Source organism: Asterias amurensis, chromosome 3 (assembly GCF_032118995.1).
Source record: "Asterias amurensis chromosome 3, ASM3211899v1".
NCBI classification, from domain to species: domain Eukaryota; kingdom Metazoa; phylum Echinodermata; class Asteroidea; order Forcipulatida; family Asteriidae; genus Asterias; species Asterias amurensis.
Window position 1 is genome coordinate 12,438,759 of NC_092650.1, and position 144,179 is coordinate 12,582,937.

Genomic DNA, 144,179 nt, shown 5'->3' on the forward strand with positions numbered 1-144,179 from the left:
TTGAATCAATTCTACCCGTATGGGCCTGCTGTTCAATATCAATGTGAACTTGAGTCCCTCTTAATGACCCTAACCCAAAAGTAAAGATGTCGTTGGCTTTATGCGTGTGTCGTTGACATGTTCATCGTAACGTGTTCATCAAGTCGTGTTTGTTGTTCCTTGTTAGACCTCCAGTAAAAACAGCCAGATTTTTGTTCGCGTCACTAGTTTGTTGTGATAAGTCATTGCTATACTACTCGAGTAAATACTACCAAATGAGATATATAAAAACAGTTTTTGGTTTTGTTATACTAATTTCTCTGTGACAATGTGTGCTTGATATATGAAATATCTTCTAAACGCGAACAAATCGGCAGACAACTTTAATTTAATCTTTTCCAGAGCTTTGTTCCTCTATTCATTGCACGACAGGAAAGCGGAAAGGAAAGTGGTGAAACTAGTGCCGTTTCTGTTGGTCTTTATTAGCGAACGCGGTATGTGAAGCAAAATGGCGCTTGGAGTCCGGGCCCGCTTAAAGGACCGGAAGTGCTTAATGTTCTGTCCATGCAATCAGAGCCAATATTTGACACGAAAGAGTGGGTTCATAAAAAGAGTGGGCCTCACGCAACCGCGGCTTCTGTGATTACATGGACGTTGAGTACATACGGGAGCTCATGATCATATCACGTACTTTAAAAACGGATTTCCGAGGGAGCCGTTTCTCAGAATGTTCTATACTGTCAACCTCCCCATTACTCGTTACCAAGTAAGGTTTATGCTAATAATTATTTGCGTGGCTACCAATAGTGTCCACTGCCTTTACAGGAATCAACATGGAACAATTGTTTTGAAGACGACAAACGTCTCTGGTAGCCAGTTCAATCATGCATGCATAGTCTCACGGAGAACACGTACACAAGGCCGACCAAGCCCACCAGGAATCGATTTCGTCAAACTCTTTAACTAACAGACACTTGACACCTTTGGTAATTGTCAAAGACCAGTCTTCTCATTTGGTGTATCTCAACATTTGCACAAAATAATGAACCTGTGAAAATTTGAACTCAATTGGTCTTGCGAGAGAATAGGTTTCGAATACTTAAGTGAAACGTTTCTTCTTTCTAAAAAAAACTACGTTACTTCGAAGTCGTTTCTCAATATCATCAGATCTCCGTTGCTCGTTACAAAGTATATATTGTTTTCGCCAACAATTCGTTTGAGTAATAACCAATTTTACCAATATTGTCCAGTGCCTTAAAGATTAATCTTAGGACATGGGACGAGTTAGGTTCCGTATCCAAAGACCTAAGACGCATTGAACCCATCCTAAGTTAGGATAGGTTACTCGTCCCATCACGAGATAGGATTAAATCGGCTGCTGACCGCTTTGGTTTTCTGCACTACGACATTGTGATTTTCAATGGAGAAGTTTGGTTTTCTCAATCGATTAAACAAAAAAGAATCCTGAAAACAAAAATTATAAAGTGCGGGGGAAAAATTTCGACCCAGCCCATGTGAACAAAAAACGGGCGTATGGCAGTGCACATAATGCTTGCCAACAAGGCACAGCTTGGTGCCGAATTATGAGCGCAGACAGGCTGGATGGGCAAAATGCTTACGGAATTGTTTAAACATAATATGCCACACTTTATGACCTTTCCAATTTGTCCGTTCATGTGAGAGTGAATTTATAAAATATAGGTTCGTAAAAGCAGTGGTGCTAATTATTCCAGCACCAGATTCAAAAAGCTGGGGTGGTACATTTGAGTACACGAGTACCAGTACAACGACACTGACTGGGATCCGTTCTGGGTAGCTGTCAAAACGACACACATGGGCTAACAGGAAGAGGGGTTACATGTTATCGGTACACGGATTTGTTTTTATTCCCGTGCGTAGACAAGTTTGTCTATAAATAGGTGGATTTCGGTCCAAGGTGTCACAAACTGTACATTGGGGTCAACATGAAAACCTTGATCGTGTATACTAAGTGAGGCAACGTAAACCAGACATTGAACACTTAGCCTATAACGTAAACTATAGGTTGAACCATCCTTATACATGCCCAGGTTGAACTACATTGGCCCTTCCGTTACCATAGTCACACTGTGATTCAATGCCAAAAACACAACTTATTTGACAAATATTCAGTCTGTCTTTAGCTCACTGTTGTGTGTTCCGCTTAGATTGCCATATTTTATGAAGTGAATTTATCGAGTAAAGCTGTGCGTGCTATGGAGTGGAAGGGTCTAAAAGTAAAATAGTTCAATATTGTCCACCGGATTTTCCGTCTCAACCTAGCCTGCCACCATCCTCAACATACCCTTACAAAAACAATCTTTTCCGCTATAATAGTGTTTTTCAAGACAATGAACAAATCGTGTCAAAGGTCATGTGTGATCTCTTTGCAATGAAAGCGCATGTGTTCCCAATATGACAAAAGTTTTGACATTTTGTTAGAAAAGGTTTTTATGTCCACTGGCTCGTCACGTATCCCTGTCATGGTCACACAGCAAGTGCACCGCAATCGACCATTAGAACCATTTTTTTAGGATTGGGTTACCATGGAATACGAGGGAACAACCGTGGCCCCGGGCCTATTAACATTGTGACATCTTGGTTACAATACTGACAAATAATGGTTACTAGCTGTTACTAAACTTATAGCCTTTGGTTACAATACTGGGGCAATAATGGTTACTAAACTTAAAGCCTTTGGTTACAATACTGGGGAAATAATGGTTACTATAGCTGTTACTAAACTTATAGCCTTTGGTTACAATACTGGGGCAATAATGGTTACTAGCTGTTACTAAACTTATAGCCTTTGGTTACAATACTAAGCCAATAATGGTTACTAGCTGTTGCTAAAATTATAGCCTTTTGTAACAATACTAAGCCAAAAATGGTTATAACAAATAGCTGTTACTAAACTTATCAAATAGCTAGCTCTGGGTTACAATACTGAGTCAAAAATGGTTGTATATCGCTACCTGTTACCAAACGTGCAGCTATGTGTTAAAATACTGAGTAAATAATGGTTATAATATATTTTTGTGCTGTTACTAAACTTATAGCTCTGGGTTACAATACTAAGCCAATAATGGTTATATATCGCTAGCTGTTACTAAACATAGCTCTGGGTTCAATACATATAGCCAATACTGGTTATTAATATTACTAGCTGTTACAAAACTTATAGCTAGCTCTGGGTTACAGTATTGAGTCAATAATGGTTATATATATGTACATATTACTAGCTGTAAACGTATAGCTCTGGGTTACAATACTGAGTCAATAATGGTTATGTATAAATTATTACTAGCTGCTGCTAAACTGTCTTTGCTTACCTGGTTATAACCACGACTCCTTGATCTGGAGCGATCTCGATTGCCTTCCAGTGTGTGCCCCAATCCAAAATCCTTTCTCTTATCTTCTGTCATGCCAGCATCGGGCTCTTTAGCAGTAGCTTTCTTGTCATCCTCCAATGTGTATTGGTCCGGCTGCTCCAGCTCTTTCGCCACATCTTGCCCAATTCCTGCATCATCTTTCAGCACTTCTTCCTTGATTTCAGTACCGGGATCTATTCTGGTGAATTTGGTCTCATCGTCACAAAGTATCGGCAAAAGAAAACTGCTCATAATAACTCCCAGGCACAAAAAGAGTTGATAGGATGCCATGTTGATCTTGAGAGAAATTATCCCGAGTTGAAAGGTCTGGACTGCATGCATACACTATGACAATTAGATTGCTATAGATGAGTTAAGACCAGCGGGTGTCAAACTGTTTTGGACCGGCAGCGTGCTAAGCTGAGGCCAAAGAACTGCAAGTTACTCAAGTTAGTTAGGACTGGTTGCACCGTCGTCTGTAGTTTGGTTTCTCTTGCTCTGAACGTGCTCTGACGGCTGCACATCTTGACGTTTCCCTTAATATAGCCAGATTGGATGGCTTGTGGAGTAGTCCATTTTCTCACAGGGAGTATAGTTTGTAACGAAGAACCAAGATTTATTACGGTGAATGAGATGACTGGTAGCCTTGTCTCGTGTGTTTTGCGGCAATAGCGCATATCGTATTCCTAAATGCTTCGGTGCTACTTCCTGAACAAGACGCATCTGCTAAACGTGGCCGGATTTGAATGTTTTTCCGAAGAGATAGCAATGTGTGAAGTCGAAAACATCCACGAAGAAACTTCATAGCTGAATCGGGAAAACTCACAACACTTTGTTAGGTCAGTCGCCAGGGGGGGGGGGGGGGGGGGGTGTCATGATAACAAATCGTTTTCTGAAGAATTACAAAGTTTCGTTCGGTTCAAGAAGAGTGGCGTGATAAGTCATTGCGGTGCGTGAGATGGCGTTTGTTCTCTTTGGTTTGAAGAAGAAGAAAAAAAACAGTCCTATATACAAGTAACAAGAAAAAGAAATATAGGCTCTAAAATACATGTTTTGCCGATTCTATGTAAAATACAACCAGCATATCTCAGTTTCGCAAGTGACAACATGTTAGAGTATGCATTGATTTATTCTATTATTATCGATCGCCACATTTTGATTTTGACAAAACTTGCAGGGATGCGAGAATCAAGACATATTTTACGGTTTCTGTAGAGCTTTTCTAAGTTTTTCTTGCATATGAACGTTTAACTTATGACGTTTTTATATAATGTAGGCTTCTACGTATTGGAAACAACAAATTAATTGTTGTCGTTGTAGTTGCTCGATCCCTTGAGGCTTATATTGAGTGTTGTAATATGTTTCTATGCGATAAACGTCATACGCCAACCGATGCATTCTGAGCCACCTGCAGTACAAGTGTCGTTTCCCTCCAAGTACAATATGGCCTAATATGGCCTATCGTTAATTTTTCCACAATGAATTCAAAGCTTTGTCAGTCAATTACGGTTAAAGTTTATGCTTTATATTTTGTGTTCCTTTTTTCAGAGTAAAACAGTAGGCCTACACTACAAAGATTAATCTTCGCCTATCACTAAATTGCGTGAGACTAACAAGGCTTACCATTACGAAAAACGTCCATTCTGAAAAATGTTTGATGTTCACGTAATTATGTTACATGAAGATAGATTGCATTACATCACATTTCTAAACCATTATCTGACATCTGGTTAGTCGATTTACAAAATAAATGTGCGCAATGGATCGTGTTTCCCATGTTGGCCCAAATCTACAATTTTGAAAGTAATTGCCAGATAAAAGTCTTTTTATTTTATTTCACAGTCAAGCATAAATAACGCCCCCAACAAAAAGGGTGATCTGCAAAAGGTAGATACACTCTTTTAAAGAAAAAGAGTGAAATAATCCCAAACGCAAAGACCCTCCATTATTACGAAGCGCCTGTAGGTAGGTTTTACCTCCACGGCAGCCATTATGAATATCTATTGCATAAAACACAACTCACTGTAAGTATACAGCAGAATGCGGTGCGGGTTTTGAATGTTTTCTGCTGTAGTAAGCACCAAACATTTGCTTACCGGTAAACAGCTTTAGTAATTTGGACCAACAGGCTGGTTTTAGCACGTGCGCTATCTGTGCTTATTTGATTTAATTTAAAATATGGCATATGCACTCACAAGTTCTAAATTACCATTATTTGATTTAACGATAACATTTCACATAGGTTGGTAACGCTAAGCTAAGAAAAACATAGATAAACAAAATATGTACATCTAGGCCTATCATTTCTTGAAGTAGTCATAGAGATTGATTTCATGACGCTGAAGGGTCCAGAATGTGTAGTTAACTTGCATCTAATTCCCATTGACCAGTGTGAGAGAGAGGGACAGAGGAGGGGCGTAGAATTCAGTGAGTAATAAATAGGGTGTCAACTCGTGAAGACAAACAAATAAGAAGAAAAACAAAAGGGGCAAACGAGGGGAAAACGAAGCAAAATCGAAAGCTTCAAAATGAACTTGCAACAAACGGATACTGGAAATAATATGGGCTATAGGTTCGTCATCCAACACAACATGGAAAATACAAAAACACCACGCAGTATGGCTGATCAATATTAGAGTCATCCTAAAAGAACGCAGAAAATAACTTTGGTAGGCCTAAAATACAAGTTGTACCCGTGACGAAACCAGCCCCTTGGGCCATGCAGGGTGGACACTATGGTCCTAAATGTTGTGACATTTCTCCAGGGTGTTATCCCTGACATACAGGAACTGTTTAATATTAATCACATCCAAGTATTATTAACAAAGATATATATTCTTAAAATACCGACGCAAGTTTCCTGTAAAAAATGTTAGATCATTCATTGACTTTATTTAGGGTTTGACCCGTGTGTAACCAAAATGGTGTTTCATTTGCATAAAACCAATCATGCGGATAAAAATAAATTGTTATTAACAAACAGAGCATAACAGGCAATGCACGTCATTATGTTATTGGGAAAAGTTTAGTCTGATGTGTGCTTACTTTAATGCAGTTGTGCGTTCCAGAGAGAAGGAAGGTGAAGTAGTTACCATAAATTAGTTGATTAATTTTGATAATAATAACTTCCATTGATGTATCTTTCCCTTTAACGCAGGAAAGCCAGTGTCTGAGATAGGTGTCTTTCATTGCAGTCACTATGAGTCACTAGCGTCATGAGCTACTGTACGTATTTCCTATGGAGAAGGTCTATCCTAACCCAATTTTACCAAACTATTTGTGCTTCCATTGATCTTTTGATCCTCGGGTTCAACTGTCGCCATGTGTGGAGTGAACATGCATGACCGACATTGTGTCTTCGTTGTCACCAGAGCATCACTCCACCGGAAGTTAGATAAAACATGCCGGAAGGGTTGACAACAACATAACAAAATAATAACAATTTCAGCAAAGGGAACATTTTAGAAATTTTATAATATGATTGGGGAAGTGGTTTCAAATCGACTGTTAAGCTAGTCGTAGCCAGGTTAAAGGCCCGATCCCACTGCAGCGATAACGAAAACGATAACGATAATGACACAAAGAGAACGCATTCTATTGGTTGAATTGCTCCACGCAAAATACGCCCACGCCCATTCAACCAATCGAGGGCGTGCATTTTTATAGTTCTCGTTTTCGTTCTCGTTATATCGGGGCCCGTGTGAACGGGCCTTAACCCGGTCATTTGCGAGTAATCCGGACTCATTTAACATACGCTTTAAAATCGTCCGGTTCAGACCCGTTCGGATCCAAGGGGGGTAAGAATTGCAGTTTCGAGTAATTTTGAAACAGTTTCGAGTCATTTTACACAATTTTTGGTCATTTTGACACACTTTTGTTGTCACTTAGACACTGTTCCCGTTCGTGTACTAACCCAGAATTTGCCTACTGGAACCCTACCCGGTCTATATAGTCAATGTGGCCTCGGGTTAACGGCAACTTCCTAATCTAGTTATACATAAAGACAAGTAACTAAAATGTAATCGAAAATCAAGGTCACTAATGTTTACTTTTTTTCTCAGAGTTCGACGATTCTAACAATTTTAGCTTAAATTACTTACAAGTAAAAGCTTTGGGGAAATAATGTGAAGTGAACTGTAGCAATTGGACATGATTGATAGGGTGCGGCCTAGAGATTGAAACAAAAGACGTGTGGTTGTAATTAAGACAAACACAAAGTGCCTCAATTCCCATGAAAACCACACGGACGTTAGTCATAATATCAAGCAATTGTTCTTTGAAGGGCACTATAAACTAATCATGTCTGATGGTTGTTTGGATTAAAGGCATTTGTGTCAATGTGTTGGGAATATGAACTTGTTTACAATGCATTTGTTTACATCAGTAATTAACAGTCTGTGTTCGTTGTTATAGGTTGACTTCCCGCATGTGCTCGTTAGATTGACTTTCGTGTTTTTACTTGCCCTACTTCATCGTCATGTTTTCGGTGTTGATTCATAGAGCCATGCCTCTCTTAAAAGGGTGCAAAGCCTACAACATCTTGTTTTCCCCGATGTTGCACTTTGACAAAAATTGCCAATTCCTGGTGCCATCAAAATGTAATTGATCAATGTCTTGTAGAAGCAGCTGAGTTCCGTTTGATATTTACTAGTTTAGTTTGAGCATACAGTGGCAGTTCTTGCTAGCCTGGGTCTGGAAGTGGGTTATAGCAATGGTCGTAATCAGAGTGTCACACTAAGAATTATACGACCGATCGCCGGTTGAAGTACATGAAGGATGGCTCTTTGTGTATATTCTTAATATTGACGTGAATTAATTGACTGAAAGTTTCATGGTCCGATTTTTGCCGACTTAATTTGTTAAAGAATCTTTTCTCTTGAAGGCAGTGGACACTATTGGCAATATTACTCAAAATAATTATTAGCATAAAACCTTACTTGGTAACGAGTAATGGAGAGCTGTTGATGATATAAAGCATTGTGAGAAACGCGGCTCCCTCTGAAGTAACGTATTTTTTTCGAGAAACAAGTAATTTTCCACGAATTTGATTTCGAGACCTCAGATTTAGAATTTGAGGTCTTGAAATCAAGCATCTGAAAGCACACAACTTCGTGTGACAAGGGTGTTTTTTCTTTCATTATTATCTCGCAACTTCGACGACCAATTGAGCTCAAATTTTCACAGGTTTGTTATTTTATGCATAATGGTGAGATTCACCAAGTGAGAAGACTGGTCTTTGACAATTACCAATAGTGTCCACTGTCTTTAAAGGAACACGTTGCCTTGGATCGGACGAGTTGGTCTATGAAAGCGTTTGAAACCGTTTGTTATGAAAAGCATATGGTTAGAAAGATGTTTTAAAAGTAGAATATAATGATCCACACAAGTATCACTCAAAATTGCACGGTTTTCATTTTACGTCGCGAACTAACACGGTTTTGACTCCCATAAATGGCCGACCGACGTGTTTGTCGACGAGGTGAAAAGAGAACCACGCAATTTCGAGGCATATTTGTGTAGATCATTGTATTCTACTTTTACAACATCTTTCTAACCATATCGATTTTATAACAAACGGTTACAGAACGCTTTTCAAAGACCAACTCGTCCGATCCAAGGCAACGTGTTCCTTTAACGAATTTTTGACAGATAATGCAAAACGAAAAACATCTTTCGCATACACTCAATATATAGTTACTCCTGACTACATACACTGATTGTGAGATAGCTTCGGGATACCAAAGACAGTTCATCCTAGTACGGACGCGGGTAGTGCCAACGCTTTCATGAACAGTTACTTGTATTCAACAAGCATGGGGATTTGTGGGTTTGGTAGATCACGGTTACTTTGTGCATTGTCTTTTGTTAAATTCTTGTCAGTGTCGTATTTCACAACTCCAGACTGGGAGTGAGGTTATGTGTAGGGTCACCCAAATTGTGTTGTTATTATTAGTCCGCTCTATCTATGTCTTGTCAAAGGCTTATACTAATACATTGGTCCTGGGTTTGAATCCCATTCGATTTGATACCGGGTGAGATTCGAACCCACTGATTCCCATCCCTCGCAGGAGGAGTCGATAAATCACAAGTCGGTTTTGCATCCCCCATGACTACTTATGAATTGTAGGTCCAATCTAAGCCTACTCCAACTCCACACTACGGTTGGAATTGAGAACGTTTTGTAACAATGCCTTATACCCCGGGGATGGGCAGAGGGACGTACTGTCCGTGGTGAGTGCGCATCAATCTGGCCGCCTTATGTCATTGCTAACCCGTGAAATGCGCTTACGGGTGCTGAAAGGTAAGGTGTGGTGGTACTCACTCGGTGCATCACAACATAAGCAGAATACAACAAACTTGGTGTGAAATTTTGCTTAATTAGTAATCAAAGTTGCAACAATATGATGAAAGGAAAAAATCCGCCAGTTTTACGTGTAACTATACCGGTCTTACTGGGCCTATACCGGTCATGTGCTATAACTGGGCCCACCAGTCAATCTGCGCCTGCCATTGTGTTAATGTGCCTACCACTACCAGTCTTCCTGTGCCTACCGGTCTACCAGTCTTCCTGGGTCTACCAGTCTTGAAGCGCTTTATAGCTACCTGTCTTTCTACCTTCATGCTTAGAGCCAACACCAATTTTTATAATATGCCTACACATTTTTGTGTACGTCATGCCTACCAATGCAGGTAGTGATAGCACTTAAAGACTAACTTGAGTTATATTATACAAAAATGCAACTCTGTTGCCTGTCTCACATACAGTCGCACTGTGCCTACCACTTGACTACCATCAGTCACACCGAGTACAGTGTGGAAACAACTCTTACAAATTCATCAAAACTTGAAGAATCGACTTTGCTCTCAGTGTTTGTCCTAGTGAGAATTACGGTTCGTAGAAATGTGTGTGTTCAACTGACCTGAAATGACGTCATAGGTTGCTTCGATTCTCCTATATCAATGACCTCAATATGAAACTGATCTGTCACGTGACAGACAATTATCTGTCCTGGTTGATTAGCAATGTCGCCATGATTTATCGATGTCATAAGATCTTCGCTTCGAGTTAAAGGAAGAGACGTGTCAAGAAAAATATATTTTAATATATTTTTAACCTTTATATAAAATGTGAGAATTTAGCATGAAAACACTTCTTGAAATAGTAAGCTGAGTCTTTCAGATGTTACAGTAGGCCTGCCTGATTGTTATGGATTTAGCACTTTTTGGCTCATGGTTGGTACTTTAAAGCCATTGGACCCTTTCGGTAAACAGTATTGTTCAAGGCCCACACTTCGTGTATCACAACTTCTATATCAAATATCAAACCTATGAAAATTTGGGCTTAATCGGTCATCGGAGTCGGGAGAAAATAACGGGAAAACCCACCCTTGTATCCGCGCGTTTCGCCGTGTCATGACATGTGTTTAAAATAAATCAGTAATTCTCGTTAACGAGAATTTATATTGTTTTACTGTTTTCTCAAAAAGTAAAGCATTTCATGGAATAATATTTCAAGAGAAGTATTTCACCACAACCTTCTGTAAACCCTGTAAGTTATTTGTAAATCTGTGATTTTTTTGTTTTTCTGTACCGAAAGGGTCCATGGATCTGTATCAGTTTGATTACGCACACAGACTTCACCAAATAATTGGTGCATTACATGTACCGGTACAGTACTTTTAATTGTGTAGAGGTTTAAATAAAAAGCATTTTTCAGGTATCGAATTTGAAATCATGTTGATTCCCTTTAAGACTCCGGTGTGAGTGTCATTTGAATTAAAGTGGTTGCATTTGAATAGGAAAGTATTGGTTCGACTGATTAGTGAGATGCGATCGTGGTTTCACATATCCGGTCTCTATCTAACATGGTGATGAAGGGTATAGTTGCAGGGCAAATAGACGCCTCGTGGTTCCACATCGGCAGCGACTATTCCGTCTTTCTCATTACAACAACACCAACAAACGATAAAACAATGGTGAACAATAGTTAAAGCACCTGCTTTGTTTGTGTTTGAAGTCACATCAAAGTGAGCAAAGCATATTAACAGTGCAATTATACGTCAGAGTCATCATCTAATTACAGACTCTTTATCTTCCCTGCGGCAAACTGTAACAATCTCTTCATTCAAGTTTTGAATGACCGTGAACTGGTCTTTCAAGAAACAAAGGTCCACTTAAAGGGAAGGTACACGTTTGGTAATTACTCAAAACAAGTATTAACTTAAAAACTGACTTGGTAACAAGCATTGGAGAGCTGTTGATAATATAAAACATTGTGTGAAACGACTCCCTCTGAAGAAGTAAAGTAGTTTTTGAGAAAGAGGTAATTTCTCACTAAAATAATAACTTCTAGCTAGAAGTCTTTTATTATCTGTCCAACAAGGGTGTTTTTTCTTTCGTAATTTTCTTGCAACTTCGATGACCAATTGAGCCCTAATTTTCACAGGCTTGTTATTTTATGGTTAGGATGGGATACACCAAGTGAGAAGACTGGTTTTTTGATAATTACCAAACGCGTACCTTCCCTTTAAACTAGCTACCATTCAGCTTGAGAAGGCACTGGAAACCTTTGGTAATTGTCGAACCAGTCTTCTTACTTGGGTGTATCTCAACATTATGCATAACATAACAAACATGTGAAAATGTGAACTCTATTGGGTTGACGAAGTTGCGAGAGAATGAAGAAAAAACACCCTTGTTGCACAAGTTGTGCTTTTAGTCGATTGAATTCGAGACCTCAGCTGAGGTCTCGATGTCAATTCAAATATTTGAGTGAGCAATTACTTCTTTCTCAAAAACTGTTACTTCAGAGGGAGCCTTTTCTTACGATGTTTATTACAACCAACAACTCCCCTTTGCTCGCCCCGTTGCAAGTATGTTTTTTTTATGCAAACAGTTATTTTGAGTGATTACCAATAGTGTCCAGTGCCTTTACATGTTACTTCTTGTCGTTAGTTTGTCGTTAACACCTTGCATAATCAGTGAAATGACATCAAAGAACCTTGCATAATACGATGAAATGACATCAAAGAGCCAGATACATGTAGAAGTTCACGTAATTGTAGACAACAGATTGTTATACATGAGTAGAGTAGAATCTCACTCTATTTGTTTGAATAGAAGGCCCATATATAGATTGTTCCAACGCCTTCAAGTTACAATAAGTTCAAACTCTACTCAACTAATAAACTTCTTCCCATTCTCCAGAAGTATATTCTGATATATTTTATTCAAAAATCATTTTGCTCAGTAAGATAAAAACCATTCTATTCACAAAAAAACGAAGGTAAGTGTAAAGAATAACTGGACGGCACATAATATTTAACTTATTTAATTTACAACAGTATGTTGAGCAAAGATAACACTATGTACATCATGGCGTTAAGGTCAGACAAGCCTTCTTTTTACAATGACTTCGCTAAATTCACTAAAATGAATTGTTATTTATATCCAACGATGGTGAACCTAACCGCAATCATGCAATCAACGACTCTGAATGTCACACTAGTTGAACATCTACCTGTATACATACACCAAACAATGGCTAGGACTGATTTCACGTTCATCACCAAGGCGTGCAGAACTTACTCTTAAATAAAGATGTCTTAGTAAATGCCTCAATCTTAAAATTATATTAATTGCCAAAGTTAGTGATAGCATCAACCAACCACTGAAGAATTGTTGATGTTGAAGCGTGCATCACATCACTTGTGGAATAATTGAAGGCAGTTTCCAAATGAAATTGTGGTTTTAGCCTGTCACAATACAGTGGACAAGTTGAACAAAGTGCCGAGATTCACATTACAGATGAGTGGGTTCAAAATTCATCTGAAATGTTGAGTGTGAATTCAACAACTCGATAACATCCTTAGGATATTCACCATTAGACAAATGTAAGATTGTTGTCAAACCAGGCCAACAAGACGCCAGCTACATCTACTGAGAAACACAATTATTTAACTGATTTAATTATTGCATCAGCGACAAAAATAATGTTACATTTTGGCCAACACTCATGTGGCACAAAAACTACAACATTGAGCTTTAATTCACTGAAATCTTGTATAACATTTTTTTTAAATTAGCATTTACTCTACATGTATATACATGTATATACATGTATATTTTATCCTCGCTCATGTGTACGTTTGGTACAATTTCAGATGTTGAAATCATTAACCGCACTGGCGCCAACAATATATCTTTTGAAGAATTATGACCATTTGATATCTGACATCAAACACCTAATTAGGAAGCAGTCTACATCCACTTTCTAATATGGAGATAGACTACATCATGCTGCCAATACTAAATGACAGCTTTGTGCGAAACATAATACATGCAATAGCAAACAGCCAATTAGTGTGAATATAAATGGAAAAAACAGTCAGAATCTATAAACAAAATATCATTGTCTTGGCTTGCAGGAGTAAAACAAGAGGTCACTATTACTGGAACATAGTTTCAGCTATGCGGAAGTTGACAGCGTGGCTAAAAAAGGGATATCTTTACACTTTATAGATTTAAACACAAAAGCTAACCAAACTGCTTTGGGAGGAGATCAATTCAATGATGACAACAGGGGAAAAACAAATTAGCGAAATAATTCAGCTCTTTTTCTATAAAAATGGTCTCTGTTTACCCATGATTAGAGCCTTAAACACACAACTCATGTAAGTCACATTTCGGCAGGTTTTGTTAGTTTATTTGTTTTGGGTGTGTTTGCAAGTTTCCTTCTTTTGACATAATAATAAAATTAAACTTAACAAAAAGTTTTCTTGGCTGGACATTAAACGTTTTCCTCATTCCATAACCAGGCAGGCGCAATGAGATTCCACTAGAATTGATATTAAAGAGGTTATTAATGTCTCATAGCCTGCATGATCAAACTCCAGTTTAGTCCAGTTTTTGCCAGACTGCAAGAAGATTCTACCAAACAATTGCAAAAGTGTGTTGCGATTCCAGTTTCAACCAGATCCAACTAGAACCAACCAGTGTGATTAAGTTTACTTTATGTGTGTGCACACTGGAAATGATCTACCTCTCCATACAATAGGTCCCAACAAAAAGATTGTTCAGTATTGCCAAGTGAATCAATAATATACATGTAAATGATCTAACTTTCCAGTTCATTCTAGTTCCAGCCAGTTTCAACAAGATAAAACCAGAATGATAAAGAGAAGGTGGTTATATTGCTGAGTGATATTGTAGTATGTGCACATAATCTGACTGCCATGTCTATTCCACTAGAGTCAGATCTGATATGATCCAACCCGAGTCTGTGTGATTTAGTGTATGGATGTACAATGTATAATCTATGTAGGTGCAGCTACTAATCCAGCAGCCCCTTGACCAAGCTGTTGTCCTCCAACTGTACTCTCCAGAGGTTTAAAACCAAGCTCTTCAGTAGGTACACCAAACGTTGTCAACTTAGCCTCGTATGTTCGAAGCAGATCATTATGGGCCTGAAAATAAAACAAATACACTTTTTATAATTTGTTCCCCTTCCCGACAAGTAGATGTAATGATTTCATCATACCGTATACAATTGTTGCACGTTGTGACGTGATCCATGGTGTTTTGTACACCCGAGGGGGAGAATGGCAACCGAGGGAGTACAAAACCCAGTGACCCTGTCACAGCATGCAACAATTGTTTTGTTATAACATGGAAGGAATTCATCTTCTAAGAAGGCGTTCTGTTGTCGTCGTCGTCTGAAGTAGGCATAATTTAAGTTGATCAAACAAAAAAACATTATTCACTGTTCCCTCGAACCCGGGGCAATTTCTAATTGTACAAAGGACTGGCAATCGACCAATAGTGGGGACAATCAAGGTAATGTATACCGGTTAACAAAAATCATATAACCCTCTGGGCTGTGCGAGTGCACATCCTTTACCATGTTAAGTGTGTCTTTGTATCAAATCACGAGACCGGTTCTCAACCAATAAACTTCACAATTTGTTACTCTGGTAAAAATGTTTGCATGATACAAAAAATACACCCAAAATGTAATGTTTGAGGCGTGTTTTTGTCTAAAGGAGAAGCTTTGCTTGACATCTTCAGATGAATGGACAGTTTGATTTTATGAAACTATGATCTTATGTATGTATGAACTAAACTATTAGTTTTATTACATTAAGATAAACAAAAAAACAAATGAGGTAACTGACCTTGCAGACACGAGCCAGCTCATATTGAAGATCTTTTATCGCACTATTCTTAGAATCCAATACATCCTGCAAACAAACCACCCAAACAGTTAGTATACTTGATGGAATTGATGAGAACACTGCAAATACTGTGGCAAGACCTGCTTGTCGCAATTCGGTGTAATATCACATCAAAGTTTTTAAAAGTTTTTACACAGAAGAGACTTAGAATACAGAAAACTAGCAAACCGGCCAGTGGGCTAATATTAACATTAATTGTGATATCATGAGCCACATCAATAAGTTTAAACTATTTGTAAAGTTCCCCGTGTATAATCTACTATTGAGGATAGTGATTCTCATCGAATGAAATGGCTTCAATAACAAGTGAGATGGCTTCACTGGGATTATAAAGACGTTTAACACCCGTTTCAGACAGGCGCTCCAGAGTTGCAAGTAACCAAATTCTAAATTAAGTGCATTAAAGTTTGACATCTCAAACAGTTAGGAGTAACTGGACGCGCTATAAGTGGAAAGACTGACTGTTTAAAATTACTCTGGAGCGCCTCTGTTTCAGACATCGCGTAAGCCAAGCCAATGTAAATGATAAGTGAAGTTCGCCTGTCTGAAACCAAAATTGATTTGGGTGGACCTAGAGTCACTCCATAATCTATTTGGTATGGCGTGACTCTGGCGCGACTAAATGCTCTCAAGTGGAAACTGTAGTAGTGGGAACCTTGAGTTAAATGAGCTTATTTGAGTTTTACAACGCCATTGGTTTGCTAAACAGATAAACATTGTAGACTAGAACGTTTCTGTAGAGTACATGTATAACACTGCTTATCTTCAAGTACGAGCTAATCCTCCAATCACATTGGCAGAATGGAGTGGTGATATAAACCTACATGTATATTACACGGCTAATATCACTACCATGCGTATTGTGTGTTCTATGTCACGCGCCAAGTTTGCTTGAAGATAAATACGTTATCACACACGCACTCGGGGAAATACAGAAAATATAGCGCGTCTGCGTTCCATATCCAACTTGGCCTTCGGCCTCGTTGGATATGGGCCGCAGACGCGCAATATTTTTCCGTATTCCACTCGCGCTTGTGTGATAACTTATAATATCAATCAGAATAGATCCTTCAAATTTATAATTTAAATCAGTTTACTTTGCAAAGCATTTTGTCTTATGCCTGGTAGAAGAGCAAAGAAGGGCATAATTAATAAAAGTGTGCACAGCAAAGGTTGTATGAATTTATGTGCAAGATAATTTTTTTAAGAAAACCAAGTGTGAAAGTTAGTCATTCCGTAGTCATTGTAGCATTAATAACTTCTGAATTGAAATGGATAATTGTGTCTCCAGAAAATTTTGAGAAACCATTATGTACATGTTCCGGTTAAAGCCATTATACACTTTTGGTATAGAGAGAAAAAAAAAAGTTCACAGATTTACAAATAATTTACAGGGTTTACAGAAGGTAATGGTGAAAGACTTCTCTTTAAATATTGTTCCATGAAATGCTTTCCTTTTTGAGAAAACATTAAAACAATATAAATTCTCGATAGCGAGAATTACGGATTTATTTTACACACATGTCATGACACAGCGAAACGCGCAGGAACAAGAGTGGGTTTTCCCGTTATTTTCTCCCGACTCCGATGACCGACTGAGCCTAAATTTTCACAGGTTTGTTATTTTATGTATACATAAGTTGTGATACACAAAGTGTGGGACTTGGACAATACTGTTTACCGAAAGTGTATAATGGCTTTAAGGACCAGTTTTTTTATGTAGCCATTTTACTGCAGAGACTAAAATAATATTGTACTCAGAAGATCGAAGAGCCTTCCGCCCTTGTGCCAGGCACATGACAAATTGTGCAACCTATCAATATACATTGAGTGATAATTACTCACCTCCAACTTCCTTGTAACTACTGTTAGCGCTGTTGGGTCTAAGTTAGATGCAGATAGTACTTCATTTAATTGAGCTTCTTTCTTCTCTAGGGTATCTGTCAATGCTGTCAGCTTCTTCTCTAGAAGAAGGTTCTTAAAGTTACTCTTCTGTTGGACTTCATGGATGGCCTTCACAAACTTACGATATAGATCGTCTCGCTCTGTTTGCATCTAAAGAAGGAAACAGGAATAGGAGAGAGTGCATTAAAATAAAGAAACTGGAATAAATATTATAAGGTTTCAAGTCCATAACTAACATTGACTAAGGGAATCAATGTGTGGTGAAGAGGTTTTCAACTAGTGGTTTAAACCTGCGCCGAGGCCTGGACTTGATAATTTACTGAGACGAATTCGAGGTAAATTATCAAGAACTAGGCCTCGGCGGGTTTAAACCACTAGTTGAAAACCGATTCAACACACTTGGATTCACATTCATAAATATCTTTTCGGTCCAAAAATATCATCACTTGTTGGTCAAAAGGTAAAATAAATGCAAAAATTTTAACTGTTCAATGATTTCTTTCAACACAATTACACCTCTCCAGCTATGAAATGGTTAGGCCCTCGGGTAAACAACTCCTTATAAGGAGATGCTGTGCGCGTCACGCTTATCGCGAGATGTTGCACAACTGTTTCAACCGTTGCTCTCGACCAATAGGAATGAAGAAACTGTCTTATACACACAGGTGCAAGCGTGCGTGTCGCGCCCATGTTATAACCCTTTTTACTGGTGTTATATCATCCATTCAAACAACACCTCGTGATGCCCTCTCGACCAATCAGAATGGATAGACTGTCTAAAGTATTTATGAATACCATGAGCAGAAAGGTTCTGTTCAGTCAGTCCACTTTGAAAACAATAACACACAGCTTTTATCTCCATCGGTGTGCGAGACATAATTAAAAATGATTTTTGACAGGATAATGCAGTCATTTACAAAGTTGAAGTGGCGGTGGTGATCGACCGGTAGGGGGCGCCAGCACAGATCCCTGGAGCACTGCTGGCGGCCCCTGCAGGCCGATCGGGAAACCCACTCGCAAGAGAAGGTGTCCTATGGCTTAGGCCTTTTCGCTCATGTAATTTCAGTACTTGTCGAGTGTAAATAAAGCTCTGGAACAAGGGACAAAAAAGCCAGATATTTGTATCTTCTTGTGTCATTAAAGCTGTGTACATCACAACTCACGGTCAACGCTACAGTTTGATGAAGGAGTCTTGTAAATTTCTCACCTTTTCAAATCTTTGCTCTAATACCTCATGCTCCCATTCCAAGTCCTTGAAGTCTTGGGTCATGACTTTCAGTCTTGCCTTAGCACTCTGTGCAAGAAAAGATAAACACAATTTTAATACAATTTTCAATGCAGCAATTTTGTTAAATCATGCAATTAATCCGCACTAAGAGCACGGATTCAGTTTTGAAAAACAAAACCAAATAAACAAACACTTCCCCAGTGGCATTTCTAATCAAATCCACCAACGCCCCCCCCCCCAAACGAGATAACTATATAATGAAATATTTTAAGTCTGGCGTGAAACACTTCAGGACACTTGCAAGCCTGTGCATCCCGTGTTCAGCATGTCTACAAAAGGCAAAGCACATGAGACTAACCACTGAAATACAAATATGCAATGCATAATAGCTGACATCATACCAGCAGACAGGTAAGAGGATTGTAATGAAAATAAAACAAAAGCATTAACCAGTTGATGTCAAAATTAGTTGTGATAATAGTTGCACTAGCTTACGAAATGTGCAAAACTCTTTAAGACTGCTTCTATAAAGGCAGTGGACACAAAATCAAGCATCTGAAAGCACACAACTTCGTGTGAAAATGGTGTCTTTGTTTTCTTCATTATTATCTCACAACTTTAACGACAAATTGAGCTCAAATTTTCACAGGTTGGTTATTTATGCATGTTGTGATACACCAAGTGAGAATACTGGTCTATGAAAATTACCAATAGTGTCCAGTGTCTTTAAGATAAGTGTATAGATTGTAAAAACTGGAGGTCCGATACTTACTGCTAACGATGCTTTATCCTTCTCATAGTTTGCAAGTTGTCTGGTAAGCTCAGCAACCTCATCTTTAGCTTTCTCAAGAGGTTCTTTCAGACGTTTGTTCTCTAACTGAATCTCATTCATCTGTTTCTCCATTCGCTCTTCTTTCTTCTTCATCTCCTCAACTTGTTCCTGAGAATAGAATAAGAAACCAAATAAGTTGGCTACAATCCTAAAAGTACTATATAAACAAAGTTTCAATGAAATATTTTTTTCAAGCAGCATTTAGCCAGTTATTTTGAAATTTCCAATGGAACAGGCATTTTTGTGGGAAATAAATAGCAAATTTAGATATGCTAGAGTTATTTTATTAATTGCCCAGCCAGGGCCCAATTTTAAAGAGCTGCTAAGCACACAGATTTGCTTAGCATGAAATTTCTTCCTTGATAAAAACAGGATTACCAACCGAATTTCTATTTGTTGCATATCTGAAAATCACGTGGAAATTTGGTTGATAACGCAAATTTTTGTGCTTACCAGCTCTGGGTCTGTCCACACTAATGGGACCATTTGATGTGACTTTTTTTTATAAATGGGTGACAAAAATAAACAAGAAGAGTTTTGTCAAGCTTGTTTCCCATGCACATTCCAAATCACTTCAAGGTTTTTGTTTGCAAAGAGCAAGACACATTTATCTGTATTTTAGCAATAACTGGGGATCATCTTCAAGATGATTATGTTTGTAACAGGGGAATGTTGGACAGACATTTCGTACATAAATGGTGAGAAAGGCATAATAATATAAACAGATTGCCAAAAATGTTGTCCCCTACAATGCTGCCCCTGCAAAGAATGTTTCCAGGCAAAACCAAGACATCTGCGTGGGTACTCAAGAAACTACAGGGAATTATCTTGAAGATATTAGGTTTGTAACATGGACAGATATTTGTCACAATATGTCTGTCCATGTTAAAAACAAACATTCATACCAGCTGAAAAACCTCAAGGTACTCTTGGTTTATACAGATAACCATAAAAATAGGGGCAATGGGTCTAACTTAACTAACCTTTGAGTAAATCAATTAATTAATTATTTGTATCATCCATTTCTAGTCAATTCCAATACAAAATGTCTGTCCTCGTTACAAACAATGTGTCTTAAAGAAAACTGCGTAACTTCTTAAATAATAAGACATTTGTTATACTGTTCGGTAAGCACACTCACTATCAGCAGAGAATTGTACAAAACAAAATACAGGGGAAAATGTTGTATTTTGTGTACCCTCCCAGTCACAGTCCAAAAAGTTATCTTTTGGAACCAAAAAGACCCATTAGTGTGGACAGACCCCTCTATGAAATTGGGCCCAGGACAGATCCCCTAAACCATAAGTACCTTTGCTAAGTTTAAACCACATAAGCTTTCAAGCATGTTTGATGTTAATAACCAAAACTTCTTAGGCAGTTGAATGTAAAAATTGTCATCTTAGTATTATTTAAACAAAGATGGCATACAACCAGCAAGAATCTGAAATGATTACAAGTGGACTTTCACAAAAAGGTGGTGAGTCATGGCTGAGCAGTCTACTACATAGGGTTCAAGATCTGTTGGTTTGAGTCAATGGAGTGTGGGCTCGAATCCTGTCATTAAATTGTGTCCTGGTGCAAGGCACTTAGCCATAATTGCTTCCCTTAACCAAGGTGTGTAAATGGGAACCAGAGAGGCCTGAGAGAGTATTGTGTCGGATTTACCCTATTACACCAAATTGAACCAGCTTGGGGTTTTGTGCTCCCCAGGATGTTAAGAAAGTTTGAGGAATGGTCTAACAGAATGCTTGATAAACAGGGATAATAATAATGTAACGCACCTTGATCTATTTTTCTAGGATCTGTGTGCTATGTAAGAATCAATTATTATTTGTATGAAAAAGCTTCACCTAACTTGCAGATTCAATTATTATTTGTATGAAAAAGCTTCACCTAACTTGCAGATTCAATTATTATTTGTATGAAAAAGCTTCACCTAACTTGCAGATTCAATTATTATTTGTATGAAAAAGCTTCACCTAACTTGCAGATTCAATTATTATTTGTATGAAAAAGCTTCACCTAACTTGCAGATTCAATTATTATTTGTATGAAAAAGCTTCACCTAACTTGCAGATTCAATTATTATTTGTATGAAAAAGCTTCACCTAACTTGCAGATTCAATTATTATTTGTATGAAAAAGCTTCACCTAACTTGCAGATTCAATTATTATTTGTATGAAAAAGCTTCACCTAACTTGCAGATTCAATTATTATTTGTATGAAAAAGCTTCACCTAACTTGCAGGTTACCATAGTTACAAACACACATTTGACATTTTATCTTTAATCAACAGAAAATTAGATGTAGAACATTTCCAATTGAAACAATAAATTATGCACAAACCTTGAGCGAATTTACTTTTTCTACTTTTAACAAAGAAACAAGCTAAAATTTTTAAAGGTTTCGTTCTCATTGGCCAAAACACTAGAATACTAAGGAATTTGTGATGGTTGTTTAATGCCATGTTATACAGTGCAGTAAGTATGCGTAAAGCGCTCGCCTCTCACCAAGGTGACCCCGGTTCGATTCCCGGACGGGGCCATAATGTGAGTTGAGTTGTGCTTTGGTTCTCTGCTGTGCCACGAGGGTTTTCCAGAACATCCGGTTTTCCTCCCTCGGGAAAAATCAAACACTTTCGATCATGGCTGTGCTCCGTGGTCATAATGGGTTGATGTGGCTGACAGCCAAAGGCGCCCTTGCATGCCTGCTTCTCGAACATGTTGTAGCCACGTCCTTCGCAATTCAGCTCTTAGCAGCGAGTAAGGATGATTAGCCCCCCAAATTATTTAAATTATTAGTATGAGACCATGTACCTTGAGTGAGTTAATAAGTGCCAGGTTGTTGAGTGTGATATCATTGTAGTAGTTCTTAATATCACTGAACGCTCTCTCATGATTACGCATCAGTGTGTTGATCTGGCTATTCTTACGCTCCTCAATCTCATGGATTTCAGTTTTTCTTCTCAGCTCCAGTTCCTCTCTCAGTTGACGCATTTTCTGCTCATACTTGTTTTCAATTTCTTTAGAAAAAGAAAAACAAATCATAAAGGTTATCAGCAAAAGCTAAGAAGCTATTCTCTAACAACAGGAAAAACATACACAGGAAACCCTTGTGGCATTTGGTTTAATTAAGTCCATAATTTTTATTGCACGGATATAAAGGTTATAATGAATGCAATATGAAAATGCTGAACAAGTTATATATAATTCACAAGGGAAACTGACTGGGTGATTATAAAACAATTTGGGTCGAACAAAGAAAAAAGAAAAATGTAAAAAAAAAAAAACGGATTTGAACCTGTGTCATACCCGTTTCTGTACTGGTGCTCTACTAACTGATCTATTAATAACCCTATTCAAACCTTTTTTGTAAATGCAAGTCCGCCCCAGTCAATGTTTTCTTTGTTCACCCAAAAATCGAAGAGGAATAAAGTCACACCTTAAAATGTTCTTCAACAAAATAAAGTTTGGTCATTCTTACCTCTGGCTTCCCTTTCAAACTCTGCCCTCAAGTTAGTAACTTTCTCATCACTTTTCTAAAGAGGAATAAACAGAAGCAACAAGAAGGGAAGTTAAGATAAGCAAGCAGATGGTTGAAAGTTGGGACAGGTAAAATACTACATTTACTCTCCACCCGCCTCCTCAATTATCAATCCAACACAGCAAAATAACTATTTTGCATTGTTCATTTGTCAGAAGTTTGGAAGAAATTGTTTATTATTACGTCAGGCCCTAACCTCAAGGCCCAAACCTCAAGGTTTTGAAAAAACTAAAAACACTTCTGCAGTTAACGGCTTGTGTCAAAATGACAATGCTCTGATGTCATGCTTGGGAGTTTGCTTTGTTATACCCCTGTGCTACAACAAAACAGCTATACAAATTGGAGCTCCAAACTATGACATAAAAACATGATTTTTAATGATGGCATAACATACATGTAGCTTTTTGCAAATCTTTCAGAATTTTCTTTTTTTTACACAATTTAAATATGACTCAAATTCTTTATTGATTGAAAACATTTCAAATGAAAGATCACATCTTGCGCTTTTGCTCAAGTGCTTGTTTAACAGCTTACATAACTGAGCAGCCAATAATATCAGAGGTAATTATGGCTCACATAAACCTTTAGAGTTACAGAGAAGTAAAGCCATGCAGCAGATTTCACGAAACGCTAGGATTAATCCTAACTCGAGTAAGAACGAGTAACCCGTCCTAACTTAGGATGGGTTCAATGCGTCCTACTTATTTGGATACGGAACTGAACCGTCCTAAGTCCTAAGATTTATCATAAGTTAGGAAAGGTTTGGTGAAATTGACGGCAGGGGAGATAAACTTACCATCTTGAGATTCTTAATGATGTCTTCATGAGACAGTTCCTGCTCCTTCAGAGTAACCTTCAAACCACGCTTGTCTTTCCTCAAGTCAGTCTCATGACTTCGATGTTCATCTTGATTCAATTTAAGGGCTACAGCACTCTCTGCCTTCAGCTCAGATATGTTGTTTTGATGCTCATAGAGCAAATGCTTGACTTTCTGCTTGTATACCTATAAATAAAAACGCAACCAAACATTTAACATTACAGTATGCATCACTTCAAATTTGTACTGCAATGTTTTGGGGTTTGTTCTAAACCAAGAATGATAAGTTTGTTATAGTGCAAGGCATCTTGAGGTTCGGTCAGTGTGAGACATGAATTACTATTATGATTTATTGTCTCCTGCCCTTTGACCTTGGTAGATACAACTGTAGATGCTATGCTCATGCCCATGGGCGTCAATCAGGGGGGGGGGGGGGGACCAGGGGGACATATCACCCCCCCACCTTTTGGAGGGTGGGGGACACAATATCAAAAGTCCCCCCCCCCCACCTTTTTGACCACCTTTATCATGAAGCCCAAGTTTTGCACTGTGTAAGACGAAACCCTGTGTCCCTATATTGGCATTAATCCTGTGGGCAAAGGATGACACAATATCCCCCCTCAAAATTGGCCCAAGATTGCATCACAGAGCATCTAAAATGCAAAATTTTCCCGGGCCCTTAATCGGGCCCGGACCCTGAGCCGTAAAGGCTTCTCACACGCATGCTCCATCATTTGCACCTCCCCCTTGAAAGAGTGGAAGGGACGTGTTCCCTACCCCACCCCACCCCAATTTCGAAGGGTGGGGGACACAATATCAAATGTTCCCCGTGTTGTTTGACCACCTTTATTATAAAAATCGTGTTTTGCCTTGATGAACTGTGGAGCACTGGAACACAATATTCACACAGCTCATTGTTCTGTTTCGTTTGCCATTTGGCCGCTAAATGGCCTAAAGATTGCACCACAGAGCATCTAAAAATACAAAAATTTTCCCGGGCCCTTAAGCGGGCCCAGACCCATGCTGTAAGGGTTTCGCACTCATGAGCTGACTCTACGCCAGATTTTCCCCTAAAAATTGGTTCATAGATCTGCACTTGAAGATGCTGTCAACCCAAAAGGTTCTACTGCTGCTCACATTTTACAGATGTTCTGTTCCGTTCTGTATGCCTCTTATTGGCCTAAGATTGCACAACAGAGCATCTAGAATGCAAAATTTTCGCAGACCATAAAGCGGGCCCGGACTCATGCAGTAAAGGTTTCTCACTCGTGAGCTTACTCTTCGACAGACTTTCCCCCTAAAACTTGTAGTAGTGGTGTAACTATTTAGTGCAAACACTGAAATCATGACTTTATTCCTACTTAATCTAGATTGATTCAATAAACGATTCTGAATTACCTTAATTTCCACTTGATGTCTTTCTTCAGAGTCTTCCATTTCTCTGTCTTTATTCCGAAGCTCTGCTCTGGATTCCTCTAGTTGTCTTTTAGTAATCTCCCAGAAGGTGTTGACTTTATCTCTTTCCAGCTGGAAGTAATTTCTTTCCTCTCTCTCTCTGTCCAATTCTTCCCTCAGTCTACCGATGTGTTCCTCCAGCTATTAACATAATAATAATAATATCGAAGTCTTACATAGCGCACGTATCTAGAAAACAAGGTATTCAAGGCGCCGAGTATATTATACATACTTTCAGAAAGATATGTTATTGCAGAGATGGATTCTAAGACCCAATTATTTAGCACCTTATAAGGGTTTACATGGTGCTACAGCGCATACAGCAGGCACAGCCAGGAACACCAGGGCCAACCCCTTCTCTTTTCGATAAGTGCACATGTCCTCAAGTACAGTCATTAACACATTGGACACATTACTTTACAAAGTTACAGTTTCCTTAAGGTCGAGTTTAACATCAAATTCATCAATGTCATGGCCGAGCGGTTAAGAGCTCCGAATTCAAGCTCTGCTGATCCTGTTCAGCAGAGTGTGAGTTCGAATCCCGGTCGTGACACTTGTGTCCCTGAGCAAGACACTTAACTATTATTGCTTCTCTTCACCCGGGGTAAATGGGTACCTGTGTGGGCAGAGATGGTTCTTGTGATTGATTTAGCCGAGTAACACATTTATTGCACGAGGCTGTATACTTCCCAGGGAGCTGAGATGGTTTAAGGAGTGAATTAAGGCCCAGTGACCGGGTAATATCTTGAAGCGCTTTGAGACACCCGTAGGGAGTGAAAAAGCGCTATATAAAAAAAAAACTCAACTCAACTCAACATGATGAGTGTGTGAAAGAACTTAAATTTATTAAGCACCTCATTTACGACCAGGGGGCATGGAGGCAGTCGCCTCTATGGCCTCCATGAAGTATCAAGCCTCCTGAACTTTTGGCGTTTATTTGAATGAACAAGAATTTGTACACGATTTGATTATTCAAGTCGTAATACAAGTTCTTCTTCATTCAAAGAAAAGGCAAAAGTTCAGTGGGCATAATACTTAATGGAGGCCACAGAGGCGATTGCCTCCATGCCCCCTGGTCATTGCCTTTGTGCCCTTTAAATGCCACGGTAGAAATGACAAAAATTCTCTTTTTCTCCTTGGTGCCGTTGTCCTTTCAACAAAGTATACTTGCCTGAAGTGTAGACCCGAGATCAGTGTTTTGTTGTTTGACTCTGAAGCTTGTTAAATGCAAACTTGTTTAGGACCACAAGTGTTTTTTCTTATAAAGGCTTACCTGTTCCTTGGACATTTCTTCTGTAGAGATGCCATCAATGACGGTTGGAGTCTTTGCCTTTGCTGACTTCTTCTTCTTTCCCTTCTTACCGCTCTTCTTTTTAGGAGGCTATTTTAAATTAAACGTTTAAAACAAATTAAGTAAAAAACAGCACAGAAGTTTTAACACACTAATAATATTACTTAAAATGTAACCAACCTTGCACTAGTGTTGAACCAATGTATCAATCAATAAAGGGAAGGTACACGTTTGGTAATTACTCAAAACAATATTAACTTAAAAACTGACTTGGTAACAAGCATTGGAGAGCTGTTGATAGTATAAAACGACTGTGAAAACTGACTGTGTGAAACGACTCCCTCTGAAGTAACATAGTTTTCGAGAAAGAGGTACTTTCTCACTAAAATAATAAATCTGAAAGCACACAAATTCGTCCTACAAGGGTGTTTTTTCTTTCATCATTTTCTCGCAACTTTGATGACCAATTGAGCCCAAATTTTCACAGGCTTGTTAATTTGTGCTTAGGATGGGATACACCAAGTGAGAAGACTGGTCTTTGATAATTACCAAACGTGTCCAGTGCCTTTAATGAGTATGTGTAGAAGAGAGAAAATTACAATTTATTTTTTACTTTGTTTTGTCAATTTCGTTTCCACTTCGTACAAATTTCTTGCGAATTTACCCTTCCTATTCTTGGTTTTTCTCATTTGTTCAAGCGAGTATCCCAACAGTAAGTGTCTTAAGTCGGTTTTATTCATTATGTTTCTAAGTGTCCTTTTTGCCGGGTTACATGCGCAGAGAGAAAATGAGCCAAAGGATTGTATTATTATTGCGCTTTAAGTTTTTAAAACCGACTTATAAAAGTGGACAGACAATTTGAAGCTGAAAAGAGTTAGTAAACGCTACAGTCACAGCTTATCGGTATTCCCTGCAACTCTCCTCCATCAAATAACTTTCAACTGAAGTTCAATTTAATCTTAAAACTCTACAGACACTTGAACCTCAATGCACTTCAAACAAGACCGAGTTGGACTAAACCTTTCTGTAGAAGGGGTGTTATGCAAGACGGGCGCAGTGTCCGCTTACGATGCCCGCCGTTCACACATAGCGCACACGCACTGCCGTGTAACACCCCTTGTACAAAATGGTTTAGTCCAACTCGTTTGTGGCTCGACAGTTCGGCGAGTAGGCTGGTGTACAGCGCTTGGTGACCAAGTGACCAAAAGATAAAGCATTGAGCATATTGAGAAGTCAAAAAACGTGCGACGCGGCAGAAAAACAACAGTGAGTACCGAGCAGAAAATGTAATTTTTTTAAGATGTTTTTTAATTTAACTCAACAAAAAAGCCTTACAAGCATCATGAATATATACATGTATAATATTGTATGTATATACATGTATAATATTGAGTGTGTGGTGAAAGTTTCTGGTCTGTAGTACTAGTAGTAGGCCTACAAATGAAATTTTAGTTATTGATGGTGAACGGTTGTAAAACTTTCACCTATCAACCCCGATTTTAAAAACGTATAGCGTTGAGTGAGGAGGTCCACAATAATTAGTTAGAGTTAGACCCCTTTTACTATATTTATATCATAGAGTATAAGGCTCACGGGGGAGCCTTAGTTATACCATAGAGAAAGGACAACAGGTTATAGTTTCTGGAAGTACGAAGTGATTTGGTTGGGTGAGTACGAATTGACTGACATTCCCTAATCGTCCCGGTGGAGTTGTATCATTGCATGGACGTCGTACGCAACGGGAGGAGACAAATATTTTAAAACAAAACAGCGTGGTTCACGTTGTGTACGTTGTGTTGTGTCAAATTATTAATTAAATAAAATAATGTCAAAATAACGCAACTCTTGATTTTTCGCAGTCAATCTTGTCATATCGTCTTTGGATAAAGGTTTCTAAGTCATCCCTGAATATAAATACGATATTCTTACCATTTTGATTGTTCAAACTTTTCGATATTCTCTGATGCTGCGAACTTTATTTCACCAAACTTTACCACCAGTCTTCTTTCGGCAAGCGAGATGTTTGTTGATCATGGAAACGAAAACACCCGGATGTGATGTCATAGCGCCCTCCTTTACGGCGATATCCCATACATATGACGTCACACTTCGAGGAATCAATATAAGTATTGAACGCCAAAGAGGTTTTCACTCAGTCACGACATCGCAGTCAAACAGTGTTCCGTATTGGTCAATCCATTAATTTATCGATCGATAGGTCTCTTGCGTTACCTCTACCCATCGACCCAGGGGCGGATCTAGGATTTTCCAATTTTTTTGAGAATGAAAGAAGGTGCAAGGCATGTATGTGCAGGGCCAAATTTCATGGCGCTTCCGGAAGCAGTGTGATTTCCGCGCTTACGGCAATACGGAATACTCAAACAGTATAGCACCAAATCTTCAAAAACTTTTCCAGAAATCTTTGGATGATGGAACACTCCTTACCGACTGGAGAGGATCAAGGGGCCCAATTTCATAGCGCTGCTTAACGGTAAGCAAATTTGTGTGCCAACTGTACAGAACAATTTGCTTAAGCCTTAGCGTCGTCAGCGTTTTCACAAAGTAGCACTCTACGCTACGTGCTTAAGGATTTTTTTACACATTTTTATTTTTTTACATTTCTGTTGATAATGCACGAAGACCTACCATTCCATAATGTTTCGAAGCTCAGACAGCTTTACTTTTTTAATTAAGCTAATTAGTGTTTTCAATTTTGGCACAAACGTGGCATTTTTTGTTTTCACGAAGTAGCACCCGAACCTCTGTTTACCGTTGTAGGCATGGCACGCACTCGAGTCAAAGTGTGGTAAAAACGTTTTCACGAAGTAGCACGCAAGTTGTGTGAGCGCGCGCGCGCTGACCTAGTTTCATAAAGTGAGTGCTACTTCGTGAAAACGCAGTAAGACATAGTTCGCACTTTTTGGGTTTCACGAAGTAGCACGGATCTTCTGTTGTGTCTAGTTTCATAATTTATTATGCAAATGAGTCAAAATTAGATTAATTGTTAAGTTCGAGTCATCAAGTATCTACATTGAGAAATTTAAATGGAAATACTTTGAAGTTTTGAAGGGAGGCGGGTTTCTAAAAAGTGTTCAACTTCAGAGGCCGTTTTCTTTGATTGTTGTTTTTTGCTGGTATAGCAGTGAGTGCTACTTCGTGAAACCGCTGACGGCGTGTTTCACAGGTTAGCAGAAAAGTTGGGCGGCCTATTACGTGTTTACCGTGGATTTGCATTGTGACGTCATTTATTTTCGTGCGGTAAGCATCGGAAGGTTAGTATGCCTTTTCATGTGCTTACGGTTAGCAGCGCTATGAACTAGAAATTGCTAAGTAAGCACATCGGCCGCTACAGCGCTATATTGGGCCATGTATGGGCGAAACTATGCATAGGATGGGTTTGCCAGACGTGATCTGGGGGTAATTACATGTATAAACGTACCCAGACCCTATTAAATTTACAATTTAGTACCCAGAGTTCGAAAGCTGCAATTGAATTACTAAACAGCGGCAGTTGCACCGACTAATGTTCAGTTTTGTATTTGAATTGATGAGTTCAGTGGATCCAGGTTAGTGGTCCGGACTTTTGTTCCTGAAATTGCCTTTGCTTATTATAGCCTGGTGGTTCCAAAAGTCCTAACGGTGCATTTACAAGCAACTTTTACCATTGTAAATCAACCCTTCATTTCGGCTGCCAACGGACATGGTTGATGCGTAAATGAAGTCTTGCATTACACAGCTAGCTAAATCTACCAAACATTTTGTTCTAATTGGGAGAGAGGACGTGCACTGACACTTATTTGACTCCCCCAAAAGTCGTTCTTGAGCTGATGAGGTGATGCGATGTGGCACACTCGATCATTATCAGAACTACCTGGATGGAAGATTGACGAGAGTGCTAGTGGTGGTCGATAATGTGTTTTTTTTCTTCAAAATGGCTACCAGTCACCTCTGGTGTCACTCATCACGGTTAAAGGAACACGTTGCATTGGATCGGACGAGTTGGTCAACACAAAAGCGTTTGTAACCGTTTTTTATATAATGCATATGGTTGGAAAGATGTTTTAAAAGTAGAGTACAATGATCCACACAAGTTTGCCTCGAAATTGCGTGGTTTTCCTTCTACTGTGCGAACTAACACCGTCGGCCATTTATGGAAGTCAAACATTTTTTTACCCCCATAAATGGCCGACGTGTTAGTCGACGAGGTAAAAGGAAAACCACGCAGTTTCGAGGCATGTTGTGTGGATCATTGTATTCTACTTTTACAACATCTTTCTACCCATATGCATTTTATAAAAAACGGTTACAGACGCTTTTCAAAGACCAACTCGACCGATTCAAGGCAATGTGTTCCGTTAAATCCTGGGACCACTGGTCTTTTTAAGTTTGTAAATAGACATGCTATATAAATTTGCATCTCGCTGGCCGCACTAATTGCACTCTGCTGATGATGCAAAAAGTTATCGCACAATATCTACAAAATGATGATCGATTGGCTAGCTGCATGATCTTGTTGGTGCCCTTTTTGATATTGGAGTTAAAGGAACACGTTGCCTTGGATCGGACGAGTTGGTCTATAAAAAGCGTTTGTAACCGTTTTTTAAAATAAAATGCACATAGATGGAAAGATGTTTTAAAAGTAGAATCGTTAATCCACACAAATTTGCCTCGAAATTGCGTGGTTTCCCTTTTACTTGCTTACTAAGACGGTCGGCTATTTATGGGGAGTCAAAAATTTGTCTCCCATAATTAATGGCTGACCACGTTAGTCGACGAGGTAAAAGGAAAACCATGCAATTTCGAGTAATACTTTCGAGTAATAAAATATCTTTCTAACCATATGCATTTTATATCAAACGGTAAAAACGCTTTTCAAAGACCAACTCGACCGACCCGAGGTTCCTTTAAATTTGGGATAATAATTACACCAAGTTACTGTAATGTTCTATCTGTACGGGTCACTTCGGCACCTTGCAAACTCGGCACCAACAAACTCGTCACAGTCGTAAACTCGGCACCCACAACCTCGGCGCCTTGCAAACTCGGCACCCACAAACTCGACACATGCACTAGTACAAACTCGGTACCCAGCCGAGTGGGTGCCGAGTTTGCGAGGTTCCGAATTTGCTGGTGCCGAGTTTGCAAGGTGCCGAAGTGTCCGGTATTCATATCTGTCGATACACGGAAACAACAAATCAGGTTGCCCCTCTTGATTCAACAACATACGTAGTCTGCTAGCTAGGCGCATTGTAGGTGGCAGGAGATCCCCCCCACCGGAGATTCTGCACCCCACCCCCAATACGTGGAACTGTGTAGAAACTTCTTCGGATAGCGCCCTCCTTTGAAATATCCCTCTATGTTGATCTCCCAATTGGAGGAAAATCTCCGGTGGACAGATTTCCCGACTGGGAAACCTTTTACGAGGAGCGTTTGGAAGAACTAGACCTCCTATAGCACAGGCGGAAGATTGGAACTATACATTTACTTCAATATTTTGTTTACCTTTTGTTTTGCATCTTTGCATTTTGTTGTTGTCTTTATTTGTTTTATTCTAATGAGTGATCAAGTGTCCCCATTTAGTGGGCGCCGTGGCATCACGTTGTATTTTGATGTTTGTGTAATAAAGGTTATGAACTAGTATAAGACACCTTCTTGTTTTGTTTTATCACACAATTCTCCCCGACTGTCATCTAAGAATTGCTCCAACACAAACCATCCCACATGGTAGTTGCGATAACGTAACCCTCTGACGGCGAAGCCGGAGGGTTACGAGTCACTTCAATCGAAAAACGGCGAAATGGTCAAACACGTACAATTTCAACAGCTAGTCAACAGATTTGCTCAATTTTTTCCCCTTTCGAAAATCATGACTTAAATTCTTAGAACACGACCTTAATCCACAATATCTAATGAATAACATTCAACACACTATTGATTGAGAAAGTATTTTGAACTAAAGTACAAAAACTTACCACATCCCGGAGCGAAACAGTCCCAGGTTCTATTTTGAACCTATCGCTTCGCCATTTTGTGACTTCCGGATGTTCATTGCTGTTAGACTAAACCATTCTGTAAAAGGGGTGTTATAAGGCAGCGCGGCAGTGCGTGGGCGCTGTCCGTTTACTATGCCCGCTGTTCACTCACTTAAAGCACTGCCGCACTGCAGCACCCCTTGTAACACCCCTTTTACAGAATGGTTTAGTCAAACTCGGCTGCGGCTCGGTCGGCTGGTACCTGCGGTTGGGTTCAGCGCTTGGGGCTGCGCATGGTAACCAGCGACAGGTTCAAAAATAGAACCTGGGAAATTTGTGACTGTTTCGCTCCCGGAATCTGGTAAGTTTTTGTCCTTTTTTTTCAAAATATTTTCTCAATGTGTTTTTGAATCTTATTCATTAGACATTGAGGATTACGTTCGTGTTCATAGAATTTGTGTCATTATTTTTTTAAAGTGGTAAAAAATAAGCAAATCTGTTGACTAAAATATTTCGCCGCTTTTCGATTGAAGCGACTCGTAACCCTCCGGCTACGCCGTCGGCAGTAGGGTTACGTTATCGCAACTACCCACATGGCAGATCAATGTCTTGGTCATAATAAGTACCCCTTTGGCGTTCCATATGAGATTCAAACAACGACTTGCACCAAGACTACACACCCTACTACACAACGGAACAACAAGCGTAGGGAGGTTAGGTCGCCATTTCTCAATCCAGTTACGGTGGCATGTGTGTACGTGCTGTTGATGGAATGTCGTGGTAGTAGTTTAGTAGTTGTTACATCAGTGACATAGGTTGAAACTCTGGGCGTGGTTGGTTGTGTCGTCGTTACATAAAATACAGAATCAGCTCACTACCAAGTAAAGTATAAACAAGTTATCTTTTTGGATGAAGTGAGAACATGGGCCGTATAAGTAAAAAAGAGCTTGATACATGGAAAGCTGCAGGTCGTCTGTGCTTTGTGAGAGAAAACAGAGTTTACGATGTCAGTGAATTTGCAAGTCGACATCCTGGTGGCGAGAAACCATTGAAGAACAATGCAGGTCGTGATGTAACCACCCTGATGGACAGAGAAAATCCACATAAACACAGCAGCAATGCCTACAAACTCATGGAACAGTATTACATTGGAGAATTTGAGGTAATCCAAAGGCTATTTCAGTCACTGTCACTGTGTGTAGCAAGTGTAGTGAGTGTGACTGTGCAGTTGTGGATAAATTTGTTTAAAAAAACGCAACATTTTAAAAACACGACATTTTGAATTTTGATTGAGTTTACTATTAATTTCATAAATAATAATAATATATCATGTTCATATGTATAATATTGAAAGTAGACCAACTCTGGCTGTGGCACTGGGGCGCTGTACGGCTGTACTCCCTTTAAAAAAAATTTGTATCAAGATCATGGACAAAACATAACAGAAACTGCGGTTCTAACTTCTAGAACTTAGAAGCAGCAATAGCACCATGAACAATGTCCTAAAAATGTAACATTTCCATGACCATACATCCATACCCATTCTTGGGAGTCTTACTCCCCATCCTAGTTAGTAGAACTACGAGGTTTCATTTCATTGCTTGGTCTCCGGAGGCGATAGCGGAGCGAACCTTATATCCAAACACAGGAGCAAACACATACAAAACGGTGTCAGGACACTTCGTACCCTGGACACTTCGTACTTTTTCAAGTGACTTTGGACACTTCGTACCTTGGTCCATGGACACTTCGTACCTTGGTCCATGGACACTTCGTACCTTGGTCCATGGACACTTCGTACCTTCTACCGAGTCACTTCGTACTTTCTCACGAGACACTTCCTACCTTTGTACTACTTCGTGATTTCTGCATCGGCTATGATTGTTTTGTGCTTTGTGATCGGATGATTATGAAATAAAAGCAAATCAAACCAACTGTTACTATTTTGTTGGGACCAAGGAGCCATTATTATGACGATTGCGTGAAAAATATTAATTTCACATTAAGAAAAATTACATTCACATCATCAAACAAAAATTATAATTCATTAGGCCTATGTCTAATAATTTTTATCTCAACGAACAATAAATTATTGAGGAATATTTTTAATGAATGTACGAAGTGACTCGGATGAGGGTACGAAGTGATTCAGCTGATAGTCACTTCGTACCTCGCCCAAGGTACGAAGTGACCAATTTAGTTACGGTACGAAGTGTCCTGAAGGTACGAAGTGTCCAGGGTACGAAGTGGCAAAGGTACGAAGTGTCCGACATCCACAATGAACATGGGAATGATGGGTAAAGCTCATCAGCAAATCATTATGCCTATATTTGAATATTTCCATTTATCAATGCAATCAAATATTGGACGCGCTGTGGTATTTGAAATATTATTGACAAGTTTATTAAAGGGACAGTGCATGGTGCTTGGAAACTCTGTAGTAAAATAATAGTAGTATACCCCTAAATAATGAGAACAAGAATGGCAGGTGCAGTCATTTAGCAGAGTCAGTGATACATGTATTGGACAGAGATATTGCTAATTGCAGAGTCTGATCATGTGCCAACGAAACCTCAAAAAAAATATTGTAACTTACAAAATGAAATCCAATATGTACATGTATGCCGGTTTCAGTCAACATGTAAACTTAAAGTCTGATGCTTAGTTTTCTAAAATTGTTGCTGTAGAATGACAATATTCTCCTATGACATTCTTCAATTTCCATTGTTAGTATTGATTAGTGTACAGATTAAATTAGCATCTATTGAATCTAAAGTAAAAAACTTGTTCTTTATAACAAGTTGGGTTAATTGTCTTTTATTTCAGAGTGAACCAGAATCCAATGGGAAGCATCACGTCAATGGCCAAAATGGTCATTCAAATGGAGGAACAACACACAAGACCAATGGTGTAGGGAAGTCAGTCGAGGTAACCGCCAATCCTAAACTACTTCTTTATATCATAAAGATTGCTTGCAAGTACATAGCTGAAGAATTTGCATAATTGAATAGTTGATGAGATGTTCACCTTATTAAAAACAATTCCCTAAATACCGTGTGTTTTTTTGTGTCCTGATAAACCTAAAATGTTTGTTTATTGCATGTTTATTAAAGTAATTTTATGTAAAATGTCTAAACGAAGGCAGATTGAGAATTGAGATTTACGTATAGCAAAGCTGGTTTAGTTTTGAGAAGAACAGCTCCCTCTGAAGTGACGTAGTTTTCGAGAAAGAAATTATTTTTCACGATTTTGATTTTGAGACCTCAAGTTAGAATTTGAGGTCTCGAAATCAAGCTTTCGCACACAACTTCGTGTGACAAGGGTGTGTTTCTTTCATTATTATCTCGCAAACTCGACGACCGATTGAGCTCAAATTTTCACAGGTTTGTTATTTTATGCATATATGTTGAGATAAACCAAGTGAGAAGACTGGTCTTTGACAATTACCAAGAGTGTCCACTGTCTCTAAGATCTCTAAGCAAGGTAAAATATCTCTTGTAAGGTCAACTACCATACTAAAAAAGCTAACAGAGTATAAAAACACAATTAACTTCATTTTGTCCCCATATCTCCTACAGGTATTGAGTTGTGAATTGTAGTAAAACTGAACCTTTGAACAGACTCGTTATTTTTTATTAATAACAAGTACAGCGTGCAAAAACATTCCACATTGATTGATTGATTTCATTCAGATGTACATGTCAAAAATTGGACCCAACAACAGTAGAAACAATGAATTAAAAACTAAAATAGAACACAGGAGGTAGCTTTGAGTTAGTATGGTGTGACAATAAAATAATCTATTGATGACATTATCTAGTGAGTCACCTGACATATTGAAGGTCGTGTAATGAACAGCATCCATAATAACAGTGCATTGTATACACTCAATGTACATACCATGTCACTTCCCGACCTAGTATTTAACATGATAACATTCATCAAATTTGTGGTACTGTTGCACTCTGCTTAATTCTTGGAATTACATGCAGCAAATGTATTTTAAATATCATAAAGATTAAGAGTAATTTTGTTGTTGAAAACACTTCAGGAAATTAAGTTCCTGCTTCCAGCTTCAGTCACTTTGTATTGATTGGAAGGTGTCCAATGTCAATCGCCATTGAACACTTCCCGTACGTACGTGTACAGTAACAAGCTAGAAGCAGGAAACTTCTATCCTGAAGTGTTTTTCAATACAAACCTTGGCATGATGTCATGAACTATATGAAGTTAGACAATGACAATTTTCCCCCAGAAGCTGAAACTAATTTCTAAATAAAATGGGAAGAGTTATATCTTGAACTACGGGAGTAAAATCTACGGTCTTTCCATAAAACTCAAGTAATTTAATAATTTTAAATTCGATTTTGTCTTCTACAGGACATGGTAGATTATGACAAGCCAGTTTTATGGCAGGTAATAAACCTTGGAGAGAAGTATTATGAGTGGACCCACATACCTGTAAGCCGTGACACCATGCGTCTTTTTCGCTATGACATCATTGAATACTTTTCAACATCCAACTGGTATGCAGTGCCACTCACGTGGATCCCGTTCATTATGATGATATGCTGGCTGGCAATTCAACAATGGCAGGATGTCTGGATGTTTGATAGTGTCTTTGGTGGAGGTAAATGATTGAGTCTTTAAAGGAACACGTTGCCTTGGATCGGTCGAGTTGGTCTTTGAAAGTCGTTCTGGTAACCGTTTGTTGTAAAATGTATATGGTTAAGAAAGATATTGTAAAAGTAGAATACAATGGTCTATACAAATATGACCTCGAAATTGCGGGGTTTTCTTTTTATCGTGATAGTTTGCGACATAAAAGGAAAACCGTGCAGTTCCGAGTGATACTTGTGTGAATCATTATATTCTACTTTTAAAACAACTTTCTAACCCTATTTATTTCATAACAAACGGTATCAAACGCTTTTAATAGACCAACTTGTCCGATCCAAGGCAACGTTTTCCTTTAATGTGATATAATTGGATTATGATTGGACTGTGAACATGCAAGTACGTGCACACAGCTATTGTGAATGACCCATTGGTTGCAGGTTTGCAACCTTTAAAGGAACACGTTGCCTTGGATCGGTCGAGTTGGTCTTTGAAAAGCGTGCTGTAACCGTTTGTTATCAAATCGATATCGTTAGAAAGATGTAAAAGTTTTTGACTCCCATAAATGGCCGACAACGCTAGTTTGCGACGTAAAATGAAAACCGTGCAATTTTGATTGATACTTGTGTGGATCATTATATTCTACTTTTTAAAACATCTTTCTAACCATTTGCATTTCATAATAAACAGTTTCAAACACTTTTTATAGACCAACTCGTCCGATCCAAGGCAACGTGTTCTTTTACAATACATGTCCTTGCATGAGATTTCCAAGGCTTACAAGTAGTTATGTTTTAGCTTTATTAATGCAATCTATCATCCGTTACTTATGTTTTTGTCAACAGAACTTAGTATTTTTGCTTTGATCATTCTAAGTCTTCTGAATTTTGCACAAATCTTTATACCAAATTATTAGAAAAAAGTAAAGAAAAATGTATCCACTTCTCTGTGTAATTGTAGTCCCCATTAATATTGTTATAACTAAGCTTTATATCGCAGATCATCAATTAATATTTGTCTGTAATGCTACCAAGTATATCTACTTAGGTCAAAGTTAAAAAAGCTCTTAATGTGAAAGGTTTCACAAATGAGAAAATGTGAAAGGTTTCACAAATGTTTACACCTCAGTGTTATAATTTGTTGTAAGTTTTAGCTAACCAATGGTTCTCCTGTGGTCATAATATTGCATCCATTTCCATTGACATACATTTGTACATTTTAATCTTGGTAAATCTTTCCTTCAATGTGTGGTATTACTGTTATTTTTGTACACCATTTCCTTCCCACCTTGATTGTAGCCCTGAAGATTTCGGTCTCTTATGAGGCATTCCCTCTGGTGTTCTTAGCTGGTATCCTGCTTTGGACATTTCTGGAGTACACCCTACATCGATTCCTGTTCCACATGGAACCACCTAAAGATTCCAAGATCCTTATTGGTCTTCATTTTGTCCTTCATGGGCAACATCACAAGGTATTGCATAACTTCAACATTACCTGTTGTACTATTGGGTGCGTTTGTTTAGCTTCCCTGGGTCGACTCAGGTCTGCCCCCGGTGCGTTCGGATAGCTTTGACGTCATTCCAGGGGCTCACCCGGGTCAGCCCCCAGTGCCCTGCTTGTGGAGTGGGTCACTTGGGGGCTGGCCGAAGGTGCATGATGTCAATACAAGAGCGGTGAGTGATCGTTCGTGTAGCTCTTGTCAGGGGCTCACCCGAGTGAGCACCGCGGGGTAGACCCAGGGAAGCTAATCGAATGCACCCATTATCAGTGTCCATCGTCCAGTGTCCTTTAACTTTGAACCTGTAGGTAGCATCAACATGCATCCGTTGAGCCCCTGATGTCGTGCGCTGGCATGTCGTTTCATTCAGTGTCCAGTTTAAGTTTTAGTTGTAGGGTGCCGTGGCCGAACTCAAGCTCTGGTGCTTCTGTTCAACAGACACTTATCTATAATTGCTAATCTATAATTGCTAGTTAGGAAAAAATAAATTGCTTACAATCAATGTGTGTAATGATTTATAGCTACTATACATGTAGGTTTATGTTTTTTTTCTTCTTGTGGGTAGTCAAGCATTTAATACAATTGTGCTGGTACTGTATATCCTTCATACCAAGCTTTGATTGGATACATGTAATCTCATCTAAACAGCTGAGATGTGTGTAGGTTAATAATATACTAATTTTGGTTTTTACCCATATACATCTATGTGTGTTAGCACACTATAAACTCAGTACTCACTCGAGTTTTGTGAAAAAAAATCACAAGCATATTACTCCGGTGGCTTCAAACCCACGACCTTTGCATTGACCCTTCCCAATGGCAAAATGAGGGAACATAGCGCTGTTTTGTACACGGCTAATGGGTGTGTGACGCAGACGCGATTGCACGTCGGCTTAGTGCACAACTCTATGTTGTTTGCCAACCAACAGGGTCTGTACACATGCGTGAATGTAATTACCATATTTCATGGGAAGGGTCCATTCAAGAGCAGTGTAGTCATACCAACTAGACGAACGTGATTGCCCAGTGGCTAGAGGCAGTTAGGTTAATATACATGTATGGACATGCCCTTGCATAGAAATAGTCTTTTCCACATTATAAAACAAGTTAAGTTTCATGAAGTACTTTGGCTTCTTTTAGCAGTAACTTTTTTTTCAAGGTGACTTGGATTGATAACTTGAATTATGATACAATTTTCCATATTTTTCATTGAATAATGATGACAGCAACATTGAAAATTGTAGTGCAACATTAACTATTAAAAGTATTCTTTATATTGAACCGAAGTCTGCTGCATAAGTTTTGAATTTGACTTTGCAATCAATTTTGATCTTTTCTTTTTTCTCCAGCTGTGTGCATACATGTATTATACATTAAATGGGGATTTCGAAGCCCACAATCAAAATTTCTGTAAGATTACATTTTTCTATGACAACTTACAAATCTGCAGGATGTTTTCCATGGTGCTGGTATAATTTACATGTGAAGGCACTTTTACTAACGATACACATTTTCATTTTGACAGGTGCCTTTTGATCCAGGTCGTCTTGTATTTCCTCCAATAGCATCAGCAGTCTTTGTGGTCATGTACTACTTTGTCCTGACTGCTATCTTACCTGTACCCGTGGCATACACCCTTATGGGTGGTACACTCCTCGGTTATATATGCTATGATCTGACACATTACTACCTTCACCATGGCTCTCCAGGACCAGGTACCTACTTTCAAGAACTGAAAACATACCACGTCAGACATCACTATGAGATCCAAGACAAAGGTGGGTATTAAGTAGCGTCAAGGTTTTTAAGACTTAAGTCCTGGTTATAACTTGTTGCCCAAGCTGTTGACTCTCAATGCGTGGTCTGCATTTCAGCTGGGGTTCATGTAGTTACTAATGATTATTATTAAACTCATTGTTATGATATATTCGGCCAGGCTTTTAACCTTTAACTAACTTGCAACAATACTAGAAACTAATAGTTGTTATATTCTGCTTGCAGAAAGGTAAGAATAACGCTTGAAATCAGATGACAAGATATTGGTAAAAGTGAACCAAACCACTGTGGCTGGAAAGCCTATTATAATCCAGGCATGAAGTAAGGAAAATAATCATCAACAAATAAATCATTTAGTATTACAGCTCTATACATGTACTTCATGTATGACTATAGCATTGTTGATACAAGGAAAAAGATTTAAAGAAAAGAAATTAGAAACCAAAATCCTTCCCATAAAGTTCAACAAACGCCTCATTTTGTAATTATTATAAGTTTTGTTACCATTTTATGATTGTCTCAACTAAGATAACAAAAATGAACCATATCTGTATTGTAATAATATTGGCTTCTTGTAGTAGCGTGCATATTCGTCACTAAGTGACACTCAATGCACTTTTAACATAGTATTATGCATCACTGCCGAGTCCCTATGCTCTAACAGGAGTAGAGAAAACAAGTTTCAAAACAGCATATTATGTGTACCAATGGAAGAACAATAACTGATAAACGGTTTTATTCATTATTATTATTTTTTTACTTTCAGGATTTGGGATCTCCAGCAAGCTTTGGGACATCGCGTTCGGTACCCTAATACCCAGCATCAAGACAAACTGATGACCTGATCTGACCTGTAATCAATGTCGACTGACCTTCTCACCATTTTACAATGATTTCATGAGTACATTTTGCACACATTATTTGTTTCTTCTTTCAAGTTTGTGTGATGAAGGAAGTTTCTCAAACAATCTGTTTGTGCAATTCGGGATAAGTGAGAACGGACATGAAGTCATGAAAGGTAAAACAAAACTTACTCGAGATTGAAGTTATAGTTCTAATCGTATCCACAAAGTTCTTTTGATTTAAAGGCAGTGGACACTATTGGTAATTACTCAAAATAATTATTAGCATAAAACCTCACTAGGTACTGAGTAATTGGGAGAGGTTGATAGTTTAAAACATTGTGAGAAACGGCTCCCTCTAAAGTGACATAGTTTTTGAGAAAGAAGTAATTTTTTACGAATTTGATTTTGAGACCTCAGATTTCGAACTTGAGGTCTCGAAATCAACCATCTAATCGCACACAACTTCGTGTGACAAGGGTGTTTTTTTCTTTCATTATTATCTCGCAACTTCGATGACCGATTGAGCTCAAATTTTCACATGTTTGTTATTTTATGCATATGTTGAGATACACCAAGTGAGAAGACTGGTCTTTTACAATTACCATTAGTGTCCAGTGTCTTTAAGGGTAAAACTACCTACATGTACGTGCACTTTACATTTCAGATGTCTATGTCTAGACTCTGTGGTGAGTAAGTCAGTGTTAAGATAATGAAACATTTTGGTTTCAAACACTATTGCAATGTAAACCCCTGTTCTGGTGTAATCATTTTGTACTAAGTTTTCACTTTATTCTCATTATTCACACGTAAGAATACAACGAAATTTTTTTAAAAGGTTTCATGCTGGTTAGGGTTTGCTAATACATGTATTTTATTGTGTAGCGTTTCAAATAGTAGGCGTTATTTTGTTAGTTTGTTATTTGTGTATTCTTTGTAGCAATTACATGTATGTTTAACTTTGGTTATTATTCAAAATGTGTGTTAGCATTAAAATGACCTTGTAACGAGCAATGGAGAGCTGTTGATAATACAAACATTGTGAGAAACTGCCTCTGAAAGAGGTCATTTCTCACTAAAATATTTGAATCGGAGAAAGACTTCAGGCCTGAAGCCTTTTTCAGGAATCTGAAAGCACACAAATTTGTGCAACAAGAGCGTTTTTTTTTCTTTCATTTCTTGCCGCAACTTTGATGACCAATTGAGCCCAAATTTTCACAATTGTTTTTGTATGCTTTGGTTGGAATACACTAAGTGATAATACTGGTCTTTGGCATTTAATCAATTGTGTCCAAATGAGATTTGGAATGCGTGTAGTCAAAGTAACAATAAAATAGCTACAATAGATATTTCTTTTGCAAAGTCACAGCCAGGAGTTTTTACCACAAAACTTTGCACACAACTACATCAATTTATAAATTAGATATAATTATGTTACCAAATTACCCACGTCACTGTTAAATCAGTTGTGCAGGCTAGAACGAAAAGTAAACATTCTTCATAAAAAAAAAATATATAATGTTCTTAAAGGCAGTGGACACTTCGTGTGACAAGGGTGTTTTTTTCTTTCATTATTATCTCGCAAGTTCAATGAACGATTGAGCTCAAATTTTCACAGGTTTCTTATATTATACATAATGTTGAGATACACCAACTGTGAAGGCTAGTCTTTGACAATTACCAATAGTGTCCACTACCTTAAAGGATTTGGGTACTTTTTCAAAATGTCCATAGATTTACATTAAACTTTGGGTTTGAAGATAATGATAGTTGAAAGCTTCCCTTCAAATATTAATTACTAAGGTGCTGTAGTTTTTGAGAAATGAGTAAAACAATGTCATGAAAATACATTTGTAAATGCTTATAATTTTCGTCTCATGAGATGATAATTATTTTCATGACATTGTTTTCTCATTTCCCCATAACTACAGTACCTCACCACGTAATATTTTCAGGGAAGCCTTCTACTATCATTATCTTCGAACTGTGTAAGTTTAGTGTAAATCTGTGGACATTGTGTTTTTTTGTCCTACAAAAAGTACATACACCCTTTAAGAGGAGATCTGTCCTGTCCAATTACATAAATTTATGATTTGAGGCATTGCATGGTGAGGTATCTGGTTATTTGGTTTGCGGTAACACCTTGTGTATCTACTTGCTAGGTAGAGTTTATTACATTACAAGACCGGATGATTTGTTGGATATGCCTGAGTGATGAAAACCTTGATTTAATGACTGTCTGTTCCTTTTATCATGAGAAGAAAAGAAACAAACCAGCAGTGGATGGATGTGCCATGTACACATGTGCTCTTAGGAACACATTGTTAAAGGCAGTGGACACTATTGGTAATTACTCAAAATAATTATCGGCATAAAACCTTACTTGGTAACGAGTAATGGGGAGAGGTTGATAGTATAAAACATTGTTAGAAACGGCTCCCTCTGAAGTGACGTAGTTTTCCGAAAAAGAAGTTATTTTCCACGAACTTGATTTCGAGACCTCAAGTTTAGAATTTGAGGTCTCGAAGTCGAGCATCTGAAAAAGCACACAACTTCATGTGACAAGGGTGTTTTTTTTTTCATAGTTATCTCGCAACTGCGGTGACCAATCAAGCTCAAATTTTCACACGTTTGTTATTTAATGCATATGTTGAGATACACCAAGTGAGGAGACTGGATTTTGACAATTACCAGTAGTGTCCACTGTCTTTAAAGAAAAAGTAAAGCTTTTGCGTTATTGATACAGTGAATTTAGTGTTTTTTGAGCTTAATTTGTATCTAAGGGATCTGCCCTACTCTTTGGAGAATGTGCCAGATACTTTGATTTAGATTATAAATTCACTCTAAAGTGGTATAGATATTGTTGGCACTGTGACGACTCGTAACACTAAAACACTAACAAAAATTCCATTTGTGACAGTAAGTTCACGTCAAGATTTGATAGGCTGTACCATACATAGTTTTAAAGTTAGTTTTTATTGTTTAGTATTGGTGAGGCACTTAGTGAACATTAACTTCTGTGACTGTATAAACTCGAACTATGAAAATACGAAGTTCATGTGAACATTTCCCCCTCCTCTGTAAATATAAATAATTGTATAGAAAATTAAATGTTTAAGAGCAAATTTTCAATTTTTTTTTGTTAATTTACCTCTCATACATATAAACTTTAAAACTTGACTGAGTCCGCAGTTATGACTCCTTAATTCTAACTCTTATAACTGTAGTATGCCGGTAATATATTGGGTTGCAAGGTTTATTACTTGATTTTTTAAACATTCTAAACTGTACATGAGGGAAGAAATATTCTGTACGTAATGTATGAGTTATCATTAGTAGAGATTGATGTGCAGGTTAAGCTATTGCAGACCTGTATGTATGATATCTTTATATGTAGCTATTATAATGCCTTAAGAGTGTTTTTGATATAACAATCAGATCAGAGAGTACATGTACAAATATTAGAATGTGCGGTACTAATGATGGCCTGGTTAATGAAACAAGAATATTAAAAAGCATAGGAATAATATTTGGAAGAATTTTTGCTGATCACATTGATGTGTATAACATGTAGTGAGGTACATGGCTTTATGGAGTAAAACATGTAAAGAAAAAGGAATTACCTGATTCAAGATGTTGGGTTAAAGATGTCCACCAAACTGCAAATCTTTCATCCCTAAGTATGAATTAAGGCATGTGTAATATTATACAAATATTGACTGCTTTGAGTGCTATGGTTAAAACTATGACTCCCAAGGTGATCCCCGGAGCGTTCTATTTTCCCTCGGCGGAGCGTTCTATTTTCCCGCAGCGAAGCCGAGGGAAAATAGAACGCTCCGGGGATCACCTAGGGAGTCATAGTTTAAACCATTGCACGAGTAAAAGCAGCCAATATTTGTTTTATAACACCCCAAACATTTCTAAATAATGTACAGACTTTACAGACCTGGACGACCAATCCACGGACGACGCGAATACAGATTGCGAAAACTTTTACTGTGCTCTGCATGTAATCCGAAATGGTTGCAGACTATTAATGTATCATCCTCGTACACGCAACGGACGTCTGGGTACTGCACGCCGTGTGCTAGTCTTTCGGACTAGCGCACGGCAAACCGATGCACTATCACACGGCCGTCGTGTAGCAAAACTAAGACATGTCAGGTGACGCGTTCTAACCCAATGAAATGGCAGAATATTGGTAAGGGGTGTTATAAGAGTTAATATTAACCTATACAGGGTTCTGGGCTATCGACTAACAAAACAAACATAAATTTAAATCTTCATACTTGTAATTCAGATCAAGTTTAAAATAGAAAACTAAAAAGCGGCTTAAATGTTTGAGTTAAAGGAACACGTTGCTTTGGATCGGACGAGTTGGTCTATAAAAAGCGTCTGTAACCTTTTTTTTAATAAAATGCATATGGTTGGAAAGATGTTGTAAAAGTAGAATACAATGATCCACACAATTCTGCCTCGAAATTGCGTGGTTTTCCTTTTACTGTGCGAACTAACACGGTCGGCCATTTATGGGAGTCAAAATTTTGACTCCCATAAATGGCCGACGTGTTAGTCGACGAGGTAAAAGGAAAACCGTGCAATTTCGAGGCATGTTTGTGTGGATCATTGTATTATACTTTTACAACATCTGTCTACCCATGTGCATTTTATAAAAAACTATTACAAACGCCTTTCAAATACCAACTCGACTGATCCAAGGCAACGTGTTCCTTTAAAAACATGTCCCATAAACTCTTACATTCCCACAGGGTGTACTTCACATCCTGAAGTGTTTCCTGCTGCAGGTTCAATGGTCTTGATTCAGGACTTCATTGTGCTATTTAAACATTAGTATTTAGGCATTTGATAATAGCCTACATTATAACACCCCTTAAAAAATATTCTGCCTTTTTATTTGTAAAGAGCGCGTCACATGATATGTCTTGGTTTTACTAGACGGTGGACGTGTGAAAGTGCATCGTTTGCATATCACATGGCGTGCAGTACCCAGACTTCTTTTTACCAACCTCGAACCCAATCAGTTGTGCATCTGTGTATCTGAAACGCGCGAACGAACGTTGACGATAAATAGTATGTTGGGGTGTTATAAAACAAATGTTGACTGCTTTAACTCGTGCTATGGTTAAAACTCCAACTCCCTCGGTGATCCCCGGACCGTTATCCGGGGCCCTCGGTGATCCCCGGACTGTTATTCGGGGATCACCTTGGGGTTCATACATGTAGTTTTAACCATAGCACTTGAAGCAGTCAATATTTGTATATTATTGTTTGTTTATGAAACCTATCTGCACAAGGTATGGATTTGGTATTGGAAATGATGTGTTTTGTTTTGTAACAGATTGTTATTTTGCTTTAAAATACCATTCTACATTTCAAGACACAGATTCTCTTTGGTTAATATCCATTATGGATTACTTCATTATTTGCCCTATTATATACTGCATGATCAATGTTTTTATAGGATGTCGGTTTGTCTTACAATGAATTTGCTGAACTAGTTCTGTATACATTTAATGTAAAACATACAGTCCAGCAATATGATTTTATGGTCATTGCAAAGTGCTTCCATTATTCTCATTTACATTTAAGGATTTGATAAGATTTTATGTTTTTCACTGATTTGGGTTTTCTTGTATGGTTTGATATTATGTAGGTATTAAAGGGAAATGCTTTAAGTAGTACAACCATTTATGCAGCCTTTTCATTTATGATAGTATTATGAGTGACTTAGTGTAGCCATTGTTGTATTATCCTTTATCTTCAACAACAAAAGTACATGAACTTGAAATAACTGTTGAAAAGTTCAGTCTGTTCATGTATAGGCAATTCTGATAAGTACAAAGGTTGATTCTTAAAATAACAATAGATAAACTTTGAACATTAAACACATGCAACTTTATCTAAATAACTATATTATTCTTTACAGCAGTGAAAGAAAGGATATTCTTTGCTTAAAAAAATCCCAAAACCATTCATGTTTTAATAACTCTTTGAGTATCTGACAGATTTACATCAGGTGAAAAGAACCCATTGTCGAAATTGTATATTGGAGTTTTCCCATGCATAATTTTGTTTCATTTATGGTGGTGTAACATGAATAAAAGTAATAACTTTGGTAACCTTAAAGGTTTGCAAGCAATAATTATTGATGATTCTGACTCTTCCGTAGTGGAAAATACTGTTTTAACCTTCATATAATATCCATACCTATATTATTGAATTCCTACTAAAGTAATCCAGCGCTACTGTTTATCAAACACAAAATACTGTGCCAAGTATTGTTTTCTATCAGAATAATGAGAGTAACAGAATTAGGGGGGGGGGGGACACGGACGACGCAAGATTTTGAAAATTATTGTTTTCTTAATATCTGAATGAAAGTAATTCGATCCTGCTGTAATATTTTCTAAAAAACTTGATGGACGATGGTACATGAATTTGTTCTAAAATTTTGTCGAGTGCCTTTTTATGAAGGATATTAAAATCTCCTGAAGTGGCAACCCTTTCTCTTGCAGTTATGCAGTTTTTTAAAGTGACTTTAAAGGAACACGTTGCCTTGGATCGGTCGAGTTGGTCTTTGAAAAGCGTTTGTAAGCGTTTGTTATAAAATGCATGTGGGTAGAAAGGTGTTGTAAAAGTAGAATACAATGATCCACACAAACATGCCTCGAAAATGCACGGTTTTCCTTTTACCTCGTCGACTAACACGGTCGGCTATTTATGGAAGTAAAATTTTTGACTCCCATAAATGGCCGACCGTGTTAGTTCGCAGAGTAAAAGGAAAACCACGCAATTTCGAGGCAAATTTGTGTGGATCATTGTTTTCTACTTTTGAAAGATCTTTCTATCCATATGCATTTTAGAACAAACGGTCACAAAACGCTTTTCAAAGACCAACTCGACCGATCCAAGGCAGCGTGTTCCTTTAAACTACATGTGAACATCAAAGCGTGGCAGCTTCTAGATGCATTTTAACTACGTAGAAGACTGACGGGTTTGATTTGCAATGCCATCAGACCCGATTTCAGCCAAGTCATGCGCAAGTATGGCAAGGTTGTATGTACTAAACCATCATATTACTAAAAATGAGTTCCTCATTTATATTGCATGCAGATATGGAATGCACACACATTTTAAATTGTTTTAAAATGTGAAGGAACCAAAGTCAATGAATTTATGAAGTGGCGCTGTGTATACCCAGTCAATTTCTGTAGATCGTTGTCTTTCCAGATACATTTTGCCATTCACATGCATGGTCAATGTACTGCATGGCGGTAGCATTCCAGTCATGTCCTATCAGCGAGTAATCATCACATAATAGCAACAATTTAAATCTCCTTTTGCTGCTCCAAAATGATCATAAAATTTATCAATAAACAAAGCGAATAAACTATGAATTTGTTGATTTGGGTGTGCGTCGATCGTATACGCGCCACGCGTCGGTCGACGGCGATGGTTGGTTTGCGGAACAAACTTTGATATGAATTATACATTCATGAATATGCAAACTCTATTTGATTGGCTGAATAGCTAGCGCCTCTAATCTGTCAGAACGTTGGTTGGTGGTCACCGCCCCGGGCCCCGCCTCTACTTTTATATACATGTACGGTACGTTGGCCCTCTCTCTCTACTCTGCATGCTGTGTGGGGTGTCAGTGTGTGTGTACGTGTGCAATAACCATGTGCAAAACTACGGCCAGTTAGTTGACCACCACTTCGCTCGCTCGCAACGTTGTTGTATTAGCCATCTTCTTACAAAAAACACACGTGAAAACGATTGCCGTATAAAGTCTAGTGAGGTAAGTAAAACTTTCTGGATTTCTTACTCTATTATTCTATCCATACAACACGTTTAAATCTCATTTCAAATAAAACACCACTGACATACTTTCCCACATTTCATGGAACTCGTGACGAGGGAAGCATTAATTTAGCCGAAAATAGCAGAGGTAACAAACTGTAAGTGTGTGTGTGTGTATTAAGCATGGAGGTAGAAGCTAGACTAGTGTTCCTGTCATCATGGAGGCCACGGTACGTTCGTGCTAGTGTAATGTGGTGAACTAGCCCCACAAGCGGAGTCAATAAGGCATGGAGCAATATTTAGTCCAGGCATGGAGGTACTAATAATAGATGGGGAAAAATTTTACGATATATTTGTGTCCAAAACTAGAATTGATTTTAGCAACTCAAGATATAATGAACAAACAATTATTTCAAATTTATTTTCTGCTATAGTAAGTTAAGCCCCTTCACGAGATCAATTTAGCAAGGGTCCCTTGCTAAATTGTAGCATGGTTGTAAGATTTTACAAAATGCACCTCGTGTGAAAGGACAATCATTTTTTGAGTGTCCAGGGTCCCTTGTCAAATCTTGTCCAACATTGCTACATTTTGTCAGCCTGCCCTTGTATTATCACTTGAAAAATTTGTCCCTGGCTAAATTGTAGTATGGTTGTAAGATTTAACAAAATGCACCTTGGAGTGTCCAGGGTCCCTTGTCAAATCTTATCCAACATTGCTACATTTTGCCGGAGGCACGGACCTACAACAAAAATGAAAGGAATCCTTGTTTATTGAACGACGTCCTAGGTGAAAATGCCCATACAGGGCGTGCTATTGTTGGTGCTATCTTGTCCAATCAAGTTGATCAGGATTACCAAATGGTCATATCACTCTCATGTCGCACAAGGGTTGTTCGTTTTTTAACTTTGCAGTGGGAAAGCTCACAAAATCAGTCACACATGGTGATAACAAATAAACAATCCAGGCTCGTAAATTTTGTAGCAAGGGACCCTGGCTACACTTTGGCAGTGTGAAAAGGGCTAAAGTCTGGTTTTGACCAAGGAACTGGGCTACATCATCATGTTGAAGGAACCCTTGTTTGTTGAATGATGTCATAGGTGATATTGCCCATTGGGTGCTCTCTTGTCCAACTGAGGTGATCAGGATTACCAATTCGTCATACCACTCTCATATTACACTGTGGGTTTTTTGCAGTGTGAAAGCTCACAAAATCAGTCACGCTTGGTGATAACAGATAACCAATCCAGGCCCCTAAATTTTGTAGCAAGGGACCCTGGCTACATTTTGGCCGTTGTTTCATTTTGTTTGGCAGGGAGAGATTGTGTCATATATGTGCAAAATTTAATATTATTTAATGGCAATCATTGTGAGCAGGTTGTGTTTACTGCCGCTGTAGAGTAGATTTACAATGGGCAGCAGTCAAAACCTACATGTAGTCATTACCAGGCAGTGTATCTTACACTGTATTGTAGACCTGCTCCTCACACTGTTAACTTGAGGATTGCTTTTAAAACAAACATAATTTAGGAAGGGATATATAGCCAGCCATCCAGAGAAAGGTTTTCTTTAAAAAACTGTAAATTGTGTGGCAGAACTTGCAAAAAAAAAATGCAGGCTTAGAATAATGAAGTCATGGCTTCTACTATTGCCTTTGGTATTGGACTTGTGCCCTTTATAAATAAATTCCCATACTCATAGCCCTTTGCAAAGTGAAAATAGCATTGCCCTATAGCATGGGAGGTAGAGTCTATTTCTACATTATACATGCCTGTAGCATAAACAAATACACTAGAGCAAGTGGTTTTCTCTTTAGTGGGTTGTTTATTGTTAATCAAGCATGCCTTCGTTTATTTTGGGGAGATAAGTAGGTGGTAATCCGGCATCCCAGTAACACTGGCTAATCGGTAGTTTCCTTCCTCAGTGCATGCTCAGTGGTAGTTGACAGTTGTTTGGCTTCTGTGCTTGAATACTACACTCATACTAGTTTCAAGCACTGTTCAGCAGAGGCAATTCCTGGGAAATAAACTCCCCGGGAAATCCTGATAGTAATTAACCCCAATGCCACACCAGCAATCGTTCTCACTATCCCAATTTTGTAATTCCCTGGAGTACTTTTTTCCCACCAGGAATATGCAAGGTCAGTTAACTCGTGGGAATTTTGGGTTGTGTCATTTTGCTAGACAAGTCTCCAGTAAGTCTCAAGCGCATTTTAGGCGATGCTGGGTTTACCAGAATGTTTATGTGCAGTTTGACTCACTCATAGGTACTCAAAAAGAAAGAAAGGAAAAAAGCCTGTGAATGTTTGTAGGTTTAATGTTGAGAAAGTATTTTATTTCATACAGCACAAGAATAGTATACTTTGACAACTTTTGCCCTTTTCTATTTTTTGGGGAGGTTATGTCGGGGGCCATTCAGTGTAATGGAAAACTACAAAGTTGCATGCTGTCTCAGAAGTAGGAAATTGTTGCTTGATTTGTTTAAATGTTTATTTTTTTTTTTATTTTTTGTGTGTAGAAAAACTGAGGAGTGCAAAAGTGTTGACAACGTCTGCAAAGATATTCAATCCATTACAGTACGTGGGTGATAACCTATTGCGACAGGTACGTTATCTCGTTCAAGGTCTGGAGTTTTTTTTGTCATTTTTAGGGGAAGGCCACTTTGAAGGGCACCAAGGCCAAAGGAAAGGGCACCAAGGCCAAACAGAATTTTTTTTCAAGGGCACGGAGCGATATTTACAAACATGAAAATGGAAGCAAAGCACAAGCATTTAGGCTCTTATGTGTCCGGGTGTCAAAACCAATCCTAAACTATGAAAAACAATTTGAAAAAAAGCTTGCAAAATTGCACAAAATATTTGTACACGATCAGCATGTTGTGCATACCATTCCTGCACTATCGGCAAATTTTTCTGTTTGTATTATTCATCATTTGAATGCGAGACATGAATGTAATGCTTTTCAGGTCCTAATAGGAACCATGTCTTGTCTGTTTTGTCTTCAGGTATCACCGTTTACCAGATATGGCAGGTTATGACACCTCACCTGTTTGCAATAATGGATTCTCAGCTCGTTTAATGACAGGCAAAGGACCCAACATCATCCCAGGGTCTCTAGGTCCTAAAAGCCCAAGGAAGCTACATGGCATTGGTAAATCTCTAGAACAGGTAGGTTTACTGTACAGGAACATCTAGGATTGACAGACATCTAGGCTGCATTGCCCCTGGTCTTGGCTGGCCTTGGTGCCCTTCAATAGTTGTCCATAGACTTTGTCAATGAAAGTGCCCTTTGCAAAATGTAAATGGATCTTTCTACGTGTTTAAAGATGAAATTCCAGGCTGACAAGAATGTCACATCTTACTTAAATGCATGTGCCACCAAATCGTTTCAGCAAAGCATTCTACACTATAGGAATAATGTACCTTGGATAAAATTGCATCAGGGGTTCTTTAACTTCAACATTTTGATGTTATGTTTTTTGACTATAGTAAACAACTGCATATGATGGTGCAAGAAAATAATAAAAAAAACCATGCTACATCCATAAGGATCACATGAAGTTCCCATTCTGTAAATAGAGCCTAACAATATGAATAATATATTGTGTTAAAGGCAGTTGACACTATTGGTAATTACTCAAAATAATTATTAGCATAAAACCTTACTTGGTGACAATAATGGGGAGAGGTTGATAGTATTGACAATGTGAGAAACAGCTCCCTCTGATGAAGTGACATAGTTTTTTAGAAAGAATTAATTTTCTACGAATTTGATTTCGAGACCTCAGATTTAGAATTTGAGGTCTCGAAATCAAGCATCTGAAAGCACACAACTTCGTGTGACATGGGTGTTTTTTCTTTTGTTATTATCTCGCAACTTTGACGACCAATTGAGCTCAATTTTCACAGGTTTGTTATTTTATGCATATGTTGAGATACACCAAAATACTGGTCTTTGACAATTACCAGTAGTGTCTTGTGTCATTAAAGAGTTTTTGTCCATGAAAATGTTTTATTTGTTGTTTTTCTTCTGAAGCACATGGAGGATGAAGAGACGATGAATGCCAACCTAAAGCAATCCAAGCCAACCACTTCACCACCTTCTAAGACATTTCATTTTAAAGATACAGGTAGCTTGTGGAAGTCTGTACAAGACTGCCATGCATCATTAAATGTTGCTAATCCTCGACATTTTGAGTTTGCTGTGGCCAATCTATGCTTTCTTCTCAAGGCTTCTGGCAAAGAACTGGACAAACATGTCAAAAGTAAGTATAGACCTTTATCATGGTGCAGCCATCTCAAATTTCTCCCATTGATATCAATGTTACCAAACCGAGGCTGGGAAAACAAAATAGTCTGGTTCCTATTCGCAAAAAGGTTATTAAGTAGGATTTGAAACTTTGCATGGTGGAAACAGAAAGGTTTGCGGTAACACAATGTAATGACTATCTCTAGAGAGTTGGGGTGGTTCTGAAAAGAACCGTTGGTTTCATCTCGATGTTTCGAACAGTATGCTCTGATCGTCTTCTGGAGAAAGTGGTTATTATTATTCATTAATCGATACGAGGAACACCAAGATGGAGGCAGCATGATAAACGTCAGTAGTCTGACCAGTCATGCTGTGTAATTAGACAAGTAGTAATTGTTGATTCTCATTTACCTTGACCAATCCAAACTCCTAATCATTCAATTTCAATTACTTATATTTGAACTATGCTTGCCACCATCATATGGTGATTAAAATAACAGTGTGAAGTGTTGATACACTGTCTGATCAGTGTAATTCAAACAATTTTGTGTTCATTATTGACTCACAATCTTGTCCTAAATGTGAATGTCTTAGATATTGAGCAGCACAGGCTGTATACTCCCCAGGGAGGTGAGATGGTTTAAGGAATGATTTAATTTTTATTATTATTATATTTTATTATTATTATGGTTTATTAAAAAACTGCTCATGGCAGCCTACTGGCTGAATTACAAAAAAGTGTATATCAAAATTTAAAGGAATACAACAGGTATATTTAAAATAAAGTAAACTGTATATAAATAAAAACAGAGAGGCCCAGTGACAAGGGTAATAATGTTGAAGCGGCATGAGCGTGACAGACCTGAGCGCTATGTAAGAAGCCACTACTACTATTATCATTATTATTAAATGCACACACAACTATTTACCATTGCTAATACATAGCTTTTTTTTATTGATAATATTTATAAGCTAATATGCATTTTATTACAGCTGAAATAGACAGAATCTTCCAGACCATTCGAATCCTAGCCTTAGACCCAAAGAAGCGACCCACAACCAGGATGCAACTATTGAAAGTTATTGAGTTAAGAGCAAGACATTGGGATGTGGAACAAAGAACTGATAAACAAAAGGTCAGTATTTTATGAGCGTGAGGCCTGGTTTTTGATAATTTACCGAGACGAAGTCAAGGTTAAACTATAAAGAACCAGGCCTCGGTGGTTTTAAACCACTTGTTGAAAACCGATTCAACACACTTTGATTCCCGTTCATAAATACCTTTTCGGTCAAAAACATCATCACTTGTTGGTAACAAAGTAAAATAAATGCAAAAATTATAATTGTTAAATGATTTCTTTCAATACAACACCCCTCCAGCTATGAAATGGTATAGCCCTCCGCTGCCCTCGCCTAAATAACTCCTTATAAGGGAATGCTGTGGGCGTCGCGCAGATCGCGTGATGTGGCACAACTGTTTCAGCCGTTGCTCTCGACCAATAGGAATGAAGAAACTGTCTTATAAGAACAGGCGCAAGGTTGTGTATCACGTACATGAATTAACACTTTACTGGTCATTAACAAAAGGTTTATGCACACCCTTGTGACGCGTTCTCCACCAATCGGGGTGGAGAAACTGTCTGGGGTATTTATGAATGAGGTATATTTACATTCAGCCTCATTAAAATGCATGAGGACAATGGAAAATCCCATCAAAAGCCATCACTGCCAGAATTTTCCTTTGAATTGTTGAATGTTGATGACCTGTATCTAAACAACTCAAACCAAACCACAATGAACAGATAGATTTCACAAGTGCAACAGTCGGGAGAGTAAAAGTATTTGCTTTGATGCAATAACACCATTTAAAAATACCACCTTTGTGTAAATTTTTCTTTTTTCTTACGTGGTTATTGCATTGACCTCGGCCTCGGACACTGTGGCCTCCACCTTTGCATCAAATGATTGGGGTTCGGCCGTGGAGACCCAGAACTGGGGCTCTACCTTGGCCCTGAAGGTTTGGACTCGACTACATGTACAACATTGCCCTCTATAAGCTAAAGTTAAATGAAACATGATGGTGACTTCATTGTCTGACATCTAATCATATTCTATGAGGATTGGAACTTTTTCAAAGTGGGAAAATGTCATAGAAACTAAAATTTGTGGTAACATTGATATTTTACTTAGAGCATAAAACCTTTCTTTTCATTTAGACGGCATCTATCCATACATCGGATACTGGAACCTCAAAGACAGTAGTCAGCTCTACAGAGATAAAAGCAACTGTGGAAAAGAGCCATACAGAGTGTGCACAAAGCAAGTTAGCTTGTAATGTGGACATCAGAACTGAACTTCATTCCACAGATAGGAAGACAGATACTAAACCACTGCTTCAACCTGTTGCTAAGACACAAAGTCACCCAATGCTCCAACCTGATGTAAAGCCACTGCATCATCTTGGTGCTAAGCCGCGAAGTCAGCCACTGCTTCAACCTGGTGCTAAGCCACTAAATCAGCCAGGTAGGTCATTTCAAAGATAACACATAATGAAAGTAATTTTTGAGAAAATTTTATTTAAAAATGGTTAAGTAAATATATACTTTGTTATGAAAGGTGTAGACCCAGAGTGTTAAGTTTGTTTTGGTATGAAGTGTCATGACCGAGTGGTCTAGTGCACCAGACTGAAGATCTGGTGTTGTCAGTGTAAACCTTACAAGATAAATACTGTAGCGCTTAGTAGCATACTATTGAAGGGAAAGGAGGCCTTTGGTTTTTTGAACCGTTTGATTTTTTGTAATCCTATATAAATGTATACAACTTAAAGCCATTGGACACTTTCGGTAAACAGTAATGTCCAAGATCCACACTTCGTGTATTACAACTTCTATATAAAATAACAAACCTGTGAAAATTAAGGCTCAATCGGTCATCGGAGTCGGGAGAAAATAACGGGAAAACCCTCCCTTGTTTCCGCTCGTTTCGCCGTGTCATGACATGTGTTTAAAATAAATCTGTAATTCTCGATATCGAGAATTGATGTTGTTTTTATGTTTTCTCAAAAAGTAAAGCATTTCATGGAATAATATTTCAAGAAAAGTCTTGCACCATTACCTTCTGTAAACCCTGTAAGTTATTTGTAAATCGGTGAGCTTGTTTTTTTTCTGTTCCGAAAGTGTCCAATGGCTTTAACTCACCTGTGAAAATTTATCCCATTTTTGAGATATTGCTGAAAAATCAGGATGGACTATGACCACGCAGGAAGAATAATCTGTAATCTGGTAATATTGGAAGAAAACAAATCTGTGTTACTGTCAGTAACACTTCTCAAATTAAATTTTTGGGGAAAAGCAACTGCTGTATTTTTCATAACCACATTACTTTAACAAGAAATGATTCTCAAAGTGCTTCGTACTGTCGAATGCTGTTTTTAAGAGTGATTACCTTCCATTTCAAGGCTATGCATAATTATTATTATTTTACTCGAGTAAGAGAAGTGAAATGAATTGACCTGACCTACATGTGTACTGTTTTTAATAGCTCCCAGTCATAAAACAACTCAAAGTCCACCCAAGACATGTGATGGCTTCAAACTAGACAGTCCCAGCTCCACTGGTTTCTGGGATGCTGTTACCTACTCACCAGATGTCACAAGACCACTCCCTGTCATCCATGAAGAGTCTCCTGATGCAACCTCCCATTGCAGAGTAGAAGCTGGAGGTGATTGTACTTATCTTACTCTGTCTCCAACTGAGAGGGAGAAACAAGACTGCCTAGCATTGCCTTCTGGTGATGAAGATGGCAATCAATTTGAAGATGCTTCATCTCCAGTTAAAGCCAGTATCAAGAGTACCCTATTCAGAACCATCAGCCCAGTGGATACAGTCTCTGCGCGAACTCGTCATCTATCAGGTGGATCTTCAAGTAAGACCATCAATCAAATTCCATCAAATCAAATTAAGTGTGACTATAGGAATAGTGCCTCGTCCTATACGGCCATTTAAAACTAACTAGGGTTGTGGCTGTGTGATAAGGATCAAGACGTGGTCCTTTGTCGTTCGGCCACGACCCTGCAAGGTTATAAACAACTGTTGAAGACCGAGTCACTATTATGTTTATTCCAATTCATGATGGACTCTTTTAGTTAAAAACATCTCTACAACTTTTCTGTTTTGTTAATTTTAAACATGGCTTTGTGATCTCCTTTTTTGACCGATAAGAATGGATAAACTTTGGTATTTACGATTGTTGGTTTTTCTACAGTGTTTTCAAGTTTTCCCCGTAAACAGTCTGAATATTAATCATTGCACTGATCAGGTTATATTTAAAGATGCGTTGTCAGATTTCTGGCCCCAAATATTAAAAAATATATTTTTTTGAGTGAATGGTATTTCAAAGATTATCACCCGCTCTAACCAAAAAAAGTTTAACTTTTACTTTTAATGGTCAGAAACCATGACAAAATTTTAAAACGTTTCTTATAAAACACATCAAAATTGATCCTGACAAAAACTAATTTTGAGCACTTTATAGTACTGCTACTAATATTGGCAGACTTTTTCGAGCAATGGTTCAAATGAAAGCTTGTAACTTTCTCGACCCCCATCAAAATACCTTAATGTTGGGGTCAAATCGGCCAAAAAATCTGACATAGCATCTTATAACAAATCGAGCAAACTTCCATAGCTATGATGTCTTTATATTGACTGCTGCTACTATTGATTATATTTGTTTGCAGGTAGCAGAAGTCCAGTTGTCCATCAGTACACTCGTGACTTTCTTCTCAAGTGTTGGAGCTCACCGCTGTGTAGAGTAATGCCAGCTGCTTTACAGCATACCATTCCACATAGTGATATTCACTACATTGTCAGAGTAAGTGTCATTATATCTTATAGACAATGGACACTATTGAGAATTGTCAAAGACTAGCCTCAACAGTTGGTGTATCTCAACATATGCATAAAATAACAAACCTGTGAAAATTTGAGCTCATAGGTCGTCGAAGTTGCGAGATAATAATGAAAGAAAAAACACCCTTGTCGCACCATGGTCACATGAAGTTGTGTGCTTATCAGATGGTTGATTTTGAGACGTTAAATTCTAAATCTGAGGACTTAAAATCAAATTCGTGGAAAATTACTTCTTTCTCTAACACTACGGCACTTCAGAGGGAGCTGTTTCTCACAATGTTTTATACCATCAACCACTCCCCATTACTCCTAATCAAGAAAGGTTTTATGGTAGTAATTATTTTAAGTAATTACCAATAGTGTCCACTGACTCTAATTCATCATTGTAGCAAGTCAGGAATATGGAAGTTAAACATACTAAAGACTTGGACTGTAGGTGCATTCGAATTGCTGATATGTGTACGGCAGTGTACGGTAAAGACAACCAACTTGCTAAGAGATGAGATTAACCAACTTGCTAAGAGTAAAGCTTAACCATACTAATGGCAACAGTACTCCTGGTTTCTGAGGAGCAGTTTATACCAATAACAAACCAAAGAAACAAGTTTGATGACCAGCTAGGCTTCAGCCAAATAATTTTCCTATTGATCGCGTGTACTGAAGCCGCATATTGGGCCCCTTTTCGTCTGGTTCCCCTGGCATCCACTTATACCAAGCAAGAAATCAAAACACTACGGAGCCCAACTGTGCAGAAAAATAGAGTAGAAGGTATGCTGCTATACAAGAAAAACTTGTGTCCCTGTGATTTCATTCGTAGCGGCAGATTTCTGACCATGAAACGCTAAATGGATGACTTCACATGAGGCTTATTGTCATTTCAATATTGCCATGTGATTTAAACACCAAACCTGGCCAAGCTTTTATTTATTGACTAAAATTAATAATTTACAAGCTGTTAAAGGAACACTACAGAATTGGTTTTGCTAGCAAAAAAGTTGCTGGTAGTGTAAGCACTTTATGTAATCCACCATACATAAACTGACAAACCTATAAGTTTGAGATCGATCGGCCATCTTGGTCACGAGAGAATATTGAAAAACCGATTACAAAGGGTGCGTTCTTTTAGCTTCCGTGGGTCAACCAGGGTAATTATCCGCACACGTTCGTCCTGGAAAAAAATACGCCACACACCGGGGTCAACCCAGGGAAGCTAATCGAACGCACCCACTTTTTGCATTTCATGGAACAATATTTCAAGAGAAGTCTTTCACCATTACCTTCTGCAAACCCTGTAAAGTTATTTGTAAATCTGTGAACTTTTATTTTGTTTTCTGTTCCAAAAGTGTCCAATGGCTTTAAAGGCACTTGACATTATTGGTAATTGCTCAAAATAATTTTTAGCATGAAAAACCTACTTGGTTAACCTGCAATGGAGAGCTGTTGATAGAATAAAACTTTGTGAGAAAAGGCTCCCTCTGAAGAAGCGTAGTCTTTGAGAAGTAATTTTCCACTGAAATGTTTGAATTTGATTTCGAGACCTCAGAGTTAGATTTTGAGGTCCTGAAATCAAGCATCTGAAAGCACACAACTTCATGTGATCTTGCAACTTCGACGACTTATTGAGTTCAAGTTTTCGCAGGTTTGTTACCTTGGTGCATAATGTTGAGATACACCAAGTGAGAAGACTGGTTTGACAATAACCAAAAATGTCCAGTGTCTCTAAGCATGTCAAGTATATAAAGTTGATTGTTATGAGGACATAGTTTGTATAGTACAGCGCGGTGGAAAATTTAAAGAGTGTTCTGTAATGTTTTTGTTCATCCAAATCACAAATCAACCACCTTTTCAAAATTGAGATGTTAGCAATTAATGGTATTAATAAGTCAATTACTGTTATTATTATTGTGAAGTTGTTATGATTTGATCAAGTCAATGTTTTGTTGATTGTAGATACCAACCTTTGAAGATCCAACATTCCTTCTAATGGATAAAACACCTCCGCCTAATCTCAAATCAGCCAGCATTAGCTCCTACTTTAATAGAAGACGTCATCCTACATGGCCCAGTAACACCAACTAACCCACCAACATATCAGGTTAGTAATGTGAGAAATGATGGGCACATATATCATAGATAGAAATAATGAATTAAGTGCTAATATGTCACCAGTCTGAACACACATCGTGCCTAATATACAAATATTGAGTGGCTCAGAGTGGAATGAGAGGAATATTATCGCAAGGTAAAATTTTGACTGTTCCATTTCACTCGGCAGTCCAAATTTTACCCAGCGTTAATATTCCTTCTGTTCCACGAATTAAAGCCACTCAATATTTGTTTTATATAACTGACATATATCCTTGTCATTTGATGTATTTTTAAACTGTTGAATGGGAAATGGCATTCCCCATGGGCGAATAGGTCTTTTTGATCGCCGACGGGATGGGAGTAATAGTGAATGTCACGTGAAGTATGTTCCACCAATCAAATGACAAGGATCTGTATGTCAGTTACATGTATATAATTGATACTATGGGTTGTTGCAGCCACTGCAATGTGTACCTATACCTAAGTATAAAATGTAATGGCATTGATTTGTTTCCTTGATAACAATCTCCAATTAATCTTTAATTCCAAAAGATTTTAAATTCTTCACAAACAGTTTGCAAAAACTAACAACTGTTACAATTGCAGCTTAAAAAGAGAAGAGATATCTCTGTAATTCAAGAACACTCACAGTTGCAAGATTTGACACAGATAAATAGATGGAAATTTGCATCGGGATAGAGAATATTACTTTGTTTTTTAATAATAATAATATTGAAGTTTTATATAGTGCACGTACATGTACATGTATCTACCAAACAAGGTACTCAAGGCGCTGAGTATAATATATATAAACTTTCAGAAAGATAGGTTATTACAGTGATGAATTCTAAGACCCAATTATTTAGCACCTTATACGTTTACCCTTACACTGGTGTGTGTCAGCACTGTATACTCGGTACTTTTCCCCGAGTCTTTTGAACAAATATCACAGGCATATTACTCAGGTGGGATTCGAACCCACGACATTTGCAATTCTATAGAGCAGTGTCTTACCATTTAGACCACCGAGATTGTCCAATAGCTAGAGTCAGTTTGAATCCTATATTTTAGCAGCAGGTACCGCAACAATTTACATGTAATGTATGAAAAATTGCAAAGTGTATGAAGAATGTATTTTTCCCCCCTTTTTTCTTACACCTACATGTCTGTGTGTCAGCACTGTAGAGTCAGTACTTTCTGGAGCTCTGTGAAAACAAATCATAGGCATATCAAACCCACGACCTAGAGCAATTGCAATTCTACCTTTGTCATTCTATGCTTTAAAGGGTTTGAATCCCACCCAGAGTATGCCTGTATTTTTTACAAAAGACCATTTGTGACCCGCTACGTGAAAATGAGTCAGATGTTGACAATTTCAAGGATTGAGTTATATGCATGGCTGGAAAGAACACACCAGCAGCAGTAATTTGGTATATGTCTTAGCTTTGGGGTGTATCGCATTGCTGAGTTACTTCCGTTTGAAATTAACCAATTCATCATTTAAAGTAAAGTGATGCTTTAAACTACCATTTCGCGCAAAAGGATACAAATTAGACATAGTATGATCACAAAATTGTTGTATTCATAGCTTTATTGCCTAAAAGTAAGTGTTCTAAAGGTTAACCATGCAAGTATAGATCTCAAAAAAGAAAAAAGAAAAAAAAAAAAGTCCATTACTTAATAATGCATTGGGCGACATCTGACTCATTTTCACGTAGCGGGTCACACTTTAAAGCTGTTTCCCTCTCTTTATAGCAAGGCTAGAATGAGAATTTGCTGAAACTCCTTGCTTTGATTTCATCAAGTTTCATACGTACATGTATAATAATTGATTCCATGTATATTTATCTTGTGTTTCTTACAGGACCTCTATACCAGTATTCATCAGGTATTCATCAGCAGCTGAAAATCAAGTCTCTGTCTGTCTGTCTTTCTGTCTGTCTGTTTGTTTGTCTGTCTGTCTGTCTGTCTGTCTGTCAGTCTGTTTGTCTGTCTGTCTCATACGCGTACATGTAGGCAGCTTAAGAAAAAAAGAAGTTTTTGAAGCCATCATTTTGCCTTATATTGATGTATATGACTCTATGTACATTTACTTATTGTATTTAAAGTTGAGCATATACCAAATAAAACTCTTCCTATCTAACTATCTAAAGCAAAGCACTAGATATGCCAAAAAAAAAGGTGTTTGTTTTTGAGTTAACTTTCACATTGTATATTTTTAGAGATTGTTTCATGTTTTATATTCTATACTCTATACTGTTCTTAAATATTAAATCTTATACTTTATATTTTTTGATACTAACTTTTATACTTGAAACAGTTGTAGAACCTTACTAAGTGCTACTTAAATGGGTCTCATAATTCAAAAAGCCGTCTTGGAACTTATTAAGCACTTTGAGACGCCCTTTGACGTTAAAACAAATAGTTTGATCTACGTTATAGTACCAGTACATAACAACACATTCTATTAACGGTGCAGGATAGGGTCTCGCTCTAGCCCTATATAGGACTCTTTCTCTGTACACAGGAACAGAGTCCTAACTATTAAGGCCCGTTTCAGGGCCTCAATATTTTCCGCCCCAACATTTTCCGCCCCAGAAATGTACCCTGATGTCCAGGACGTCACTGTAGTACAAAGTGTAAGGCCGCCAGGGCTAGGTCTTGCTCATGTATGCCCAATTATATAATACCCAAGCCGATCCTTGCCATTTGCTTGGAGGATTGTCCGTCACGTGATGGCAAATAAAAGTACCATTGCACGCTGAGTCACTCACCGTGTTTTTTTGTTCCATCCGAAAAGTACCTGTGCACGCTGCCAGCGTGCTATGGTACTTTTCAGATGGAACGAAAAAGCTGAGTAAAAACATCACTACATGCGCGTGTCTTTGGTAACTCAGCAGTGTTACTGCAAGGCATATTAGTAAAATTACTAGCATTTGGCTTGTACAATTAAAAATTGTAGGCCTACGCTTTGTTTTGAAAGTTGTATCTTTCGATCAAAATGACAAAGATCTACTTGGATGTTATATAAAACAAATAATGAATGTTTTTCATTCGTGCAATGGTGCAAATATGTTCATTCGTTGAAAGCTGTAATGTTCCATTCAACTCGGCTCCGCCTCGTTGAATAGAACATTCCATCTTTCAACTCATGAACATATTCGCACCATTGCACTCATAAACATTCATTATGTGTATAATATCACACACCTTGGGTTCATTATGATTGTTACAATGTTTTAGATTAGAGACTAGAGAGTTAGTAGTTATTTTCCATAGTTGTTTTATATGTTTCTGTGATCAGTAACAAATTTGAAGACGGTACGTGCATGTAGACAAATTATGATAACTTGTGTACATGCATGTACCTTCTTCAGAGGGAGCCGTTTCTCACAATGTTTTATACCATCAACCTCTCCCCATTACTCGTCACCAAGAAAGGTTTGATGCTAATAATTATTTGGAGTAATTACCAAAAGTGTCCACTGCCTTTAAATGAAGGAGAATCTGTAAATTGTTTGTTTTGTAAATGCTCCTGTGTTTATGAGTGATATCTTATTGACCAGGCATGTGAACCTTCCTCTGTTAAGCTGAATTCCTCTATTGGGGTATAAATTTTCCTCTTTTTTTTTCTCTCACTTTCTATGTGTATAAAAGTATAGGATTTTTTTTTTTTTTTTTCTTTGCCCGGTTTTCTCTCCTCTTTTTTCATGGATAGTCACTCACATGCTTGATTGACACATTCTTGAATCATTTATTGTTCTGTCCGTTTGTGTTTACATGTAAAGAAGAGGAAGTACATGTAATGGTTGTTATTATTTTATTTTTGTACACTAAGTCAATAAAATTATGCACAAAAGAGAAACACAGAAGAGTAAGTAGATATCATAAAGACGATGTGACCTCTGACGTCACTCGAAAACCATAACATGATTCGTGCGCATACCGCCAGGCAAAACCTTTGTGTTTTGGCAGCCAGCTAGAAAGTGTATGGAATCTTACCATGACTACGCGTCTTTTTTGCCTGGCGAGACATGGCGTATATAGTGTTATGACAACAGAGGGCGGTTTGAATGTAAACATAGGTCACATCGTCTATAGAGAAGGCTCTATATGAGAAGGAAAATAAAAATGTTTCTAAATGGTGTGAAGAAAAAAACATCTTTAGGGTCATACGCAAGTTTAAATAAGGTTCTTTTTTATTATTTGTGGGTTAAGAGTTCAGTGTTGTACCAAACTCTGGATTTAGGAAACTGTAGACATGTGTGTTCTATTAATAAGATTCGTTCAGATAAAATTGGCACCAAATATCTTTTCAAGGGTGCTGCTACACTATGCTTTATTTTTTGTGCCAGATGTAGTCAGTTTAGTTATTTAGTGAGTTTAGTTATGTGGTTATGTGTAACAGTGGGTGTGTCCGATTAGCTTCCCTGGGTCGACGTGGTGCTCACTCAGGTGAGCCCCTGTCAATAGCAAATCGAACTATCTTACACCCTCTCGTAGTGACATCCTGTACCTGGGGCCAGCCCCAAGTGACCCACTCCACAAGCAGGGCACTTGGGGCTGACTTGATTGAGCCCCTGGAATGACGTCAGAGCTTATTGAACGTACCGGGGGCAGATCAGGGTCGACCCAGGGAAGCTAATCGAACGCACCTAGTGTTGAGGTCAGTGCTGGTGATGATTAAAAGTAAAGCACAGAGCTCGACATTTACAGCATCCCGTAAAGAGTGCGAAAGTAAGCCATTTTGAGATGGTGGTGACACTATTACATGTAGTACGTTTGGGTAAATCTGTCTGTATAAACCCAAAGCAAACAGTGCACTCATATAGAATAGATAACAGTACACCACATCCCAGATAGGCTAATCAGAAACAGAGCCATAATATCAGGCACTGCTGTCAATGAAGTAGGTAGAAACAGACCAAAGTTAGTTAAAAACAAAGGTTTAATTTCCTTATTAATGTCTTTCATTACTATTAGGCAATATCTGAACATTTTATAGTAAAACTTTGGTTCACATACCTTTATCCAGGCTTATATCTGCCATGAAAAATGTGTAATTAAATTACCATTGTTCCCTAATGACTTTCACTTTTGCCTTAACTTTGACACCGAGTCTATGAAATGGTCAAGTACTCAATCCTAGTTTGTGGCAATAATGTAATGGCCAGTGGTTGTAGCTATGCTATAGGCAAGCTGGGTGATAACTTCAGTATCAAAGGAAAGCAAAAGCCTTACAGAAAGCCAATAACTACAGTACTTGAGACAATTGACAGCTTCGTCAGCAGATTCCCAATAAGCTTAAATCTCCCTACAGTGGTATAAAGCTCTATCATTGGTTATTTGGATGTGTGCTGTGCTTGTTCATATAGCACTCTACACAATAGAATAGAAGCTCAGTTCCTGAATCTCAGTCAACATTATTAGATTGATCAATAGTTTTCATGCTACACCCATCACTGTTCAACTAAAACCATTTAATTGTTATGTTTGTCATTGTTTGTTCATAAAGTATAAAATAAACAGGCAAGTTGGCCACTTTTGATTGTTGCGTCATCTGATTTATTGTTATTTAATTCAAGCTTTGACCTAAGAATTAAATGCACATTTTTGTTAACAATGACCATGTTATATGGTACTGCTCACTCTTAACAAATTCAATGTGATTCTATATGACCATGTTATAAGGTACTGCTCGCTCTTAACAAATTCAATGGGATTCTATGCCAAGTTAAAAATTCTGAAGTTACATCATTTGCATTTAAAATGTTTGACGATGCTATGTCAGATTTGTGGCCAATTTGACCCAAAAGTTTTGATTTAAAATTCAATAGGTGTTTTGATGGGGGTCAAGAAAGTTACAAGCTTTCATTTGAGCCATTGCTCGAAAAAGTCCGCCAATTATTAGTAGCAGTGAAATAAAGTGCTCAAAATTAGTTTTTGTCGGGATCCCGACAATCACGTGACCAAATCTTATGTGTTTTATAAGAAACGTTTTAAATTTTTGTCATGGTTCCTGACCATTAAAAGTAAAAAAGTTAAACTTTTTATTTGTTAGAGCGAGTGATACTCTTTGAAATACCATTCACTAAAAAAAAATATATATTTTTTAATGTTTGGGGCCAAAAATCTGACATACATTTGTAGCATCTTTAATACAGTAAATACAGTATAACATTGTAACCAATACATGTACATACACGTACACATGATCTGAAAATTAACCCTTATCAAAACGATTGATTGATCCCTTCTATAAACAAAAGCAAAAACAGATTTTTTTAAAACCGAAAACACCAGTGCATTTAACAATTGCAATACATGTGTATGTGTGCAACAACCTTATCTTAATATCTGACATAAAGGCAAATCTGTTAAGTCCTACTGTTTTAGCAGAATTTAATGCTTTACTGAAGTCGATCATATAAACTGCTTTAACAACAACACAAAAGCCTCATAAGTTCCTCATGAAGAAAAGACAAAAGAACAAAAAAAAGGATTTTGGTTGTGGCTTGAAAATATGTTTTTGTTCATCATAAAACCTATTACTCTTTTTCTGCGTTTGTATACTGGACATAAACTTTATATATAAATTTAGAACTTCAATACAGAATATTAGGTGTAGTGATCATTTTTGAATCCAAAAGGTGGCACATCTATTGCTTTAAGTTACAGATTTACGAATTGAGTTTGAATTACTGATTGAATTTCTAAATTGCATACCACAACTTTTTTTTTTTTTTACCAGTGTGAAAATTGAATTCCCTTGTATGGACTCTGTCAGTCTATTTTGTTTAAAAATAAAAGACATCAAAGCAAAGTATGTTGAAACCCAAGATTCCTTAAAGGTTTAAAGGCGCTGGACACTATTGGTAATTGTCAAAGACCAGTCTTCTCACTTGGTGTGTTTCAATGTATACATAAAATAACCAACCTGTGAAAATTTGAGCTCAATCGGTCGTCGAAGTTGCGAGTTAATAATGAACGAAAAAACGCCCTTGTCACACGAAGTTGTGTGCTTTCATACATGTATGCTTGATTTCAAGACCTCAAATTCAAAACTTGAGGTCTCGAAATCAAGTTCGTGGAAATGTACTTCTTTCTCGAAAACTACGTCACTTCAGAGGGAGCTGTTTCTCACAATGTTTTATACCATCAACCTCGCCCCATAACTCGTTACCAAGTCAGGTGTTTTGCTAATAATTATTTTGAGTAATTACCAATAGTGTCCACTGCCTTTAAATATGCGCAATACATACAAGGATACAGCCATATTGATTCTAACTGCATGTTATAATTTACTGGGTACGATGGATGAGTCAGTTTGTGGTAGATTGGAGGGGAATCCATCATCAAATGCAGCATCAAGAACTTCCTCTAGCCGCCTCACTGGAATAAACTTCAGCTCATTCTAAATAAAGCAAAATGAAAGAGAGAAAAAAACCAATGACCAAACGGTAATAGTCACATTAGCTTATGTTGGACATGTTCTTATACAATACAAAAACACACTTGGAAGGCGAGTGGAGTGAAAGTTATACTTCACGAATTTGGACGACCTAAAATTCCTAAAAACTTGCTTGTAGGTGTGGGTTTCTTGACCTGGAACCTCCAAGATGTTACAATTCAGGAGGTTTCCAAACTGTACATGACCAGAAATGTAAAAACTCGGGCCATGTTGAAACACTTCTCACTGTGTTTATATCACAGTCTAAACATAGTGATCCTCTCAACCAAGCATAATGAAAGGCCCGTCTTAGGTATTCATGAATACTGTATAATGTACATATCGCAGAATAATTTGAAACTTGGATAGAGTAATAGTAAATGCAAACAAACTATAAGAACGATCCACATCTCATAGGAGACTTTTGGGGACAAACCCATGATGTCCATCCAGTCTTTACATTGAACCATTCTTATGTGTGGGTGTTTTACCTTGATGTTCTTTGGTATCTCTTCTAAGTCTTTCTCATTGCGTTTAGGAAGAATGATTCGTTTGATTCCAGCTCGATGCGCTGCTAAGACTTTTTCTTTGATTCCACCAACCTGAATAAGTAAATACCACGCATGTCAAGTCAATTCAGCATCTTGCTAAACATCCGTTACTTACACACATTACAGTTCACCATCAACATTAATTTGGACTTTGCTTGGCAAAAAAGCAAATCAATCAATTAAAGTACATGTATAAGCATACATATTGTATGTTATCACAGAATCAGAAGCGCGAGTGGAATACGGAAAAATATAGCGCTTCTGCGTCCCATATACGTTTGTGTACAACGAAGCCAAAGGACGCAGAAGTGGTACATTTTTCTGTATTCAACGAGAACGCGTGTGATAACAAATTTATTTTCGAGCCTTATTAAGTAAACCTCATAAAGAAACTAAGAAACAATTAACTTGAACAGCATTTACGCGCAAAGTTTAGAATGTAATTTTTGCACTGACCGTATCCAGAGTGTGATGCATTGACACTCACAATACGCAGAGTGCAATATAAAAACTGGGAGTAGGTTATGGCTTATTATCACACTCCAGTTCGAGTATCTGATTAGAGGAATAGAGCGTACTGAATACAAAATGTCTTGTAGTAAGACCGTTCTGAACTTGTTGTACCCTCCAAGGCATGAGTGTAGATAGTGACTCAATATGTTAGATTGAACAATTCAGCTCATTTAACATTAAATTCAGCTCATCTCAAGGTCTTGATGAAACTACAAGGTAGGCCATGGCTTGAAAGCTGTAACTATTTTTTAGCTGTTACACATACATATATCCCATGGAAGTGTTGTGGTCGAGCGGTTAAGAGCACCGAACTCAAACTATGGTGTTTCTAATCAGCAGAAGTGGGTTCGAATCCCAAGCCATGACACTTGTGTCCTTAAAGGCAGTCGACACTATTGGTAATTACTCAAAATAATTATTAGCATAGAACCTTTCTTGGTAACGAGTAATGGGGAGAGGTTGATGGTCTAAAACATTGTGAGAAACGGCTCCCTCTGAAGTGCCATAGTTTTCAAGAAAGAAGTAATTTTCCACGAATTTGATTTTGAGACCTTAGATTTAGAACTTGAGTTCTCGAAATCAACCATTTAAACGCACACAACGCCGTGTGACAGGGGTGTTTTTTTCCTTTCATTATTATCTCGCAAGTTCGATGACCGATTGAGCTCAAATTTTCACAGGTTTTTTATTTTATGCATATGTTGAGATACACCAACTGTGAAGGCTAGTCTTTGACAATTACTAATAGTGCCCACTGCCTTTAAGCAAAGTTCATCACTGCAATTACCTATCTTTCTGACAGTTTGTTTATACTCAGCGCCTTGAGTACCTTGTTTGGTAGATACATGTACGTGCGCTATATAAGACTTCAATATTATTATCATTATTATCCCATGGCTCATGTACATGAGAATATTGGAGAGTATTAACTTACCGGTAGTACCAATCCCCTCAATGTTATCTCACCAGTCATTGCAGTATCAGGACTCACACACCTCTCACTATATACCAATGACAAAACCAGCAAGGAAATAACTGTATCTATCTGTACTTCATATCAAATATAAATAGCATCAGTGAAAACATATCATGGAAAACAAACCAACGACTGCATTCATTGTGGAACAATCTCCAAACTACATTGTGTTTCTGCAAGAAAAACTTGAAAACATATCTTTTCCCATTTGATTGTTTGCTGTTTGTGTATATTTTCACACTGATTTGTATTGCTCTTGTTCCAGACTTATTATATCATCACAAACCGATGTGAACTCCATGGAATGGTGGTATACAATTTTATTGTATTGTATGTATTTAAGTTAAAGCCATTGGACACTTTCGGTACAGAAAAATATAAAAAAAGAAGACAGATTTACAAATAACTTACAGGGTTTACAGATGGTAATGAAACTTCTTGTGAAATATTATTCCATGAAATGCTTTACTTTTTGAGAAAACATTAAAACAATATCAATTCTCGATATCGAGAATTACGGATTTATTTTAAACACATATGTCATGACACGGCGAAACATGCGGAAACAAGGGTGGGTTTTCCCGCTATTTTCTCCCGATGACCGATAGAGCCTTAATTTTCACAGGTTTGTTATTTTATATATGTGATACACGAAGTGTGGGCATTGGACAATACTGTTTACCGAAAGTGTCCAATGGCTTTAACAATTCCCAAATGTACTCATTCTTGTATGTACATGTACAAGAATCAAATACAGCTTTTTGCATTGATCTAATGACACAACACAACACACAAATTAAAAAGGTTTGACCTAAAAGCTATAATTCACTACAACTTGTACCTACCTGAAGAGCGACATGATAACAGTGACTATAGTAATGCCAGCTGATGGTCCATCCTTACCAACAGCTCCAGCAGGGAAATGAATATGAAGATCGGTATTTTCCATCACGTCTACATCAGACTTGCCTGCAATGCCATACTGTCAGATTACAATATATAGAAATCAGTATAAATGGAAATGTCACCTAACAAAATGATTAATTTTAAAATAAAACAATAATAGTGGCAATTTATAATGCGCCATGTCTGTCTAAAAGACACTCCTGGCGCAGGAGAGATGCCAAAGCCAGATTGCAAAGAGTATAGTTAAGCACAACAATAAGTTTTCAAATGGGTTTTGTCGGAGTTTAGGGGGGGGGGGGGGAGTTCGTTACATAGTGATGGGCCAGAGTGTGAAAAGGATCAAGCCCCCCATGAATGGCGTTTGCTTGGAATGTGAAGAAGTTTGGTGTCAGATGATCTGAGCCTAACCCTCGTCCTAACTCGCTCGAGCTAAGACGAGTCCTAACTCTTTGTGAAATCGCCCCCCCGATGTGTTAAATAACTGAATGGAGTTGGAGAAAAAAGGTTTGCCTGTATCGAGTAAGGTTTGTAAGAGGAACACAAAGTCTGACCAGGAGTATAGCTAGATCCATAGCAATGGTATATACATTGTGTAACCATGGTTTACTACCAGTGCCTTTAATGGTGTTTAAAGACCCTGGACACTATTGGTAATTGTCAAAGACTAGTCTTCATACTTGGTGTACCTCAACAAATGCATAAAATAACAACCTGTGAAAATTTGAGCTCAACTGGTTGTCAAAGTTGCGAGATAATATTGAAAGAATAAACACCCTTGTCACACGAAGTTGTGTGCGTTTAGATGGTTGATTTTGAGACCTAAAATTCTAAATCTGAGGTCTCGAAATCAAATTCGTGGAAAATTACTTCTTTCTCGAAAACTACGTCACTTCAGAGGGTGCTGTTTCTCACACTGTTTTATACCATCAACCTCTCCCCATTACTCGTCACCAAGTAAGGTTTTATGCTAATAATTATTTTGAGTAACTACCGCTCCACTGCCTTTAATATTTACCCTCTTTGCATGAGTCCTGATCCAGTTGAGAGCTAATGTAGCAGATTCCTTCATAACATCACCTAATTGCCCAGTCAATGTTAACGTACCATCTCCATCCATCTTAGTAGCTTCTACATACATGATCTCACCACCAAGGGCTGTCCACGCTAATCCTGGTTTATACAAAGATCAAATAAAGAATAATCTATCAGTCAAATATCAGCTACATGTGCTACATAAAATATATATCAAACTTATAAATGTATTAAAACTTGGCATACAAATTCCTTGTCAATGATGTACATATCAGCTACTACACAAAATATGGATCAAACTTAAAAAAGTATTAAAGCTTGGCATACAAATTCCTTGTCAATGATGTACATATCAGCTATACACAAAATATATAGCAAACTGACATGTATATATGTGTTAAAGCTTGGCATACAAATTCCTTGTCAATGAGATGATGTACATGATGTAGAAACAGCATTGAATAGAAAGAATAAAACACACCATGCACTAAATGCAGATGGATGTTACATGCTGCCCAGAATGCTATCACCTCTTGATTCCATCCACTCAATCTTGTATTTACACCTTGGACTTGTACTAACAAAAGAGAACCCAGTGCACTTATCGACAAGAGAAGGGGTTCGCCCTGGTTTTTGCACCACAGCACCTTGTAAAACCATTACACGGTGCTATGTAAAAGGAGTAGGTCTCATAATTCAAACATAGTCCCACATACCTTGCAGGAAACACTGTATTATACAGTGTCTTGAGTGTCGCTGAGTGACGGATTTATGTGCTTTTTAAGAAGCCAGTATTATTATAACATATACATGGACATTTGTTTGTTTTTTATTTCCAAATATCACAATAAATAATCATGAAATATACAAGAAATAAGAACAACGAGTGATAAGAGGAGGGCACCAGGAAAAAGCCTAGGCTTGTACAGAGCCTGGACCCTTTATAATGTAAACTAATAGGTTTTAGTTTATAACAATAACAATATTGATTATTGAAATGAAGGTACGGTGAAAGGTATCGTGCATACAGCAAAAATAACACAAAACAATGGTTGTTTGTAATTAAACTGTTTTGAAAACATATAATTTGGTCGCTATGCAGCCATAAAGACATATTGAGAGTTGATAACAAAAAGGAAAATTAACAGAACATTACTTAGGAAATCATAAAACTTGATAATTTGGAATGGATAATCATGGTCTTTCTTTAAGTTTTGCTCATAGAGTATTTCTAAAATTGAAAAGATTGGCAGATTTCATCAAGATTTGAGAGAAGTTATCAAAACTTTATCAGTGATCAAGGTTCATCGTAGGTCTCCTTAATACTAGTTACTTGGAATGAATTATAATACTTTACCAGTGTGAATATGATATGCCAAAAGCCTTACCTACAGCTACACCAGGTTGCTCCAATCTTTCCGATATCTCACTCTCATACATAGCAATCTGTTCACAAGTGGTATACAACATTTCAGTTATGTATTATGACATGTAGTGAAGCAGATGGCTAGATCTTCAGTCTGCTCTATGGGTGCGTTCGTTGCGCTTCCCTGGGTCGACCCCGGTGTGTGGCATGTTTTTTCCCAGGACGAACGTGTGCAGAAAATTACCCTTGTGCATCCTGGAAATAAAAACCGGCGCACACCAGGGTAACCCAGGGCAGCTAAACAAACGCACCCATTGATCCCTACAGTCTAACATTCAAGCAGTGTGTGTAGGGTTATTATATCAAACCTATTTCATTTATGAGAGGCAAGGCAGTTTTTGTTTGCAAAGGGCACTTCCATTGGAAAATCTTAAAGTCAATGGGCAATTTTCAAGGGCACCAAGGCCAAGACCATGTAATTGCAGGCCTGTTACACAGTGTCGTGGCCGAGCGGTTAAGAGCACCGAATTCAAACTCTGGTGTTTCTGATCAGCAGAGTGTGGGTTCGAATCCCCAGCCGTGACACTGTGTCCTTGAGCAAGACATTCAACCATTGCTTCGTCCTTAGGATGGGACATAAAGCCGTTGGTCCCATGTGTTGTGTAACGCATGTAAAAGAACCCAGTGCACTTAGCGAAAAGAGAAGGGGTTTGCCCTGGTGTTCCTGGTTGTGGCTGATCAACGCGCCTTAGCACCTTGTAAACCCTTATAAGGTGCTAAATAATTGGGTCTCAGAATTCATCACTGCAATTACCTATCTTTCTGAAAGTTTATATATACTCAGCGCCTTGAGTACCTTGTTTGGTAGATACGAGCGCTATATAAGACCGATATTATTATTATGTTTAGTCAGTTTGAGGGGGTCTATATATACATTGTACTTGATAGGGAATAAAGAACAAAGAATTGACAAGAGTGGGATTTGAACCAACAACCTCCTGATTAACGTGCCGACGCTCCACCAACTGAGCTATCTAGCCGTATATTGACGGTGTCCCTATTTTGTCAATATCTTTGTTCGGGGGTGCCAGTCAGAAGCCATACAACTGTTAACTGCCGTGTAGCCAGGGATCACACCCAAATTACGATACAACCTGGGCAGCGGCAGCCAGGGGATTGCCTTAAGGGGATGCGACTTTTTGTTTCAGATATTGAAATATACATGTACCATGAGGGAAACTGAACGGGTAAATTTTTTAATGATTTTTGGGGTTGAACAAAGGATTTACTAGATTGGGATTCGAACCAACGCTCCAAAATAACAGGCCAGCACTCTACCAACTGAGCTATCTAGCCCTATATCATGTATATTGGCGGTCTCCCTATTAGAAATTGTTTATTGTAGATGTTAATTTACACAGGTAATGAAGAATATTTTCTGGTAGCTAGGGAAATTGTTTAAAAACCACCATATAGCAATACTAAGATTGTGTCTGTAAGAGTGTCACCAATGGTTCTTATAAACACAAGTCACTCAGAAAGTAAAGTTATTACATTTTATAAGATATTGAGATGTTAAATTTGCATCGGGGATAAAGAATATAAATTTTGGTTTTTACCCATACACTGATGTGTGTTAGCACTGTACACTCAGTACTTTTCCCGAGTCCTGTGAAAAAATATCACAGCAAGTTACTCGGGTGGGATTCGAACCCACGACCCTTGCAATTCTTTATCCCCGGTGCAAATTTAACATCTCTTATATCGTTGCGGTACCCGCTGCCAAAACATATGATTTGAACACTGGGCAACCTTGGTAGTCTAATTGGTACGTAAGACACTGCTCTAGAATTGCAAGGGTCGTGGGTTTGAATCCCACACGAGTAACATGCCTGTTATATTTTTTCACAGGATTCGGGGAAATTGAGTATACAGTGCTAACACACATCGGTGTATGGATAAAAACCAAAATTAATATAAGATATTGAGTTTACCCCAAGGATGTCCTTGACAGCATGTGGATCAATAACAATAGGCATCTCAGGTGGTTGCGTAATAGCAGCCTCTGATGTAGCTACTAAGGATGCTTTATCTACAAGCTGAGTACCATGATGTATAGTCATACCACCATCCTCTTCATCATCATCGTCATCAATCATCTTAGTAGAATCATTCATTCCTTCGGCTGTAGATTTAGCTTTAGATTGTGTCTCTGCTACACGTACAGCCACAGCTCTACAGATAGCTCCTATCTTACGCTCCAAAGTACGCACTCCAGCTTCTCGGCTGTATTTGGCAACTATTTATGTATAAAATGAGAAAATGGAAGTAGTAAACAGTAACTTTAAAGATGAATCAACGTAGAGAACATTAAAACTTTGAAATCAGTTTTTACCCTAACAACAGCGTTAATGTTCTTGATAAATCTCAATTTCACCATTCTTCAAGAGTTCTTTTCGGAGTTTTATTCTCAGCTACAATAACAAACCCCTTAGACCTTTTCGCAAATACAATTGCGCAGGCGCAAACTGTTGAATGAGGTGCATTGTTGGATGGCTATAGATCAAATTTGATCACCAGCTAGACCACAACGCACCTAGTTCCAAGATTTACGCGCGCGCCAGAGTTTTTGCGAAAAGGTCTATTTATGAAGTCATAAGTTCAAACAGCACCCTCAATGAGGTCAAGTGGAGTTTTCTTTTGTTGACCAATAGTTGTTCCTGTAAATATCTATTTCCAGAGTTTGACCTCAGACCTGGTGGCGAAGACGAGGGGTCATTCCAATTACAAAAACCAGAATAAAAAAATGCCCACAACGAAAACAAACTAAAGTGTAAAGCTCCTCAGACAAGTACTTGTTTCACTGCCATTTTGTGCAACATACACTTGTCAATGTGGATCAGATTGTACTTGTTTTGATTGATAAAGGAACAGTGTGAATTATCTTTTTTATCAAGTCATTTCAACAAGAGTTTTTTTTTTTTTCACCCATAAACACCGTTGTGTGTTAGCACTGTGTACTAAGAGTTCTGTGAAAAAAATCACAGGCATATTAATCGGGTGGGATTCAAACCCACGACCTTTGCAACTAGGATTCAAACTGCCTCTAGCTACCGGGCAATCTCAATTACCTAGCTTATGGCATGACACTGCTCTAGAATAGACTGTGCAAGTCTCGCACGCACCGGAGCGAGAAAACACGACAACTGAAGAACTTTATTTTTTTATGAATCAAATCTTTGCTTTAATTTATTCTAAATGCCGAATCTAAACAACAAAAATACCCTATAGAGCTTGTTTAAATTAGTTTTAGCTTTTGAAACAAATACACAATTATCGGTTAAAGTCTATGAATAGACAAAAGTAAAACTCTGGGACAAGGATGTTTGTTTGATCTTAAATTTTTTGAAACCCCTTTTGTAAATCTACGCCCGAATGTGAAACTACTCAAAGCTGGTTTATACGCGGACGCACGATGGTCGCAATGGCGTTAGATAAACGCGTGACGCAGTTTAAAGAGGAAGCCGACGCCTAAACGACCAATGAAAAGGCTTTTCACCCCGCGCGACCAAAACAAGCGTCTGCGTAAGTTTCGTGATCGGAGATGGGCACAAATTCTTAGTTTTTTAAAAGTAACCTGACCTGAGGTCAAGTTTAAATATCGGTTTTTCTTCATTATTTTGTTGACTTTATTTTTACTTTTATATGTGATGTTAATTAGTATTACATTTTTAACAACATATGTCATTTTTATGGTAATAAACTACATTAAACTAAAGTAATGGACGAAACAAAATCTACCCAACGTAAAACTCCATAAGGTTGGGACCACAATGGTCCCGGAAGTTCAAATCCGCGCGAGACTTGCACAGTCTATTGCAAAGGTCATGGATTTGAATCCCAACCGAGTAATATGCCTGTGATTTTTTTCACAGAACTCGGGTAAGTACCGAGTATACAGTGCTAACACACGTCGCTGTACATGGGTAAGAACAAAACAAAAAATGAATATGAATAACTTACTTATCAGTTTAATAGATTCTTCAGGAAACTGAATCTGTTCAGCAGATAGTCCATGTTCTTTGAGTTGTTTAGGGATAAGATGGCGAGTAGCAATATGAAGCTTTTCTTCCTGTGTGTAACCTGGAACATGGATTAACTCCATACGATCCCTCAAGGCTGCAGGTATGGTACTTATATTGTTAGCGGTAGCAATGAAGAGTACTTGAGAAAGGTCAAAGGGCACATTTAGGTAGCTGGATAGAATCTTAATTAAGGAAACATAATAATAATAAAAAAATAATAAAAGGTTTTTATAATGCGCTTTTCCAAAACTTGATCAAAGCGCTTAACAAAGAAAGGGATAAATTAGGCCTAAAACTTTCAAGAAACAAATCATAATCTACTATTTAGGAAAGAGATAAGTTTTAAGTTTTTTCTTAAAATAACAACACAAGAAGATTTACTGACATTAATTGGGAGAGTGTTCCAAAGTTCAGCAGCAGAGTGTGAGAAGGCGTGTTTTCCATAAGTTAATCTAGATTCAAATAATTTTTTTATAAGCCGAGTTTTATCGGAAGAAGAATGGAGTCCAGGACGGTGAGTTTGGCAAAGAAGAAACATAATTATTAGACAAATAAGGTGGAGCAATGCCATTTAAACATTTAAAAAACAAATAGAAGAGTTTTGAATTGAAGTGAGATAAATCACAAGATGAACACATAATGGTTTACAAACTGTGACAATTTCGTCTTACTTATTTGGTTTTTATTCACCAATGAGTAATGAAATATATTTTTGCAGAGCTTTTGAGGAGTTGTTTCCTGTCAGAAAGCTTTACATCACAACTGAAGTATGGAACCTTTGTTATTTGAATTCTCATAAACAAAGCTATCTGTCAATTGATTTGAGTATTCCTTTTCATCTCGCATTGGTTTGGTTATGTTGATTTTTGTTTATTTCTTTATCAGTTTTGAATAATGGAATCAATGTGTGGTGAAGATGTTTTCAACTAGTGGTTTAATCCCAACGAGGCCTGGTCTCGATAATTTTACCGAGACAAAGTCGAGGTAAATTATTAGGAACCAAGCCTCGGCGGGTTTAAACCACTAGTTGAAAACCGATTCAACACATTTTGATTCCCATTCATAAATACCTTTTCGGTCAAAAATATCAACACTTTTTGGTCAAAAAGTAAAATAAATGCAAAAATTATAATTGTTAAATAATTTCTTTCAACACAACACCCCTCCAGCTATGAAATGGTAAAGCCCTCTGATGCCCTCGTGTAAACAACTCCTTATAAGGGAATGATGTGCGCGTTGCGCTTATCGTGTGATGTGGCACAACTGTTTCAGCCGTTGCTCTCGATCAATAGGAATGAAGAAACTGTCTTATACGTAAGAACAGGTGCAAGCTCGCGTGTCATGCCCATGAATTAATACTTTTTACTGGTCATAAACAAATAATTTTACCGAGACGAAGTCGAGGTAAATTATTAGGAACCAAGCCTCGGCGGGTTTAAACCACTAGTTGAAAACCGATTAAACACATTTTGATTCCCATTCATAAATACCTTTTCGGTCAAAAATATCAACACTTTTTGGTCAAAAAGTAAAATAAATGCAAAAATTATAATTGTTAAATAATTTCTTTCAACACAACACCCCTCCAGCTATGAAATGGTAAAGCCCTCTGATGCCCTCGTGTAAACAACTCCTTATAAGGGAATGATGTGCGCGTTGCGCTTATCGTGTGATGTGGCACAACTGTTTCAGCCGTTGCTCTCGATCAATAGGAATGAAGAAACTTTCTTATACGTAAGAACAGGTGCAAGCTCGCGTGTCATGCCCATGAATTAATACTTTTTACTGGTCATAAACAAAGGTTTATACACACCCACGTGATGCGCTCTCCACCAATAGGAATAGCGAAACTGTCTGAGGTATTTATGAATTATAATTAATGCCCTAAGAGTGTTTGAAGACATTATTTGGTAAGGATACTGATCAGTAAAGGCATGATTCTGTTCAGGATCGAGTACTTCTAGCAATGCTGCTGCTGGATCTCCTTGCATGCTTCGACCCTTCAATAAAAAAAAAACAATGTTAGTATCCGCAAATCTAAGCAATTACCAAGTAGATACTTTTTTATACAATCTTTGAGCAATGATAATAATTTGGGGGGCTAATCGTCCTTACTCGCAGCTAGAGCTGAATTGTGAAGGACGCGGCTACAACGTGTTCGAGAAGCAGGCATGCAAGGGGCTTTCAGCTGCCAGCCACATCAACCCATTATGACCACGGAGCACAGCCAAGATCGAAAGTGTTTGATTTTTTCCTGAGGGAGGACAACCGGATAGTCTGGACAACCCTTGTGGCACAGCAGAGAACCAACGCACAACTCAACTCACATATGGCCCTGTCCGGGAGATGAACCGGAGTCTCCTTGGTGAGAGGCGAGCGCTTTACAAACAAGCCAACTGTGCCATCAATGATGCTGATGTAAGAACATGAAGCACCAGCATGATGTAAGACAAAGCCTATGCCTTATCCATACACGAGTGCAGTTACATTCCAGTAATGATGAAAATTATCTCAAATATATTCGTCTACAAATTGTCACCGTCTTAGATCCATTTACATGATGTGAATGATCAAGTCGGTGATGTAAGACAGTTCTTGGCCAAGTTAAAGTTAAGCCACAATGTGTAAAATGAACACAGTGCAATTTCAACAAGTAAGTTTCAGAAATGGAAGTGCTGTTCAAAATATGAATGCTGCACCATCAGTACAAATGTAAATGTAATAATAAACAGACTGTATCTTCATATAGTTACCAGTTTATCAATTTCATCCAGTAGGAAGACTGGATTATTACTACCAGCAAGCTTCAATCCATTAATAATACGACCTGGCATTGAACCAATGTAGGTACGACGATGACCTCTGATATCTGACTGATCGCAGCAACCACCCAGAGATATCCTGCAATACACAACAAAATCTCATTATGGTTATTGACATACAGTATCAGTCTTGTCACTAAGCCTGGGCGACTAGTGAAACTTACTACTCGACTAGTCGCGACTAAAATTTCCAAGACGCATTGTGGTTTACTGTTTGCCGCAGGCATAATATAGTAACATTTGTGATGAAAGGGTTGAGGGATTCATGGACTAGTTTAATGTCCGACAAGTAATTTATGTTGTCTTGAAATGGTGTAAGCAAAAAATGTTGGTTCACCAAGCAGAAAGTTGCGACTATTTTTGTATAAGTCACGGCGCACAATTCACCAAGTAGTTGAATAGCGGTAATTGCGACTTGACTAAGCAATAGTCGAACTTCCACATTAGTCGCCCAGGCTTACTTACCACACTGAAGTCTTTCAGCCACCATTTTTCAAATTTCAAGCACATGCAACTTTGACAGAGGCTGGAACGACAGTCTGGGGCAGGGCCATTTTTTTCCTTTATAGGGCACTAAGTATCTGGATTTGTTCATGGGGCGGCCACCTGGGGTGCTGGATAATTGTGGAGGCCGCGTGTCCAAACCCCCACTGCTCTGTATGAACATGCTTAAGAACAATCATGTGTTTTGTTGACATAATTGATAAATGATTCACCCATCTTTTAGCCTTTTGAATGATCTTTTGAATGATTGTCACAAACCTAGCAATACAAATTTGTAAATATCTGAACCACAACACTAACCTGTGAAAGGCTCTCCCCAAGGTATGTGCAATGGAACGTCCAACACTGGTTTTGCCAACGCCTGGGGGACCAACAAAGCACAGTATTGGTCCCTTAAGACTGTTCTTGAGTTGCCTTACAGCAAGGTATTCCACAACTCGTTTCTTCAACTTGTCCAAAGCAAAATGATCAACATCCAAGTCATGCCTTCAAAAAGATAAAATTTGTTCCTCATTAATAAATTCTTAAGAAAGCATTTGTATAAAGCTAGGTTCATACTTCCTGCGAATGCAAATGTGATCGAACTTTGACGTCACAAATTCACAATGACAATTGGCGACAGCTGAACTGTGTTCAACTCCTGCGAATCATCTGCTGCAAATACAGCCATGTGACGTCAAAATTCGCATCGCAATCGCAGGAAGTTTGAACCGGGCTGAAGTCATTTCATTATTATTATAACAATTTGTAGACATATTAGTAGTTCTGACCTTGCCTGTCTGATATCCAATGTATCTGAAGTCTGCTTGGACCAGGGAAGTTCTACCATCAGCTCCAGATAGTTACGAATTAGTCCATACTCTGGCATGGCAGAGGGAGTCTTCTTTAAGCGTTTCAGCTCCTTGTGACATGCCTTATGAGCATGCTGTGGCATATTGGCTTTTCTGTACGACAAGATATAGAGTCTATTACCTAGACACTAAGAATATCAGTAAGAAGTTTGCATCTGCAATCCTCCGTCTCAGAATTAGTATATGTATGTAAAAACGTATTAACCAGTTATGCTATGATTATGGTATAATATCATAACTGACAATAAGAATTTACATGCTAAAATAATTTTTGTCTTACTGAGACGAAAATTATTTTATGACTTGTTTTAATCATTTCTCAAAAAAAGTAATGTTTGAAGGGAAGCTTTCCACTATCATTACCTTCAAACCCTGTAAGTTTAATGTAAATTTTGAAAAATTACCCCAATCCTTAAGTGTTAAACCACAGTACAAAGTGGTCCCAAAACTGTTGAATATGCTAGAGACGTGCATGGTCTATTCTCATGACACTTGAGTACACACACGACCCAGCAATACATGTAGGTGTTGTTTGCTATAAATGGCTTCAAATACTGTGTAAAACAAAAATGATATACAACATCTTGATGATCTCCTAATGTTTACACTGACTTGTAGTGCTGGGCGAATAGTGAAATTTTGGTATTCGGATACCGCTGGCCAACTATCAAAAATTAACCGGATATTCGAATAGTTTTTTCGCCGCTAGAGGGCGCTATTTAAAATATTAAAAAATTGATTGATATTAGTTTTAGACAGTGTCACTCGGTTCATTCATAAAAATAACCAGATCTAATTTAAAGATGACGATTTGCTGTTTCTTTTGATCGTGATTGACTCTGCGTGAAGGAAAACTTTCGTAATCTTTGAACAAATTACGTCAGAAATGTCACTGTTTTAACTCTTTATGATGTTTTATGCTGTCTTAATAGAAGTTTCATAAGGATTCAGACAAAATATTCCTATCAGTTGTCGCCCGACGTCCGCGGATATTCGGATATTAAAGAATATCTGGTTACTTGGTTGTAATTACAGAACTATCCGGTTTATAAATAGCTATTCGCGCCCTATGCGGATATCCGGTTCAGAAAAAAAAGGCATTCGCGGTTACGGATAGGAAAACCTATTCGCCACAACCGGTTATTCGAATAATTCGCTCAGGCCTACTGACTTGATTTTCTTATCTAGATCAGCTATCTCATCCAGCTCATTGTCCTCTTCTACGTCTCCAATGTTGACTTTCTTCAAGGCTGTTTTCAGAGCTAGATTTTTATGTCTATCTCTCAATGCTGAATGTCCGTCGTTAGCTCGAGTCCGCTGCAGAAGCTTCAGTCCTTCTATCTGCCTGGCCAGGAGAGGGAGAGTCTTCTGAATACGCTGCTCAAGATCAACTGCATCCAATACCTTCAAGACGCAACAAAATGATTTTAATTCTTCACATCCTCAACAACTCTTATACAATCATTGAGTGGCTCAGAGTGGAATGGGAGGAATATTATCGCAAGGTAAAATTTTGACTGTTCGCCGGGGTGAAATGGAACAGTCCAAATTTTACCGAGCGATAATATTCCTTCCATTCCACGAATTAAAGCCACTCAATATTTGTTTTATATAACTGACATATAGATCCTTGTCATCTGATGTATTTTCAAAGTATAACATTACAACCAAAAGTCATATTACGCTGCATAGCGGCAACAATGCACAAATTTAATAGCAATCAGATCACAATGTTTTGCACAGGTGCTCCTTTGTTTTAGCAGCGGCGCTGTGCTGCTCAAAAACAAGGACGATCCTAACTAGTGAATGGGAAATGCTATTCCCCATGGGCAAATAGGTCTTATTGATCGCCGGTGCGGATGGGAGTAATAGTGAATGTCACGTGATGTAAGTTCCACCAATCAAATGACAAGGATCTGTATGTCAGTTATATAAATCTGAATATCATTTGAATGTCAGACGCTTTCAGCTAAAAATCTGGGAAATGTCTACGGTAAATCCACAAGCTTGCAAACTGGTTTGAAACATTCAACTGGACTACATATTTTACGAAGCTTGTGAACTTCTATGAAAACTATTTGGCTGAACTTTTATCTGGAAGCTTACCAGGATGAATGTGGAGGAAGAACTTATTAAATTCATGAATCCTTAATCATCAATTCATTTACTCCTTGCACGCACCACAAAAAGTCACAAGATTATATTATACTGTAACTAGAAACAATTGAAAAGTTTGTGCACAGGATGAAATAACATCTGTCACTTTATTGTGATAGCAAAGCACAGTCACAATTACTAATCCATTGTACATGATTGTTGTATATAAAATTATGACCTGTGCATACACAGGACAATTTCTCGTTGTGCCGCACATTGGATTGAGTGCGTTTGTGATAGCACTTTTGATCTTTGAACCTCTACAGGCGGACAATGTCATTGGAGGCCACGTGCTACATTGAGACCATGTTAATCTTGAGATGGCTATAAAAACTTTCAATTGCATAGAAGTAAAACTCATAATACAAACTTGTCAAACTTTGAGTCTGGTTCCAGGAGGAGTAACAGGGTTGGTTAATGACTCAGATATAATAGGAATTTCGTTCACAGCAACAATGAAAGAATTCTGATTCTTACTTGCAGTTTTTCATTGTAAGATGCTTTAACAATGGAAGCAAATATATCCAGAAGTCTTGATGTAGGAAGACTCTCCAGAAGCCTCTGTCAAATAAACAGGAAGTAACTGATAATTAACTGCAATTTAATTGTACACATTGAAACATGGTAATAAAATAGACTACATCCAATACGCTCCGCCCACGACGCACGTGTCAGCAAGAACACATGAGCCTCTTCAATGCCTTTCTGCACCCAACTGTGCCCGTATTATTTTTCCCAGAACAAACGTGGAGAATTATATGCACACGTTGGTCCTAGAAAGAAAAAGTACCCGATCCGTGCTTTGTGTGCAAACATATGGACACACACCCGGGAACTATTCTCAGTAGTTCCCAAACGTTGTGGATATGTTTGTACATTGGTAAGTTTCATCAATCATGCAGATCGTTGCAGATGGTTTTTCGAGAAAGCAAAAGATTTTGGTATAAGAAGTGCTGGGAAAATGAGTTGATTGGACAGATTTATGGGGCTAGCAATCAACAACAGTCCACCAACAGTCACGCAGTCGACGCATCAGCATGCTAGACTGCAGCAAGTACATGTACTCTATAACATGCAACTTGCAAAATATAAATCTTGAAAATGTATTCACATGTACGCTAGTGTAGTGTTGCCAGCCTGCTGTCTTAGATCTGGGTAACTGTCATATCTTTACGGAATCAAAGTCGGATCAAAATAGTCACCTCTGGTTACATGCAGAAAGCAAGGATTAATTACATTAACTTTACAGGAAAAAACAACAATAAAGATGATGAGGACAAGTTGCAAAGCAACAGCGATCACGACAACAACACCAACAATAACAATACGTGTACTTCTGAATGTGTAGCCTACTAACCTTTAGTTTAGCAACGACTGGTACTGCAACATCTAGAAGATCAACCAGACTACTTGCTTGTTCTCGGAAACTTAGTAATACTGGATGGTCACTATCATCATCTATAAGACATAATATCACATAAGCGTTGAAGTGACACATAAAATATGTAGATGCTGACGTAAAATATTACTGAGTGTGACAAGGTAGGATATAAAAGCAGCCCCAACTGTTGTAGTCAAGCAGTATCAAGCTTCATCAAGACATAATCTTCACTAAGGTAAAAATTGATAGGGGGGTATCCCATATCACAAGAATCACTAGATGAATTGAGTATACCCAGCTGCAAGCCATATGAAATACATGTAACCTAATCAATTGCCCTGGGGTGGATTTCAAAAAGAGTGAGGACTAGTCCTAGGAGATATCAAAAACGTATAGCTAGTCCTAAGTTAGGAAGAGTAACTTGTCCTAACTCAAGATAAGACTAGTCTTCTCTTTGTGAAATCCACCCCAGGTGTCCTGTGCTTTTGATGTGGTGTGCTTTCAAAGTTTAAACACAAATTGAAATTTTCTTCATACATGTCGTAGAAGTGCCCCTTCAACAACAAAATTTGACGCCTGCAACTGTCTAGTATGCACATCGACAGCATGGGTATATTAGAGATCAGCTTTTGTTGATGCCAGTTGCCCACCTAAATGCTACCTCAATGTTACAAACCTTCAATCCACTATTTAATACTTGGTTTTCATTCCTACAGGCCCCAAATGCGTTGAGACAGTATTCATCTGAAAAAGTATTTATAAATTAATTTAAATCAAGTGTCTAGAGAAATGAGACATATATAACTTGTCCCAATTGACTTGGGACTGATTATGCAAAGTGTTTGACCCACCTGCTCTTTGTCCAGGTAGTTTATCTAACTGCACCACTTGAGCAACAGGGAAAGGTGTCTCTTGTAAAAGCTTTTCTAGTTTAAACCGGCACAAACCAGTTACAAGCAGTGTATACGCTGGTTGAGGCCAGTTGGTACCAGTGACCTGTACTACAACAGCTGCAGTACCAATTGGGTGGATGTCATTGTACTCTTCACTTTGAACAGTCTGAAAAACAATCAAAAATCAAAAACATTTAAAATGTGACAATTGATACATCAAGCGAGTAACCATGGAAATCTCTATAGAAACAAGGACAGTATCATAATATAAGGTTATGTATTAAAGGGCAACACATTTAAGCATATGCTGGGATTGGATGGAGAATTTGAAACTCTATTTCCATTAAAGTGTTCCACTCCACAGTACGGCGTCTTCATCAAACCCAATTGCTTAGCTTTTTGTACACTAGTGCTACAGTCACCTATAGACTTACGCCCCAACATGCCATAAGTTATTTCTTCAGTGAGGTCTTAATTTGAAAAGGAAAGAAACTCTTTCTTTACAGACACTTGACACTATTGGTAATTGTGAAAGACCAGTCTTCTCACTTGGTGTAACTCAACATTATATGCATAAAATAACAACTGTGAAAATTTGAGCTCAATTAGTTGTTGAAGTTACGAGATAATAATAAAAGAAAAAAACACCATTGTCACACAAAGTTGTGTGCTTTCAGATGCTTGGTTTCGAGACCTCAAAATCTAATTCCGAGGTCTCAAAATCAAATTCGTAGAAAATTACTTCTTTCTTGAAAACTACATGTACATTACTTCAGAGTGAGCTGTTTTCTCACTATCAACAGCTCCCCATTAGTCAGTACCAAGTAAGGTTTTATGCTAATAATTATTTTGAGTAATTACCAATAGTGTCCACTGCCTTTAAGACTTAACATTTCCTCCTCTCGCCCTGATCTACGTATTTTCACAGTATATGCTCAGCCGTCGATGGTACTCTTCCTAACTTAGGATCAATCTTAGGACTTAGAACGAGTTAAGTTACGTAACCAAAGCAGAGGATGCATTGAACTCACTCTCGTCCTAACTCGAGATAGGATTAGTCCTAGCGTTTCGTGAAATCGGCTGCTGGTCTCTTACTCCTTCTGTATGCTCCTTCCATAAGCCTCTCACCCCTTCACTCTATCTGTTTCAAGATATTCTGCTAGCTTTTTCTCTCATACTGATGCACTCTGGAACTCCCTATACTACCTTATTTCTCATTAGTTAATTATCTAGTGCCACAGTTGGAAAAGGAATATCAACACATCTTCTTCTCTCCTCTTTCTCTTCTCTTATTTTCTTGTGTCAACTGATTTTCAGAACAAAATTAAACTTAAAAACAAAATTAAAAGAAAAACCACAGGTCTTCAAAGGTGGAGCGAATATGATGTCTATGTGGATGGTACAGTATACAACTGATGCTGTGGAATTGACTGTGGAATTGAAAAAAATCTCATCAGCCTGAAGTATAGAAGATGTGACCTCTGACGTCACACGAAAATCATTTAACATGATTCGTGTGCATACCGCCGGGCAAAACCTTTGTGTTTTGGCAGCCAGCTAGAAAGTGTATGCAATCTTACCATGACTACTTGTCTTTTTGCCCGGCGAAATATGAGGTAAACAGTGTTTTTTCAACAGAGGGCGGTTTTAATGTAAACATGGGTCACATCGTCTATACACTCAGCTTAAAAATGTAGTGTCTATACTAGGCCTGGGCGAATTATTCGAATATCCGGTTAATGGCGAATAGGTTTTCCTATCCGTAACGGCGAATGCCTTTTTTTTCTTAACCAGATATCCGCATAGGGCGCGAATACCTATTTACAAACCGGATAACTCTGTAATTACAACCGAGTAACCGGATATTCTTTAATATCCGCAATATCCGCGGACGTCGGGCGACAACTGATATGAATGTTTTGTCTGAATCCTTATGAAACTTCTATTAAGACAGCATAAAACAGCATATATTAAGTATTTAACTATGCTCACCTCCGTGAAGAGTTAAACAATGACATTTCTGACGTAATTTGTTCAAAGATTACAAAAGTTTTCCTTCACGTAGAGTCAATCACGATCAAAAGAAAAAGCAAATCGCCATCTTTAAATTAGATCCGGTCATTTTTATGAATGAACCGAGTGACACTGTCTAAAACTAATATCAATCCGCCCATAAGATCTCATTCACAAACGAACAGCGCCCTCTAGCGGCAAAAAGAAAAGAAATTAAAAACATTTTTAATTTTTTTTTTAAATAGCGCCCTCTAGCGGCGAAAAAAACTATTCGAATATCCGGTTAATTTCGGATAGTTGGCCAGCGGTATCCGAATAACAAAGTTTCACTATTCGCCCAGCACTAGTCTATACCAACAAGCAAAGGATATTTACATGTATAACTCAAATATTTGATCCTATCTTTAACATTTTCAATTATCCAGTATAATAAGAATGGAAATGCTACGAACCTTTTGTCCCGGTTCTCTAGGCACAACACCAATGACAGTACTGCTCAATGTGTTATGCCTCAGAATACGACTCTTCACCATGTTCATGCTGAGAGAAAGAAAACAAAAACAATATGGATTATAGATTTATATTGCCACCCATTTATGCCCAGAAAGGAGCAGTGTATTGTATTAAATACTTCACCAAAGCCATTTATAAACACAAACAGCCATAATCAAATTTGTAAGCTTCATTTTTGTGCGTAATTCTTTGAATTTGAATTTTTTTTCAAAAGTAAAAATAAATCCACAATTTCTACATGTATGTTGTTATGTTGTTTTCCATCGATGTATTTTATTGTCTGGCAGTCTGTTTTACTTTGGTCTTATAAAGTATTGACAGTTTAAAGATGCTATGTCAGATTTTAGCTGATTTTACCAAAAATGTTGATTTAAAATTCAATAGGTATTTTGATGGGGGTCGAGAAAGTTACAAGCTTTCATTTGAGCTATTGCTCGAAAAAGTCCGCCAATTATTAGTAGCAGTGAAATAAAGTGCCCCAAATTAGTTTTTGTCGGGATCCCGACAATATATCACGTGACCAATTCTTATGTGTTTTATAAGAAACGTTTTAAATTTTTGTCATGGTTCCTGACCTTCTTCGTTAGAGCGGGTGGTACTCTTTGAACACCATTCACTAAAAAAGAAATCTATTTTTAAATGTTTGGGGCCAAAAATCTGACACAGCATCTTTAAAACACTAAATATCTGAAGAATGAACTTGGAATTTCATTTACTAGACTGTGACTTGGTCTTATACATTTTTAATGTTGTATTGACTATGATGGAAAACAAGAGTGTATTCAGTGTAGAAGTGAGAGAAATTTCCCTCCAAAATGCTGTTAAAATGGAAATTCAAACAATATGAAGAAACAAAAACGGAAAAAAACAGTTTTCATAACTTAAAAAAAATCAAACCCCAAATTGACAAGTACACAATGTTCTTCATAAATAAAAAATGTGTACAAGTTTAATTTTTTTATCATAGCCTTCAATGTCTGGAGTAGAAGAGTAAATGTCAGTAAATATGAACACTGGTTGACTTTTGGACCAGTCCCTCAAACTCGAACAATGTACAATCTATATTGACATACGAGTTACATAATCATTTAATCAATTAACTGAACTTTGACAAAGATCATGTTATATGAAACCAGGGTTACTTTTTTAAATGCTTCCATGATGCAAATTCCATGTAGAGGTTTAAGAGCTACTATTACAAAAAAGCGTACTTTTTTATTCTTTTTTAGGGCACAAAACAAATATCCAAAACAAGGAAAACTACTTTTATTCACCAACACTGTTATAGATCGTATTGAATATGACGTCATGCGGCTCAAATATCTAAACTACCAGATGGCGTGTGTGAGTGTGTGCATGTGCCATAGAAATCAAACTGGGAATGTTGCGTTTTCGTTGATGTACGCATTTGGACACGCATACGGTTTGCCCTCCAAGATGGCGACTTTTCATAGCAAAAAGTGGTTATTCAATACCAGCTTGGAAAATGAAAAACACACTACTTCTTGAGTCACAGCACAAATTGGTAACCAAAAGTATTTCATTTTACAATACCATCAGCAATGTTCATTATTATTTGTGATGTAGATTTATAGTATACTACTAAGTAGGTAGGACACAGTAACTGAGTTACAGTCATTACAGTGTACTGTAGGTTATGATGGTCTGCTGAATATTTTGTTAATGGGTTTTCACTATGTTTTAAAGCCATTGGGGATTGGACCCTTTCGGTTCAGAAAAAAAAGGTTAAAGTTCACAGATTTACAAATAACTTACAATGTACATGGTTTACAGAAGGCAATGGTGAAAGACTTCTCTTGAAATATTATTCCATGAAATGCTTTACTTTTTGAGAAAACAGCAAAACAATATAAATTCTCATTAACGAGAATTACGGATTTATTTTAAACACATGTCATCACACGGCGAAACGCGCAGAAACAAGGGTGGGTTTTTCCGTTGTTTTCTCCCGACTTTCTTGAGCCTAATTTTCACAGGTTTTTTATTTGATATAGAAGTTGTGGTACACAAAGTGTGGGCCTTGGACAACACTCAACACTGTTTACCGAAAGGGTCCAATGGCTTTAAACAAAAGTAAAAATGCCTACGACTACGACAACGAATACAACTATATTGACATTGTGTCAGCTCTACCATAGAGTAAGGGCTCTACCAATCCTGTTTAACGTTTACCATCATAAACACTAAACGTTAAAAAACAGTGCACCACAAATCATCATGCTAATGTCACAAATCTAAACACAGAGGAGCACTCACCCGCGACTTACGTAACTTGCATGACCATGAATGATGACGAACACGACTAACGCCAAAACGACTCTCACTCAGCAGACGCAGACTCTGTATTTCAACTACAATTTTGTACAAAACGCAACAATGACAAATAAATGTGTCCAAAATGAAATACTTACTTTCTTGGTGAGTTGACGGGAATTCTCATGGATGAGCCTGGAAGCAATATCCCATCTGCGACTAGCAGAAGTGGGAGACGACGGGGAATGGAAATAGTTGACGCCATGTTTACAAAATGAAAACCTATCGAGGCCAAAGGTCATGTCATCACACACATGCTGCCGGCCGTATGGCTACAGCTATGGCTACGGATGTGTTGACAAGTACATGTGTATAATTTTTATCGCACTATCTAGCCGTAGCCACTAGCTGCGTCAGATTCTTGTTGATCAAGTTGAGTATGGAACGCCTCTCCTCCAAAAAAGCAACACCGAAAAGTCACGAGAGCAGCGTGATCAAGGAGGGGCCTACCACGGTCAAACGTAGCCCCATAAATACGACTACGGAGTTAGTGGATTGGGGCTAGGTCAAACGCATTCCTAGGGATTTTTGTTCGTGGTTTTAAAGCATTTTCCTCAGCGTATTGTAGTTTGTTATCTGCACATACAGCATGTGTATTACCTTTTTAAAGGGAAGAGAGATACGGGTTACCAAATATGCGGGACATTTTGTTTTTGATCATAATAAAAACAATAAAAACATAAATAAATATGAAATTACATTTGTTAAAAAGAATGCATGTAAACTTATGCAATCACGAGAACATAATCAGCAGATTATAAAATAAAACTCGAATGTATTTTCATAAAAGTCTCACGACACCAATACACAAATCGAACACTAGTATTGACCCATTGACACAGCTCTAAAATAGTTACAAAAAAACCTTCCGGTTACAAGTTTTGAGAGAGACTAAATCAAAGGGGCCGGGCCGCATGAGCTTGCCCAACACAACAATTTACCGGGCCTGAATTCCTTGAAATTTTTTGCCAGTAAAAAAACCGGGATAGCACAATAATATTAAAACATCTATGGGATCCACACTAATATTAACTCCCTTAGCAACCAACGCTTATTGCAACGCTAAAATATTTCAAAACTTCCAAACAATACCCAAACTACATAGTACTTATTATCAGATTTTTTTTTTATGTTTGGCCGATTAGCCGTTTTTGGACTGTTTTTGGAGGCTTAAAGAGAGTGGACACTATTATACACATATTGACTGGCAACGAGGTAACTAGTATACGTCTATTCCCACGAGGGACTTTGAGTGACCAGAAGAGCGACCTATTTGAAAATAGTGCCTGGCACAGCGCCCTCTTTTGACTTGAACCGTGAACAGCAACTACAAAAATGTCCCTTCTTGGATGTCTGTTCTTATTTCACATTTAAAACCGAGCTGTGTTATAAAACACATATTGACTGGCATAACTCGGCAACTAGTGTACGTCTATCCCCCCTCGGGCCTGTGAGTGACAAATAGAGGAGCCTATTTCCAAAATAGGCCCCTCTTCTGGTCACTCACAGGCCCGAGGGGAATAGACGTCCACTAGTTACCGAATTATGCCAGGCCATGTGTGTTTTATAACACAGCTCGGACTTAAAATGTCAAATAAGAACAGAAAAAGGAATTTTGTAGTTTGTTCACGGTTCAAGTCAAGAGAGGGCGCTAATACCGCGGGCACTATAGACCTTTTCGCAAATACTGGGGCGCGCGCGTAAAGCTTGGAATTAGGTGCATTGTGGTCTAGCTGATTACAAATTTGATTCATATATATCCCACAATGCACCTCATTCAACAGTCTGCGCTTGCAAATACCAATGCGCAAGCGCAGACTGTTGAATGAGGTGCATTGTGGGATATATATGAATCAAATTTTGCTACCAGCTAGACCACAATGCATCTAATTCCAAGCTTTACGCGCGCGCCCCAGTATTTGCGAAAAGGTCTATTTGCAAAGACTAGTGCCCGCTCTGGTACTATCCCCGCAAGCACGCGCGCGCGATCACTAGCCTATATTAGTTCATCCCACGTGACCGTGTTTCAGCCAACCAGAATACAGAAAAAGCAAGCGGTGTATTATAATACACACATATTGACTGGCAATGAGGTAATACGGCTATTCCCCCGAGGGACTTTGAGTGACCAGAAGAGGGACCTATTTAGAAAATAGGCTCCTCTATTGGTCACTCACAGGCCCGAGGGGGGATAGACGTACACTAGTTGCCGAGTTATGCCAGTCAATGGGCCGGATAAATAAAAACTAGCAATTACTTATCAAGTTAAAGGTTCAGCATTAGCAAGAAGACTGAAAAGTAAAAGATCAGGCATGAACATTTGGCTCGCTGGATTACCTTTCACTTATAGACATATAAATAAAAACGACATTTTACTAACATACTGTAACAATTACTTGTATTTTTACAAGCTACCGTATGAGGAGCTTGAGATTTTACTTGAACAACAATAATGCAGATATGCAGGTATCGGGTCAGTATTAAAGGGTTATTTTTCCCTTGGTCTAATGATCCAATGATAAATGTTACTTATAAATTCGTTGTGTACTTTAATTGCTCTAAAAGAACCAATCTCTGGAGCGCTGGCGTGGAGAGGCTGGCTGTTACCTCATCATAGCCACTGCCGCCATCAAAAACTTGACTAAGTGGAAACTGCCCCGCCTGCATTTCAGTTTAATCGCTATTGATCACTGAGCGAGTCCATGCCTCTATTGTTATACTCCTGAATACCCCGCTATTGTGCTTTTCTCTGACCATTTACTAATCCGTTCAAGTAAATGGTCTTTTTCCAGTAAAAGGTTATTTATAGAGATTTGAGCAAATTCTCATGCCTGATCTTAAACTTAGGGACATTTTGTTAATGCTGGCCTTTACACGGCCCAGTATCTTGTGAAACTATCAGGTAATAGTAAAATGTCGGTTTTATTTACATCTCAATAAGAAGAGTCCCTCAAGCATTGATTTTACCTACTAGTTCGACCAATTACTAGCAATATTAAGGCTTACTTTTATTTATACGGATTTAAGTAAAAGACTAGTAAAAGCAAATGCTAGTTTTTATTTATCTGGCCCAATATGTGTTTTATAACACAGCTCGGTTTTAAATGTGAAATAAGAACAGACATCCAAGAAAGGACATTTTTGTAGTTGCTGTTCACGGTTCAAGTCAAGATAGGGCGCTGTGCCGGGCACTATTTTCAAAGACTAGTGCCCGCTCGGGAACTAGTACCCGCAAACACTAGACTACGTTCATTCATATCACGTGACCGTGTTTAAGCCAACCAGAATGCAGAACAAGCAAAAGGTGTGTTATAATGGTAAATATCAAAGACTAGTCTTCACAGCATTGGTGTATCTCAACATGTGCATAAAATTAATTCATGTGCATACAATTAATTAAAATATTATTTGTTTCGGGTAATTACCAAACAAAACTCTACTTTTTTTTCTCAACGTCTGGCCAGGAATCGAACCGTTCGCAAATGTCATATTGTAGCCTAAATATATATGGGTAAGCCCACTAGGCCAAATAGGCGATACAAAACAAAACAAAATAAGGGTGTCACGTCAAGCATGCATTTTCATTTAACTTTTTGCTTGTACACGGGCTCATAATTGTAGGCCTAACATTGTAAAGAATGATAAAGGGGGGGGGTGTTATAATCCATATTAAATCAGTTTTAGCGTGGAGGTAGAAATAGTGTTTTTTAGCTCGCCCGTTAAAAAAACACATTCGGGTCCTAACAAAATGAGGACAAAAAACACGTGGGCAAGTCGCCTGGGCCCAACTTCGTAAAGCCTTTTATACAAAGCACACAAACTTTCTATTACTAAGCAAAAAATGATCTCAGTGATAAACAAAAAAAAAATGTTCGTTTAAATTCCCCGGGTCGACCCCGGTTTGCGGCGTTTTTGTATAGATTATAACCCACGTTTGTCCTGGGAAAACAACCCGTCAACCCGGGGTCGACCCAGGGAAGCTAAACGAACGCACCTCGTTGGCATGAGCACCATCCAGACGTCACACACTGCGAAGCTCACGAATCACGTAGTGCGCACCAGTCTATGTTCGTTTCACCACATGAAAAGTGTGTTCTACTTCTTGTGCGCTGGGCTGGGTTACAAAAGACCGTTTATCTACTCTTTTTCTATGACTGAACAAAGAGAATTGTTTTGCAGTCGCCATCTTGTAAGCTGGCAAGGGACATGGAACCTGTGACGCAGTTCTAAATGACCAAGAAAAGGTAAATCTTTGTTTTTTTTAAAACTTCTGTCCAAATTCGCGTCCATAAATTCACTGGCACTTCCTTGAACATGTTGAACGGTATCGTGGTTCGTCATGTATCGTAGGATATGTCACCAGCTATAGCCCACATCATTGAGCTGTTTTGGCTCCGCGTTTAACATATCGGTCTCATCACCACTGTAAGGCGGAGCCATTAACAGCTCAACAAGGTGGGCTAGTCACCAACTTACCAAGGTGTCAAATCATGGAGAAAGAACAAAAGTGTTTTATCTTTTATACTCGCTGCCATGTCTGCGCGCGATGTAAACATGGCCCTATACTATAGAATAGAAATTTTGGATAATCTTCCGCACGTCGCCACCAATTTATCCGCCGTTAATTAACTCCAAAACCACTGAATTTTTTTCTTACCTGAGAAGAAGGGTTACCGCATATTATACATCCAGAAAAACAGAGGAACACGTCGTAAGTAGCGAGTCTGTCAGAGTGGCAGTTTTGTAAAGCGTATCTGTTTGTGTGTGAAACATAGCTGTGAATAAATCACCAATTGATAACGTTAACCTTGTCCAAATCAAACAAGGATTCAGTCTTCCAAAAGAATAAAGATTAATAAATCCATAGAAATAGGCAGTTTCATCAAGTTGATTTTACGTGTACCAAAACACACACACACACAGCCCCGAAAAAAAAACCGAAATATATTAAATCATAACTCACATTTTGTACAACTCACAACTATGAGACTTGACAGCAGGCAGGAGCATTCTCTCCTCGTGCTTACATTTCAAAAATATTCGAAATCGGATGAATAGTTTCGGAGATATTGTAAAAAAAAGAGAGCAACAACAAAAAACAGAGGCTTGGCCTGGCGTGCAGCGCCCATTCGTTTGTGCATGACGTCAACTTTGAACCCCGTGGACAACGGATTTCGGAAATCTTCGGAAAGCGCCGAAGAAGCCCGAAGACGGTTTTTTGCGATGCGGGAGCACATGTTTACACAAAATGAGATAACGATTACATCATCGTGTAGCCGATAAAATTCCGCACATCGTACAGCTAGTCGCATAGCTTTTACTATAAAAACCTATTTTTGTCGGCGTTTTCCATTTTTTGAATCAAGATTTCTTCCAGAGACAATCATCAAAATTGAATGCGACTTTGTCAGTGCTGATTCCCATACATTTAAGTTTAACTTGTGAAAATCTGGTGTAATTTGATTATGTTTTCTTCTCCCGCCGAAAGGTTTTGTTAGACCATTTCTTGCAAAAATGTCCTAAATACGCACGATTATACATGTACGTCGTACTCGTACATCTTCGTGTTTCCGTGATGTGCCACCACAAGAGGGCGTGTGTTACAATAAGTTTGATAGGCCGGGGCTCTAATAAGAGAAAGCTGGAAAGCTGCCCGATCTTGTTTCTTTGATAATTCCTACGTTCTGAATTGATAATAACAGACGGCTCATCTTGAGTCAAAAGAAACTAGTATTGTTATATACTTTTAAAGGCCTATACTAATTGAAACGAAAGTTGAACAAAAAAATTGATTGTATATTGGTTTTTAGAAATTGTCTTTGTAAATATAACAAAAATAATCAATGTATACCAATGCCTTCATCCTCAAGTTTTTTAAAGATTGTTCTAAATTTTTACTGTGTTAATGCTACAATTTTAAATCAAAGGATCAACTGATCTTAAATTAAAGAAAACACCAGTCATAAACTCTTTAATTTTATTCCATTCTGGTTAATTTAATAATGCTATTTGACGACATTAATAAAGAATATTCACACAAACACCTGCAAAACTTAACACATATTTAATTTTTATAGTTAACAATTTCCCCCACGATGCCGCTCCTCAGTTTGATTCACAAAAGTCACTTTTTGCCGTTCATAAAAAATCATACTAGCGCCTCAAAGCACAGTTTGTAAACCTCCTCATTGATAGAGGGCGCTCGCCTAGTGTGCGCCCTCTATTGCCATAGGCTGTGCATTAAACTTGGCCGTGGCCGATATGAAGAAAAACATAAGAATTGAACTTGAACACGGGTACGTTTTTTCACGATCCACGCTCATTAAAAACGGTATATCTCTGCAACCAAACATCCGATTTCAAAATTTTAAATCGATTTTTACTTCTAAGAATACACCTTAAAAGACCACATCTTGTCAGAGAAAAAATCACCTGCATTAAATTTGACTGAAACAGCCTAATAGAAAACAAAATATCTTGGAACAAGCTGCAGTAAAATTGTGAAAAATTAAGTTTACTTTTGCGTTTTCGGGACCAGATATTGAGGCGTCTAAATTTCTGCCTGTCCATTTTGTCGACTGCCACAAGAAGGATTATTTTCACGAATACTGGAGGGTGCTCTTTCTTTCAAGATAATGTAAGAAACCAAAGTACATGATGTAGAATTGTGTCAGCTTTCCAATGGTACTATTTTAAAATAATTCAGGGAAATAAAAATGTACATTTATTAGCCCAGTTTCTCGAACACATGAAATACGGAAGTCGATTTTTTCTCCTGAAAATGCTTCCAAATGACATATTGATAGGTCAGTACAGTTCTTTGACAGAAATCTATTTGAAAGAATAGACTCTGAACTGGGTGTCTGTCCACTTTTTTGTATTATTAACTATCGCAAACAAGCACAAAGCAAATTTATAGAGACGGTTCTCCAAGAAAAACCATTAAATTTGGGGGGCCAAAAAAGTGCAAGATTATTATTAAAAAGGTAACTAATAGTTCTAAAACAGTCTACATAGTCAGCAGGTAACATGGCGAAAACACCAAATCTTAGAAAACTTGTCAAATTTAATTAGAGTAATTATAATAGTATTAGGCCAAGTAAAAAAAGAAACATTTTTAGCGTCCCCACCCACTTCCTTTTTTTACAGGCCACCTCCTTTTGTATTTTATTTTGTATTTTATTTTTGATGCACATTTTTTTAAATCTTTTTTTTTAATGAAAAAGGGTTATTTGAATTACTCTCAGCAAAAACAATCTGAATGTCTTGTCTGAATGCCTTGACCAAAATGTTTCATTAATGTTTTGTGTGTTTCAGCTGTAGAAAAAACAATGGATATTTGACATTTTAACAAAGAATGGTGGCCATCTTGAAACAAATAAAAATAAATAAAAAGTCCCTACTCCTTCCTTTTTTGAGAAACCTGGGCGCTAAACATGTTTCTTTTTTTTACTCAGCCTTATTGTGACAAGTGTAAGCCATGAAACCATTATCTGAAAAAATTACTGTTGTGATTATTACAAATTAAAAATTCAAAAAAAGCCAACAAGATTAATAGATTATGGATTTGTTTAGCTGTTCCATAGCAGAGCGTTTGTCGCAGTAATACTTACAGTTTTGGGGGTTTAACAAATGAAAATGTACGATCCAATGACCTGTGTAGTACACTGGTTTGTGTTATAACATCTTAAAAGTAGGTTGCATGGTCTGTTTTATTCCTGTGTCATTAGAAACCAAAAAGGAAAATGACTGGGTAGATCTTAAAATGTTGGTTGAACAAGGCTAATTGACTGGAGCTGGACTTGCAAGTCCTGCGTCTGTAAATTTGTCCTTGTTCAAACCCCATATCTTTTTATTTATGTATGCACTTGCAGGTATTATTCAGAATATGACAACAGATGTGTTGGAAGATGTGCAGGGAGGCATAGGGGCCTCATGCAATGGCTGCTTAAGAGACTCAAGCCTCTAAAGTGACATTTGATGTCATGAAGCTTTACTGTAGTGGAATCGTTGCCATCATCCTGCAAGACACACAAGACAAGTTGCAGATAGAGACATGGCCTGTAGGAGAATGAGATATGTTCAAAAACGTCTTCAACTGTTTGTGTTCTGCTCAGATGTTGTCCAGCAACAAGAGACGCTCAGGTAACACTGCTAAGAATTATCATTACAAATAATCATTAGTAAAAGATGTAAACAATAATTAAAAAAGGCACAAGTCTAGGTAGTTACATGTATGTGTGCAGATGAAACAAGAGAATATATACTTGGTTATGAAGTATCTTAGAGAAAGTAATAGGGTGTTAATAACAAACCTTTGATCATAATTTGTTGCATCAGCAATGTCATATCTACTTGTAGATGCTGCTAAGTAGCATCAAAGTGCTCTGAGCAAAATGTTTGGCAGATTTTCCTTACATTCGCTATTAACATGTTTTATCCAGTTTATCCATTGTGCTGCCTGCATAGGCAGACACCTACCAAGCTATGCTTTGTTACCCTCACAAGAATAGGGATAGAGGGAAATCTTGCTCAAAATCTCCTTTTTTCCCGGGGGTCACAGGCAGGCACCTACCCTTGCTATGCTTCATTTCTGTCATACAAAGAGGGACAGATGGTACTGGAAATCAAACCCAATATCTAATTTTTTTCCCCTGGGGATCAGAGGCAGACACCTACTTTGCTACAGGTTGTCCTCCTGGTGGAAAAGCCCATTATGAGTGCATGCTTATAATATTTATCTCTCATTGTGATTCTTATGCCTCTGTTTGTTCATCACAGAAATTTAAAATCACAACTTGCCCATTCACTTGAAGTTCTCATATTTTATTTCCAGATGTGGTTGAACTATACCAAGATGCATGACTTTACGGCTTCTTGTTTGATGATAATCAAGCATTCTCAATGTTTGTGTCAAGGTGGAATCTACACTCAAGCTTGCAAGAAGAAGAATGGAATCAGGTCAGTACAGATTGCCTCAATTTTGCAAATCTTTGCAAAGGCACTTTTTTGTGTAACCACAGTGCCAAATGTTACTTCTTATGTTATCAAAAACAGCGTTGAAATTTGTAAATGATTCTGCACAAGTAATGCAGCATAACTTTTTGCGTCCTTCCAAGAGGAATTGCCCATTTTCATTGTTTGCGTAAATTTCAGTGATTTTTTTAGAATGGACCATGCAATTACTACGAACACGCAGTATCAAAGATCAAGTGTGTAAGGAAGACCAGAATGAAACCCACTAGAAACGTGTATATTAATATAGAAATGGTACTTTAAAAATGTGAAATATTAACAAAATAGGCATAGAGGATATACCATCGCAACCCTGCAGTTTGCTCATGAGTAATAATAGGTAACAATTAAACACATTTATTTAGCGCCAAACCCATTACAAATGTTCCCAATCGCTTTACAAAACTAAAAACTATCATTTAACCACAAAAAGCAAAATCATTAGAGGGTGAAAAATAACGTCAAAGAAACCAAAGAAACAAGGACAAGAGGATACAAGGGGCTTGGGATGACAGTAAGTAGTTGTGATGATGGCTTGCCTGGTGATCTTGCATTTTTGTGGTGGGAATAGGGTTTCTTGGTTGGCGTCTGTTAGTGTTGGTCGACAGAATGTCATTCACCTTATGGTTCTAGTTGTGGTGGATATGACCACAGTGGCCAACTTGATATGGATTGATTGGTCTTGGTATAGCTTAGATGGTGACATTAGTTTGCTTTGGTTGTGTCTCGGTAGCTTAGTGTTTTTTAGGTTCGCAGGATCAGGATGTGGACGTGAGTTAGGTTTAGAGTTACGCTCAGTGTTAGAGTTAGGGGTTGTGGTTGATCGTGGACTGTCGGCCTGTCCACCTCTTCTATCCCTGTCATTGAATGCAGAAACACCAAGCAGCTCTGATCTTTCAGGCTCAAGCCATCGCACACCCATACACTGTCATTTCAAGACCTGTGCATCATCCTGCCCTTGTTTCTTTTAATTAACCCAAGATACACAATCCTGATTTCCCTTCAGCCCATCAAGAGATATTTATAGATAAATAAATGATTGAATAACAGGAGATATTTGTAGGTAAATAAATAAGTGAATAGATAAACAAATAAATAAATAAATAAATAAATAAATAAATAAACAACTAAATAACTTAATAAACAAACTAGAAAATAAATAAATAAGTAACAAAAAGAATAAGGAAGTAAAAACAGTTTTATGAGCAAACTGCTGGGTCCCTGTTGGATTTCCTCTGTACCTACTTTTACTCATATTTTAGTACAGATGGAGAAATAAAAGAGTTTGATTTCTTTGAGTTAAATTATGAGTAGTGTAAATTAATTGGAGAGGGCTTCGGCTCTTAATACTGGGGTTGCGTCTGTTCACGCGGGACAGTCAAGAGCTGTCGGAGGGCTGCGGCCCCGACGCTCTGTCGCCTGGCTCACAGCCCTTCAACCGGCCCTGCAGCCTCAGTCGGCTGCGCAAGCCGTTGGACCCACCGATCAAAGATGGGATGCTCCTTACTCCCCCTCTTCGGTCAGCGTGAGTTGGTCAACCCAATGGAAGGTCAAATGCCCCTGCTCTCCCAGCTCGCCTCTGGGTCTCTGAAGTCCGAGGGCATCTCCCTCCACACGACTCAGGGTACCAGGCCTGCACCGACCACGCCAATTCTTCCATGACGGTCGGTGACAGTCTTTAACGAGGTTATCCAACCCGGGCGGCATTCGCCCATGCCATAAGCTGTGGGGCACTAGCCATGGGGAAGAGGATTGATGGTGCAGTCGGGTACCTGGGATTCCCCCGGAATACCCCACTCACAGGGCCCGCCCTCGTCTTTGGGTTTCACCCATTGCTCGGGTATCCCTGTAACTGTGGCTTCCCTTGAGAGGGCCTCGGATTCGTCTGTGACCGGGTATCAAACAAGAGGCAGAAGCCCAGAAAGAACAGTCATTTGCGGTCATCTGACGAGTCTTCACCTGATGCCCATAGGAAACGTCAAGGGGTAAGCAACTGCTATTTCGGGACGAATTCTTAATGGCAATTCAGAATTAAGTGGCCTCAATATCCGGCCGGCAAGAAGTCCAGGACTTTGTCCACATTCCAGGGCTGTACACCCAGCCCGACCACTCCGGTCATGGTTGGGTGCACTTGGATCTGGGCGGCCTGCCATGAACAGTCAGCCGGGCACTGGCCTCCCCTGCCAGCCACCGTCCCACAACCACAGCACTGGAGGTTGCATTGGGTGTCGTGGAATAGAGTGGTATGCGGTCTCGCACAGGTGCACTGGCACAATCACAGACGGGGATCAACATACACCCTTCAGGGTCCTTTGTCTTTGATCAGGATGTAGAGCAACATGACTTGGGCACAGCCCTGCCGTTGGATGAACAGTCACTGAGTGTGTGACCCTCCCGTGTCTGGCAACTGGTCCACGGAAGAGGACAAGTTGGGCTCAAGTGTTCAACGGCTCTCAATTGTCAAGATTGAACTGCACCTTGGCCAGAGGGACATGGCTCGGGTGCTGGACCTTCCCGCCGAGCAAACGAATGACTCTTCATTGAGCGGCAATCGGTTAAGAGTAGGACAGGCCCTGCTCTGAGGAGCGGGAATATTTTCCCCGCTATGCCACTTGTCCGCGTAGGTACTGACAGCGCAGAGGGCATTATGTCAGCTTCTTCTCGGATTCAGATGATTGGTCTCCAGCCGGGGAGTTTCAATTATCATTTGTCGACCCCGGGTCTACCGGACTCTGCGCAAGACAAACTGGCACTGGACAGGGGGTCTACATCCCCCAAACTTCCTTTAGCCGACAAAGTGTGGGGGAAAATGGAGGAGGTAATCAGGAAAATAGACTCGGCGTCTCGCTTCGACATCGCACATCGTCCTTCTTGCTTCTGTTGTCCGGATATCTCACACTGGCGGCGATAAGGATTCGTAATCCCAGCTGATATGATGGTGGCAGCCCTCCATTGTCTGGATAGTGGGCTGCGCACTGTCCTTGATCAAATTACAAGAGTCTCCACCCTAGCGACTTTGGCCCATAGGGCGAATGCCCTAGATGCATTGTTCCTTCCATCCATAGGGTCATGCAACCGGCTTGATGTGCTCCCCCTAACGGGATGGGACCTCCGCACCAGCGACGTGCCACAGAGACCCGCCAATGGTGGGTTCGTGGAAACCAAGGAGCAGCAACTACACACACTCCAACCCAGGGATATCAGCAGGCCCAGTTTGGTATCCCGGGTTGTGGCGGAAGTGACTTCCCTGGCTGCAGGCGACCTTTGCCAACGGACAGTAAAGGGAAGGTGAACGACAGCTGGGTTTTCACCAATCTACAGCAGCGTGTCGGCGAGGCCAGGGCGTTCAAGAGGCAGTGCTGCCTCTGCTGCACTCTGCACAGTAAGGGAATGGGAGATTGGTTTTTACCAATCTACAGGAGCGTGTCGGTGAGTCCAGGGACGCTCTAGACAGCAATGCTGCCTCTACTGCACGCTCTACAGTAATGGGAACGAGAGCTTGGTTTGTACCAATCTACAGGATCGGTCGGCGGGTTTATCAGTGACACTGTAGACGGCAGTGCTTCCTCCTCTGCATGCTGCTCTATATTGGTGGAGTTGCAGCGGTGTCTTGATGTGGTAAAGTGGTGCTACAAGCTATATAGGTGTTGATGACACAGTGGGTTGAAGTGTTGTGGATGGCAGACTTGAAGTGTAGATAATCGAATGAAGGGGTGTATGGAAACCAGTCAGTGTGTCTGCTTCCGGTGTAGTCCACTGTATGGACGAGGGTGCCATCTGCTTTTTTGATGACTTGAACATCAAGGAAAAACATGGTGTTGTTCTTCTCTTGTTCCATGGTGAATTTGATCAGTGGCTGCTGGTTTTGTAGGGGTTGGAGGAACTGCCCTTCAGCCGAGTCAAACCTCAAAGAAATCATCAACATAGAAGAGCAGAGGCGAAGATCAACATTCTCGATGGAATCAAGTTGACAGTTGGAACAGAGTTCATACATTATGAGCAAATCCGCCAGGACCAGGGTTAGAGGAGATCCAGCGGCAACCAAGCTTGATAAAAATAACAGGTTATGAGAAGAATGTGAAGGGATCCATTTGTAGGCAATGTTTGGTGATGATACATGCTTCTTACTTGGGTATGTTGGGAAGAGAGAGACTGTGTCAAAACTGACAAATATGTTAGATTGACTGAGGTGAATTTTCTTTAAAGTAAGTGATGTTGCATTTGATGTCTGTGATGGGTTTTCTGGGTAGGTGTCTGCCTAACCCTAACTATAAACTTAACCCTCACTCTCCCCTTCACCTTAATCCTCACCCTAACCCTTTCATCCTTACCCTAAACGTTACTCTAACCCTGTACTCACTTTCAACACTTACAGGCACCGACTGACACTTGTGGATACCTACTGAGAAACCCCATACCATACTTTGAATGCAAAATCACCAACCATTTTTTGGTATCTTTTATTCAGTCTCTAAGCCATCAGAAAATTAGAATCCCACATACTGTCATCTTAAGCCCTTTGCATAATCCTGCCCTCGGATCTTTGGTCAACCCAAGATGGTTGTTTGTTTGGAGAGCTTGTCTGGAAACTAAGGGTCTGAAGATATAGGCTGGGAAGACCATGGTGATGGTTAGTTGACACAGCAGTGGACCAATGACAAGCTCTGGTGCATGGCTGTGTGGTTGTGTGTTGGAAGGGTGTAGCTGCAAAGTCAGTCCAGTGTACAATTTGTAGGACATGGGTTCACAGGTGATGTAGTTGTGTGAAAGGCTGCTAGCATCACGTTCTTGACATGTTTGAGATGGTTGAGTCATTCTGCTACCTTGATGACATGATGGGTGCCGAGGGAGCTATTCATCAGATGCACCATTGACATCTGGCATGAGGAGTGGAAACTAAGGGTCTGAAGATATAGGCTGGGAAGACCATGGTGATGATTAGTTGACACAGCAGTGGACCAACGACAAGCTCTGGTGCATGGCTGTGTGGTTGTGTGTGGGAAGGGTGTAGCTGCAAAGTCAGTCCAGTGTACAATTTGTAGGACATGGGTTCACAGGTGATGTAGTTGTGTGAAAGGCTGCTAGCATCACGTTCTTGACATGTTTGAGCTGGTTGACTCATTCTGCTACCTTGATGACATGATGGGTGCCGAGGGAGCTATTCATCAGATGCACCATTGACATCTGGCATGAGGAGTGGATGGAAGAAGTTCAGGGAGCTGGCCCCATTTTTACATAAAAGGGGCCGTCCCTGAAGATAAAAGGCCAAGTATACATGTACATCACCTGTGTCCAAAGCTGCATGGTGTCAGCAGCGAGACATGGCCCACAAGGGTGTGGCACATTCAGAACATGGAACGAGCAGACATGAGAAAGGTGAGGGGGATGTATGGGTGTCTCTGTCTGACAGGATGTCAAGTGAGGAGCTGAGGAGGAGAGTCAGAGTGGAGGGGATCGGCACCGTATGTGGAGGCACAGGCTGAGGTGGTTCGGTCATATGGAGAGAAAGGAGGATGCTAACTGGGTCAAGAGGTTTACCAACGTAAACTGTGGGTTGGGCCACACCTGATGGCGCAACGCAAGACGTGGCAGAGCTTCATGTCCAGTGCAACTGCTTGACCTCAATGCAGGGGACCAAACGGACAGGGCCAAGTGGAGGACGGCCAAAGGGAGGAAGCAGGCCAAACATAAACAGACCGAACACCTGCCTTAAAACTGACATGATGATTAAGGCCAGGTTGTTATCGTCCGATTGTAATACTGTTCAACTGCTACCAGTGTATGTTCAATGATTAAAACCATTTAAACCACTTGTAAGAACTATGGCTACTCTGAAAGACAGTGTACACTATTGGTAATTACTCAAAATAACCATCATCGTAAAACCTTTTTTGATTACGAGTAATGGGGACAGGTTGATGGTTTAAAACATTGTGAGAAACAGGTCCCTCTGAAGTGATGTAGTTTTCGAGAAAAAAGTAAGTTTCCAAGAATTTGATTTCGAGACCTCAAATTTAGAATTTGAGGTCTCGAAATCAAGCATCAAAAAGCACACAACTTCGTATGACAAGGGTGTTTTATCTTTCATTATTATCTCGCAAACTCAAGGACCGATTGAGCTGAAATTTTCACAGGTCTGTTATCTTATGCATATGTTGAGACACACCAACTGTGAAGGCTAGTCTTTGACAATTACCAATAGTGCCCACTGTTTTTAAGGCATGCTTCTCGTAGGCCTATAGGGATTGAGAGGTCTTTATACATCTGCCACACTGATGAGGCCATAGGGGTGATTTTGGCATATACATGAATTTTTACAAAGCCATGTTCATCCCAGAGAAGGTGTACCACATTTGCCCCAGTTTTTCACTCCCTATATCAATGGTCTTTGGATATTGGTCTGAAGGTATTGCTGTCTTCTTTGGTCAACTCTGATATCCAAAATGCCCAAACCAGTTGCTATGAACAATTATTGACCTATGGCCCTTTGCGATTTCAATGAGTGTTTTGAGCAGATTATTAAATGAGTGTTTTTGTCACAAACCAAGGATATTATCAATCCATATCATGTTGCTTATTGAGCAAAACAAGGTGTAGAAGATGCTGTCATTACTTTACTGCACAAACCATCTTGAAATTATGCAGCGTCTTGTGCTACAGTTACCTTTTTGGCATTGGCAAATATAGGCTAAATTGTTGACGGATCAAGTGCATAGCATGTATGTAAGCCCTATTAGTTGTGGATTTGTAAATAATAATAGTAATAGTAATAAAACATTCCCCAACGGGCCTAACAGCAAAATGAAAAGCAATAAGAAAACAAACTTGAAGTCAATTTCCGAATGAAATCCCACAACAAAATGTGAAAAATAGGCAAGTCCAGCTATTACTTAATTTAAACCATTATCTGAAAATTTACTGTAAAACTATTGTAATTATTAAAGATTTAAAATTGAAAAGCCACAGAGATAAATAGTATATGGTTTTGTTTCGCTGTTCAAAAGCAGAGCGTTTGTCGCAGTAATTTTTTAACAAAAGAAAATGTACGATCCAATGACCTGCGTAGTACACTGGTTTGTGTTATAACATCTTAAAAGTAGATTGCATGGTCTGTTTTATTCCTGTGTTTTTAGAAACCAAAAAGGAAAATGACTGGGTAGATCTTAAAATGTTGGTTGGACAAGGCTAATTGACTGAAGCTGGGCTTGCAAGTCCTGCGTCTGTAAATTTGTCCTTGTTCAAACCCCATCTTTTTATTTACATGCACTTGCAGGTACTATTGAGAATGTGACAACAGATGTGTTGGAAGATGTGCAGGGAGGCATAGGGGCCTCATGCAATTGCTGCTTAAGAGACTCAAGCCCCTAAAGTGCCATTTGATGTCATGAAGCTTTACTGTAGTGGAATCATTGCCATCATCCTGCAAGACACACAAGACAAGTTGCAGATAGAGACATGGCTTGAAAAGCACATAGGAGAATGAGATGTTCAAAAACGTCTTCAACTGTTTGTGTTCTGCTCAGATATTGTCCAGCATTAAGAGACGCTCAGGTAATACTGCTAAGAATTATCATTACAAAACATCATTAGTAAAAGATGAAACAATAATTGAAAAAAGCTCAAGTCTAGATAGTCATGAGTGCAGATGAAACAAGAGAATACATACTTGTGTATGAAGTATCTTAGATAAAGTAATAGGGTGTTAATAACAAACCTTGGATCATAATTTGTTGCATCAGCAATGTCATATCTACTTGTAGATGCTGCTAAGTAGCATCAAAGTGCTCTGAGCAAAATGTTTGGCAGTTTTTCCTTACATTCGCTATTAACATGTTTTATCCAGTTTATCCATTGTGCTGCCTGCATAGGCAGACTCCAACCAAGCTATGCGTTGTTACCCTCACAAGAACAGGGATAGAGGGAAATCTTGCTCAAAATCTCCCTTTTTCCCGGGGGTCACAGGCAGGCACCTACCCTTGCTATGCTTCATTTCTGTCATACAAAGAGGGACAGATGGTATTGGAAATCAAACCCAATATCTCATTTTTTTCCACTAGGGATCAGAGGCAGGCACCTACTTTGCTACAGGTTGTCCTCCTGGTGGAAGAGCCCATTATGAGTGCGTACTTATATTTATCTCTCATTGTGATTCTTATGCCTCTGTTTGTTCATCACAGAAATTTAAAATCACAACTTGCCCATTCAATTGAAGTTCTCATACTTTATTTCCAGATGTGGTTGAACTATACCAAGATGCATGACTTTACAGCTTCTTGTTTGATGGAAATCAAGCATTCTCAATGTTTGTGTTAAGGTCGAATCTACACTCAAGCTTGCAAGAAGAAGAATGGAATCAGGTCAGTACAGATTGCATCAATTTTGCAAATATTTGCAAGGGCACTTTTTTGTGTAACCACAGTGCCAAATGTTACTTCTTATGTTATCAAAAACAGCGTTGAAATTTGTAAATGATTCTGCACAAGTCATGCAGCATAACTTTTTGCGTCCTTCCAAGAGGAATTGCCCATCTTCATTGTTTGCGTAAATTTCAGTGATTTTTTTAGAATGGACCATGCAATTACTACGAAAATGCAGTATCAAAGATCAAGTGTGTAAGGAAGACCAGAATAAAACCCACTAGAATCGTGTATATTAATATAGAAATGGTACTTTAAAAATGTGACATATTAACAAAATAGGCATGGAGGAGATACCATCGCAACCCTGCAGTTTGCTCATAAGTAATAATAGGTAACAATTAAACACATTTATATAGCGCCAAATCCATTAAAAATGCTCCCAAGCGCTTTACAACAATAAAAACTATCATTTAACCACAAAAAGCAAAATCATTAGAGGGTGAAAAGTAACGTCGAAGAAACCAAAGAAACAAGGACAAGAGGATGCAATGGGCTTGGGATGACAGTAGGTAGTTGTGATGATGGCTTGCCTGGTGATCTTGCATTTTTGTGGCGGGATTAGGGTTTCTTGGTAGGCGTCTGTTAGTCTTGGTCGACAGAATGTCATTCACCTTATGGTTCTAGTTGTGGTGGATATGACCACAGTGGCCAACATGATATGGATTGATTGGTCTTGGTATAGTTTAGATGGTGACATTAGTTTGCTTTGGTTGTGTCTCGGTAGCTTAGTGTTTTTTAGGTTCACAGGATCAGGATGTTGACGTGAGTTAGGATTAGAGTTACGTTCAGTGTTAGAGTTAGAGGTTGTGGTTGATTGTGGACTGTCGGCCTGTCCACCTCTTCTATCCCTGTCATTGAATGCAGAAACACCAAGCAGCTCTGATCTTTCTGTCAGGCTCAAGCCATCGCACACCCATACACTGTCATTTCAAGACCTCTGCATCATCCTGCCCTTGTTTCTTTTAGTCGACCCAAGATACACAATCCTGATTTCCCTTCCGCCCATCAAGAGGTATTTATATATAAATAAATAATTGAATAACAAGAGATATTTATAGGTAAATAAATAAATGAATAGATAAACAAATAAATAAATAAATAAACAACTAAATAACTAAATTAATAAACAAACTAGAAAATAAATAAATAAGTAACAAAAAGAATAAAGAAGTAAAAACAGTTTTATGAGCAAACCACTGGGTCCCTGTTGGATTTCCTCTGTATCTACTTTTACTCATATTTTAGTACAGTTGGAGAAATAAAATAGTTTGATTTCTTTGAGTTAAATTATGAGTAGTGTTAAATTAATTGGAGAGGGCTTCGACTGTTATTTCTGGGGTTGCGTCTGTTCCCGCAGGACAGTCAAGAGCTCTTGGAGGGCTGCGCCTTCAACCGGCCCTTCAGCCTCAGTCGGCTGCGCAAGCCGGTGGACCCACCAATCAAAGATGGGATGCTTCTCGCTCCCCCTCTTCGGTCAGCGTGAGTTGGTCAACCCAATCGAAGGTCAAATGCCCTGGCTCTCCCAGCTCGCCTCTGGTTCTCTGAAGTCCGAGGGCATCCCCCTTCACACGACTCAGGGTACCAGGCCCGCACCGACCACGTCGATTCTCCCATGACGGTCGGTGACAGTCTTTAACGAGGTTATCCAATCCGGGCGGCACTCGCCCATGCCATAAGCTGTGGGGCACTAGCCATGGGGAAGAGGATTGATGGTGCAGTCAGGTACCTGGGATTCCCCCGGAACACCCCACTCACAGGGCCCGCCCTCGTCTTGGGGTTTCCCTGTAACTGTGGCTTCCCTTGAGAGGGCCTTGGATTCGTCTGTGACCGGGTATCAAACAAGAGGCAGAAGCCTGGAAAGAACAATCATTTGCGGTCATCTGACAAGTCTTCACCTGATGCCCATAGGAAACGTCAAGGGGTAAGCAAACTGCTATTTCGGGACGAATTCTTGATGGCAATTCAGGATTAAGTGGCCTCAATATCCGGCCGGTGTGAAGTCCAGGACTTTGTCCACATTCCAGGGCTGTACACCCAGCCTGACCACACTGGTCATGGTTGGGTTCACTCGGATGTGGGCGGCCTGCCATGCACAGTCAGCCGGGCACTGGCCTCCCTTGCCAGCCACCGTCCCACAACCACAGCACATGAGGTTGCATTGGGTTTTGTGGAACAGAGTGGTATGCGGTCTCGCACAGGTGCACTGGCACAATCCCGGATGACTCTTCGTTGAACGGCAATCGTTTAAGAGTAGGACAGGCCCTGCTCTGAGGAGCGGGAATATTTTCCCGGCTATGCCACTCGTCCGCGTAGGTACTGACAGCATAGAGGGCATTATGTCAGCTTCTTCTTGGATTGCTTACCCTATTAAGCGGGCTGATTCATATGATTGGTCTCCAGCCGGGGAGTTTCGATAAATATTTTTCGACCCCGGTTCTACCGGACTCTGCGCAAGACAAACTGGCACTGGACAGGGGGTCAACCTCCCCCAAACTTCCTTTAGCCGACAAAGCGCTGGGGAAAATGGAGGAGGTATTCAGGAAAATAGACTCGGCGTCTCGCTTCGACTGTGCACATCGTCCTTCTTGCTTCTCTTGTCCGGATACCTCACCCTGGCGGCGATAAGGATTCGTAATCCCAGCTGATATGATGGTGGTACACAACAAGGGTGTGGCACATACGGCACACAAACATACCTCGTTTGTTATTTCCTGCCGTGCCACAGAGACCCGCCAGTGGTGGGTTCGTGGGAACCAAGGAGCAGCAACTACACACACACCAACCCAGGGACATCAGCAGGCCCAGTTTGGTATCCCGGGTTGTGGCGGAATTGACTTCCCTCGCTGCAGGCGACCTTTGCCAACGGACAGTAAAGGGAACGTGAACGACAGCTGGGTTTTCACCAATCTACAGCAGCGTGTCGGCGAGTCCAGGGCGCTCAAGAGGCAGTGCTGCCTCTGCTGCACTCTGCACAGTAAGGGAATGGGAGATTGGTTTTTACCAATCTACAGGAGTGTTTCTGTGAGTCCAGGGATGCTCTAGACAGCAATGCTGCCTCTACTGCACACTTCACAGTACAGGAGTGCGTCGGCGGGTCCATCAGGGACACTGTAGACGGCAGTGCTTCCTCTGCATGCTGCTCTATATTGGTGGAGTTGCAGCGGTGTCTTGATGTGGTAAAGTGGTGCTACACGCTATCTAGGTGTTGATGACACAGTGGGTTGAAGTGTTGTGGATGGCAGACTTGAAGTGTAGATAATGGAATGAAGGGTTGTATGGAAACCAGTCTGTGTGTCTGCTTCCGGTGTAGTCCACTGTATGGACGAGGGTGCCATCTGCTTTTCTGGTGACTTGAACATCAAGGAAAGACATGGTGTTGTTCTTCTCTTGTTCCATGGTGAATTTGATCAGTGGCTGCTGGTTTTGTAGGTGTTGGAGGAACTGCCTTGCAGCTGGGTCAAACCTCAAAGAAATCATCAACATAGAAGAGCAGAGGCGAAGACCAACATTCTCGATGGAATCAAGTTGACAGTTGGAACAGAGTTCATACATTATGAGCAAATCCGCCAGGACCAGGGTTAGAGGATATCCAACAGCGACCCAGCTTGATAAAAATACACAGGTTATGAGAAGAATGTGAAGGGATCCACTTGTAGGCGTTGTTTGGTGATGAGACATGCTTCTTACTTGGGTATGTTGGGAAGAGAGAGACTGTGTCAAAACTGACAAATATGTTAGATTGACTGAGGTGAATTTTCTTTAAAGTAAGTGATGTTGCATTTGATGTCTGTGATGGGTTTTCTGGGTAGGTGTCTGCCTAACCCTAACTATAAACTTAACCCTCACTCTCCCCTTCACCTTAATCCTCACCCTAACCCTTTCATCCTTACCCTAAACGTTACTCTTACCCTATACTCACTTTCAACACTTACAGGCACCGACTGACACTTATGGATACCTACTGAGAAACCCCATACCATACTTTGAATGCAAAATCACCAACCATTTTTTTGTATCTTTTATTCAGTCTCTAAGCCATCAGAAAATCAGAAACCCACATACTGTCATCTTAAGCCCTCTGCATAATCCTGCCCTCGGATCTTTGGTCAACCCAAGATGGTTGTTTGTTTGGAGAGCTTGTCTGGAAACTAAGGGTCTGAAGATATAGGCTGGGAAGACCATGGTGATGGTTAGTTGACACAGCAGTGGACCAATGACAAGCTCTGGTGCATGGCTGTGTGGTTGTGTGTTGGAAGGGTGTAGCTGCAAAGTCAGTCCAGTGTACAATTTGTAGGACATGGGTTCACAGGTGATGTAGTTGTGTGAAAGGCTGCTAGCATCACGTTCTTGACATGTTTGAGATGGTTGACTCATTCTGCTACCTTGATGACATGATGGGTGCCATGGGAGCTATTCATCAGATGCACCATTGACATCTGGTATGAGGAGTGGATGGAAGAATTTCAGACATGGCCCACAAGGGTGTGGCACATTCAGAAGATGGAACGAGCAGACATGAGAAAGGTAAGGGGGATGTGTGGGTGTCTCCATCTGACAGGATGTCAAGTGAGGAGCTGAGGAGGAGAGTCAGAGTGGAGGGGATCGGCACCGTATGAGGAGGCACAGGCTGAGGTGGTTCGGTCATATGGAGAGATGGATGCTAACAGAAAGGAGGATGCTAACTGGGTCAAGAGGTTTACCAACGTATACTGTGGGTTGGGCCACACCTGATGGCAGACAACGCAAGACGTGGCAGATCTTCATGTCCAGTGACATACAACTGCTTGACCTCAATGCAGGGGACCAGACGAACAGGGCCAAGTGGAGGACGGCCATAGGGAGGAAGCAGGCCAAACATAAACAGACCGAACACTGGCCTTAAAACTGACATGATTAAGGCCAGGTTGTTATCGTCCGATTGTAATACTGTTCAACTGCTACAATGATTACTGTTCAATGATTAAAACCATCTAAACCACATGTAAGAACTATGGCTACTCTTAAAGGCAGTGTACACTATTGGTAATTACTCCAAATAATCATCATCATAAAACCTTTCTTGATCACGAGTAATGGGGACAGGTTGATGGTATAAAACATTGTGAGAAACAGCTCCCTCTGAAGTGACGTAGTTTTCGAGAAAGAAGTAATTTTCCACAAATTTGATTTTGAGACCTCAAATTTAGAATTTGAGGTGTCGAAATCAACATCAAAAAGCTCACAACTTCGTATGACAAAGGTGTTTTTTCTTTCACTATTATCTCACAAACTCAAGGACCGATTGAGCTCAAATTTTCACAGGTCTGTTATCTTATGCATATGTTGAGACACACCAACTGTGAAGGCTAGTCTTAGACAAATACCAATAGTGCCCACTGTTTTTAAGGCATGTTTCTGGTAGGCCTATAGGGATTAAGAGGTCTTTATACATCTGCAACACTGATGAGGCCATAGGGGTAATAATGCATATACATGAATTTCTACAAAGCCATGTTCATCCCAGAGAAGGTGTAACACATTTGCCCCAGTTTTTCACTCCCTATATCAATGGTCTTTGGATATTGGTCTGAAGGTATTGATATATTCTTTGGTCAACTCTGATATCCAAAATGACCAAACCAGTTGCTATGAACAATTATTGACTCATGGCCCTTTGCGATTCCAATGAAGTGTTTAGAGCAGATTATTAAATGTATGTTTTTGTCCCAAACCAAAGATATTATCAATCCATATCAGTTTGCTTATTGAGCAAAACAAGGTGTAGAAGATACTGTCATTACCTTACTGCACAAAACATACGCTCATCTTGTCTTGTGCTACAGTTCTCTTTTTGGATCTTGCATCCGCAAACATAGGCTAAATTGTTGATGGATCAAATGCATAGTGTGTATGTAAGCCGTATTAGTTGTGGATTTATAATAATAATAATTAAAGAAATTAAAACCGAATTAAAACCTATAATATAATAAATAAAATAGGCAAGTCCAGCTATTACCTAATTTAAACCATTATCTGAAAATTTACTGTAAAACTATTGTTCAAAATTTAAAATTAAAAAGCCAAAAAGATAATTAGATTATGAATTTGTTTAGCTGTTCGATAGCAGAGCGTTTGTCGCAGTAATACTTACAGTTTTGTACACTGGTTTTTGAACATCTTAAAAGTAGGTTGCATGGTCTGTTTTATTCCTGTGTCATTAGAAACCAAAATGGAAAATGACTGGGTAGATCTTAAAATGTTGGTTGAACAAGGCTAATTGACTGGAGCTGGACTTGCAAGTCCTGCGTCTGTAAATTTGTCCTTGTTCAAACCCCATCTTTTTATTTATATGCACTTGCAGGTACTATTGAAAATGTGACAACAGATGTGTTGGAAGATGTGCAGGGAGGCATAGGGGCCTCATGCAATTGCTGCTTAGGAGACTCAAGCCCCTAAAGTGCCATTTGATGTCATGAAGCTTTACTGTAGTGGAATCATTGCCATCATCCTGCAAGACACACAAGACAAGTTGCAGATAGAGACATGGCTTGAAAAGCACATAGGAGAGTGAGATGTTCAAAAATGTCTTCAACTGTTTGTGTTCTGCTCAGATGTTGTCCAGCAACAAGAGACGCTCAGGTAATACTGCTAAGAATTATCATTACAAAAAATCATAAGTAAAAGATGACACAATAATTGAAAAATGCACAAGTCATAGTCATGAGTGCAGATGAAACAAGAGAATATATACTTGTGTATGAAGTATCTTAGAGAAAGTAATAGGGTGTTAATAACAAACCTTGGATCATAATTTGTTGCACCAGCAATGTCATATCTACTTGTAGTTGCTGCTAAGTAGCATCAAAGTGCTCTGAGCAAAATGTTTAGCAGTTTTCCTTACATTCGCTAATAACATGTTTTATCCACTTTATCCATTGTGCTGCGTGCATAGGCAGACACGTGCTATGCTTAGAATAGGGATAGAGGTAAATCTTGCTCAAAATCTCCCTTTTCCCCAGGGGTCACAGGTAGGCACCTACCTTGCTAAGCTTCATTTCTCTTATACAAAAAGGGACAGATGGTACTGGAAATCAAGCCCAATATCTCTGCTTTGTTACCCTCACAAGAATAGGGATAGAGGGAAGTCTTGCTCCAAAGCTCCCTTTTTTTCTGGGGATCAGAGGCAGGCACCTATTTTGCTAAGAATGTCCTCCTGGGGCAAGAGCCCGTTGTGAGTGCATACTTATATTTATCTCTCATTTTGCTTCTTATGCCCTTGTTTGTTCATCACGTAAATTTAAAATCACAACTTGCCCATTCATTTGAAGTTCTCATACTTTATTTCCAGATGTGGTTGAATTATACCAAGATGCATGACTTTACGGCTTCTTGTCTGATGGGAAATCAAGCATTCACAATGTTTGTGTCAAGGTCGAATCTACACTCAAGCTTGCAAGAAGAAGAATGGAATCAGGTCAGTACAGATTGCATCAACTTTGTAAATCTATGCAAAGGCACTTTTTTGTGTAACCACAGTGCCAAATGTTACTTCTTATGTTATCAAAAACAGCGTTGAAATTTTTAAATAATTCTGCATAAGTCATGCAGCATCATTTTTTGTGTCCTTCCAAGAGGAATTGCCCATTTTCATTGGTTGCGTATGTTTCAGTGATGTTTTTAGAATGGACCATGCAATTACTACGGAAAACGCAGTATCAAAGATCAAGTGTGTAAGGAAGACCAGAATGAAACCCACTAGAAACGTGTATATTAATATAGAAATGGTACTTTAAAAATGTGAAATATTAACAAAATAGGCATAGACGAGATACCATCGCCACCCTGCAGTTTGCTCATAAGTATTAATAGGAAACAATTAAACACATTTATATAGCGCCAAATTCATTAAAAATGCTCCAAAGCGCTTTACAACAATAAAAACAATCAATTAACCACAAAAAGCAAAAGTAGAAGGTGAAAAATAACGACGAAGAAACCAAAGAAACGAGGGCTACTACATGCAAGGGGCTTGGGATGACAGTAGATAGTTGTGATGATGGCTTGCCTGGTGATCTTGCATTTTTGTGGTAGGAATAGGGTTTCTTGGTAGGCGTCTGTTAGTGTTGGTGGACAAAATGTCATTAACCTAATGGTTCTAGTTGTGGTGGATATGACCACAGTGGCCAACATGATATGGATTGATTGGTCTTGTTATAGCTTAGATGGTGGCTTTAGTTTGCTTTTGTTGTGTCTCGGTAGCTTAGTGTTTTTTTTAGGTTTGCTGGATCAGGATGTGGACTTGAGTTAGGGTTAGAGTTGGGTTCAGTGTTAGGTTTGTGTTTGATTGTGGACTGTGGTCCTGTCCGCCTCTTCTATCCCTGTCATTGAATGCAGAATCACCAAGCAGCTCTGATCTGTCTGTCAGGCTCAAGCCATCGCACACCCATATACTGCCATTTCAAGACTTCTGCATACTCCTGCCCTTGTTTCTTTTAGTCAACCCAAGATACACAATCCTGATTTCCCTTTCGCCCATCAAGAGATATTGAAAGATAAATAAATAATTGAATAACAAGATATATATATATAGGTAAATAAATAAATGAATAGATAAATAAATAAATAAATAAACAACTAAGTAACTAGATTAATAAACAAGCAACAAAATAAATAAATAAATAATAAAAAGAATAAAGAAGTAAAACAGTTTCATGAGCAAACCGCTAGGTTCCTGTTGGATTTCCTCTGTACCTACTTTTACTCATATTTTAGTACAGTTCGAGAAATAAAATAGTTAAGTTTCTTTGAGTTAAATTATGAGTAGTGTAAATTAATTGCAGAGGGCTCTGACTGTCAATACTGGGGTTGCGTCCATTCCCCTGGGACATGGCTCTCAAAGGGCTGCGCCTGCGACACTTCGTCGCCTGGCCAGCCCTTCAACAAGCCCTGCAGCCTCCGTCAACTGCACCAGCTGGTGGACCCACCGATCAAAGATGGGATGTTTCTCGCTCCCCCTCTTCGGTCAGCGTGAGTTGGTCAGCCCAATCAAAGGTCAAATGCCCTGGCTCTCCCAGCTCGCCTCTGGGTCTCTGAAGTCCGAGGGCATCCCCCTCCACACGACTCAGGGTACCAGGCCCGCACCAACCACGTCCATTCTCCCACGACGGTCGGTGACAGTCTCTAATGAGGTTATCCAACCCGGGCGTCACTCACCCATGCCATAAGCTGTGGGGCACTAGCAATGGGGAAGAGAATTGATGGTGCAGTCAGGTACCTGGGATTCCCCCGGAATACCCAACTCACAGGGCCCACCCTCGTCTTTGGGTTTCACCCATTGCTCGGGTATCCCTGTAACTGTGGCTTCCACTGAGAGGGCCTTGGATTCGTCTGTGATCGGGTATCAAACAAGAGGCAGAAGCCGTCATTTGCGGTCATCTGACGAATCTTCACCTGATGCCCATAAGAAACGTCAACGGGTAAGCAAACTGCTATTTCGGGACGAATTCTTGATGGCAATTCAGAATAAAGTGGCCTCAATATCCGGCCGTCGTGAAGTCCAAGACTTTGTCCAAATTCCAGGGCTGTACACCCAACCCGACCCTCCGGTCATGGTTGGGTGCACTCGGATCTGGGCGGCCTGCCATGCACAGTCAGCCGGGCACTGGCCTCCCCTGCCAGCCACCGTCCCACAACCACAGCACAGGAAGTTGCATTGGGTGTTGTGGAACAGAGTGGTGTGCGGGCTCGCACAGGTGCACTGGCACAATCCCACACGGGGATCACCAAACACCCATCGGGGTCCTTTGTCTCCGATCGGGATGTAGAGCAACATGACTTAGGCACAGCCCTGCCGTTTGATGAACAGTCACTGAGTGTGTGACCCTCCTGCGTCGGGCAACTGGTCCCCGGAAGAGGACAAGTTCGGCTCAAGTGCTCAATGGCTCTCAATTGCCGAGACTGATCTGCGCCTTGTCCAGTGGGACATGGCCCGGGTGCTGGATCTTCCCGCCGAAAAAACAGATGACTATTCGTTGAACGGTGATCGTTTAAGAGGAGGACAGGCCTTGCTCCCAGGAGCGGGAATATTTTCCCGGCTATGCTACTCGGCCGCGTATGTACTGATCGCATAGAGGGCATTATATCAGCTTCCTCTTGGATTGCTTACCCCAAGCGGGCTGGTTCATATTATTGGTCCCCAGCTGGGGAATTTTGACATCTCGCTTCGACATGCGCACACCGTCCTTCTTGCTTCTCTTGTGCAAATACCTCACAATGGCAGCGATGAGGATTCGGCGATCCCAGCTGATATGATCAGTGTACAAGAGTCTCTACCCTAAGGCCCGTAGGGCGAACGTCCTAGATGCATTGTTCCTTCCGTCCGTAGGGGCATGCAACGGGCTTGATGTGCTCCCCCTAACGGGACTGGACCTCCGCCCCAGCGGCGAAGAAACACAAACAAGCCTCATTTGTTATTCCCTGCCGTGCCACAGAGACCCGCCAGTGGTGGGTTCCGTGGGAACCAAGGAGCAGCAAATACACACACGCCCACCCAGGGCCAGCAGCAGGCCCAGTTGGGTCACGGCTTTCATTCAACCGCCCTGTGGTATCCCGGGTTGTGGGGGAAGTGACTTCCCTGGCTCCAGGTAACCTGGCTACAGGAGCGTGTCGGCAAGTCCAGGGCGCTCAAGAGGCAGTGCTGCCTCAAACTGCACTCTGCACAGTATGGAAATGGGAGATTGGTTTTTACCAATCAACAGGAGCGTGTCCGCCAGTCCAGGGACGCTCTATACGGCAATGCTGCCTCCACTGAACGCTGCACAGTAATTGGAACGAGAGCTGGGAATTTACCAATCTACAGGAGTGCGTCGGCGGGTCCAGTGGGGACACTCTAGACGGCAGTGCTTCCTCCTCCGCTTGCTGCTCTATATTGTTGGAGTTGCAGCGGTGTCTTGATGTGGTGACGTAGTGCTACAAGCTATCTAGGTGTTCATGGCACAGTTGGTTCAAGTGCTGAGGATGGCAGACTTGAAGTGTAGATAATGGAATGAAGGGTTGTATGGAAATCAGTCATTGTGTCTGCTTCCGATGTAGTCTACTATATGGACGAGGGTGCCGTCCACTTTTCTTGTGACTTGAACATCTAGGAAAGACATGGTGTTGTTCTTCTCTTGTTCCATGGTGAATTTGATCAGTGGCTGATGGTTTTTTATGTGATGGAGGAACTGCCTTGCAGCTGGGTCAAACCTCAAAGGAATCATTAACATAGAAGAGCAGAGGCGAAGATCAACATTCCCGATGAGATCATGTTGACAGTTGGGCCACAGTTCATACATTTATGAGCAATTCCGCCAGGACCAGGGTTAGAGGAGATCGGACAGCGACCCAGCTTGATAAAAATACACAGCTTATGAAGAGTTCGGGACTTGTTGAGAAGTGATGCTTGTGCAGTCTGTCATGAGGGGATCTCCTTGAAGGTGTTGTTTGGTGATGAGACATGCGTCTTACTTGGGTGTGTTGGGAAGAGAGAGACTGTGTCAAAACTGAGAAAAATGTTAGATTGACTGAGGTGGTGTTGCATTTGATGTTTGTGATGGGTTTTCTAGGTAGGTGTCTGCCTTACCCTAACTAAAAACCTAACCCTCACTCTCACCTTCACCTTAATCCTCACCCTAACCCTTTAACCCTTTAACCCTTACCCTAAACCCTAAACGTTACTTTAATCCTATACTCACTTGCAACACTTACAGGCACCGACTGACACTTGTGGATACATACCGAGAAACCCCAAACCAGACTTTGAATGAAAAATCACCAACCAGTTTTTGGTGTCTTTTATTTAGTCTCTAAGCCATCAGAAAATCAGAAACCCACATACTGTCATCTTAAGCCCTCTGCATAATCCTGCCCTCGGATCTTTGGTCAACCCAAGATGGTTGTTTGTTTGGAGAGCTTGTCTTGAAACTAAGGGTCTGAAGATATAGGTTGGAAAGACCATGGTGATGGTTAGTTGACACAGCAGTGGACTAATGACGAGGGTGTAGCTGCTAAGTCAGTCCAGTGTACAATTTGTAGGACATGGGTTCACAGGTGATGTAGTTGCATGAAAGCTAGCATCATGTTCTTTACATGTTTGAGATGGTTGAGTCATTCTGCTACCTTGATGACATGATGGGTGCCGAGGGAGCTATTCAGATGCACCATTGACCTCTAGCATGAGGAGTGGATGGAAGGAGTTCAGGGAGCTGGCCCCATTTTTTACATAAAAGGGGTCGTCCCTGAAGATAAAAGGCCAAGTATACATGTACATCACCTGTGTCCAAAGCTGCATGGTGTCAGCAGCGAGACATGGCCCACAAAGGTGTGGCACATTCAGAAGATGGAATGAGCAAACATGAGAAAGGTAAGGGGGATGTGTGGGTGTCTCTGTCTGACAGGATGTCAAGTGAGGAGCTGAGGAGGAGAGTCAGAGTGGAGGGGATCGGCACCGTATGAGGAGGCACAGGCTGAGGTGGTTCGCTCATGTGGAAAGAAAGGAGGATGCTAACTTGGTCAAGAGGTTTACCAAAGTAAATTGTGGGTTGGGCCACACCTGATGGCAGACAACGCAAGACGTGGCAGAGCTTCATGTCCAGTGACATACAACTGCTTGACATCAATGCAGGGGACCAGACGGACAGGGCCAAGTGGAGGACGGTCATCGTGAGGAAGCAGGCCAACCATAAACAGACCGGACTCTGGCCTTAAAACTGACATGATGAAAAGGCCAGGGTGTTATCGTCCGATTGTAATACTGTTACACTTCTACCAATGTTTGTTCAATGATTAAAACCATCTAAACCACTTGTAAGAACTATGGCCTACTCTGAAAGGCAGTGTACACTATTGGTAATTACTCAAAATAATCATCATCCTAAAACCTTTCTTGATTACGAGTAATGGGGAAAGGTTGATGGTATAAAACATTGTGAGAAACAGCCCCCTCTGAAGTGACATAGTTTTCAAGAAAGAAGTAATTTTCCACGAATTTGATTTCAAGACCTCAAATTTAGAATTTGAGATCTGGAAATCAAGCATCCAAAAAGCACACAACTTCGTATGACAAGGGTGTTTTTTCTTTGATTATTATCCCGCAAACTCAACGACCGATTGAGCTAAAAATTTCACAGGTCTGTTTATCTTATGCATTTGTTGGTACACACCAACTTTGACGACTAGTCTTAGACAATAACCAATAGTGTCCACTGTCTTTAAAGGCATGCTTCTTGTAGGCCTATAGGGATTGAGAGGTCTTTATACATCTGCCACACTGATGAGGCTATAGGGGTGATTTTGGCATATACATGAATTTCTACAAAGCCATGTTCATCCCAGAGAAGGTGTAACACATTTGCCCCAGTTTTTCACTCCCTATATTAATGGTCTTTGGATATTGGTCTGAAGGTATTGATATCTTCTTTGGTCAACTCTGATATCCAAAATGCCCAAACCAGTTGCTATGAACAATTGTTGACCTATGGCCCTTTGTGATTTCAATGAGTGTTTTGAGCAGATTATTAAATGAATGTTTTTGTCACAAACCAAAGATATTATCAATCCATATCATGTTGCTTATTGAGCAAAACAAGGTGTAGAAGATGCTGTCATTACTTTACTTCACAAACCATCGTGAAATTATATAGCGTCTTGTGCTACAGTTACCTTTTTGGCATCGGCAAATATAGGCTAAATTGTTGATGGATCAAGTGCATAGCATGTATGTAAGCCCTATTAGTTGTGGATTTGTAAATAATAATAGTAATAGTAATAAAACATTCCCCAACGGGCCTAACAGCAAAATGAAAAGCAATGAGAAAACAAAACTTGAAGTCAATTTCCAAATGAAATCCCACAACAAAATGTGAAAAATAGGCAAGTCCAGCTATTACCTAATTTAAACCATTATCTGAAAATTTACTGTAAAACTATTGTAATTATTAAAAATTTAAAATTAAAAAGCCAAAGAGATAAATAGTATTATGGTTTTGTTTAGCTGTTCAAAAGCAGAGCGTTTGTCGCAGTAATACTTACAGTTTTGGGGGTTTAACAAAAGAAAATGTACAATCCAATGACCTGTGTAGTACACTGGTTTGTGTTATAACATCTTAAAAGTAGATTGCATGGTCTGTTTTATTCCTGTGTCATTAGAAACCAGAAAAGAAAATGACTGGGTAGATCTTAAAATGTTGGTTGAACAAGGCTAATTGACTGGAGCTGGACTTGCAAGCCCTGCGTCTGTAAATTTGTCCTTGTTCAAACCCCATCTTTTTATTTATATGCACTTGCAGGTACTATTGAGAATGTGACAACAGATGTGTTGGAAGATGTGCAGGGAGGCATAGGGGCCTCATGCAATCGCTGCTTAAGAGACTCAAGCCCCTAAAGTGCCATTTGATGTCATGAAGTTTTACTGTAGTGGAATCATTGCCATCATCCTGCAAGACACACAAGACAAGTTGCAGATAGAGACATGGCTTGAAAAGCACATAGGAGAGTGAGATGTTCAAAAACGTCTTCAACTGTTTGTGTTCTGCTCAGATGTTGTCCAGCAACAAGAGACGCTAAGGTTATACTGCTAAGAATTATCATTACAAAACATCATTAGTAAAAGATGAAACAATAATTGAAAAAGGCACAAGTCTAGATAGTCATGAGTGCAGATGAAACAAGAGAATATATACTTGTGTATGAAGTATCTTAGAGAAAGTAATAGGGTGTTAATAACAAACCTTGGGTCATAATTTGTTGCATCAGCAATGTCATATCTACTTGAAGATGCTGCTAAGTAGCATCAAAGTGCTCTGAGCAAAATGTTTAGCCGTTTTTCCTTACATTCGCTAATAACATGTTTTATCCACTTCATTACGTTGTGCTGTGTGCATAGGCAGACACGTGTCGTGCTATGCTAAGAATAGGGATAGAAAGAAGTCTTGCTCCAAAGCTCCCTATTTCCCGGGGGTTACAGGCAGGCACCTACCTTGCTAAGCTTCATTTCTCTCATACAAAAAGGGACAGATGGTACTGGAAATCAAGCCCAATATCTCTGCTTTGTTACCCTCACAAGAATAGGGATAGAGGGAAGTCTTGCTCCATCGCTCCCTTTTTTTCAGGGGATCAGAGGCAGGCACCTATTTTGCTAAGAATGTCCTCCTGGGGCAAGAGCCCGTTGTGAGTGCATACTTATATTTATCTCTCATTTTGCTTCTTATGCCCTTGTTTGTTCATCACGTAAATTTAAAATCACAACTTGCCCATTCATTTGAAGTTCTCATACTTTATTTCCAGATGTGGTTGAATTTTACCAAGATGCATGACTTTACGGCTTCTTGTCTGATGGGAAATCAAGCATTCACAATGTTTGTGTCAAGGTCGAATCTACACTCAAGCTTGCAAGAAGAAGAATGGAATCAGGTCAGTACAGATTGCATCAACTTTGTAAATCTATGCAAAGGCACTTTTTTGTGTAACCACAGTGCCAAATGTTACTTCTTATGTTATCAAAAACAGCGTTGAAATTTTTAAATAATTCTGCATAAGTCATGCAGCATCACTTTTTGTGTCCTTCCAAGAGGAATTGCCCATTTTCATTGGTTGCGTATGTTTCAGTGATGTTTTACGAATGGACCATGCAATTACTACGAAAACGCAGTATCAAAGATCAAGTGTGTAAGGAAGACCAGAATGAAACCCACTAGAAACGTGTATATTAATATAGAAATGGTACTTTAAAAATGTGAAATATTAACAAAATAGGCATAGACGAGATACCATCGCCACCCTGCAGTTTGCTCATAAGTAATAATAGGAAACAATTAAACACATTTATATAGCGCCAAATTAATTATAAATGCTCCAAAGCGCTTTACAACAATAAAAACAATCAATTAACCAAAAAAAGCAAAATCATTAGAAGGTGAAAAATAACGACGAAGAAACCAAAGAAACGAGGGCTACTACATGCAAGGGGCTTGGGATGACAGTAGATAGTTGTGATGATGGCTTGCCTGGTGATCTTGCATTTTTGTGGTGGAAATAGGGTTTCTTGGTAGGCGTCTGTTAGTGTTGGTGGACAAAATGTCATTAACCTAATGGTTCTAGTTGTGGTGGATATGACCACAGTGGCCAACAAGATATGGATTGATTGGTCTTGTTATAGCTTAGATGGTGGCTTTAGTTTGCTTTGGTTGTGTCTCGGTAGCTTAGTGTTTTTTTAGGTTTGCTGGATCAGGATGTGGACTTGAGTTAGGGTTAGAGTTGGGTTCAGTGTTAGGTTTGTGTTTGATTGTGGACTGTGGTCCTGTCCGCCTCTTCTATCCCTGTCATTGAATGCAGAATCACCAAGCAGCTCTGATCTGTCTGTCAGGCTCAAGCCATCGCACACCCATATACTGCCATTTCAAGACTTCTGCATACTCGTGCCCTTGTTTCTTTTAGTCAACCCAAGATACACAATCCTGATTTCCCTTCCGCCCATCAAGAGATATTGAAAGATAAATAAATAATTGAATAACAAGATATATATATAGGTAAATAAATAAATGAATAGATAAATAAATAAATAAATAAACAACTAAATAACTAGATTAATAAACAAGCAACAAAATAAATAAATAAATAATAAAAAGAATAAAGAAGTAAAACAGTTTCATGAGCAAACCGCTGGGTTCCTGTTGGATTTCCTCTGTACCTACTTTTACTCATATTTTAGTACAGTTCGAGAAATAAAATAGTTAAGTTTCTTTGAGTTAAATTATGAGTAGTGTAAATTAATTGCAGAGGGCTCTGACTGTCAATACTGGGGTTGCGTCCATTCCCCTGGGACATGGCTCTCAAAGGGCTGCGCCCGCGACACTTCGTTGCCTGGCCAGCCCTTCAACCGGCCCTGCAGCCTCCGTCAACTGCACCAGCTGGTGGACCCACCGATCAAAGATGGGATGTTTCTCGCTCCCCCTCTTCGGTCAGCGTGAGTTGGTCAGCCCAATCAAAGGTCAAATGCCCTGGCTCTCCCAGCTCGCCTCTGGGTCTCTGAAGTCCGAGGGCATCCCCCTCCACACGACTCAGGGTACCAGGCCCGCACCAACCACGTCCCTTCTCCCACGACGGTCGGTGACAGTCTCTAATGAGGTTATCCAACCCGGGCGTCACTCACCCATGCCATAAGCTGTGGGGCACTAGCAATGGGGAAGAGAATTGATGGTGCAGTCAGGTACCTGGGATTCCCCCGGAATTCCCCACTCACAGGGCCCACCCTCGTCTTTGGGTTTCACCCATTGCTCGGGTATCCCTGTAACTGTGGCTTCCACTGAGAGGGCCTTGGATTCGTCTGTGACCGGGTATCAAACAAGAGGCAGAAGCCCGGAAAGAACCGTCATTTGCGGTCATCTGACGAATCTTCACCTGATGCCCATAAGAAACGTCAACGGGTAAGCAAACTGCTATTTCGGGACGAATTCTTGATGGCAATTCAGAATAAAGTGGCCTCAATATCCGGCCGTCGTGAAGTCCAGGACTTTGTCCAAATTCCAGGGCTGTACACCCAACCCGACCCTCCGGTCATGGTTGGGTGCACTCTGATCTGGGCGGCCTGCCATGCACAGTCAGCCGGGCACTGGCCTCCCCTGCCAGCCACCGTCCCACAACCACAGCACAGGAAGTTGCATTGGGTGTTGTGGAACAGAGTGGTGTGCGGGCTCGCACAGGTGCACTGGCACAATCCCACACGGGGATCACCAAACACCCATCGGGGTCCTTTGTCTCCGATCGGGATGAAGAGCAACATGACTTAGGCACAGCCCTGCCGTTTGATGAACAGTCACTGAGTGTGTGACCCTCCTGCGTCGGGCAACTGGTCCCCGGAAGAGGACAAGTTGGGCTCAAGTGCTCAATGGCTCTCAATTGCCGAGACTGATCTGCGCCTTGTCCAGTGGGACATGGCCCGGACGCTGGATCTTCCCGCCGAAAAAACAGCTGACTATTCGTTGAACGGTGATCGTTTAAGAGGAGGACAGGCCTTGCTCCCAGGAGCGGGAATATTTTCCCGGCTATGCTACTCGGCCGCGTATGTACTGATCGCATAGAGGGCATTATATCAGCTTCCTCTTGGATTGCTTACCCCAAGCGGGCTGATTCATATTATTGGTCCCCAGCTGGGGAATTTTGACATCTCGCTTCGACATGCGCACACCGTCCTTCTTGCTTCTCTTGTGCAAATACCTCACAATGGCAGCTATGAGGATTCGGCGATCCCAGCTGATATGATCAGTGTACAAGAGTCTCTACCCTAAGGCCCGTAGGGCGAACGACCTAGATGCATTGTTCCTTCCGTCCATAGGGGCATGCAACTGGCTTGATGTGCTCCCCCTAATGGGACTGGACCTCCGCCCCAGCGGCGAAGAAACACAAACAAGCCTCATTTGTTATTCCCTGCCGTGCCACAGAGACCCGCCAGTGGTGGGTTCCGTGGGAACCAAGGAGCAGCAAATACACACGCCCACCCAGGGCCAGCAGCAGGCCCAGTTGGGTCGCGGCTTTCATTCATCCGCCCTGTGGTATCCCGGGTTGTGGGGGAAGTGACTTCCCTGGCTCCAGGTAACCTGGCTACAGGAGCGTGTCGGCGAGTCCAGGGCGCTCAAGAGGCAGTGCTGCCTCAAACTGCACAAACTGCACAGTATGGAAATGGGAGATTGGTTTTTACCAATCAACAGGAGCGTGTCCGCCAGTCCAGGGACGCTCTATACGGCAATGCTGCCTCCACTGAACGCTGCACAGTAATTGGAACGAGAGCTGGGAATTTACCAATCTACAGGAGCGCGTCGGCGGGTCCAGTGGGGACACTCTAGACGGCAGTGCTTCCTCCTCCGCTTGCTGCTCTATATTGGTGGAGTTGCAGCGGTGTCTTGATGTGGTAACGTAGTGCTACAAGCTATCTAGGTGTTGATGGCACAGTGGGTTCAAGTGCTGAGGATGGCAGACTTGAAGTGTAGATAATGGAATGAAGGGTTGTATGGAAATCAGTCATTGTGTCTGCTTCCGATGTAGTCTACTATATGGACGAGGGTGCTGTCCACTTTTCTTGTGACTTGAACATCTAGGAAAGACATGGTGTTGTTCTTCTCTTGTTCCATGGTGAATTTGATCAGTGGCTGCTGGTTTTGTAGGTGTTGGAGGAACTGCCTTGCAGCTGGGTCAAACCTCAAAGAAATCATCAACATAGAAGAGCAGAGGCGAAGATCAACATTCCTGATGATATCATGTTGACAGTTGGGCCACAGTTCATACATTTATGAGCAATTCCGCCAGGACCAGGGTTAGAGGAGATCGGACGGCGACCCAGCTTGATAAAAATACACTGCTTATGAAGAGTTCGGGACTTGTTGAGAAGTGATGCTTGTGCAGTCTGTCATGAGGGGATCTCCTTGAAGGTGTTGTTTGGTGATGAGACATGCGTCTTACTTGGGTTATGTTGGGAAGAGAGAGACTGTGTCAAAACTGAGAAAAATGTTAGATTGACTGAGGTGGTGTTGCATTTGATGTTTGTGATGGGTTTTCTAGGTAGGTGTCTGCCTTACCCTAACTAAAAACCTAACCCTCACTCTCACCTTCACCTTTATCCTCACCCTAACCCTTTAACCCTTTAACCCTTACCCTAAACGTTACTTTAATCCTATACTCACTTGCAACACTTACAGGCACCGACTGACACTTGTGGATACATACCGAGAAACCCCAAACCAGCCTTTGAATGAAAAATCACCAACCAGTTTTTGGTGTCTTTTATTCAGTCTCTAAGCCATCAGAAAATCAAAAACCCACATACTGTCATCTTAAGCCCTCTGCATAATCCTGCCCTCGGATCTTTGGTCAACCCAAGATGGTTGTTTGTTTGGAGAGCTTGTCTTGAAACTAAGGGTCTGAAGATATAGGTTGGAAAGACCATGGTGATGGTTAGTTGACACAGCAGTGGACTAATGACGAGGGTGTAGCTGCTAAGTCAGTCCAGTGTACAATTTGTTGGACATGGGTTCACAGGTGATGTAGTTGCATGAAAGGTAGTCTTCAGGCTGCTAGCATCATGTTCTTTACATGTTTGAGATGGTTGAGTCATTCTGCTACCTTGATGACATGATGGGTGCCGAGGGAGCTATTCAGATGCACCATTGACATCTAGCATGAGGAGTGGATGGAAGGAGTTCAGGGAGCTGGCCCCATTTTTTACATAAAAGGGGTCGTCCCTGAAGATAAAAGGCCAAGTATACATGTACATCACCTGTGTCCAAAGCTGCATGGTGTCAGCAGCGAGACATGGCCCACAAAGGTGTGGCACATTCAGAAGATGGAACGAGCAAACATGAGAAAGGTAAGGGGGATGTGTGGGTGTCTCTGTCTGACAGGATGTCAAGTGAGGAGCTGAGGAGGAGAGTCAGAGTGGAGGGGATCGGCACCGTATGAGGAGGCACAGGCTGAGGTGGTTCGCTCATGTGGAAAGAAAGGAGGATGCTAACTTGGTCAAGAGGTTTACCAAAGTAAATTGTGGGTTGGGCCACACCTGATGGCAGACAACGCAAGACGTGGCAGAGCTTCATGTCCAGTGACATACAACTGCTTGACATCAATGCAGGGGACCAGACGGACAGGGCCAAGTGGAGGACGGTCATCGTGAGGAAGCAGGCCAACCATAAACAGACCGGACTCTGGCCTTAAAACTGACATGATGAAAAGGCCAGGGTGTTATCGTCCGATTGTAATACTGTTACACTTCTACCAATGTTTGTTCAATGATTAAAACCATCTAAACCACTTGTAAGAACTATGGCCTACTCTGAAAGGCAGTGTACACTATTGGTAATTACTCAAAATAATCATCATCCTAAAACCTTTCTTGATTACGAGTAATGGGGAAAGGTTGATGGTATAAAACATTGTGAGAAACAGCCCCCTCTGAAGTGACATAGTTTTCAAGAAAGAAGTAATTTTCCACGAATTTGATTTCAAGACCTCAAATTTAGAATTTGAGATCTGGAAATCAAGCATCCAAAAAGCACACAACTTCGTATGACAAGGGTGTTTTTTCTTTGATTATTATCTCGCAAACTCAACGACCGATTGAGCTAAAAATTTCACAGGTCTGTTTATCTTATGCATTTGTTGGTACACACCAACTTTGACGACTAGTCTTAGACAATAACCAATAGTGTCCACTGTCTTTAAAGGCATGCTTCTTGTAGGCCTATAGGGATTGAGAGGTCTTTATACATCTGCCACACTGATGAGGCTATAGGGGTGATTTTGGCATATACATGAATTTCTACAAAGCCATGTTCATCCCAGAGAAGGTGTAACACATTTGCCCCAGTTTTTCACTCCCTATATTAATGGTCTTTGGATATTGGTCTGAAGGTATTGATATCTTCTTTGGTCAACTCTGATATCCAAAATGCCCAAACCAGTTGCTATGAACAATTGTTGACCTATGGCCCTTTGCGATTTCAATGAGTGTTTTGAGCAGATTATTAAATGAATGTTTTTGTCACAAACCAAAGATATTATCAATCCATATCATGTTGCTTATTGAGCAAAACAAGGTGTAGAAGATGCTGTCATTACTTTACTTCACAAACCATCGTGAAATTATATAGCGTCTTGTGCTACAGTTACCTTTTTGGCATCGGCAAATATAGGCTAAATTGTTGATGGATCAAGTGCATAGCATGTATGTAAGCCCTATTAGTTGTGGATTTGTAAATAATAATAGTAATAGTAATAAAACATTCCCCAACGGGCCTAACAGCAAAATGAAAAGCAATGAGAAAACAAAACTTGAAGTCAATTTCCAAATGAAATCCCACAACAAAATGTGAAAAATAGGCAAGTCCAGCTATTACCTAATTTAAACCATTATCTGAAAATTTACTGTAAAACTATTGTAATTATTAAAAATTTAAAATTAAAAAGCCAAAGAGATAAATAGTATTATGGTTTTGTTTAGCTGTTCAAAAGCAGAGCGTTTGTCGCAGTAATACTTACAGTTTTGGGGGTTTAACAAAAGAAAATGTACAATCCAATGACCTGTGTAGTACACTGGTTTGTGTTATAACATCTTAAAAGTAGATTGCATGGTCTGTTTTATTCCTGTGTCATTAGAAACCAGAAAAGAAAATTACTGGGTAGATCTTAAAATGTTGGTTGAACAAGGCTAATTGACTGGAGCTGGACTTGCAAGCCCTGCGTCTGTAAATTTGTCCTTGTTCAAACCCCATCTTTTTATTTATATGCACTTGCAGGTACTATTGAGAATGTGACAACAGATGTGTTGGAAGATGTGCAGGGAGGCATAGGGGCCTCATGCAATCGCTGCTTAGGAGACTCAAGCCCCTAAAGTGCCGTTTGATGTCATTTAGCTTTACTGTAGTGGAATCATTGCCATCATCCTGCAAGACACACAAGACAAGTTGCAGATAGAGACATGGCTTGAAAAGCACATAGGAGAGTGAGATGTTCAAAAACGTCTTCAACTGTTTGTGTTCTGCTCAGATGTTGTCCAGCAACAAGAGACGCTAAGGTAATACTGCTAAGAATTATCATTACAAAACATCATTAGTAAAAGATGAAACAATAATTGAAAAAGGCACAAGTCTAGATAGTCATGAGTGCAGATGAAACAAGAGAATATATACTTGTGTATGAAGTATCTTAGAGAAAGTAATAGGGTGTTAATAACAAACCTTGGGTCATAATTTGTTGCATCAGCAATGTCATATCTACTTGAAGATGCTGCTAAGTAGCATCAAAGTGCTCTGAGCAAAATGTTTAGCAGTTGTTCCTTACATTCGCTATTAACATGTTTTATCCAGTTTATCCATTGTGCTGCCTGCATAGGCAGACTCCAACCAAGCTATGCTTTGTTACCCTCACAAGAACAGGGATAGAGGGAAATCTTGCTCAAAATCTCCCTTTTTCCCGGGGGTCACAGGCAGGCACCTACCCTTGCTATGCTTCATTTCTGTCATACAAAGAGGGACAGATGGTATTGGAAATCAAACCCAATATCTCATTTTTTTTCCCCTAGGGATCAGAGGCAGGCACCTACTTTGCTACAGGTTGTCCTCACAGAAATTTAAAATCACAACTTGCCTATTCAATTGAAGTTCTCATACTTTATTTCCAGATGTGGTTGAACTATACCAAGATGCATGACTTTATGGCTTCTTGTTTGATGGAAATCAAGCATTCTCAATGTTTGTGTCAAGGTCGAATCTACACTCAAGCTTGCAAGAAGAAGAATGGAATCAGGTCAGTACAGATTGCATCAATTTAGCAAATATTTGCAAGGGCACTTTTTTGTGTAACCACAGTGCCAAATGTTACTTCTTATGTTATCAAAAACAGCGTTTAAATTTGTAAATGATTCTGCACAAGTCATGCAGCATCACTTTTTGCATCCTTCCAAGAGGAATTGCCCATTTTCATTGTTTGCGTAAATTTCAGTGATTTTTTTAGAATGGACCATGCAATTACTACGAAAACGCAGTATCAAAGATCAAGTGTGTAAGGAAGACCAGAATGAAACCCACTAGAAACGTGTATATTAATATAGAAATGGTACTTTAAAAATGTGACATATTAACAAAATAGGCATGGAGGAGATACCATCGCAACCCTGCAGTTTGCTCATAAGTAATAATAGGTAACAATTAAACACATTTATATAGCGCCAAATCCATTAAAACTGCTCCCAAGCGCTTTACAACAATAAAAACTATCATTTAACCACAAAAAGCAAAATCATTAGAAGGTGAAAAATAACGTCGAAGAAACCAAAGAAACAAGGACATTGGATGACAGTAGGTAGTTGTGATGATGGCTTGCCTGGTGATCTTGCATTTTTGTGGCGGGATTAGGGTTTCTTGGTAGGCGTCTGTTAGTGTTGGTCGACAGAATGTCATTCACCTTATGGTTCTAGTTGTGGTGGATATGACCACAGTGGCCAACATGATATGGATTGATTGGTCTTGGTATAGTTTAGATGGTGACATTAGTTTGCTTTGGTTGTGTCTCGGTAGCTTAGTGTTTTTTAGGTTCACAGGATCAGGATGTTGACGTGAGTTAGGATTAGAGTTACGTTCAGTGTTAGAGTTAGCTGTTGTGGTTGATTGTGGACTGTCGGCCTGTCCGCCTCTTCTATCCCTGTCATTGAATGCAGAAACACCAAGCAGCTCTGATCTTTCTGTCAGGCTCAAGCCATCGCACACCCATACACTGTCATTTCAAGACCTCTGCATCATCCTGCCCTTGTTTCTTTTAGTCGACCCAAGATACACAATCCTGATTTCCCTTCCGCCCATCAAGAGATATTTATATATAAATAAATAATTGAATAACAAGAGATATTTATAGGTAAATAAATAAATGAATAGATAAACAAATAAATAAATAAATAAACAACTAAATAACTATTTTAATAAACAAACTAGAAAATAAATAAATAAGTAACAAAAAGAATAAAGAAGTAAAAACAGTTTTATGAGCAAACCACTGGGTCCCTGTTGGATTTCCTTTGTATCTACTTTTACTCATATTTTAGTACAGTTGGAGAAATAAAATAGTTTGATTTCTTTGAGTTAAATTATGAGTAGTGTTAAATTAATTGGAGAGGGCTTCGACTGTTATTTGTGGGGTTGCGTCTGTTCCCGCAGGACAGTCAAGAGCTCTCGGAGGGCTGCGACTTCAACCGGCCCTTCAGCCTCAGTCGGCTGCGCAAACCGGTGGACCCACCAATCAAAGATGGGATGCTTCTCGCTCCCCCTCTTCGGTCAGCGTGAGTTGGTCAACCCAATCGAAGGTCAAATGCCCCGGCTCTCCCAGCTCGCCTCTGGGTCTCTGAAGTCCGAGGGCATCCCCCTCCACACGACTCAGGGTACCAGGCCCGCACCGACCACGTCGATTCTCCCATGACGGTCGGTGACAGTCTTTAACGAGGTTATCCAACCCGGGCGGCACTCGCCCATGCCATAAGCTGTGGGGCACTAGCCATGGGGAAGAGGATTGATGGTGCAGTCAGGTACCTGGGATTCCCCCGGAACACCCCACTCACAGGGCCCGCCCTCGTCTTGGGGTTTCCCTGTAACTGTGGCTTCCCTTGAGAGGGCCTTGGATTCGTCTGTGACCGGGTATCAAACAAGAGGCAGAAGCCCGGAAAGAACAATCATTTGCGGTCATCTGACAAGTCTTCACCTGATGCCCATAGGAAACGTCAAGGGGTAAGCAAACTGCTATTTCGGGACGAATTCTTGAATTCCCAACCACTCCGGTCATGGTTGGCTGCACTCGGATGTGGGCGGCCTGCCATGCACAGTCAGCCGGGCACTGGCCTCCCCTGCCAGCCACCGTCCCACAACCACAGCACATGAGGTTGCATTGGGTTTTGTGGAACAGAGAGGTATGCGGTCTCGCACAGGTGCACTGGCACAATCCCGGATGCCTCTTTGTTGAATGGCGATCGTTTAAGAGTGTGACAGGCCCTGCTCTGAGGAGCGGGAATATTTTCCCGGCTATGCCACTCGTCCGCGTAGGTACTGACAGCGTAGAGGGCATTATGTCAGCTTCTTCTTGGATTGCTTACCCTATTAAGCGGGCTGATTCATATGATTGGTCTCCAGCCGGGGAGTTTCGATAAATATTTTTCGACCCCGGTTCTATCGGACTCTGCGCAAGACAAACTGGCACTGGACAGGGGGTCAACCTCCCCCAAACTTCCTTTAGCCGACAAAGCGCGGGGGAAAATGGAGGAGGTATTCAGGAAAATAGACTCGGCGTCTCCCTTCGACTGTGCACATCGTCCTTCTTGCTTCTCTTGTCCGGATACCTCACCCTGGCGGTGATAAGGATTCGTAATCCCAGCTGATATGATGGTGGTAGCCCTCCATTGTCTGGATAGTGGGCTGCGCACCGTCCTTGATCAAATTACAAGAGTCTCCACCCTAGCGACTTTGGCCCTTAGGGCGAATGCCCTAGATGCATTGTTCCTTCCATCCATAGGGGCATGCAACCGGCTTGATGTGCTCCCCCTAACTGGACGGGACCTACGCACCAGCGACGGCACACAAACATACCTCGTTTGTTATTTCCTGCCGTGCCACAGAGACCCGCCAGTGGTGGGTTCGTGGGAACCAAGGAGCAGCAACTACACACACACCAACCCAGGGACATCAGCAGGCCCAGTTTGGTATCCCGGGTTGTGGCGGAATTGACTTCCCTCGCTGCAGGCGACCTTTGCCAACGGACAGTAAAGGGAACGTGAACGACAGCTGGGTTTTCACCAATCTACAGCAGCGTGTCGGCGAGTCCAGGGCGCTCAAGAGGCAGTGCTGCCTCTGCTGCACTCTGCACAGTAAGGGAATGGGAGATTGGTTTTTACCAATCTACAGGAGCGTTTCTGTGAGTCCAGGGACGCTCTAGACAGCAATGCTGCCTCTACTGCACACTTCACAGTACAGGAGTGCGTCGGCGGGTCCATTAGGGACACTGTAGACGGCAGTGCTTCCTCCTCTGCATGCTGCTCTATATTGGTGGAGTTGCAGCGGTGTCTTGATGTGGTAAAGTGGTGCTACACGCTATCTAGGTGTTGATGACACAGTGGGTTGAGGTGTTGTGGATGGCAGACTTGAAGTGTAGATAATGGAATGAAGGGTTGTATGGAAACCAGTCTGTGTGTCTGCTTCCGGTGTAGTCCACTGTTTGGACGAGGGTGCCATCTGCTTTTCTGGTGACTTGAACATCAAGGAAAGACATGGTGTTGTTCTTCTCTTGTTCCATGGTGAATTTGATCAGTGGCTGCTGGTTTTGTAGGTGTTGGAGGAACTGCCTTGCAGCTGGGTCAAACCTCAAAGAAATCATCAACATAGAAGAGCAGAGGCAAAGATCAACATTCTCGATGGAATCAAGTTGACAGTTGGAACAGAGTTCATACATTATGAGCAAATCCGCCAGGACCAGGGTTAGAGGATATCCAACAGCGACCCAGCTTGATAAAAATACACAGGTTATGAGAAGAATGTGGAGGGATCCACTTGTAGGCGTTGTTTGGTGATGAGACATGCTTCTTACTTGGGTATGTTGGGAAGAGAGAGACTGTGTCAAAACTGACAAATATGTTAGATTGACTGAGGTGAATTTTCTTTAAAGTAAGTGATGTTGCATTTGATGTCTGTGATGGGTTTTTGGGTAAGTGTCTGCCTAACCCTAACTATAAACTTAACCCTCACTCTCACCTTCACCTTAATCCTCACCCTAACCCTTTCATCCTTACCCTAAACGTTACTCTTACCCTATACTCACTTTCAACACTTACAGGCACCGACTGACACTTATGGATACCTACTGAGAAACCCCATACCATACTTTGAATGCAAAATCACCAACCATTTTTTGGTATCTTTTATTCAGTCTCTAAGCCATCAGAAAATCAGAAACCCACATACTGTCATCTTAAGCCCTCTGCATAATCCTGCCCTCGGATCTTTGGTCAGCCCAAGATGGTTGTTTGTTTGGAGAGCTTGTCTGGAAACTAAGGGTCTGAAGATATAGGCTGGGAAGACCATGGTGATGGTTAGTTGACACAGCAGTGGACCAATGACAAGCTCTGGTGCATGGCTGTGTGGTTGTGTGTTGGAAGGGTGTAGCTGCAAAGTCAGTCCAGTGTACAATTTGTAGGACATGGGTTCACAGGTGATGTAGTTGTGTGAAAGGCTGCTAGCATCACGTTCTTGACATGTTTGAGATGGTTGACTCATTCTGCTACCTTGATGACATGATGGGTGCCATGGGAGCTATTCATCAGATGCACCATTGACATTTGGTATGAGGAGTGGATGGAAGAATTTCAGACATGGCCCACAAGGGTGTGGCACATTCAGAAGATGGAACGAGCAGACATGAGAAAGGTAAGGGGGATGTGTGGGTGTCTCCGTCTGACAGGATGTCAAGTGAGGAGCTGAGGAGGAGAGTCAGAGTGGAGGGGATCAGCACCGTATGAGGAGGCACAGGCTGAGGTGGTTCGGTCATATGGAGAGAAAGGAGGATGTTAACTGGGTCAAGAGGTTTACCAACGTATACTGTGGGTTGGGCCACACCTGATGGCAGACAACGCAAGACGTGGCAGATCTGCTTGACCTCAATGCAGGGGACCAGACGGACAGGGCCAAGTGGAGGACGGCCATAGGGAGGAAGCAGGCCAAACATAAACAGACCGAACACTGGCCTTAAAACTGACATGATGATTAAGGCCAGGTTGTTATCGTCCGATTGTAATACTGTTCAACTACTACAATGATTACTGTTCAATGATTAAAACCATCTAAACCACTTGTAAGAACTATGGCTACTCTTAAAGGCAGTGTACACTATTGGTAATTACTCCAAATAATCATCATCATAAAACCTTTCTTGATCACGAGTAATGGGGACAGGTTGATGGTATAAAACATTGTGAGAAACAGGTCCCTCTGAAGTGATGTAGTTTACAAGAAAGAAGTAATTTTCCACAAATTTGATTTTGAGACCTCAAATTTAGAATTTGAGGTGTCGAAATCAACATCAAAAAGCTCACAACTTCGTATGACAAAGGTGTTTTTTCTTTCACTATTATCTCACAAACTCAAGGACCGATTGAGCTCAAATTTTCACAGGTCTGTTATCTTATGCATATGTTGAGACACACCAACTGTGAAGGCTAGTCTTAATAGACAAATACCAATAGTGCCCACTGTTTTTAAGGCATGTTTCTGGTAGGCCTATAGGGATTGAGAGGTCTCTATACATCTGCCACACTGATGAGGCCATAGGGGTAATAATGCATATACATGAATTTCTACAAAGCCATGTTCATCCCAGAGAAGGTGTAACACATTTGCCCCAGTTTTTCACTCCCTATATCAATGGTCTTTGGATATTGGTCTGAAGGTATTGATATATTCTTTGGTCAACTCTGATATCCAAAATGCCCAAACCAGTTGCTATGAACAATTATTGACTCATGGCCCTTTGCGATTCCAATGAAGTGTTTAGAGCAGATTATTAAATGTATGTTTTTGTCCCAAACCAAAGATATTATCAATCCATATCAGTTTGCTTATTGAGCAAAACAAGGTGTAGAAGATGCTGTCATTACCTTACTGCACAAAACATACGCTCATCTTGTCTTGTGCTACAGTTCTCTTTTTGGATCTTGCATCCGCAAACATAGGCTAAATTGTTGATGGATCAAATGCATAGTGTGTATGTAAGCCGTATTAGTTGTGGATTTATAATAATAATAATTAAAGAAATTAAAACCGAATTAAAACCTATAATATAATAAATAAAATAGGCAAGTCCAGCTAATACCTAATTTAAACCATTATCTAAAAAATTTACTGTAAAACTATTGTTCAAAATTTAAAATTAAAAAGCCAAAAAGATAATTAGATTATGAATTTGTTTAGCTGTTCGATAGCAGAGCGTTTGTCGCAGTAATACTTACAGTTTTGGGGATTTAACAAAAGAAAATGTACAATCCAATGACCTGTTTTGTACACTGGTTTTTGAACATCTTAAAAGTAGGTTGCATGGTCTGTTTTATTCCTGTGTCATTAGAAACCAAAAAGGAAAATGACTGGGTAGATCTTAAAATGTTGGTTGAACAAGGCTAATTGACTGGAGCTGGACTTGCAAGTCCTGCGTCTGTAAATTTGTCCTTGTTCAAACCCCATCTTTTTATTTATATGCACTTGCAGGTACTATTGAAAATGTGACAACAGATGTGTTGGAAGATGTGCAGGGAGGCATAGGGGCCTCATGCAATTGCTGCTTAGGAGACTCAAGCCCCTAAAGTGATGTCATGAAGCTTTACTGTAGTGGAATCATTGCCATCATCCTGCAAGACACACAAGACAAGTTGCAGATAGAGACATGGCTTGAAAAGCACATAGGAGAAAGAGATGTTCAAAAACGTCTTCAACTGTTTGTGTTCTGCTCAGATGTTGTCCAGCAACAAGAGACGCTCAGGTAATACTGCTAAGAATTATCATTACAAAAAATCATAAGTAAAAGATGACACAATAATTGAAAAATGCACAAGTCTAGATAGTCATGAGTGCAGATGAAACAAGAGAATATATACTTGTGTATGAAGTATCTTAGAGAAAGTAATAGGGTGTTAATAACAAACCTTGGATCATAATTTGTTGCACCAGCAATGTCATATCTACTTGTAGTTGCTGCTAAGTAGCATCAAAGTGCTCTGAGCAAAATGTTTAGCAGTTTTCCTTACATTCGCTAATAACATGTTTTATCCACTTTATCCATTGCGCTGCGTGCATAGGCAGACACGTGCTATGCTAAGAATAGGGATAGAGGTAAATCTTGCTCAAAATCTCCCTTTTCCCCAGGGGTCACAGGCAGGCACCTACCTTGCTAAGCTTCATTTCTCTTTTACAAAAAGGGACAGATGGTACTGGAAATCAAGCCCAATATCTCTGCTTTGTTACCCTCACAAGAATAGGGATAGAGGGAAGTCTTGCTCCATAGCTCCCTTTTTTTCTGGGGATCAGAGGCAGGCACCTATTTTGCTAAGAATGTCCTCCTGGGGCAAGAGCCCGTTGTGAGTGCATACTTATATTTATCTCTCATTTTGCTTCTTATGCCCTTGTTTGTTCATCACGTAAATTTAAAATCACAACTTGCCCATTCATTTGAAGTTCTCATACTTTATTTCCAGATGTGGTTGAATTATACCAAGATGCATGACTTTACGGCTTCTTGTCTGATGGGAAATCAAGCATTCACAATGTTTGTGTCAAGGTCGAATCTACACTCAAGCTTGCAAGAAGAAGAATGGAATCAGGTCAGTACAGATTGCATCAACTTTGTAAATCTATGCAAAGGCACTTTTTTGTGTAACCACAGTGCCAAATGTTACTTCTTATGTTATCAAAAACAGCGTTGAAATTTTTAAATAATTCTGCATAAGTCATGCAGCATCACTTTTTGTGTCCTTCCAAGAGGAATTGCCCATTTTCATTGGTTGCGTATGTTTTCAGTGATGTTTTTAGAATGGACCATGCAATTACTACGAAAACGCAGTATCAAAGATCAAGTGTGTAAGGAAGACCAGAATGAAACCCACTACAAACGTGTATACTAATATAGAAATGGTACTTTAAAAATGTGACATATTAACAAAATAGGCATGGAGGAGATACCATCGCAACCCTGCAGTTTGCTCATAAGTAATAATAGGTAACAATTAAACACATTTATATAGCGCCAAATCCATTAAAACTGCTCCCAAGCGCTTTACAACAATAAAAACAATCAATTAACCACAAAAAGCAAAATCATTAGAAGGTGAAAAATAACGACGAAGAAACCAAAGAAACGAGGGCTACTACATGCAAGGGGCTTGGGATGACAGTAGATAGTTGTGATGATGGCTTGCCTGGTGATCTTGCATTTTTGTGGTGGGAATAGGGTTTCTTGGTAGGCGTCTGTTAGTGTTGGTGGACAAAATGTCATTAACCTAATGGTTCTAGTTGTGGTGGATATGACCACAGTGGCCAACATGATATGGATTGATTGGTCTTGTTATAGCTTAGATGGTGGCTTTAGTTTGCTTTGGTTGTGTCTCGGTAGCTTAGTGTTTTTTTAGGTTTGCTGGATCAGGACGTGGACTTGAGTTAGGGTTAGAGTTGGGTTCAGTGTTAGGTTTGTGTTTGATTGTGGACTGTGGTGCTGTCCGCCTCTTCTATCCCTGTCATTGAATGCAGAATCACCAAGCAGCTCTGATCTGTCTGTCAGGCTCAAGCCATCGCACACCCATATACTGCCATTTCAAGACTTCTGCATACTCCTGCCCTTGTTTCTTTTAGTCAACCCAAGATACACAATCCTGATTTCCCTTCCGCCCATCAAGAGATATTGAAAGATAAATAAATAATTGAATAACAAGATATATATATAGATAAATAAATAAATGAATAGATAAATAAATAAATAAATAAACAACTAAATAACTAGATTAATAAACAAGCAACAAAATAAATAAATAAATAATAAAAAGAATAAAGAAGTAAAACAGTTTCATGAGCAAACCGCTGGGTTCCTGTTGGATTTCCTCTGTACCTACTTTTACTCATATTTTAGTACAGTTCGAGAAATAAAATAGTTAAGTTTCTTTGAGTTAAATTATGAGTAGTGTAAATTAATTGCAGAGGGCTCTGACTGTCAATACTGGGGTTGCGTCCATTCCCCTGGGACATGGCTCTCAAAGGGCTGCGCCCGCGACACTTCGTCGCCTGGCCAGCCCTTCAACCGGCCCTGCAGCCTCCGTCAACTGCACCAGCTGGTGGACCCACCGATCAAAGATGGGATGTTTCTCGCTCCCCCTCTTCGGTCAGCGTGAGTTGGTCAGCCCAATCAAAGGTCAAATGCCCTGGCTCTCCCAGCTCGCCTCTGGGTCTCTGAAGTCCGAGGGCATCCCCCTCCAAACGACTCAGGGTACCAGGCCCGCACCAACCACGTCCATTCTCCCACGACGGTCGGTGACAGTCTCTAATGACGTTATCCAACCCGGGCGTCACTCACCCATGCCATAAGCTGTGGGGCACTAGCAATGGGGAAGAGAATTGATGGTGCAGTCAGGTACCTGGGATTCCCCCGGAATACCCCACTCACAGGGCCCACCCTCGTCTTTGGGTTTCACCCATTGCTCGGGTATCCCTGTAACTGTGGCTTCCACTGAGAGGGCCTTGGATTCGTCTGTGACCGGGTATCAAACAAGAGGCAGAAGCCCGGAAAGAACCGTCATTTGCGGTCATCTGACGAATCTTCACCTGATGCCCATAAGAAACGTCAACGGGTAAGCAAACTGCTATTTCGGGACGAATTCTTGATGGCAATTCAGAATAAAGTGGCCTCAATATCCGGCCGTCGTGAAGTCCAGGACTTTGTCCAAATTCCAGGGCTGTACACCCAACCCGACCCTCCGGTCATGGTTGGGTGCACTCGGATCTGGGCGGCCTGCCATGCACAGTCAGCCGGGCACTGGCCTCCCCTGCCAGCCACCGTCCCACAACCACAGCACAGGAAGTTGCATTGGGTGTTGTGGAACAGAGTGGTGTGCGGGTTAACACAGTTGCACTGGCACAATCCCACACGGGGATCACCAAACACCCATCGGGGTCCTTTGTCTCCGATCGGGATGTAGAGCAACATGACTTAGGCACAGCCCTGCCGTTTGATGAACAGTCACTGAGTGTGTGACCCTCCTGCGTCGGGCAACTGGTCCCCGGAAGAGGACAAGTTGGGCTCAAGTGCTCAATGGCTCTCAATTGCCGAGACTGATCTGCGCCTTGTCCAGTGGGACATGGCCCGGGTGCTGGATCTTCCCGCCGAAAAAACAGATGACTATTCGTTGAACGGTGATCGTTTAAGAGGAGGACAGGCCTTGCTCCCAGGAGCGGGAATATTTTCCCGGCTATGCTACTCGGCCGCGTATGTACTGATCGCATAGAGGCATTATATCAGCTTCCTCTTGGATTGCTTACCCCAAGCGGGCTGATTCATATTATTGGTCCCCAGCTGGGGAATTTTGACATCTCGCTTCGACATGCGCACACCGTCCTTCTTGCTTCTCTTGTGCAAATACCTCACAATGGCAGCGATGAGGATTCGGCGATCCCAGCTGATATGATCAGTGTACAAGAGTCTCTACCCTAAGGCCCATAGGGCGAACGTCCTAGATGCATTGTTCCTTCCGTCCATAGGGGCATGCAACTGGCTTGATGTGCTCCCCCTAACGGGACTGGACCTCCCCCCCAGCGGCGAAGAAACACAAACAAGCCTCATTTGTTATTCCCTGCCGTGCCACAGAGACCCGCCAGTGGTGGGTTCCGTGGGAACCAAGGAGCAGCAAATACACACACGCCCACCCAGGGCCAGCAGCAGGCCCAGTTGGGTCGCGGCTTTCATTCATCAGCCCTGTGGTATCCCGGGTTGTGGGGGAAGTGACTTCCCTGGCTCCAGGTAACCTGGCTACAGGAGCCTGTCGGCAAGTCCAGGGCGCTCAAGAGGCAGTGCTGCCTCAAACTGCACTCTGCACAGTATGGAAATGGGAGATTGGTTTTTTACCAATCAACAGGAGCGTGTCCGCCAGTCCAGGGACGCTCTATACGGCAATGCTGCCTCCACTGAACGCTGCACAGTAATTGGAACGAGAGCTGGGAATTTACCAATCTACAGGAGCGCGTCGGCGGGTCCAGTGGGGACACACTAGACGGCAGTGCTTCCTCCTCCGCTTGCTGCTCTATATTGGTGGAGTTGCAGCGGTGTCTTGATGTGGTAATGTAGTGCTACAAGCTATCTAGGTGTTGATGGCACAGTGGGTTCAAGTGCTGAGGATGGCAGACTTGAAGTGTAGATAATGGAATGAAGGGTTGTATGGAAATCAGTCATTGTGTCTGCTTCCGATGTAGTCTACTATATGGACGAGGGTGCCGTCCACTTTTCTTGTGACTTGAACATCTAGGAAAGACATGGTGTTGTTCTTCTCTTGTTCCATGGTGAATTTGATCAGTGGCTGCTGGTTTTGTAGGTGTTGGAGGAACTGCCTTGCAGCTGGGTCAAACCTCAAAGAAATCATCAACTTAGAAGAGGAGATCGGACGGCGACCCAGCTTGATAAAAATACACAGCTTATGAAGAGTTCGGGACTTGAGAAGTGATGCTTGTGCAGTCTGTCATGAGGGGATCTCCTTGAAGGTGTTGTTTGGTGATGAGACATGCGTCTTACTTGGGTGTGTTGGGAAGAGAGAGACTGTGTCAAAACTGAGAAAACTGTTAGATTGACTGAGGTGGTGTTGCATTTGATGTTTGTGATGGGTTTTCTAGGTGGGTGTCTGCCTTACCCTAACTAAAAACCTAACCCTCACTCTCACCTTCACCTTAATCCTCACTCTAACCCTTTAACCCTTTAACCCTTACCCTAAACGTTACTTTAATCCTATACTCACTTGCAACACTTACAGGCACCGACTGACACTTGTGGATACATACCGAGAAACCCCAAACCAGACATTGAATGAAAAATCACCAACCAGTTTTTGGTGTCTTTTATTTAGTCTCTAAGCCATCAGAAAATCAGAAACCCACATACTGTCATCTTAAGCCCTCTGCATAATCCTGCCCTCGGATCTTTGGTCAACCCAAGATGGTTGTTTGTTTGGAGAGCTTGTCTTGAAACTAAGGGTCTGAAGATATAGGTTGGAAAGACCATGGTGATGGTTAGTTGACACAGCAGTGGACTAATGACGAGGGTGTAGCTGCTAAGTCAGTCCAGTGTACAATTTGTAGGACATGGGTTCACAGGTGATGTAGTTGCATGAAAGGTAGTCTTCAGGCTGCTAGCATCATGTTCTTTACATGTTTGAGATGGTTGAGTCATTCTGCTACCTTGATGACATGATGGGTGCCGAGGGAGCTATTCAGATGCACCATTGACATCTAGCATGAGGAGTGGATGGAAGGAGTTCAGGGAGCTGGCCCCATTTTTTACATAAAAGGGGTCGTCCCTGAAGATAAAAGGCCAAGTATACATGTACATCACCTGTGTCCAAAGCTGCATGGTGTCAGCAGCGAGACATGGCCCACAAAGGTGTGGCACATTCAGAAGATGGAACGAGCAAACATGAGAAAGGTAAGGGGGATGTGTGGGTGTCTCTGTCTGACAGGATGTCAAGTGAGGAGCTGAGGAGGAGAGTCAGAGTGGAGGGGATCGGCACCGTATGAGGAGGCACAGGCTGAGGTGGTTCGCTCATGTGGAAAGAAAGGAGGATGCTAACTTGGTCAAGAGGTTTACCAAAGTAAATTGTGGGTTGGGCCACACCTGATGGCAGACAACGCAAGACGTGGC

The 144,179-nt window shown here is 40.0% G+C and overlaps 5 protein-coding genes across 5 annotated transcripts in view; 2 read left to right on the plus strand and 3 right to left on the minus strand.

The window, feature by feature from the left end:
- LOC139935278 (uncharacterized) overlaps positions 1 to 3,897 on the minus strand; it is a 23,425-nt gene extending 19,528 nt beyond the window's left edge. The window contains exon 1 of the mRNA XM_071929792.1: positions 3,330 to 3,897. Coding sequence (XP_071785893.1) covers positions 3,330 to 3,710 — 381 coding nt within the window. The 5' untranslated portion in view covers positions 3,711 to 3,897. The remainder of the gene's footprint in view (positions 1 to 3,329) is intronic.
- Positions 3,898 to 12,553: 8,656 nt separating this feature from the next.
- On the minus strand, positions 12,554 to 28,722 carry LOC139935028 (dynein regulatory complex subunit 4-like). The gene is made up of 11 exons (XM_071929478.1): positions 28,603 to 28,722; positions 26,656 to 26,763; positions 25,326 to 25,523; positions 23,907 to 24,113; positions 23,051 to 23,105; positions 22,384 to 22,589; positions 19,507 to 19,674; positions 18,714 to 18,800; positions 17,447 to 17,656; positions 15,542 to 15,607; positions 12,554 to 14,833 (listed from the first exon to the last, which is right to left on the minus strand). The coding sequence occupies exons 1-11, from the start codon at positions 28,603 to 28,605 to the stop codon at positions 14,684 to 14,686; spliced, it is 1,458 nt and encodes a 485-aa protein (XP_071785579.1). The 5' UTR covers positions 28,606 to 28,722; the 3' UTR covers positions 12,554 to 14,683.
- Positions 28,723 to 33,344: 4,622 nt separating this feature from the next.
- Positions 33,345 to 47,525, plus strand: LOC139934606 (fatty acid 2-hydroxylase-like). The gene is made up of 6 exons (XM_071928894.1): positions 33,345 to 33,807; positions 35,472 to 35,573; positions 37,026 to 37,275; positions 38,561 to 38,733; positions 40,286 to 40,538; positions 41,303 to 47,525. The coding sequence occupies exons 1-6, from the start codon at positions 33,568 to 33,570 to the stop codon at positions 41,371 to 41,373; spliced, it is 1,089 nt and encodes a 362-aa protein (XP_071784995.1). The 5' UTR covers positions 33,345 to 33,567; the 3' UTR covers positions 41,374 to 47,525.
- Positions 47,526 to 49,059: 1,534 nt separating this feature from the next.
- LOC139934683 (uncharacterized) lies at positions 49,060 to 64,978 on the plus strand. Its single transcript, XM_071929038.1, has 10 exons — positions 49,060 to 49,197; positions 51,715 to 51,800; positions 52,201 to 52,363; positions 53,232 to 53,460; positions 54,438 to 54,580; positions 55,661 to 55,967; positions 56,985 to 57,368; positions 58,183 to 58,316; positions 60,305 to 60,449; positions 62,307 to 64,978. The coding sequence occupies exons 3-9, from the start codon at positions 52,220 to 52,222 to the stop codon at positions 60,431 to 60,433; spliced, it is 1,470 nt and encodes a 489-aa protein (XP_071785139.1). The 5' UTR covers positions 49,060 to 49,197; positions 51,715 to 51,800; positions 52,201 to 52,219; the 3' UTR covers positions 60,434 to 60,449; positions 62,307 to 64,978.
- LOC139934682 (lon protease homolog 2, peroxisomal-like) lies at positions 64,110 to 91,005 on the minus strand. Its single transcript, XM_071929037.1, has 18 exons — positions 90,888 to 91,005; positions 88,395 to 88,482; positions 85,888 to 86,095; positions 85,013 to 85,113; positions 84,133 to 84,216; positions 82,670 to 82,902; positions 81,418 to 81,591; positions 80,948 to 81,133; positions 80,075 to 80,222; positions 79,242 to 79,321; positions 77,260 to 77,492; positions 75,231 to 75,535; positions 73,259 to 73,316; positions 71,854 to 72,008; positions 70,778 to 70,914; positions 69,891 to 69,957; positions 68,384 to 68,494; positions 64,110 to 67,856 (listed from the first exon to the last, which is right to left on the minus strand). Exons 1-18 carry the CDS (start codon positions 90,992 to 90,994, stop codon positions 67,737 to 67,739), a joined length of 2,595 nt encoding a protein of 864 aa, XP_071785138.1. The 5' UTR covers positions 90,995 to 91,005; the 3' UTR covers positions 64,110 to 67,736.
- Positions 91,006 to 144,179: the final 53,174 nt, after the last annotated feature.

Excerpts from the sequence above, each read along its gene's own strand:
- LOC139935028 (XM_071929478.1), bottom strand. Across the intron at positions 24,114-25,325 it reads GACATCAAGTGGAAATTAAG|GTATACAAGCAGAAAGTCAA; the intron begins GTAATTCAGAAT and ends TTTTATTTATAG. Across the intron at positions 18,801-19,506 it reads AGGATAAAGCATCGTTAGCA|AGTGCTAAGGCAAGACTGAA; the intron begins GTAAGTATCGGA and ends TTTCTTGCACAG.
- LOC139934682 (XM_071929037.1), bottom strand. The coding sequence starts at position 90,994 with ATGGCGTCAACTATTTCCATTCCCCGTCGTCTCCCACTTCTGCTAGTC. Across the intron at positions 80,223-80,947 it reads TTGGGGAGAGCCTTTCACAG|GATATCTCTGGGTGGTTGCT; the intron begins GTTAGTGTTGTG and ends TGTGTATTGCAG. Across the intron at positions 70,915-71,853 it reads TCAGGACTCATGCAAAGAGG|TATGGCATTGCAGGCAAGTC; the intron begins GTAAATATTAAA and ends GTAATCTGACAG.
- LOC139934606 (XM_071928894.1), top strand. The coding sequence starts at position 33,568 with ATGGGCCGTATAAGTAAAAAAGAGCTTGATACATGGAAAGCTGCAGGT. Across the intron at positions 35,574-37,025 it reads GTGTAGGGAAGTCAGTCGAG|GACATGGTAGATTATGACAA; the intron begins GTAACCGCCAAT and ends TGTCTTCTACAG. Across the intron at positions 38,734-40,285 it reads TTCATGGGCAACATCACAAG|GTGCCTTTTGATCCAGGTCG; the intron begins GTATTGCATAAC and ends TCATTTTGACAG.
- LOC139934683 (XM_071929038.1), top strand. The coding sequence starts at position 52,220 with ATGGCAGGTTATGACACCTCACCTGTTTGCAATAATGGATTCTCAGCT. Across the intron at positions 55,968-56,984 it reads TAAGCCACTAAATCAGCCAG|CTCCCAGTCATAAAACAACT; the intron begins GTAGGTCATTTC and ends TGTTTTTAATAG. Across the intron at positions 57,369-58,182 it reads TCTATCAGGTGGATCTTCAA|GTAGCAGAAGTCCAGTTGTC; the intron begins GTAAGACCATCA and ends ATTTGTTTGCAG.